Source organism: Halichoeres trimaculatus, unplaced genomic scaffold, assembly GCF_033239565.1.
Source record: "Halichoeres trimaculatus isolate MK-OKI-2021-1 unplaced genomic scaffold, fHalTri1.1 fHalTri1_scaffold_8, whole genome shotgun sequence".
Lineage (NCBI taxonomy): Eukaryota > Metazoa > Chordata > Actinopteri > Labriformes > Labridae > Halichoeres > Halichoeres trimaculatus.
The window spans coordinates 38,114,312-38,256,200 of NW_027437186.1; the positions used below are offsets into that span (position 1 = coordinate 38,114,312).

The window sequence follows — 141,889 nt, forward strand, 5'->3', positions numbered from 1 at the left end:
AAAAACTTTATTAGCAATAAAATTTGGCAGATTGTAAAATGTGATACATTTATTTTTTCCTCTTGAATCCATGTATGGTCAACGCATCAAGGCAAAATGTGACATTTATTCAAATAATCTCCTCTTTGATCAAACCATATGCTCAAAAATAAAAAAAATGGTTAAAAATGAGAAAAGTTGTTGAGTAATAATTCTGTAATTTTAATTTGCCTGTCATATTCAGAGCTGAAAATAGACACGCTTGCATCTTAAAATTGCTATTTTCACTTCTCACTTTAACTTTTCACTTCTTACTTCCCTTCAAAGACCCATTTGCTCCATTATTCAGCATTTGGCCCTCAGAAACTTTGAGGGCTTGATTATCAGAGTATCTACCAATCATAACCAATTACAAATCTCATCGAACTAGCAATCTTGTTCTTCATTGGTTATCAAAGCTGTCACTCACTGACGCCATTGTTCGATTCCAACCAATCGGAAGGCAGCTTTTTTTCCAGAGGGATGAGCAACAGGCTGTGTCCCTGCCGAGTGTGGCACAACGAACTGGTTAAACCCTGTGTTTATTTTCTCAGGAGTACTACAGGAAAAGTTTTATGACCTAAGATTTTTACTTTTTTGTTGAACATTTAGTGAAAAGGAGAAGACAACTGCACACCCGTTGTCTTTTATACAATACCCGGATTTGTTCGAGGCCTACGCATGGATGAGGTACGGCCTACCAGTGGTGCTCAAGCCCACGGGCTGGTGCCGCTGTTTCCCCCTGGACTGCAGGCTATCTACGGGGAATGCCGGCGACTGTACCCCGAACAGGCTAACCCGCTTCAAGTAACAGCTATTGTTAAATACTGGTAGGTGCCTCATTTCGTTTTGGTCGGGCTGATACACCTACATGTACTTTACCGATGTAGACAAAGTTTGTGAAGTCATGAACAGCGGTTTAATAAACAGAGAGCTCAGATGCTAAGCTAACATCCCAGCTAACTTCAAACAGGGGCTGTACTGTAACTCACTGTTGCTTTGTTTTATGGGAATTTTAGGAAACAATTCAAACTATTCTAGCTCAGACAATTGTGATTTAAACATATAAATGTTGTTAATTTACATATTCATGTGCTGTAGTGATGTTTACATGTCCAGACCCTCCAGCTAAGCTAGCTCTCCTGTGCTGTGGGTCAGGAAAGTTTAGTGACAACAAAAGCTTTTATTTTTGGACATTACTCATGTTTTCATTTCATGTATCCCACAGGTTAGGGGGACCAGACCCGTTAGACTACATCAGCATGTACAGGAGTATGGGCTGCCCAGCTCAGGACATCCAGGAGCACTGGCACTATGTCAGCTTTGGCCTGAGTGATTTGTATGGAGATAATAGAGTTCATGAGTAAGTAGGCTTATGTAACAACTGTATTATTACCAGTTTGTATTACTGTTTTATATTTTTTATTTGTCTTTCTTTGACTTAATATGGAAGAAACAACAAACAACACCACTTTAAGCCTCTTTAGCATCCCTTATATTTAAATAACAAAGACTTATGCAAAGACTAAGAGACCCCTTGCTAAGTTTCAAACTAATTACCCTTTATTAGTTTACTCCCTACTGTTTGTTTTGACAGGAACTGATCTTCATGTCCTTTATGTGTTGTATAAATGAGGTATAACCTTAATAATAATAATAATTTTATTTGTATAGCACTTTTAAAAACATAGTTTACAAAGTGCTTTGACAAGCATTCAGCACAAAATAATAAAACACAAACAAACAATGAGCACAATAAAGTAAAAACAAAAAGCACAGCTTAAATCAAGACTAACAGAGAGAGACAATGTAAAAAGACATGAGGTGAAAAGTAGAGCCCGACTGATTAAGGCTACTACACAGCGTCTCACTTCATAACGCCATGCAGGATGAACCTGCGCTTATAAATTCACAAGTTATTGTTTTGGTTGAAATAATTTTTGAAAATGTTTCAATGTATTTTGTTGTAATTGTATTTATTGCATGTTTTGAAAGCAGCGACATTGTTACTTAAAATCTAGTTTAGTCCCATGCATTAAATGAAAGATGGAACTTTTTAATATCTAGTAATAATGTGTGTTCATATACAGTATATATCCTGTGTTTATCAATGAATTTATTACATATATCAGTTGATATATCGGATATCGGCTTCTTTTTGCCCCCAGTATCGGTATCGACATCGTCCCCAAAAATACCATATCGGTCTGGCTCTAGTGAAAAGGTCCTTTCCATAATTTATAGTACTTTATAGGAACCCAGACAATACAAGAACCATGCAGCCTAAAAAGAGACCATGAGGACCAAACATAAAAAAACATAAAATCAGTAAGAATAGGAAACAGAATAAAAAAAGGGATGAAAGCAGAAATCAGGTCAGAAAATATAAAAAAGATGAAATGAACAATGATGATCAAATTACAAAATAATAAAAAATGGTGGCGAAGATAAAATACAGTAATAAACACGAGCAAGAGTTAAGGCAATTAAAAAGGTCTAAAAATTATCTTTAAAAGAGTTTAAAAAAGTGAACCATTAAAAAGTTAAAATCATAATTTATAGCACATAATACTGTTAATAAAGTAACGAAAAGGAGTAAAAGAAGGTAAAGAAAAACAAATAGTAAAACAAAATAAGATAGAGATAAAAGACATTAAAAGATGGTAAAAGACAGTAATAACTAATCCTAATTTCACCTGACTCCTTACGTAGATTCACGGGGGCAGATGGACCCAGTGGATTTGGCTTTGAGCTCACCTTTAGACTTAAGAGAGAGGTTGGGGAGACGGCACCACCGACCTGGCCAGCTGAGCTCATGCAAGGCTTGGCGCGCTATGTGTTCCAGTCAGGTAAGAGCAACGTAACCTTGAGAAATAAGTGGTATTAATATGTTTTATCTCATTTATTATCTCAAAGTTGTTGAATCTCCTTCTAAAGTAAGTAAGGTAAACATATTTTGGTGACACAAAGATTCAGACTGTACTGATTTAAGGCTGCTTTTCTGTGATGTTGAGGAAAAACCAAAGAGGTATTGATTAATCAAGCTTTGCATCCCACATCTAAAGGTGTCGGAAAGCAAAAGTTTTGTTTTGATTCAGTCACAGTGTGTGTGTAGTTCAGTTACTGATTTATCTGCCTGGGCTCTGTTTGAACAGCTCCCTCTTGGCCACTGTTGCCATGCCGCCTTGTCAGATCTTTCGAACTGTGAATAATGTGTTCTTTATAAAGGTGACTTGATATTCCAGTCATCTATTTATACATGCGAGATAGAGGAGCTGCTTCAGGCAGCAGGTTTTTGTTAAGCGCACATTGTGTTTGTGTTAGTTGGAGCTCTGGGTATTGACAGGAAGTCTAATTTCCCCTTTCTTACCCTTTACAGTTGTGAAAATAGTCTATTAAAATGGTAAACAGGAACATTGCTGGAGTGTGTTTTTTTGCTCTGTGGGTGTATTCTCCAGTGCGAGGTGTTTTAAATCATTCATCCGTGTGTTCAGCGTCTAAAGAAAGTGTAGTTGAGAAAGGGGGGGGTGTTTAAAAGCCATGAGGAAAGAGAAGAAGGCTGCTCTCCCCTCTTCACTAACCAGCACTTCTCTGCTATCCAGCTGGGGTCAATTTGCGCGTGGGTGGGCCGGGCTCCTGAGCAGAGTCGATGCTGATTCCTGGCCATCTCCCCCCCCTCCCCTCGCTTTTCTCCTACAGCAAATCTGGATTTGGTACATGTTACCTCCCAAGCAGACACATTCCTTACATGGAAATGTAGTATTTATGTTTCTCATGTCACATTTTGGGCTCCCTCTTCTCCCTCTGACTCAGTCTTGTGGATTGTTTCCCTCTTTTCCTGTTGATGTAACTTTTCGTTGGAGTGTCTGAGCTGAATGAACAATGGAAAAAGAGCGGTTCCCTTCCTCCGGCAGCTGGAAATGCCCTCTGCAGACAAACGCTGGTGACAAACAGAATTCTTGGCAGCGTTTTACTGAAAAATGAACGTGTCCTTTTTGTTCTCTCATGCAGAAAATACATTTTGTAGCGGTGACCACGTATCGTGGCACAGCCCGCTGGACAACAGTGAATCTCGCATCCAGCATATGTTGCTAACAGAGGACCCACAGATGCAACCAATTCAGACGCCGTTCGGCACACTGAGCTTTCTCCAGGTGAGTCCAGAAGTTGAATATGATGTCAGTAATTTCTCAAGAAGCACTCTGAGGAAGTTTTGGCTGCTTTAACCGTAAGAGAGTGTTACAGAGTTTGAACTGATTATTTTGACAAAACACAGACCAGCGTGGAGCAGATGATGTTTAGAAAACTCTGTGATTTAATATCAGCGATGATGATGATGGAAGACAGTTATGAAACCTGCAAACATCTGCACGACATATTTCACCTAAGATTGGCAAATTAAGTCAGTGCAATAAAGAGATTTTTTGAGTTATGTCCCAGATTTCTATGCCTTTATTTGGAGAGTTCAGGACGGTGGATAGGGCAGGGAGCAGGGTGAAAGTGAGGTTAGGATTCGATCCTTGGCCGCCTGCAGCCTGATTTAAAAATGAAATTAACAGATGCACAGAAATGAAGATTGGAGACCAACCCTCCTCGTGTATTTCTCTTTCAGATCGTAGGTGTTTGTACGGAGGAGCTCCAGGCGGCTCAGCAGTGGAACGGACAGGGTATCCTGGAGCTGATGCGTGGGGTCAAAGTGTAAGTCCAAACTGGGCGCTGTTCTCGTTAGGGATGGGAATTGATAAGATTTTGTCAATACCGATGCCCTTATCTGTTCTGGTTATCGATCTGAGTCTTTATCGATTCCCTTATCAACTCCTGTTGTGAATTTTCTTGGTACAAAAAGTATCTTTACAGGTTTTCTGTGTCAACAACATTTAGTTGAGTTTATACTGTAAGTGAATAAAATGTAATTGGTCCCTGAGTCTGGATATTTCTGGGCATAATTAAACAGAAACAGGTCAAAATTTCACACAATGTGACGTTGATGTTCTGTGTTGTAATATATTAATAATTCAAGTAGGCCATGTAGTGTCTCAAAGTGGTTATAGCAATGGTTTAAGTTGTTTGGAACCTTTCCGTCAGCCATTAGCCTTTCATTAGCCTGTTAGCTTTTGACATTTGAAACTCTCAGTATTTTTTACAAAGAGTTGATGTGATATGTTTCTGTGATGAAAGTTGAAATTCCATTCTGCAGCAAAAGTTATACTGATGTATGCTAACTACTAGCATAACAATGCAGCTTCCTTTATACATTACGTGGTTTGTACCATTTCTAATGTACTGAATATGAATCTCCTGAGAGAGAGTGATGAACATTTCTTTATGAAGTCAGTTCTTCAGGAAAACTTCAAGCTGAAAATCCTGAATCAGAGTTTTCTTGGGAAACGTTAGCTAACTGCTAAGCTAAGCTAGCTGCAGCAGACTAGTCGACGTAAGGCCCGGTGGCTCCGTCACAATGTAAAGAACTGATAAGGGGATCGTTAAGCACAAAGGCTAACGATATCGATGGATTGAAGCATTTCTCATCGATTCCCATCCCTAGTTCTCGTCCTGGTCGAATCAGAAAAACACAAAGCCTGTGCTTTCGTCTCTTTTTGGCCTTGTGTTGGTGTAAAAGTAGACATGGACCAGACCTGTTTCCATTTGTAGCAAATCAAATGAAAATAACTTCATTGTCGCTGTAACAGTGTTTACTTTTCCTCCCTTTGCTGAAACAGAAAGTTACATTAAAGCTACCTCAGTGTAAAGTTTGTCCAGTCCAGTCAGATTAACGTGTCGTGTAGCATCCAGGAAATAACACAGTTAATTATTTATGCATTAACTTGGTGTGTCTGACTGATGTGTGGGAGTAACGCTGATGGTTTTCTCTGCACAGAGCTGGTGGCCCCTGGCTTATCACGGACATGAGGAGAGGAGAGACCATTTTTGACATTGATCCACACTTACAAGTAAGGCTTTATTGAGTTCAGCTCCATGTTTAATTCACGCTGTGGGGTATCTGAGATTTATTAGCTGCTAACTTCTGTGCTCTTAAAATGATGCATGAACAAGTCTGCCTTTTGTGCTCCAGAGCTTTTATTAATCACACAAAGAATTATTCAGTAAATAGTTGAATTCAATCAGAAATCAAGTTGTAGAGAAAGGAGAGGAGGGTGAAAATGTTGAGCTGGATTATGAAGAGTTAAACAACGTGCACTGAGACAAACTGATTTTCCACATATAAAAGATATAAGTGGATAAAAGAGCCCATTATATTAACTTAGCACCCCCTGTTGGCCCATAAATTGTTTGTTGCAGCCTCTTTTCCCATCAGAAAATGTGAAACATGTGTTGGTTTTATGTGAGCTAGTGTTAATGATTGCGTATATTTCTTGCTCATCCAAGCAGGAGAGAGTGGATCAGGGGATTGAGACAGAGGGCTCCAACCTGAGTGGGGTCAGCGCTAAGTGTGTGTGGGACGATCTGAGTCGGCCGCCAGAGGATGAGGAGGACAGCCGCTCCATCTGCATAGGCTCACAGCCGCGCAGGCTCTCAGACAAAGGTACGCCAAGTCTTTAAATAAAGACAAAGCAGATCCAAGAACGGCTAACCAGTCTGTACAGAGGAGCTCTGGTTTCATGCTGTCAGCGGTGCATGATGGGATAACTCCACGCCGATCTCTGTCTGTGTGTTGACAGACACGGAGCAGATCAGGGAGACTCTGAGGAAAGGACTGGAGTTTAACAGCAAGGCCGCGCTACCACCCATCAGCAGCCAGAGGCCGGGCCATGAGAGACCTCAGTGAGTGTTCCTCCCACACAGCAGCTCACACGCTAACACGGGCTCAGCTCAGCACACGCTTTTCACCAGGAGAGAGCCCTGCAACATGTGCAGTGACTCACAGTGAAACTGAACCACTATCACCACCGTGTCACAGCTGCCAGCGTCAAAAAGAGGCGTGTCACTAATGTGTGGCTTTTTCTGCAGAAGGTTTTACCCCCTCTGCTACGTCAGGTAGCATCAGAGCGGAGCTGTCTGGGCACATTCAGGCGCTTTTTTTCCAGACACGGCCATTCCCACATTTCCCTGTTTCCACTCTTTTTCCAGTTTTTATTTCTCCATTTTTTTAAAATTTGTCTCGTTTTTGAGTAAATAGGAGCTGCTTTGTGCCATCGGAAACTGAATTTGAATTAAAATATTGAATTTGAAAAAGCATGGTGTGTAATGGAATTCAATGTTTTGAAATTGAACTTATTTTTTTAATTGAATTAATTTTTTAAATTGAACTTGAATTTGTATTTTGCCTATGAAAATTCAACTTTTTTTAATACTTTAATTCAACTATTTTTAAAACTTAAAATTCAAAAACACAAAATTCAATTTCAATTCACAAAAAGCAGATTCAGCTTTAAAATGACACGACCATTACGCCATCTTGTGCCTTTAGGGAGACTAATCGAGCACAGATTCACGGACACATGGTCGTGTCGCTCTGAAGTGAAATTGAATTTTAAAGCTGAATCTGCTTTTTGTGAATTGAAATTGAATTCTGTGTTTTTGAATTTTAAGTTGAAAAAAAAAGTTGAATTAAAGTATAAAAAGAGTTGAATTTTCATAGGCAAAATACAAATTCAAGTTCAATTAAAAAAATTAATTCAATTAAAAAAATAAGTTCAATTTCAAAACATTAAATTCCATTACACACCATGCTTTACAAATTCAATATTTTAATTCAAATTCAGTTTCTGATGGCTCAAATATAACCCCATAGTTTTTAGCTAGTAGCCTTGATTTGATGGGACAGCTAGAGAGACAGGAAGTGTGGGAACAGAGGTTGTGAGGTACCTGCAAATAGTGCAACAGGAGTTCCTCCACAGCAGGAACTTTCCCCAGGAACCAGGGATCTTTTGAGGAACCCAGAATTTTGATAGAAGGAACCAGGGTCTATATTTAGTTCAGGTTGTTGATCCACTCCCTGAAAAGTCCCTGCTCAAAGGATTTTACTTTCCAGAAGTTGAGGAACTTTGGGGATCCCTGCGTTTTTCTTATTTCACCCGCCATCAACAGTAAAATTACAGATTTATTCATGCGCTTATATAAATATGAAACCCATCCATACACAAGACCTCACACACTCATCTTCACTGGTCAGCGTTTCACACCTTTAGTTTCTAGACTCCTCCTGTGACCACTATCGGTGAAACAACCATCCATCAAACATCAGACACCCTGTGCTTTACCAAGCTGTCTCCTCTCTGTCTGTTTCCCAGGAGCCGTAAGGACAGCCTGGAGAGTGAGAGCTCAGCGGCCATCGTTCCTCACGAGCTGGTCCGAACACGACAGCTGGAGAGCGTTCATCTCAAATTCAACCAGGAATCAGGAACCCTGCTGCCGCTCTGTCTGAGGTACCGTACCAGCCTCTGTGCTGCCTGCGCTCCACGTTCACTCTTCAGGAATGTCCCTACGGCACACTGATAAAAAATAATCCAAACATTCCCGTTGGGTGGGTGTGGCAGCGTGTCTTTATAAATCATCAGAGCAAAAATGAAGATGACTCGATTCTTAGAAGTTTAAAAGGCGCTTTTGGCAAGTCAGCCCCAAAGTCTGATTTTACTCCTCCTACTTTCACTTTGATGCAACTTCAAAGTGTTTGATAAATGGAAGTCAGATGGGTTTTTTTCACAGCCAGCAGCTATTTAAAGTGATCTGAATGGCTTTAAAGCTACGATCAAGGGTCTTCAACCTGTGGCTCTGTGACTCCTCTGCAGTGGCTCCTTGTAGCTTTAAAACATATTATTGAAATAAAGAATTGTTATTTTTCTTCCAGAGGGTATTGATGATTAAAGACACTGACACTAAATAAAATCCTGCGTTAACATTTAGTTGAACTAAATCTTCATCCCATCTGTCAATAAAGCCTGCCACCGCTCTACTTCACCTCCTACAACATCAACAGCCCACCAACTTTCCATGCACCTGTGGCTAACCTCAAGTTTTACAAAATGCCGGCTTAAAATACGTAAAATACATGCTTTATATGTATTAACACATTGACGGACAAAACAAAAAAAGACGATTCAAACAAAAAATTCAATTAATATATGTAATCAATTTCAAGTAATATCATTTTTAATTTATCTTTTTCACTACTTGTACAATTTTTAAAAGTCAAATTTTCATTTTAAATTTTTGCATTATTTTAATGTTTCACTGTTTTTAATTTTTGCATTTGTGTAAGTTTTAATTATTTTAATACTAGAAAAAAATAATTTAATTTTTTTTTTTTTTTGACATTTTTTTGAAATGTTTAATATTTTGCATTTTTTTTAAATAAGAAAAATATTCAATGCAATTTTTTTATTTGACATTTTTCAAAAATGTTTAATATGTTGCATTTTTTTATATTAGAAAAAATATTAAATGCAATTTTTGTTTTTTAAAATTTTAAAAAAATATTTGACATTTTTCAAAAAATGTTAATATTTTGCGTTTTTTTTAATATAAGAAAAAAAATACTTTTTTTATTTTATACTTTTTTAAATTTATTTTATATTTTTTCAAAAATGTTTAAAATTTTGCCATTTTTTTTTATTTCAAACTTTAAAAAATATTTGCAAATTCATCGAAAATAAAAATGAAGACATCACATGTACAGTTCTATAAATTGTTCTAGCTACCACCCTACAGATACATGGAAATATATTAAAACCCCTGAATAAGATCTTTTTGTCATTACTTGTTGAATATTTTGTCACTTCCGAGTGTGCAGTTCCTCAAGGAAAGTACCACAACTACCAAATGTTAGAAAAAGAAACCAGGTTTCACTTTCAGAATCATATTTTGAAATGTTGGAGTTTTTTAAATTGTTTTTCTTCTTGAGGATGAATCTGTCTTAAACAGTAAAATAATTCTTAAAGGTAAAAACAGGGAGATGTATCACCGCAGCAGCAGCAGCTCCTGTGTTCATGTTGTTCTGTATTTTTTGCTTTCAGGGGCCGGTTGCTTCATGGGAGACACTTCACTTACAAAAGTATCAACGGAGACACAGCCATTACCTTCGTGTCGACGGGAGTTGAAGGCGCTTTTGCTACTGAGGAGCATCCATATGCAGCTCATGGCCCCTGGCTTCAAGTAAACACACACACCGTGTCAAAACTCTGTCTGATACTTAGTGTTTATAGCGTTCATTTGACCTTCTTCTCTCCTTCTTTAGATATTGTTGACTGAAGAGTTTGTAGAGCAGATGCTCGGGGACATTCAGGAGCTCAACACTCGTGAGGAGGTGACTCAAACTTTTATTTCCTCACATATTTTTAAAGTTTCTTCATCTGCCTGCCTGTTTGACTTCATGCGTCTCTTTCTGATTCAGACAAAGTTACCAAAGGAGTACAGCTGGCCAGAGAAGAAGCTGAAGATCTCTGTACTACCAGACTCTGTGTTTGACAATCCGTTACAATGAGACGCCTTATCTTTAGAGATTACCAACAGAGAGAGCTGCAAACACACCTCCAGAGGGGACCACCATGATCAGGAGACCTCCCTGGACCCTGAGCCGTCAGATAAGCTGCTGGTGTGGAGGATGGCCTGAGACTGTTTCACTCCTGTAGACGATCTGAGAAACAAGCTGAACACTCCTGACTGTTACTGCGTTTGTTCTCAGACAAGCCCCACTGTTTACAACTTTTCTCTAAGGTCTGAAAGCTCCTGAAAATACTGAATCAGCCTGAAACCAGCCTGTCCAGATGGTCGACCTGTAACAGCAGTCTGTGCAGGTGACACATTAGCTGAAGGGCAGAATGGGATGTTGTCATTCCTCCAATAAGGCCTGCCAAAGCCGGAGTCCAAAACGTAAGTCACTAAAATACAGACGGGAATGAAACCAGGCGCTCGAAGGTGACGAGTCGCTGTTTCCTCTCATAGCTCTATTTATTCCAGTGGCCTTAGAAAGGACAGAAAAGTCAAGTTTGGATGTTTGTGTGTGTGTGTGTGTGTGTGTCGTCAGCCGGAGCTCCTGTGTTCCTGTGTTGTTAGTAACAAATGCTGGACATTTTTCTTTTATGTGTTTGTGGTCATACCAAAGTCTGAACTCCAGGCCGCCTCCTGCCTGAGCGGCCTGCGTCACAGATGTGTCATGGCTCTGTCGTAATGACGCTATGATTACTGCTCTTTACGGCCTGTTTGTCTGACTGAACCAACCAAACTTCTGAGCTCACTTATCTGGAAAATGCTGCAGGTATAACCTCCCCCTCTCCGCTCTGAGTTACAGCTTTTGGATGTGACTCCTCAGTTTTCTGGTGATCATGATGTGTGTGTACAGTCCGTTATGAGCATTTAGAGACAGGACACTTTATCTCAGCTCACTCAGATGTTGTCTCCAGTGGCCACATTGATGTTTGTCTTTCTTTCATCTGTCGGACCTTCTTAAAAACATGTTGGAGTAAAATTCCTCAGTGCCTTGAGTTGATAAGGACCACAAATTCTGCTCACTCTCCATGTTTCATCTCCTCGTTAGTCCAGAGGTATGATTTAAATCAAGGCTGCTGAATTTATTGTCTGTTTCTGATCCTGTCATTCCATATTAACACCAAAACAGAGAGCAGGCCGCCTTTACTACAGTGTCTTCTTATACGTACGTGACTGTGTCTTATTCTCGTTTGTCCTTTTTTATCCAGAGTGACACATGTAAAGTTTAGTCATCCTTTATATGACTCTTTTTGTAATTACTATCTTATTGACTGAACGGGCTGATTGTAATCCCAAGTGCATTAAAGAGTGTAGGTATTTACACGAATAAAGCTGCAAAATGAGCCCAGAAGAAGAAGATTTATTTCATTGGATCATATGATGAAGAGCTGCTTTAATACAGGACTAACCAATGTTTGCACAGAGACCAGCTGAGCCACAACTGCTCCTTTAGGTCTGCCATAAAGTCAGGTGAGTGCAGGAGTTTTTATGTGTTTGATTCTTACTTGTGGTTATTAATAAGGAGATGAATAACTTCATATGATACCATATAAATCACATCAGCATGTGTTGTAAAGACGGTAAAATAAGAACACATTTCATCTGTCAGGCTGTGACTCATTCCTGTTATAGTTACGACCTCCTGATACAGTAATAAAGTTATTTATTTGGGTCATGTATTATTCACATTCATGGATTCCCCTTTGTTTAGATCCAAGTCATTATAATGAAAACATAACTAGGTCATCAATTTATTGGAAACCACATAAAGTGAGATTCAAAGAATTTTATTAGTAACAGCTTTTTATTTATATGTTATATGGCACATATTATTGGGAGATGAAACACCCCTCTCAAAAAATAAATTAATAAAAGAAAATGAAATAAAATACAAACCGCCATAAATAATAAATAATTGAATATAATTATACATTTTTTTAAAAAATATTTCTTATTTAATTTGTTATTTGTGTGTGTCATATTTTTTTTCAATTGTATTTTATGCAATGAAAGTGAATAGGAAATATGGTCATTTGTCAACCTTAGGTTAAACCAGGGGTGGCGTTATGGGTGGATCCAAAGGTCCTAGGCCCACCCTGAACTTTTCTTATAACTTTTTTTTTTTTTTTTACCAAATCTTTTTTATTAATTTTTGCAGATAGTAAAAAATAAAAAAATATGTCCAGAAATATTTCAGGTCATCAGCATAAGAAAGAAAAGAAAGAAAATAATTTATTTATCCCAGAGGGGAAATTCAGGAAAAGATAAAATAAATAAAATAAATAAATAAATAAAAAATAAAAATAAAATTAATAAACTAAAGATGTTACAAAAAAAAAAAAAAAAAACAGAAAAAAAACAACACATTGACAGAAATGTCATATCAGACAAAGGCAAAAACAATGAACTAAAACACTCAAACCTTAAACCCATCCACCCTTAATTCCCCAGATCCTGAGGTAGTTGATAATTTGTTCATTTGTGGCATAACTGCTAATAGATATCACTGAAAATAATGATAAAGGATACAGAGTATATACACACATATCTATAAACTTATACATACCCGCTCATACACTTTTGACCTACATACATGTAAAAAAACAACACTTTAAATAGAAAAATTTAAAATTGGAATAGATAGAATTTCTTATAACTTCAATAAAATACTTTATGCTTTTTAGGCTGCTGGTAAAAAATAAAAAAGTAATGACACATTCAGCTTCGTGTTGATGGGATCAGAACATTATTTTGGGAAAGACTAAAGATTTGTATTTATTTTATTCAACTGTGGTTAATGTCAGCTTATGTTGCAAAAATGCAAATAAAAGTGAAAAAAGCGACAAAATCGGCTTTAAAACCTCACATGGTGTATATAGTCAGTCGTTTTTATTAATGAAACTAATGATCTGCCAAAATTTGGCTAAGGTAAGTTAGCTTAGCACCACAGACAGCTAACCAGGAGCTCTTTTCTCAGCTGACTTTTGTTTTTTTAATGACTGGGAGGTTTTTTTTTTAAGTTTCAACAGTAGCATGGCTCACATGGTTCAAATGCGAAGTGTTAAAATAAGACTTCCTCATTATTTTCTCTTGTTTCTGTCAGTGTGAGTGTTATTTTATTGTTATCATGCCATGTGATTCCTACTCATCGTTACCATATGTGCTCTTACATCAGTCGGAGCTGTATCCTTACACTGAAGATGTGGTAAAATGCTTTTTTTTATTGTTTAACTCATAAACAGGCATCTCTGCTCCGTGTGTGATTCACTGTTTTAATGTTTCTCCGAGCGCTGACCCTCTCATGGGCCCCTGAGGGCCTCTTACCCAGCCAGCCCGGACTCCTCTTTATGGGAACCAGTGGTGCAAAGGATGACAGGTCACACAAATGTCTCTCGGTCATTTACAATCTCTCCGGTAGAGTTTGCTGTGGCCTGCTCCCGGCCTTCCTCCTCCTCCTCCTCCTCCCTTCTTTGCTCCTCCCCGTCTATTTATCAACTCTATGACGGGTCACGTTGTTGGAGGGGGGCTGTTGGTGTGAAAGCACTGAGCTCCCTGCTGACGAGTCAGTCTACCCGCTCTTACCATTAAATATTAGTCAAAGAGTTGACGGGAAAGGGAGAGCAGCTGGATTACCGCCGCTTATAAAGGAAGCACGCGCTCGGCTGGAACGTAACGTCGCGCGAGCTGCCGAAATCTGACCGCGCGAGCTGGATGTCCTCGCGGACTGGAAGTGGAGCTGCTCGGCTTTACAGCGCACCGGGGTCCGCCGACGGAATGGATCAGAAATAGTTGGTAACGTCGCTTTTTCTGCCGTAAGAAACCGCCTTTTGTGATGACTTGAAGTAGTTTAACGCGGAGTTGACAGCGGGCAGCGGAGCCTCCGCTTTAACACCGAGCGTAGCTCAGTCAGTGTCATTTCATCAGACGGTCCGGGCTCCAGCGTTAGTCTGGAGCAAGTTGTCACTTGCGTTTAAACGCCACAGCTCGGATCGTCCTGGATGGAAAAACAAAGCGTTAAATCACCTGCTAACTAGCACAAAGTCATTAGGATTTCTAAATCCTGACTATAGTTCACCATTTGCTAAAGTTTCGCTTTAGTTGTGCTTGATTTGACTGGAAATAATACCGGTCTCTGTCAGAGTTAGCCTGCTAACACTACATTTGTTAATTGTTGTGTTACTGTTGTTAGTAACTCTACATTAGCTTTACATTAAAGCAGTTTTTCCACTTTCGTTCCGACTACATCTCTATTGTCACTGGATTTAAGTGATGTAAAAGTGCTTGGGTCAAGTTTCAAAGTGTTTTCTTTAATGGAAAAGTAAGTTCCCATCAATAGCACATCCATCTGTTTATGTGACTCTTTTTGATGAAATGATTAGCTTCTCTTCAAGCCATCAGTTTTCTTACATTTATAGCCATTTTAAAATAGAATAAGTTTATGTGATCCTCCATTGTGACAATCTTTAAAAAGTAGTTACCCATATGTAGATATTTTTTTTTGTCCTTGGAGTTATTCTTGTCAAGGCAAGTTTATTTATACAGCACACTTTAGTAAAATGGGCAAAATATATTAAAAGAAAACAATCAAAAAGCACAAAAAATGATAATATACAATAAAAACAAATAAAAATGGCAAAAAAAGAAAGTTAAAAAAGATTATAGGACATAAGCACAAAGTCAAGTTGCTCTGCTTATTCTCTATTTGTTAATTGTTGTGTTACTGTTGTTAGCAACTCTTCATTAGCTTTACATTAAAGCAGTTTTTCCTGTTTCGTTTCGACTATATCTCTATTGTCACTAGATTTAAGTGATGTAAAAGTGCTTGGGTCAAGTTTCAAAGTGTTTTCTTTAGTGGAAAAGTAAGTTCACATCAATAGCACATCCATCTGTTAATGTGACTATTTGGTGAAATGATTAGCTTCTCTTCAAGCCATCAGTTTTGTTACATTTATAGCCATTTTGAAAAAATGTAAGTTTTTGTTATCCCTCATTGTGACAATCTTTAAAAAGTAATAACCCATATGTAGATCTTTTTTGTCTCCGGAGTTATTCTTGTCAAGGCAAGTTTAACAGAAAACAATTAAAAAGCAGAAAAAATGATAATATACAATAAAACAAAATAAAATGGCAAAAAAGAAAGTTAAAAAAGATTTTAGGATATGAGTGTAAAGTCAAGTCGCTCTGCTAATTCTCCATTTTGGTCTGTTTTGGACTCCTTTTAAGCTTTTGACATAAGATTTTCTCCAGCTGTGATTGTGCTTGGCTCACATCGCTCTGTGACATTTTGGACTGTGGAGTTAAAATAAAACTCTGCTCGGTTAAAATTTCATGAGGCTATTTCTTCCAAAAAGTCATTCTCTATTTATTTATTCCTGTTATTCTCTAACTCTGAGTTATTCTCTGAAGGGAGCTCCGTTTGCTGTTGTAGCACACTTTTCAGAAGCCTCCACTAAAGCAGAGTTTGTAGACTTTTAGCTTATCCTGCTCCACAGCTTTCAAAGGAGAATCTAATCTTTTCAGGCAGGTATGAGGAAACTATAAAAGCAGGACCGTGATCAGTTAAACTTCTCACTTTTTTTCCAGCTCTGGTCAGTTTGGATCCGGCTGAATCATGGATGAAAGTTGGAGGAACTGCTTCGAGGAGGAGCTTCTGTGTCCCATCTGCCTGAATGTTTTCGACGAACCCATCCAGCTGCCATGCAAGCACAACTTCTGCAAAGGCTGCATCTCAGAGGCGTGGGCCAAAGACACCGCCGGGGTCCGCTGCCCCGAGTGCAACCACGAGTACGACCAGAAACCAGCACTGGAAAAGAACTTCAAACTGGCCAACATCGTGAAGCAGTTTAACGCGCTGAACTCGGAGAAAGTCCCCACCGTGCTGCACTGTGTCCTGTGCAGACGAGGCCCCCCGCTGCCCGTCAGGAAGGTCTGCCTGCGCTGCAAGGAGCCCTGCTGCCAGACCCACATCCAGACTCACCTGCAGCAGCCATGTGCCGCTCCGGGACACCTGTTAGTGGACGCTGAGGAGCTGAGCGCTTGGACCTGTCCCAGCCATGAGGAGTACAGGCTGCTCCACTGTGAGGAGGAGCAGGTGGCTCTGTGTCCGTTCTGCTGCATCTCTCACTGCACTAACCAAAGACACACAGTCTGCGATGTGGACACGCAGCGCATACAAATGCAGGTATATAAATCACACCCACACACACTCTCCTACTCACACTCACTTCCAACTATTAGCTGGCAGGATGGAGACTGTCAAACATTTAGAGGATTCACTTTCCTCCTGGATTTTTCCGCCTGTAACACTTCTTTAAGTCCGTGGCTCTTCAAAGGCCTCCTCTCCTTTTCTTTGCCTCTGTTTGACATGAAAGGAGCGGACAGGTGAAAGCCAGCCTCAGGCCACATAATAGAGCACACACATGCGTGCACACACATGCAGACATTCGTCACACGGTGCTTTTAACCTTGATCAGACCAGCCGTTCCTCACAGCCACGCCTTCACATTAGCCGCCCCGTGCCCCCGGGTAAGTGCTGTGATGCAATCTGCAGCCACCGGAAATGATGACCCCTGTGTGTGTGTGCGTGTGTGTGTGTTAGTGTGTGTGTGGAGGGGGAGGATCGGTGTGGCGTTTGTTTATCTTAGCCAGAGTGATCATTTTCAGGAGTCGCTTATGAGGAAGTGGACACTGGCCCTCGTTTGTTCCCTTTAACAACTTTTTATGAGAAAGAAATGTGATTTATTCAGACGTTCATCAGCAAACACCATCGACACTCGGAGCCAGAGCAGTCAGCACATTCCTGTGGATTTTTAATCAGAGAAACACTCAAAAAAAGACGGACTGTGCAGCGTTAGCCTGTTTATCTGACCTGGGCTGGAGTTCTTCATGAGACATTAACTTCAGTAAATAAATTAGTTGGCATGTTGTTTTAAAGAAGACACTGTGTTGATTCTGGGGGCGAGCAGGTTTACTTTGTTTCATTCAAACCCTTTCCAGGAAGAGGGAGGTGATTCCTGTGAAAACTGTCATGTAGACAGCTTTAAAAAAAGGGATGTAGAAAAACTCACCAACAGATCGTTCGCTGAGGTTGGCCTGATGGGTTACAGAAGCTGTTACCAACAGAAACGCAGAGCAGCAGTCGTTTTCAGGCCGATAAACGCTGATTACCAGAAAAATAATTTGGTGATTGGTGGAAGATTTCAGATTCTGGCAAATATTTACACCACCTCCAGGAGATTACTGAAGTAAAAGCTAGAGAGCTGAAAAATACGACTGGATATATCGTCAAGGCCAGATGAGTTTGTAGGATGAAGACGGAGATTTGTAAAACTACATTTTTGGAAACCTTATAATGTAACAAATCAGAAAACCAATGTTGCCATTTTTTCTGAGATCCTTATAGCAGCCATCTTGGAGCTTTAAAAATTTCCTCTTTCAAAAACGAATTTCTCCATATCTCGTCTCCTAGATGACCCTAAATTCAAGGTTTCAGTGGTTGAATCTACATTTTGGGGGCAGGGAATCCAATGAAGCTGACTACACTGTGAATAAGACATGTATGGGTGGGTATTTTGCATTTTAATCATGTCTTAGAGCAGGGGTCTGCAACCTTTACTTTCCAAGAGCCGTTTTACCTCAGCTCACCTGGATGAAAATCATTCGGGAGCCGCAAAATCTACTTTATCTTCACAATTAAGACAAAAAAAAGTGTATAATCAGGTGAATAATTATCTAAACAATAAGTTTTAGTGTTAATAAATTTTTATATGTGATTTCTTATACTTTTTATTAATTATTTTGAATTTTTTTTTAAATGAATTTGCAAATTTAAGAAAAAAAAGGAATTTGTAGTGTCATAGATTTTATAAATTTAGCAAAATTTGGAATTTAAAAAAAAAGATAAAAAATTTGCAAAATAAGAAATGAATTTAAAAAATGTGCAACATTTCAAAGAAATTCATGAAATGTTATAAATTTGCAAAAAAAAAAACTAAATAATGGAATTTCTAAATTTTGCTTGATTTCCAAAAATTGTAAAAACTTTTTGAATTTGCAAAAAAAGAGGGATTTATATAATAAAAATCAAAAATTTGCAAAATCTTTAAAAAAATGTGGAATTCTTTTTCTTAATTTGCAAAAATGTCAAAAAATTGAAAAAAAATCCAAAAACAAAAATAAAAAAAACTACAAAAAAAATCACAAAAATTAAAGCTTTATTTTAATAGGTGATGCATTCTAACTCCAAATTTTATGTTATGATTGTACTTAGTGTCTGTGTTGTTATCAATAAAGTATTAAAAGCCCTTTATTTTAATAATATTTTTAAAGCTACAAGGAGCCACTGCAAAGGAGTCAAAGAGCCGCATGAGGCTCCAGAGCCACAGGTTGAACACCCCTGTCTTAGAGTGTTTTCACATGATAAAATAGCTGGCTGTTTTGATTGAAACATGTCTGGCTTTATTTTCTTGCATTTTGTAAAATGGTCCCCCCAATAAAACAAAAAGGTCCCTACAGAGGCGAATATTTTCAGTTCACTCGATATGACACCTTCAAAAACTGTGAGCACAAATAATCTGATGCATGTAGAAACAGTTTGACACTTAAACTAATGTAGAGGAAAGAGAATAGAGGTGTGGTAGTGTGATAGAAAAAAATGTGATCTCTCTACTTAAACTTCACAGCCTATGATTAATACAGAACAGAACATTAATTTAGACACCAATAACAAGAGCGCCAATCACAAAAAATCAAGAAGAAAGTGACCAATCAGCACGAGGCTGTTACCATGGCATGCACGGTTGGGATTGGTCAACTAGTATGCAGCTTTGCAGCAGATAAACTGATTTGTTTTTCGTTCTTTTTGGTCTTTATTTTGTATAGATTGGACCATAGGACCATAACAGCGCTATAAATGGTGTTATTAAGATGTGCAAAGCTTCCAAATCGTACACTATAGCTTTAAGGGACCCTCAAAGTTGATGAATGGGCAGGTTGTCTTTTAAGAGTTGTCTTTTGTAAGATGTGATAAAGAGTGTTAGTGATATATTACATTGTTTGGACGACATACATATCCAAATGACCATAAAATACCATTTTATCATGTAAAGATGCAAAATACACAACAATACATGCCTCAATTAGAAGGAACGCCAACTCCATTGGATTCCTTGCCCCCAAAAATGTAGATTCAATCACTGAAACCATGAATTTAGGTCATATAGGAGACGAGATATGGAGAAATTCGTTTATGAAAGAGGCCATATTTAAAGATCCAAGATGGCTGCCATAACAATCTCAGAAAAAATGGCAACATTGGTTTTCTGATTTGTTACATTATAAGGTTTCCAAAAATGTATAGTTTTGAAAATCTCCGTCTTCATCCTACACATTGACCTAAGCAACCTGACTAATAGATTATTTTAGCTTGAATTATACGTGGAGGGCGACGCCAGCAAAGCTTTTTGGACTGAGAGATGTGCAGAAATTATGTCATTATGGTGAAATGTGGTGGTTAGTGAAGCTGGAAGTTTGAGGTGTTTAATTTCATCTATCTCCAGGAATAAGCAAGAAGATTGAGAGAAATTTAAAGAGAAAGCTAGAAAAGAAGAGAGGAATTTAGAAAACAAACAGGAGAAATCCACGTTAAAGGTTGACAAACTGTTATTGATGGAAAAATATTTATTTGAAATAGAGATGGGTGAGTACAGGCCCAATACCAAGGTGTTAAAACTTGTGAAGGTTGCTGATACTCAAGGCCCAAAAACTTTTATTGATTGAGTCTTCCTCACCAGTGGTTGGTGCTACATTGCTGCGGTTTTACACCACGTCAAACGTGAGTCAGCTCCTCCTTAGACAACACGAAGGAACCCAGGAGAGTGAACAGTTTGACTGTTTTATTTTACACTTCAGTTTAAAGAACTTTAACAGTTTAAGGGTCTGTTTACATGGCAACAGTTTTAGGCAGAAACGCAAAAGTATTGTTGCGTTTCAGCCTCACAAATTCATGGAAACAACATTTTATCCAAGCTAAAACGAAAACTTTTAGAAACAGCCTCCAGAGTGGGATTTTCCTGAAGCGCTGCTGACACCGTTGTCGTGTAAATGTTTTGCCTTTTCGGTGGAAACGATGACGTCACACTCCTCTTCAGTCCCATTGTTAGGATTGTGGTGATCTCCCGTGTTGAGCTTGTGCTGCTCAATCTACTAAATCTGTGACTGTCTTTAACAAAATGAGCATCTGTTGCTACCACAGACTGTATAAAACATGGACGTAGTCTCGCCGACGTCACCCATCTGTTTCTGAAACGGAATGTGAAGCAGATCGGCTATAGCGGCCATATTGGTAGTGGCAAGGGCTTCGCCTACAGCCATTGGGCGCCTGTTGGTCACGTGACCCTCAGCTGTGCCTCGTATTGGGGGAGCTCATGATCTTAATATCCTCTGAACGGCCGAGTTAGAAAAAAATTCACCCCCATACAGTGGGAGCTGATAGTAAAATTAGCGACTCAGACAGGAGACGTTTTTTGAACCAGGCTGTAAAAAGGTTAATTTCTGCTTTGAAAACAGCTTTTTTTGGCTTGGTGTGTTTGTGACTTCCTGTACTTCCAGAGCCAGCCTCAAGAGAACACTGGAGAAACCGCAGATTTTAGCACTTCAGCATCGTCTCATATTCTTAGACTGGATGTTGCCGCTTGATATTAACAGGTATCAGGAGCAGGTTATGCTAATGCTTTAGCTAAAGTTTGAGAATAGGATTGGGAATCAAAAACCGGTTCCTGTTGAGAATCGATAAGAAATGTTGCAATCCATCGATATTGTTAGCCTTTGTACTCAACGAATCTCTCATTGATTTATTACACTACGCCAGAGCTTCAGGACCTTATGTGAGTAGTCTGCTGCAGCTAGCTTAGCTTAGCAGTTAGGTAACGTTTCCCAAGAAAACTCTGATTCAGGATTTCCAGCTTGAAGTTTTACTGAAGAACTGAACACAAAGAAATCTACATTACTCTCTCACAGGAGATTCCTTTTCAATACATTCAACATGGTATAAATCTCCTAATTTACCAAAAACAATATAAAGAAAGTAGCGCTAGCTTGATGCTAATGTATTTGGGACATTGCATTGATATGCTAGCAGATAGCATTTGTCAGAATACTTTCAGGCAAATGAAAAAACAGTTAGCCTCATGTAGGGATGGGTACCGAATTAGGTACTTTTATAGGTACCGACCGAATTCTGTCAAAAGTATCGGGTATCGATTCATGTAAAACCAAAAGGTACCATGTTCAGGTACCTAAATGCATCCTTGTGACTGTGAGGGAGTGGGAGAGTAGGTGATTTTCCATGCTGGACATGAAAACAGCATTGCAAGTTTATATTTTGAAGAATAAATTTGTTAAATTGAAACTTTTTATTTGTCATTATCAAACAAATTGATATTTTTTACCACATAAACACAAAAAAAGTACCGAAACTTGGTACCGTTGAGTATCGGTACCGATTGCCAGGTACCGGGCATTGGTACCGTATCGTTTCAAATGTGAAAGGTACGCATAACTACGGCAAGGTTCCAAACAACTTAGAATACTGCTATAACCACTTCAAGACACTAGATGGCCTACTTGAGTCAATACAAAACTGCACATCAACGCCAGGAGATATCCAGATCCAATTACTTATTTATTCACTTGAAGAAGAAGGAATTGAAAAGAGACTCAATAAAGAATTGAATCGTTTAGCAGAATCGATAAGGGCATTGATATCGATAAAATCTAATCAATTCCCATCCCTATTTGAGAAAGGGGAAGTTAAAAAAGAGAAGTATGGATGATTCTCTCTAAACCTTTCTGATGAAATCTGTAGTTTCTCTCTGTAGTGACTCCATTTCCCATGAGTACCATCACCCACTGAAAGATTGTGTTTGTAGCTAATGGAAATGAATGGACAGGTCTTTTTTTATTTCTTCTCTTTGAGAGAGAAGTGCTGAGGTCATTTGTTAATCTGATTGAATTATTAACTGCGACGTAACGACAATAAAACTTGATAAACTCAGATTTATCACCCTCAGTTGATCAGGATGATTCAAGTTCACTCACAGTTTAACTCTTTGTCCCCAAAGAGTAAAAATATTCACGTCCGTTTGAAGCCGTTCAGTCATTTTCTGCAAGCGTATGGCTTTTTGCTCATCCTGAAGTAGAAAAAAATGTACCAAAAATCTCAAAAAAGACTCAGTTTGCAGGAGTCGTTTGTTTTCCTTCGCTGAACTGATCAGTTTTAGAAGTCGTCTCTGAAGGACGTGGACTCTGCCGATCCTGTTGGGCTCATAACTGAGCTGACTTCAGATTCAGGAAGGAAATGTGCAGATTTTTGGAAGATGTTCACCATCCGGCAGGATTTTCAGAGCGTGAAACAGATTCAGTGTTTGCTGCTCAGTAAAGAGAGACGTGATGACACCGGTTTCACTTCATGGTCAACCGCTGATTATCTGATAAACAGAAAAAAACAGACCCTCCATGTTTGTTCGAGCAGCAGCCCCAGGTTTTGCACAAACAGCTGATCCATAAATCTTTAGCACATTTAGTTTGCTGTAACTTTGAGCTAGCTGCATCACCCTGGAAGTGAACATTTCTCAGCGCCAGTTAGTTTGTTGTGGCTCTGTGGGGACAGAAATATTAACATAGAAGTTTCATAAATAACAGAAAGGATCAGGATAATAAATGAGCCAGAATAAATGAGTCACCTCTCTGACTGCGGGGATCAATAGGAAATGATTTTTAGCTCCACAGAAGGAGAAATGAATCATGGAGGGCTCCAGGTTTTGGAGATCCTCTTTGTTAAAGATAAAGCAGATTGTTTGGTTATAGGGAAAAAGGCTGATTTGACCCTGCTCCGTTTGTTTTCTAACTGACAAAATGTGAGCAATGTGTCTCACCCGGCAGAGCTCACTCAGTTTTATTCCTGATTACAGCCCGCTCTTTCTTCAGCAGTCTAATAAAAGTGGCAAGGTGTTAAAAACAGCCGCCCACGCTGCCTGATAAACATTTCTTTCCAATCTGTGAAGGGCCGGGAGTGAGAATCACATTACTTTTAGCATCTGCCGTGTTTTGCTCTTGTGGACTGGTTTGTTTTGATTGAATTTATTCCAGTTGTGAAAGTTAGAGATGCATTTCTCTGTCTGCAGCGCGTGGATCACAAACCTCCAGCTCTGCAAACTGTTGCTCTGGTCTGGAGCTATTATTGGGACAAAAGATGTCTGTTCAGCCTTTTCCACAGCTGCCCTCTGCACACACATGCACACACATGCACACACATGCACACGCCCACCCATCCCTCCTTTTTCACAGCTGTATGTTTGCAGGCTAAGTGGAGTTACCCAGGAGTCAGAGGTCCTGGCTCCTCTCAGATTAACGCTCTAGAGCTCGCTAACATTGATAAACGCAGCAGAAGCCAAAACTCTGAATTCAAGGCTGTTGTGGCTTCTCCGCTTCACTCGCTGAGAGGTCGCTCTCCTTGACAGAGCTGCGATCTATTTTGGTAAAGGATTTCTGAACTCCCCTGGCTGCACTCCTGTTGCTTTTGGGATAAACAGGGAGGGAAAAACCAATGCAGCTCTGTTCGTATCTTTCAGTTATCTTTGGCCCTCCAAGGAGACTTTCACAGTAACCTTTAGCAGGCGTGCCGGTAATTTCAAGATGAGAAAGGCAGGGTAATATAATCGTAATGTTGTCCCTGGGACAGGCGGAGGAGGAGGAGGAGGAGGAGGAGGAAGAGGAGGGGCCCTCCCACACAGCCTCACCTTGGTTTTCTCAGGAACCTTAGCAGGAAGCCGTGGACGCTGGGCTGTTTGCTGTGTCTCTATCTGGGCTGCAGTGACTCAGTTCCCCCAGAATGCTGAGGGCAGTCCATTGACATCAGTGCTGGGGAATAGTTGTCAGTTGATTGTGAAAGAGGCTCTCTGTTCATTGAGCCTGAGGCTCCTCATTTAAACATGAGCTTCCTGGCAACCCGCGGGTGTCTGGATGCCTAAATAGGACAGTGGGGAAAGTGATCATTGGCGGGGTTTAATCTTGATAAAGGTAGGCTTTCACGCTGCAGCAGAGATCAGCCATCAGACTGCTCCCTCATGTCCCGCTCGGCCGTTTCAGACGCTGAAAGGACAAAAGGGAACAAGAGGAAACGGCAAAAATGGGGGAGAGACATAGAGGCACCGAGGAGGCGTTTCCATGAAGCACTTCATGCAACATTCACAGAGAAATAACCAACACGGTGCTACTTCCTGTTTCTGTCCATCAGCAGTCACACACAACGTTCACGCTCACGTAGACTGAGATAACAGAGTCATGGTCAGGGGGGGAGCTGTGAAAAACATCGCCATGCTTTGACCTCTGACACAGTTTCCATCTTTCAACTCTGAAAGCTGGAATCGATTTCAGCACCTCCAATGCTGTAGAGGGCGCCAAAGAGCTGCTCCGCTGTATTTTGCCTGTAGCCCTAATAAATATAGCCTTTAAGTATATTTAAGATTTTTATTTCTAAACTTGAAACAGGTTTTAATGCTGTAGAAAAAAAAATCTCTCTTTTTTTGGATCAGCTGGTTTAAATTTTCATTTTTTACAGCTTAGTAGACTGAGAAAATAATATTCATGGTAACTTTTTTTTTATTTGTTCAGATTTTTTTATGAGAAACTTTGGTTATTCCTTTTTTTTCATTGACAGAAAAGGGAAAAAAAGGAAAATAAAGGGAAAAAAACTTTGTTTATTCCTTTTTCATGGGAAGAAAAGGAAAAAAATGGAAAAAAGGAAAAAAAAAACTTTGCTTATTCCTTTTTTCTTTTTTATTGAAAGAAAAGGAAAAAAAGGAAAAAAAAAACTTTGGTTAATCATTTTTTGTCATTGAAAGAAAAGGAGAAAAAGGGGAAAAAAAACTTTAGTTATCCTTTTTTTCATTAAAAGAAAGTGAAAAAAAGGAATAAAAACTTTGGTTATTCCTTTTTTTCATTGAAAGAAAAGAAAAAAAGGAAAAAAAAGCATTTAGGTATTCCTTTTTTTTCATTGAAAGAAAAGGGGAAAAAAGGAAAAAAAAAAAAAAGAAAAAAAAAAACGTTCCTAGTGACATCTTCCAGTTTTACTAACTGATCACATCTTTCACCCAATAGTTTCTTTGCAACATGAATTTAAAGTCACGGTATGTTTTATGTGTTCATATGTAACACTACATCTGACTTTCAGTGCTTCAAAAACAATAAAATAGAAAAGTTGTTTCCAGTTGGATAGTTATGACTTAATTTGTCCTTTCAGTTTGGAGAAATGTTTTGTAAATCAACTTCAAAATCCTCACTATCTCTTTTCTGAGTTAACTGTAGAATATCAAAATACATCATAATATCATGATATATTGTGATATATCGTGGTACCACCGTATCATGACCCAAGTATCGTGAAGTTCTCGTCAGTATTCACTCCTAGTCAGGGGTGGAAACCACAGACAAAATCAGGATATGGTACCTAACCTGCTGCCTACGATAGCGATAACACGTTACTGTAATTCTACGTTAATCAACAAACTGCTCACACAGTCAAGAAACATCAGGATGGAAACAAACTGAAGATTAAAAACTGCTGCGATTATTATTATAGGAGTCATGAAGTGTTGGCTCAGTGGTCTGATTATGAAATTAAATCCTGGTATCTGGTGACAGGGTCGTGATCGTACATGAAGTCAGGATGGTGATTTAACTACGTCACTGTTTGGTCCCTCCGTCATTCACAGTAAAGTTTCTGCAGAGCACTGTCCGTCGTTTGTTAGTTTGACATCAGATCAGAGTGAAACTGAAACGTCCCGTGTGCCAGATGTGGAGAGGAGATGTGGTACAGGTGTGGGATGTGGGGAGGCTTAATGAGTACATGACCCAGAATTAAAGACCACTCTGTTGGTTTTAGAGACGAAAAGGTGTCATTAATGAGGACGGGAAAATGCACGTGTGTAAAAACACTCTACTCTACCCATAACACTTTGGTTATTACTAAGTGTAGTCATACATACTTTTGGTTTTAAATGTCAAAAGTGGATTTTTTTCCAGGAAAGTCTGACCCAAACACAGATAAGGAGAAATAATATTAAAAATACCTGATTTTTGATGCTCAGAATTTAAGTGTAAATGATGAAAAAGTAAATATAGAAAAAGTGAAACTATTTCACAATCACACAGAAAGTCCTCTCAGTGTTTAAAAATGAGGAACAGATCAAACACCTGACTGACATGTCAGCGTTAACTCATCAGGACATGAACACAGAGTTATCTCTGCAGTCTGCTCTGATCTGTCTCTGCTGTTCAGAGCTTTTTATCCAATCCCAAAGGCTGTGAGGGCTTTCTGAAAACACTGTTTGAGCCTCAAGCTTTCCTTTTAGCCTTAAGCTCATGTGCCTTCATTTCATGTTTAAGCCTTTAGGTCATGCTTTAGCCCTTAGCTCATGTTTTAGCCTTTAGGTCATATTTTTGCCTTTAGTTTGTGTATTAGCCTTTAGGTCATATTTTAGCCTTTAGTCCATTTTTTAGCCTTTGTCTCATGTTTTAGCCTTCAGTTCATGTATTAGCCTCAATTTCATGTTTTAGTCTTTAGTTGATACTTTAGCCTGTAGTTCATATTTTATCCTTTAGTTCATGTTTTAGCCTTTAGGTCATATTTAAGCCTTTAGCTCATGTTTTAGCCTTTAGCTCATGTTTTAGCCTTCATGTCATGTTTAAATCTTTAGTTTATGTATTAGCCTTTAGTTCATGTATAAGCCTTCATTTCATGTTTTAGCCTTTAGCTCATGTTTTAGCCTTAAGCTCATGTTTTAGCCTTTAGCTAATGTTTTAGCCTTCATGTCATGTTTAATTCTTTAGTTCATGTATTAGCCTTTAGCTCATATTTTAACCTTAGTTCATGTGTAAACTATTAGCTCTGTTTTAGCCATTAGCCTGTGTTTGAGCCTTTAGCCTGCGTTTTAGCCTTTAGCTCCTATGTTATCCTTTAGCTTGTGCTCTATCTCTCTCCTGTTTCTCTTTCTTCTGCTCTTCTGTCCTTTTTCTGTCTGACAGTTAGGCTCCAGTGTCCACCATCACTACAACATTAATCACAGAAATCGTTTTCAGCAGAGAGAAACTTAGATCTCTCTTTTAGGGACTTAAAAGTTCTGTGAATCAATCTGGACCTGTTTGCTGAGAAGTAGCATTTAGGAATAACCTGTGATATTGTTGCTGATAATCTCTCTAACCTGATCATCTGCCTCACCTGACAGCTCCACAGAAGCTTTGATTCACCAGAAACACGACTCCACCAGGCCTCAGCGCTGGCTCTGTCCTGTCGGCGTGTTGTTTGGTTTTTCTGTTGTTCCTGAATAAACAGTTTTCGGTGCCTGAGCAGATTGAAAATCTTTCCATCAGCTGTTTTCCTCGTGTCAGGATCCTGAGTGTGTCTCAGATATTCCTGAAAGCAGAGGAGGAGCGTTCATGGGCTGGTGTTTTACGTCACTTGTGTCCTTTGTGCTGAGTTGTTACAGAAACTAAAGGCGCTCATGAAAGTGTTCATTGTGGTGTCGTTTAATGGCCAGCCAGTTGTTGAGCATAAGACTTCATGAGTGTTGTAAGCAGCTGAAGAGGCCTGTTGCTGTGATACCACAACGCAGCTACCCTGAAACTCACTCACTGGAGACCACAGGAATGTCCTCTTTCTCCTTTTCTCTGCTCCAAACTTTTCTCTGTTGGTTTCACTCTTTTTCTGGACACTTCCTTTCTGTCCGCTCTTGGCATGAGCAAGCAGAGCCCCCGCAGCACTTTGCCTTTCCTGCCGTCCCCTGTTTTCTCCCATGCACACTCATGCAGAGTGGGGTGGGGGGGGCAGAGCCGGCGTTGTGCACACAGACGTGACAATCTGTCACTGACACACAGGCCAATGCAAACAATGGGAGCCATGCATGTGGCGAAATGAGAGCGCAGAGAGGGGTGCTGCGCTGTGCTGCTCCCCCTGTATGCAGTTTGTGCTCCCTCACATACACATTAGCTCTCACATATAAATACATACACACGGCTTTGTTGCCATGACAGCGGGCGCTCTTATTTGGGCACGGTGCCTTTCCCATGCAGAAACAGTTCATTAAAAAGCGTACCTGCCCTCCCCTGCTCCTAGTTAGCTGTCAGCCGCTGACTGCAGATTGATTTCCATCTCCTGCAGTAAATGGAGAGGGATTGTGTTTACCAGCTCTTTTTGCACTTCCCATCAGCCCACAGAGGAAGTAGGCAGGCCCCAGCAACGACTGCACTCGATGCAGCACGGTCCCTGGTAAACTGAGGAGCAATCACAGATGGATCTGTGCATTCATGATCACCTAATGGAGGGGTGTTCAACCTGTGGCTCTGGGGCCTCATGCGGCCCTTTGACTTCTTTGCAGTGGCTCCTTGCAGCTTTAAAAAAAATATTAAAATAAAGGGCTTTAAATATTTTAATGATAACAACAGACACTAGGTAAAATCACAATATAAAATTTGGACTAATAATGCATCATCATTGGAAACGAAGCTTTAAATTTTTTGTGATTTTTTTGTATTTTTTTAAGAAAAAATTTGTTTGTTTTTTTTTTCAATTGTTTGACATTTTTGCAAATTAAGAAAAAGAATTCCTCATTTTTTAAGATTTTGCAAATTTTTGTTTTTTTTTTATATAAATCCCTCTTTTTTGCAATTTTAGAAAGTTTCTACAATTTTTGGAAATCAAGCAAAATTTTGAAATTGCATTATTAAGTTTTTTTTTTTTTTTTTTCAAATTTATGACATTTCATCAATTTCTTTGGAATTTTGCACATTTTTTAAATCCATTTCTCATTTTGCAATTTTTTTTTCAATCTTTTTTTCAATTTCGAAATTTAGCAAAATTTATAAAATCTATGACACTACAAATTCCTTTTTTTTTTCCTCAAATTTGCAAATTTATTTAAAATATATTAAAAAAATAACAACACAGACACTAAGTACAATTATAATATAAAATTTGGACTGAGAATGCATCACCTCTGGAAATAAAGCTTTAATTTTTTTGTGATTTTTTTGTAGTTTTTTATTTTTTTATGTATTTTATTTTTTGACATTTTTGCAAATTAAGAAAAAGAATCCCTCATTTTTAAAGATTTTGCAAATTTTGATTTTTTTTATATATAAATCACTCTTATTTTGCAAATTTAGAAAGTTTTTACAATTTTTAGAAATCAAGCAAAATTTGAAGTTGCATTATTTAGGTTTTTTTTTTTTCCAAATTTATGACATTTCATCAATTTCTTTGTAATTTTGCACATTTTTTAAATTCATTTCTTATTTTGCAAATTTTTTTTCTTTTTTTCAATTTCCAAATTTTGCAAAATTTATAAAATCTATGACACTACTAATTTTTTTTTTGTTAAATTAGCAAATTTATTGAAAAATAAATAAATAAATTAATAATAATAAAAAACTAAGGAATCACATGTATAAATTAATAAACACAAAAATTTCTCATTAAGATAATTATTCACCTGATTATACACTTTTTTTTGTCTTAATTTGAAGATAAAGTAGATTTTGTGGCTCCTGAATGATTTTCATCCAGGTGAGCTGAGGAAAAACGGCTCTTTTGAAAGTAAAGGTTGCAGACCCCTGACCTAATGGATAAATGCATGTGGCCGAGGCTGGCAGCTGTTGTTTCCTCCGTCTCATCAGGACGGTGGAGGAGGAGGAGGTCGTCTTCGTGACTAATGAACGGCTCCCAGGTTACAGAGGTCACAGCAGAGGCCTGGATATGAAGACACACTCCATGTTTGTGTTTGTTGTTGTGTTATTTGTCTCATCCATGTCTGTGTGTGTCGTCTCTCCACAGGCCGTGCTGATGAGGCAGCAGGACAGACTGGAGGGCCGTGTCCAGAGCATCGACGAGCAGCTGACCAAGCTGGAGTCAGACAAGACGCTCATGAAGGTAGAGACAACTCACACGTTACAGCAGCTCCTTCACGTCTTTTATCCTTTCCTCTCTGTGTCCAGTCATAATAAATATCTGCTCCTCCAGTCGCTGCGTAAAGAGGAAGAAAAAGTAATTAAAGCTGAAGTTTGGACGCATTTGCCTAGAAAGCACAGACTCCACAAAATAACAACAAAAAATATGTATATGATTTTTTAATTATGCATAATTTAGTATGCAAACTCAGTTCATTATTGTGTATTGAAGCATAATTCTGTATGTGTGTGTGTTTTTTTTGATCCCAGGTTTTTATTCGTTTTCTGCTGGAAGGTGTTGATGCTAATTTATGTAGATTTGATGCTTGTGCTAAAAACTGCTGAAACAATCGGTGAAAAAAAGCAGAGTTGTTGTTTAAAACGGGCTCTCCAGCTGTTTGATGCTGCTTTTTGAGAGGCAGGAGGAAACTCTGCACAAAGACAAATAATCAAACTCTGAATGTGTGGACAGGAAATGAGAAGTACGTTGAGAGAAATTGAGACAGTTGAGACAGATTTTTTTTCTAAAAATACAGTTTAAAATGAGTTTATTTTCTGATTATGAGTGGTTGATCCCCTTTAACTCATGTGTAAATGCATTTAATAACACAGCACATCCCCTTCACTCAATCAGTCAGGCTTCGTCTGTAAAACACTTTACACAAAGAAAGCTAGAAACAAAACTTTTCATAAACAGGAAATCAATAAAACAACCAAAGCTCTGATTTATACCACGGCGTATTAGGGCCACTAAAAAAATAAAATAAAGAAATACATTTTCGAGAAAAAAACTCAACATTTTCGAGTTTCTAAAGTCGTAAATTTACTGGTTTATGACAAGTCCAGGTGTTAGTTGATGCACAGGCACAGGGGGTGCCACGCTTGAGAGATGCAGATAAGCTGAAAAAAGCTAAGTTGAAAAGTTTGTGACTTTATTATGGAAGCGTATTGCATTCACTTGAAGAAATAAAAAACAACTCAGGTTTTTCAGAGTTATTTATTCTTCGGTTTGTTTTTTGTGGTAATTATTTCTGTTTTTATGAGTAATTTTTTTTTCTGTTTTCAGATTACTTCTTTCCTGTTTTTAGGATTAATTTTTTTTTCCTGAAGTATCGAGCTACTTCGAAATCCCGTGAGAACCTCCAACCTGCAGACGACTCCCGTGGATGTGTGGTGGCTCCTGAGTCCCGCACGGATCAGAGATCCTGTTCGGCTCATATAAGCCTTATCCTTCACTTTCTACCGGCTTTCCAATGTAGAAGGAATGCATTTTTTTAATGCCACATCTTTGTCTATTCCTTAAGTATTACATTGAACAATAGGCTTATATAAAATATAAGGATAAAGTCGAGAACATAACAAGGGTATCATACCCTGTGTGTGGCTAATACCTTACCCTTATTGACCCGGTACGGACTGGTAGAAAGTTAAGGATAAGGCATACATGTGCTGAACAGGATCTCTGATCCGTGCGGGACACAGGAGCCACCACACATCCACGGGAGGCGTCTGCAGGTTGAGGTTCTCACAGGATTTCTAAGAATCTCGATACTTCAGGAAAAAATTACTCATAAAAACAGGAGGAAAAAATTACCACTAAAAACAGCAGGTTGAGGTTCTCGGGGGATTTCTAAGAAGCGCGATACCTCAGGAAAAAAAATTACTCCTGAAAACAGAAAAAAAAATTACTCATAAAAACAGAAATAATTATAACAAAAAAACAAACCAATAAAAAAAATATTAATCAGAAAAACAAAATTAATTACCACAAAAAAACAAACCAAAGAATAAATTACTCTGAAAAACCTGAGTTGTTTTTTTTTTCTTCAAGTGAATGCAACACGCTTCCGTACTTTTTTAACTCGCAAATTTACTAGTTTATCAAGTCATAAATTTTCCACTTAATGAACTCGCAAATTTTTGAGTTTCTAAAGTCATAAATTTGTGACTTTAGAAACTTGCAAAATTTGAGTTTTTTTCTCGAAAATTTATCTATTTATTTTATTTCTTTAGTGGCCCTAACACGCCGTCGTAGATTTATGATCAAGGTTTGACAAAAGCAAACAGAGGAATAAAAACAAAGAAGTGGATGAAACAGGAAGTGAGGAGCTGAGGAAACACTGTCATGAGTTCATGATGACGAAACATTGGACGAGGAAATGTGAAGAGTCGAGACAGAAAGTAAAAACATTAATGAGAAAAACAAGTGTTTTGAATTAAAGGAATATAAAAATAAGTAAATATACTGATAGAATAAACCCAAAATAAGTAAAAACCAGTTAAAAGTCAAAAAATAAAATGACAGGAAAAAGTTTTGGTATTTTTTTGGTGGTTGTGTTGTTTTTTTTGCAGCCGACCCAGAGAGAGTTTTCTCAGGAGTTTTGTGCGTCACAGTGTTTCTCCACGTTGTCCAACGACGTGTCTCGTGCCTCCTCCTCAGGATGCCGTGTCCGAGCTGAAGGAGCGTGTCAGAGCTCAGTACCAGAGGATGCACGCGTTGCTGGAAGCCAACCAGGCTGAGACGGTGCAGATGCTGGAGAGCACCTTCACTGCGTACGTGAGGAAAAACTCCCAGCAGGTCCTGCAGCTCAACGAGAAGCGCCAGGACGCAGAGAAACTCCTGAGCTCGGTCCAAACGTTATTCCAAAGAGCCGACAGCGTCAACTTCATGAAGGTAAAACGTCAACATCAAAACGTCAACGTCTGTGAAGCTGCAGACACTGACGCTGATCCACCTCTGAATGACACCTGTGCTTCTTTTTTCAGAACACGAAACCGTATCAGCTGCTGATGGACAGGTACGGACCATCTCTGCTCTTACTCAACAAACTCACAGAGGATTCATTCTTTCTTTAAATCATCTGTTTGTCAAATGTGTTTGTTTTCCTTAATTTTTACTTTTCTATTTTAGGTTTGACATTAAAAACAAGAAGCTTATCCTTAGTTTGAGGCTGAAACTTCTTTTTTGTCAGGTGTTCAAGTTTTAATTCTGTTTTTGTGACAAGCCCTATCTGTTTGTGTTTCCACAGGTCAAACTCACACCTGGCTGGAGCCGTCCCTCCTCTCAAAGTGGGTCAACTGAACTCTCATCATTTACTCTCGGAGCTCTCGTCCAGGGAGAAGACGCTACGGAAGGTGCTGGAAGGTAAGAAAAACTGAGGAGACGAAAACACTGATGGGAAACTGGGTTTGTTTGTATCATAAATTCACGGAATGATCCTTTTCTCGTTGTTTTCTCAGAGCCGTTAAATGAGGCGTCCATCCTGGAGGTGGTCTCGTCCCACAGCAGCTCTGCAGGCTCCCACACGGGGTCCGGATCAGGACTACAGAAGAGGAAGTACAGCATGGCGTTCCTGGACAGCAACTCATCGAACTCCACCTCCCAGGATCCTCCACCGCTGCTCTACAGCAGCAAGAAGCCCTTCCTGACGGAGCAGAGCCACCGAGCGTCATCCATCTACTCCACCGACGGCCTCCAGCAGAACCCCCACCCCAGCCCTGGACACAGCAGACTCCTGGACCCCTCAGCCCACCACATGGTGGGTCTGGGGTCCAGCTCCAGCCACCACTCAGGGACCATCTTCCCCCCCTCACACTTCCCCAGTGGAGCGGCGTCGCAGCAAGCCGTGTACGAGGGACGCAAAGTCCTCATGTGCACTCTGAACAACTGCTGCTGCTCCAGGACGCCCGCCGCCGCTCGCACCCGGCCCCCGTACCCGGCCTCGGACTCCTTCCCCTCCATGACCTCTCAGGAGTTTGCTCCTCACGCGGCGCTCCCTGCCAGCCAGCCCCTGCAGCACTTCCCCATGAGGGGGCTGATGGAGGCCTCGCAGACGCCCAGGCACCCCGACTTCTACGGGCTGTACGGACAGTCCTCCACCAAGCATTACGGGACCAAGTGAAAACCAGATCCTGTTTGTTCTCCTGCAGTCCTAGTCCACGTTAGGTTTCCCATGATCCCTTTCTGTCCCTGATTCTTCACCTCGCCTGTTTGACGTTTGTTTTTCTCGACGTTCACCTCCTGAATCAGCCCCAGCAGAAACGCTCTGATCCGTTTCTACATTTATTTCTGGTGTGAATCCTGACGTCTTAAACCCGCTCAAGCAGAGAAGAAGAACATATCCTCCACCAGGAGTCCTCCTCCTCCTCGTCGGTGGGACTCCAGAGACTCCAGTGCCTAAAACGACTGTTAACTCTTACTTTACTCCGACTTCCTGGCTCTTGATTGTTTCCTGTGTGCGGCTGAAGCATGCAGGGAGCCTCTCCGTGCACTCCCAAAGTCCACGTGGCTTTACAAACACACTGGACGACACGTGCTTGTCAGGTTTTTCATGACTTTTTATACAAATGATGAATAAACCAAAACCAGTGGAAAATAATGAATAAAAAGCATATTGATTTAAATGTTGTATTGAAGCTGGAGTTCATGTATTTTTAACGTCATGTTGTGGTTTTTATTCAAGGCTGTGGAAATCATGGACCAGGTCTCAGCGACGTCACCTGCTGGAGTCTGAGGAGGCGTCTCTTTGCTCTGAATGTTCCTCCTTTGGAGACGTCTGAGTTTTTACTTTTTCCTGTTTAATTCTGTTTTCTTAAACCTAAATGTTACAACACATGTAAAGCACAAAAAAGGTGAAACTGTCAGTCGCTCAGGCTGTCCGGTGGAAAATGCTAAATTATAGCAGTGCAAAAATCAGCCACCAGCATGTTTTACTGAGGAAAATATGACAAATAACCCCAGGATTTAAGGAGGCAGGGTAGGAAATCTAAATTTCACTCAGGTTTATTGAATCAGCAAAAAATAAGTGCAGTTAAAATTAATTAAAATCAAGTTTTGAAAACAGGTTAGCATCAATCTGGGCCTAAAACAGTACGAACAGAGAAAAGTTTCAAGAGTTTTTGAAGAAAAGCCTTAACTGAAGTATTTATTATTTTAACAGAGGATAAATTAAAGCTCCACTAAGGAGTTTTAGATGGTTTTTAACTCTTTCACTGCCATTGACGTATATAGACGTCATTTCAGTGTGCAACGTTGCCCGCTAAAAACAGAAAAAGGTAGAGACAGTCTTTTTTTTTATGAAAGAAGAGAGTCTACTCTTTATTTTGGTAGTTTCTGTGTTTACAGAGTCATACAACTCAATATTCTGTAGGTCTTGAAAGATAGGTCAAAATGCGCTTAAACGGCTGGCAGTGAATGAGTTAAAATAGAATAAAACACGTTCAAACTGACGGATTTTAATAAGTTTAAAGCAGAAACATCATTAATTTAATCCGTAAGAATGACTGTATTCATAACCAAGACTTCTATCTAAGGGCGTACTCAGACCTGGACTGTGTGGTCCACTTTAAACGGACCAGGGTTCGTTTCCCACGCTGGTGCGGACTTTTCATGCAGGTGTGAATAGACACAAACGAACCCTGGTGCGGACCAAACAACCGGACCTAGACCCACTTTTTGAGGTGGTCTCGGTCCGCTTCCAAACAAACTCTGGTGCAGGTCTGAATACAAACCAAGGTCCATCTGAACTAACTACAGGATACATGCTCCTTTTGGGCCTATAGAGCCACCGTAACCTAACCGTCTTTGGTTCATACCTGATCCTCCGTCTTCTGTTTAGCCACGCTGTAGCTAGCATGTTGTGGGTCAGGACACGCAGAGCATAGCGCCTCCTTGCTGCGATCATTGGTCTTCCTGTTCCTAAATTGTAAACGGTGTTGTTAAGCTGCTTTGAAGGAGCTGCTCTTGTAACTGAAAATGATTTAGCAGCTCTAATAAGAGCACAAACACACATGTTTACCTCCATTTCCAGGTCTGTACTCTGTGTGCCGCCCTTTGTCAGTGCTGTCCAATGAGAGCACTGATCCTCACACACCTGGATGTGTTTACAGAATATAGTCCACTTGATAAAAGGACAATCTGAGTACGAACCGCACCAAACCAAAAAAATAAAGTCTGCTTTTGATCCCGACCAAACAAGTGGACCAGAGGACTTTCTGTCTGAATACAGCCTGAAACTCTTATTTATGCTTTTTATTTCATTAAATCCAAAATATAACTTTAATAATTTCCAGTTTGCTTTAAAGGAATAATTTCCAAAAAAGAAAACCTACTTTAAAGCTCCTCTGATCAGCTGTTTTAAACAGGGTAAATTAAAGCTCCTGTCGGGAGTTTTTAGATGATTTAAAGACAGACTGGAAAAAACTAACGCGTCTTAACGAGCTAAAAGCAGCCTAACAAGTTCTTTGATTGGTTTAGTTTTTTTCTGAACAGAGCACTGTTTGTAAACATGTTTCTTTAAGGAGCGAATTTTTATGGGACCTCATGAGGAGTCCTTTGCCTTGGGTCCACCCCCTTGTGGACACTCTGTGAACTACATCAGCTTTGTTTACGTTCATGGCTCTAACATGTTTTAACCTGAGGCACTGGTTTGTTATTTCTCCTGACTGCAGCAGGCCGCTGTTTGTTTGAGGAGGATCAACGTGTGATTTAAGTTCAGAGGTTTTACAGTTTGAGTCACTGGCTGACGGTGAAACGTCAGACCAACCATGAGCAGAGCGTGTAACCCACGGTCTATTCTCAGGGTGAAGCGTGTAAACGGAGAAACCTCCCAGGAGGAGCAGATGTTTGAGCCGTACAGCGTTCAAACCGGCTCTGAGCCTTGGAGGAGGTCTGGACTCTGATCCGCTGCAGACCGGCTCACAGCGGACCCATTATCTGCCAATTTAGGACAGTTCACTTCCTTGTCAACATCCTGGTCCCGGGCAGGCCGTCTCATCCCTCTTTGTCCCATTATTGGAGCTTGTTGTGGAGTTAGGTCAGAGAACGGGAATAACTGATGAGCAGCACCTCCCTCCCTTCCTCTCCTCTCTCTCGGGGTATCATTTGCGGGGGCTGGATGCAGAGGAGGAGGAGGAGGAGGAGGAGGAGGAGGAGGAAGGGGTGAGGGCGGTGGATGATATAAGCACAGAGTTTTAATGAGGGCTGGGACAGCAGAGTCATCTACTTATCTGTCACTCATACTCCTTTCATCGCTCCCCTCCCCCACGCGAGACGGTGCCATAGACGGGGCGGGGAGGAGGGCAGGAGGAGGAGGAGGAGGTGGGGGGTGAGGCAGGAGACACATCACTTATTTATTTATGGGTTATAAAATGTCCTGCCCTCCTCTTCTGCTCCTCTCTCCTCTCATGCTGCTTTTTTCTCTTCTTTTCTCTTCATTCACATTCAAGAGGGTGAAAAACCTGATCTCCTTTCCAGAGGAGCCGGCCCCCTTCAGCAGCGAGCAGGAGGAGGAGGAGGAGGAGGAGGAGGAGGAGGAGGAGGAGGAGGAGCTGAGGTTTGGTTACAGTGTGGTATGAATCTGACATTTATTGTGAGTGTGTGTGTGTGTGTGTGTGTGTGTGTGTGTGTAAGCCTATTAGCATTCCCCTTGAGCCCGGTTCCTTCTGTGTGTGTGTGTGTTATTAATAAAACATGCAGCAGATATCCTGGAGGAGGCCATACCATTAATTTTATCCATATGAATGATTGCATCCACAGCAGCGTCTCGTTAAACCATCAAAACACGAGGACGAAATTCAATTTCTAAACATTTATGGAGCCAGTATTTTAAGACATGTCTCCTATTTTTATTTTTTATTCATCAGACAGAGCAGGGGTCTGCAACCTTTACTTTCATAGGAGCCATTTTTCCCTCAGCTCAGCTGGATTAAAGTCATTCAGGAGACAAAAAATCTACTTTATCTTCAAAACAAAGACAAAAAAAGTGAATAAAATTCTGTATTATTGAAATATAAAACACAATAATCATCTAGACAGAAAGCTTTTTTAATATATGGACTTTAACATGTGATGACTTAGTTTTCTATTTTTAAGATTTATGCAAAAAAAAAAGTATTTACGTAAAAAATATAAATTTAATACATTTTCAAAAAATTTAGCAAATTCAAAATTAACAAAAATTAAGAAAAAAATGTAATTAAAAAAATCTGCAAATAAGTGTAAAAAATATGTATTTTATACATTTTCAAAAAATTTAGGTTTTTCAAAAATTGTAAAAGATTTTGACAAATTTTGATATTTCAAACATTTGCCAAAATTTGAAAATAATAATAATAATAATAAAAAATGGAAAAGATATCTTACATTTTTGAAATCTCCAAAAATGAAAAAGAGAAATATCAAAATTTGCAAAAAAAAAAAAAATCAAACATTTTATAATGAAATTAATCAAAAAAGTTTATTTTGAAATTTCATAAATTTGCAAAAATGTCCACTTAAAAAAAAATTATTGTATTTCATTTTATATTTTGATAATATCACCTAACTAATTACTTATTGTTGTTTACTAATGTTTACTTATTGTAAATGAGATCCTGATCTCAATGGGGTTTATCTGTTTAAATAAAGGTGAAAGAAAAATTAAAATAAAATAAAACCAACGACTTTACACATATTAATCATGTATTTTAAGCACGTTGTCAGTTAAATTAATCCATCCACACAGAATTAAAAACTGTGTTTTCTTCCAGATTAGTCTTTTTGTAGATTTAGTTTTTCTTACCAGGACTGTAAAACTGCCCTCTGTAAGAAAAATGAAAATTCTTCATTTCTATAATATTTTTTAAAGCTACAAGGAGCCGCTGCAGAGGAGTCAAAGGGCCACATGAGGCAGGTTGAAGACCTCTGAGATAGAGGTTTGAATACTTCAGATTATTGTTTTCATAGCTGTAATCTTCCAAAGTGAGGGCCAAAATCTTTTAGAGCTCCCTCTGGTGGTGTGCTGTGCAACAGGTCTTAAAGCCTCTCTCAGGTTATGATAGATTAGCGGTGAAACTGGAAAATTTGAGCTCATGTTAAAAACCTTTTCTGTCAGTTCTCGCAGATATTTGCACCAATATTTTTTTTTGACCTATAGCTAAGCCCCGCCCCCTCCACTCACTGAGCCAATCAGTGAGCATTCAGTGACAGGTGTTATAGCAGGTGTCGCATATCTGTTGATGATTGTTGGAGACAGAAAGAAAAATTTCCAGCTCCCTACGTTAACAAACCTGATAAACAACATCTGTTAGCATTAGCATTAGCATCTCAGACAACAGGACAGAGGATCAGCATTGGTCAGGACAAAAACTTAACCTTCTTTTTCCATCTTTACCAAGAGTGTGTCTCCGTTAGTTTGGAGCTACAGGATTTATCTCAGCTATCACAGATAAGCTAATGAAGCTAGGCTCCAGAAGCTAACGTTAGCTTAACTAGATCAGGTTGGACAACAGCTAACAATGATGTAGGATCACCAAAGAACAAAAACTAGAAGAAAACAGGCAAATGAACTCCAAACAAACAAAGAGACAGGATGAACAATGCAGCTAGGAGCTAACGCTAGGCTAACTTTAGCTAACATTAGAAAATCCCAAAGCGTCCATCAGACTGCAGTGGTGGTTCTAGTGTTGCTGGAGATCAGTGGCAGCTGCTGGTCAGTCGAGGAGGAGAAGCTCATTTTTTTCAGCCTACATCATAAATTAGTTTATTTCTTTAAAGGTAAATTCTCCCCTCCGTGTCAGCTTGTTATCAGCTGGAGCTGCTACGTGAGACTACGACAGGTTGTAAGTGTGAGTGACAGGGGGAGAAGCTCCTCAGCTGGAGCTGTAGCTGCTTATTGGAGAAAAGAGAGAGAATCTTTAAACACAACGCTCGTCGTTTTTAAGAAAGGTAAACTCACTGGGGATCAATAAATCTAGGCCAGCCCACTGCCTCATAGACCCCCAGAGACGCTGAGCGTCCGATGGGCGGGACAAAGCCCAGCGTTTATCCAATGACCGTCCAGTTTCCACAGTGGAACAACCCACTCTACGCTTCCCCGCTGAAGTCAGAAGACGCTCAGCGTCCGACTGTGTCAAAGCGCTGAGACGCTGCGGGGATGAAGGAGAAGGAGGTGGAGCCAGTTACCTGTGATAGGAGCTGATTCTGAACTAAAGATGAAGGAATTCTAGCTCAGATTTTATCAATGAAATGTTCACACAGCAGAACATATCAACACTTTTTAGGGACATTTTAGCAGTCTTAGAGCAATCACCACTGCTTTTACCACAGGATGAGATGTAAAGGAAACCATGACCAGTTTGGCTGGTTTGAAGAAATGTTTTTAACTTAATGGGTGTCATTAAGGACAGAGGAGCGCAGTCAGGAATCAGCTTTAAAGGTTTTATTTACATCAAGTGAAATAAAAAGAAGAAGTTATTAAACTGAACAAACTGTCTCTCTCTACAAACTGTGCTTTAAACTCAGGCTGTGTTCACCAAACAAATCACAATCAGCTCTGATGAATAACTGAAATAATGAAGCAAACTAATAATGTAGTGTAATATAACAGTGTGTGTGTGTGTGTGTGTGTGTGTGTGGTTCCTCGTGAGAGACTTGGTTCAAGTCCAGTCCTGTTGTAGGACCCAGTGTGTGCTCAGGTGTCATCGCACAATCAGTCAGTTACTGTGTGCTTCCTCATATGTGCAAAAGCAGGCTATAGGAGTGTGTGTGTGTGTGTGTGTGTGTGTGTGTGTGTGTGTGTGTGTGTGTGTGTGTGTGTGTGTGTGTGCTCTGTTAGGTTACATAAAGGGTGAAGGCGATACACTCGACAGCTGTGCCGTGTTGTGGCAGGTGTGTTGGAGCTGTATATGTATGAGTACAACACGCCCTGCCTGCAACAGGACGTGAGCCTGATGTGTGTGTGTGTGTGTGTGTGTGTGTGTGTGTGTGTGTGTGTGTGTGTGTGTGTGTGTGTGTGTGTGTGAGTGTGTGTGTGTGGTCAATGCATGGGGAACTGTCAGCTGTTGTGCAGCTGTTGTTTGTGTGCTGTAGTCTCTGGATGAGCTGCTCCTCAGTTTCCTTCACACAGTTTGTACAAAATACAGTTTTCATTAAAGAAACCAAAGACTGGGCCCTTCTTCAGATGCATTTAAAACAACAGTCCTTCCTACATCATGGCTACAGGAATCAGTCAGGATAAGATGATGGAGGTCAAACTGAAAATCACTTAAATTAAAAACAAAAATCTGAAAGAAAACCTGAAGATCAGAGGAACAGGAAGCTAAAAGTTTCTTCTTCATGTTTAAAATGCTAACGTTAGCGTGGGGTCCCACATGGAAAATATTTAACCTCAGGGTTTTTATTTAAAAAGGAAAAAGTTACAGTAGATTACGACAGGATGAGTGATGGTCTGAGTGATGATGTAGAGCAGCTGGAGCGTCCAGGGGGCGGAGCTTCCCTCCATAACTCACCTCTGTGACGGCGACTATCGACAAAGGCCCAACATATTTTCACAGCTTATAGCTTACACAACCAGGCTGTCAGTTCAGCGCTGACACGGCACTATTAACTGTTATAGTCTGTAAAACATATGTGGCTGCTGGTCTGACACACACACACGCTCACACACACACACACACACACAGCTCATAGAGTGACAGGATCATATAGAGCACACACACAGGCTGCTCGTCAGCGGGGCTGGATGCTAACCATCCTCTGATAGGGTCTTTGAAATCTGTGCCAGATCCAGGAGAGCTGCACACACACTCTCACATTAACACACACCTTAACACACGTTAACACACACACTGTACACAAAAATACATCAAAGACGCAGAGAGGGCCGGTGTTTACTGATCTGCAGGTTTATTTATGCTCATAGAAACCGTTGTAATATGATGCAGTCCTCTGTTCAGCTCCAGAGGAAGAACTTTAAATCAGTTTTTATGAGATACACACACACACACACACACACACACACAGTCACACACACTCAGGGGGGGTGTGCAGGTGGGCTGTGGGGGCAGATCTGTGTTTGTGAACATGAATATTGAACATGTCTGAATCCAGATTAAAGGGCAGTTTGGAGTCACTCTGTGGGAAACAGCTGCAGCGCTTTATGAGCGGGAATACAAAGTGGCGTGTTTCAGCTGTTGCCATGGTAACCTTTGGACTTTGACTGATTGGAGTTTCTGGGCAGAAACTTTAGACACTGAGTTTTGTTTTTCTGTGTTACAATTATAAAGTTAAACTTTGGTAAAAAATGTTTTATGTCTAGTGAAGTTAGTTTACAGCTGATGTTACTGTCACTTTAAAAACACCCAGAGTCTGTGAGGACTGACGGTCTGCGACCTGAGAAAGTAAAGAAAAAGTGATTTAACTTTCATTAAGTTACTTATCAGAAATACTATTGAGTGGATTTTTGCTTCTTTATCCTTTTTAAAGCCAACCTTTTATTTATCAGCACCAATACAGATTATTCCTAAATGCTAATTCTTAGCTTTCTGATCAGGTTGAGCAGGACCAGATTAATTTATGGAACTTCTAAGTCTCCATGACAACACCACGCCAGCTGATAAAGTTTAGTAGAGAGAAGAGGGATCTGTGTTTTTCTCTGCTGAAAATGATTTCTAAAAGCTAAAACACTAGCTAAAGGCTAAATGCAATCCAAAGGCTAAAACACAAGCTAAAGGCTAAAACGCAACCCAAAGGCCAAAACACAAGCTAAAGGCTAAATGCAATCCAAAGGCTCAAACATTAGCTTAAGGCTAAAACATTAGCTTAAGGCTAAAACTCAATCCAAAGCTAAAACACAAGCTAAACGCTAAAACACTAGCTAAAGGCTAAAACGCAATCCAAAGGCTAAAACACAAGCTAAAGGCTAGAACATTAGCTTAAGGCTAAAACTCAATCCAAAGGCTTAAACACAAGTTAAAGGCTAAAACTGGAGCAAAAAGCTAAAACACAAGCTAAAGGCTAAAACTCAAGCTAAAGGCTAAAATGCAATCCAAAGGCTAAAACACCAGCTAAAGGCTAAAACTCAGCTGAAACAGGAGCTAATGACTGACACACTAGCTAAAGGCAAAAACACTAGCTAAAGGCAAGAACACAAGCTAAAGGCTAAAACACAGGCTAAAGGCTAAAACCCAGGTTAATGTGTTTGTGCTAATGTTGTCTCCAACCCACAGTCAGCAGTTATTCTGCAGTGGTCTGTTCAAACTTGAGAGTCTATCAATAAAATGAAGAGCCAGGTTACGTTAGCTCTGCTTGGTGAGGTTGGAGTTGGTAGATGAGCTCTGGTAGGACAGAACCAGTGAGTAGAGATAAATATTACACATCACCGACCCACATGTCAAATGAAGCTTCATGTTTCATCGTTAACACCAGTTTTTCAGCATGAGTCAGTTACTGTCTCTGCTTCTCTGGCCTCTTTGGTCACTTTAACAAACTCAAACTGAAAGAAACTGACACAGGTTTAGTCACAGAGGAAGATGGTTTTCTCCACAGCTGTCTGTACAGAGGAGCTGGAAAACCCCCTAAAAGCTCTGCTCCTCCTGTTCCTGACAGCAGTGTTAACTCTCCTTCTGATTTATTGGTGGGTTTTAAACAGACGTACTTTCCCCGGAGTCCTCAGAGCTGGAAAAATGAAATGATGAGGTGGATTCCAGCATCTCTGAGCGACACCGGAAAAAAAAACACCAGAGGAACAAACCCTGGACTCCTGGAAGCTTCTCTGACCTGTTTCATCCTTTGGTGGACCGTCAACGTCAGGGGAGAAACCAGAGCATCTTCAAAAGGTGGTTCACTTTTCAGAAAGACCTGGTTTGGAGCCTGATGCCCCCTAGCACCAGGACGGGGAACTGCAGGACAGGTGCAAAGACTCTGACAACACACCCCTGACAAACACGGCACAAATGCAGAAGGAGTCACTCAGTCAGTGTGGACAGGAAGTGTTTGAGCTCTGATATGTTGTTAACGAGTGTGTGAGTGTGTGTGTGTGTGTGTGTGTGTGTGTGTGTGTGTGTGTGTGGTTTTATCACCCGGCTCCACTGAGGAGCAGCTGTTCAGCTCTCAGAGACCGACTGTGTGCTCTCTGACTTCATGTCAGCTCAGGTGAGAAACACACCCCGCTCTAACCCAGACCCACTGAGGACAGTAGGGGAGACCAGGGACGGCTGTAACACTTTTCAAACAACTCTCAAAGACTGAGAAACCATCTGGATGAGATGATGCTCTCAGTGAGTGAGTCTCTTTCTGTCTTTCATGTTTCTGATTCATGGAGGAAAACCTGTTGCAGCCGTCCCCGCTCTCCCCTACTTACTGTCCTGCACTGATAATGCAGCATATCGTCCTCCTCTGCAGCAGCTTCGATGTTAATTAATGAACTACAAACGAGAGACTCAGCCACATTTCTGATGACGACCGTCTGGCACAGACCAACTTTAAATCTCCTGAGGTTAAATCTAACGACTCTGACGGCTCTTTACGACCCTCTGGTTTCTTTTATCAGTGTTTAAAGTCCGTCCCAAAGTGGAAAACCTCTCATCCACTTCCTGTTTGCTTCTCTCTGATATTCTCATAAATCAGCAACTCTCAGATTTTTCCTAATTTATAGAGGTTATGAGACTATCTCCTTTTTTTCCTGCTGAAATTATTCCCTGTGTGATTTAAGCGACCATGGAGAGTTTTCACAGATGAAAACGTTCATATTCTCAGGAAACATTTTACTCACGCCACACAGCCGATGGACGGATCTGATAACGTTTAACAAGCAGGTTTGGAGGATTGTGACCAGTTTTGGCCATCATATGAACAGAAAACTTCAGAGTTAATACAAAACTTTGGGCCCAGTGATGTTCCAGGAACTTTTTTTGAGCCTCAAAAGGTTCCTGCTCAGAGGACCAGTTCCTCCTGATGCTCAGACATTTTGACTTTTTGGAAAAGGAGCAACAACGGGCTGCTGAGAGAAAAGAAGGACCCAGTAGTAAAAAAAAAAAGACTCAAGTTGAAGCAAAATGATGTGAAGTGGAGGAAACGAACTTGATCCACATTTCGTTTGATGTTAAATCTAACTCTGAGTGATCCCTCTGTACATTTCCTCTTTGTTATCAGGCAGATTGATGCGTCGCCTGCTGCAGACTGTGAACGCTGCTTTAACCTCCACACAGAGGTGAGGCTTTAATGCAGCACACAGATGCTGGACCATAAAACTCTTTATCCAATAAAAACGGTGTAAAGGTTCACAAAACTCCCACTCAGCGCCCGGCGCTCCGTGAGGTTTATGAGTCAGAAAATAAGGAGCAGCAGCACCTGCTCCGAGTCAAGGTGACTTTAACTGTTGCTCATTGATCTGAGATCGGCCACATGACCTCCTCAGGTTCCTGTCTCTGGGCCAAATCTCAAGCCGTCATGTCTGAGCCTGAGCTCAGAGACAAACACGTTTCTGTCATGATAATCACTCGAGGCCTACAGCTCCACAATAATATGATCAGATTACACCTCCTGACAAATGACTGATAACTGGATGTTTGAGAGGCCTAAAGGAGTCTGAATCAGTTTCCATCAGCTCATAAAGTTTTTTTCTGTAATCTGGAGAAAACATCAGCTTCATCAAATCTTCAGAGGATTTAATCTGAGAAAATCTGAGGAACTGTGACGCCTGCAGCGGGCTGCTTTCAGGAAACTAAATATAATCAAACATCCAAAAGAAACACTGATCATAGTTTCTGTTCAGGACACACAGATCCTAAGATCACCACGACAAAATTTGCTTTTCACTTTTGATTAAAAAATCTTTTATCATTTTTGTTTTTCTGGAAAATTTTTCTTTCTTCAGACAGTTTTGTCTTTTTGTGTCCGTGTTTCATGAAACATTCATGGTTGTGCCATTCAGATCTCCACAGTCATGAAATGTGTTGTTGACCTTTTTTTTCAGTTTTTGCATTTTTTTTTCCCATTTCATAATTTCTTAAATTTTTTCCTTTAGGATTTTTTTATATTTGCATTTTTTTTCAAATGTTTGCAAATGTATTAAATTTCAATTCTTTATTTTTGCTTTTTTTTTAAATTCAATTTTTTTTTTCAGTTTTTGCATTTTTTTTCAATTTCAATATATCTTTTAATTTTTTTACTTTTTGATTTTTTTTATATTTACTTTTTTCAAATTTTTGGAAGCTTATCAAATTTTATTTCTTTATTTTTGCTTTTTTAATTCAAAATTTTTTCTGTTTTTTTTTTTTTTTTTTTACCATTTCAACATTTCCTTAAATTTTTACAACTGTATGATTTTTTTATATTTGTATTGTTTTTTTGCAAATTTTTTAAATTTCATTTATTTTTTTGCTTTTTTCAGCTCTTGCAACTTTTTAAATTTTAATCAAAAGAAATATATTTCCTCATTTATTAAAAATAAAACAAGGCATTACATGTACGGTTTCACAAATTAAAGAATATATATATTTAAACCCAAATAATTATTTACTAGATTTTAACAATGTAAAGAATTTCATACACAGTTCACTCTCTAACACCAAACTTTGGTTTTGGTCCCATGAATTTCTGTATAATATCTTCTGTTTATTGGAATATAGAAAAAGGAAAGTGTTGCTGAGACCTGATCTGTTTTAGAGACACCACTACAGTAATGTGTCCTCGCAGAAACCAAACTGTGTATGCTTCACTGTGATTGGCTAAAAAATGATGCATTCAGGAGTCGTTGGGATTAATTCAACTTTAAGTAGAAAATCTTCACATTTCTCGTGAACAGTAGAAAAACTGTTTGGAACAAGTGAAAGTTGCTCAACAAGAATATTTAATAAACTGTCTGAACGTTTTAAATCTGATCGCAGCAGAGAGCTGGGATCACCACTCATGAGAAAACTACACACACACACACACACACACACACACAAACACACACACACACACACTCACAGCGACACACACACACAGGTTTTATGTTGTCGTCTCCTTTGAATGATTTCTGATCCCCTGGTGGTAAAAGACTTCCTCCGTCACTGCTCTGATAAATCCGTGAGTCGTGTTGAACGTGACCCAGACGGTAGAAAACGCTGGGTAGCAAAAACAGTCGACTGAGTGAAGCCTTCATCACGGATGGTTCAGGTGTTCAGTTCAGGTGTTCAGAAAGTGACAAACACTTCCAGGGTAAGTGTGTCCGTCTGGTACAAAACCTCAGATCCTGTCAAATTTCCCAGAAGCCTCCAGTGACCTTTCCTCCTACTGCTTCAGCTTCTTCTTTGCTGGTTTGATGGGGCTGATCTCTTCGTCCTCGTCCTCCTCATCAAAATCATCCTCATCATCGTCAGACAGGTCAGAGTCTTCTGCTCGTGAGGCTGAAAAAGGACGGAGGAGAAAGTGAAACCAGGTCGTACAGACTCCTTTGACCTGCCCTCTGATTAGACCTCACACACAGAGCGAGGAGCAGAGTCACACACTCATTACGATGAGGAAAACCTGTGTGATCCTGATGGAGCAGATTCTCTTTGACTAACATTCAAACATTCACATCACCAAAACTCAAACTGAAGATCATGACTTGGATCTGACATCAATATAAAGAGGAGCAGAGGTCTGCGGCCTTTAAACACAGAGAAATGACATTTCATCACCCAGGGGTGAATCTGAGGTCTGCGTGCAGTTTGGTCAAATTTAAGAGAAAGTGAATTAAGCAGAGACAGATTTAAAACTTGGTGAGTTTGACCTTTTTCAAAATGTGGACCAGTTTTTCTTCCACCATATGGAGTAATAACCTGAGCGACTTGAATAAAAGCAGAACATGAAACGCTGACTGGCTGCGGACAGGGTAGCACGACGACAAACAGAGCATGCTGAATAGGGATGGGAATTGATCAGATTATGTCAATACCGATGCCCCTATGGATCTGATTCTTTATCGATCCCCTCATGGATTCCTGTTGTGAATTTTCTTGGTACAAAAAGTATCTTTACAGGTTTTCTGTGTCAACAACATTTAATTGAGTTTATCCTGTAAGATAATAAAATGTAATTGGTCCCTGAGTCTGGATATTTCTGGGCAGAATTAAACAGAAACAGGTCAAAATTTCACACAATGTGACGTTGATGTTCTGTGTTGTAATATATTAATAATTTAAGTAGGCCATCTAGTGTCTCAAAGTGGTTATAGCAATGGTTTAAGTTGTTTGGAACCTTTCCGTCAGCCATTAGCCTTTCATTAGCCTGTTAGCTTTGACATTTGAAACTCTCAGTATTTCTTACAAAGAGTTGATGTGATATGTTTCTGTGATGACAGTTGAAATTCTATTCTGAAGCTAGTGTATGCTAACTGCTAGCATATCAATGCAGTTTCCCATATGCGTTACATGATTTATACCATTTCTAATGTAGTGAATATGAATCTCCTGAGAGAGAGTGATGTACATTTCTTTATGAAATCAGTTCTTCAGCGTTTTCTTGGGAAACGTTAGCTAACTGCTAAGCTAAGCTAGCTGCAGCAGACTAGTTGACGTAAGGCCCGGCGGCTCCAGCACAATGTAAAAAAATTGATAAGGGAATCGTTAAGCACAAAAGTTAACGATATCCATGGATTGAAACATTTCTTATCGAGTCTCAACAGGAACTGGTTTTTGATTCACATCTCTAATGCTGAAACTTTAAGAGCTTAAATATAAACTTTTCATTTAAGAGTAAAACATGAACGTCCTTAGCTCTGTCAGTTTGGAAAATGAAGGTTGAGGATTTCATTACGTTAGATGAACCACAGCTTCCTTAGCATAAACGATCTCTCCATGAACGGATTTTCTGTATTTTTGCACCTTTTATCCTTTTTTTCTTATTATTATTATAATTATTATTTTTTCTATAAATATTCTTTAATTTTTCAACGTTTTTATATTTTTTATCTGAAATTTTCTATTTTAAAGAGTCTATAGCTTGTAATTCTGTATTGTTAAAGTAGCTGCTCAGTTGCTTTTCACGTTATTTCTGTGCTAACTGTTAGCATCAATACAACAAGTCAAACTCCTTATATGTGCAAATATACTTGGCAATAAAATATGAATCTGAAAATAAGTGACAGTCAGAGGTTTCTCTCCAGGAAACCATCAGACTGAGTTTGATAAAATTCCTGTGCTCCAAACTTTTAGGTGTAAATCCTGAATTCCTGATAAATGATTCGCTCAGTATGACCTTACATGAATCAGCATAGAGCAGCAGCTAACGAGTAATTAGTCATATAATAAACTAATATTTAATGAGCCAACTGTGTAACAAAGCCCTTTTTCTGTTGACGTTTACCTATGAGGTGTAACCCGTTGACAGTTACTGGTCCCGTCCCAGACTTGAGCCTGATGGTCACTGGGGCTTTCAGCTCAAACTCTCCCACGCTCACCTGGAGAGGAAGGTTCAAACATGAGACACATCCACAGACGGGGAAATGACGCCAACCTTTATACCCAGCTAATATAAAATACTCATATCACCATCTACTGACTGTAACTCAAGAAATTTGTGTAAAATAATTAATTCCTGTAGATGATCAACTCTATCCATTTAACCCAGGGGTCTGCAACCTTTACCTTCCAAAAAGCCATTTTTCCTCAGCTCACCTGGATGAAAGTCATTCAGGAGCCACAAAATCTACTTTATCTTCAAATTAAGAGAAAAAAAGTGTATAATCAGGTGAATAATTATCTAAACGAGAAGTTTTAATGTTTATAAATTTGTACATGTGATTTCTTGGTTTTCTATTTTCATTATCTTATTTATTTAATTTATTTTTTAATAAATTTGCAAATTTAAGAAAAAAATGAATTTGTAGTGTCATAGATTTTATAAATTTTGCAAAATTTGGAAAATTGAAAAAAAGATTTAAAAAATTGCAAAATAAGAAATGAGTTTAAAAATTGTGCAAAATTTCAAAGAAATTGATGAAATGTCATAAATTTGCAAAAACACTAAATAATGCAATTTTAAAATGTTGCTTAATTTAAAAAAATTGTAAAAACTTTCTAAAATTGCAAAAAAAGAGGGATTTATATTAAAAAAAAAAAATTTTTGCAAAATCTTTAAAAAAATTTGGAATTCTTTTTCTTAATTTGCAAAAATGTCAAAGAATTGAAAAAAAAAACCTACAAAAAAATTAAAAGCTTTGTTTCGAGAGGTGATGCATTTTAGTCCAAATTTTACATTATGATTTACTTAGTGTCTGGGTTGTTATCATTAAAATATTAAAAGCCCTTTATTTTGATAAAAAAAAATTTTTTAAAGCTACAAGGAGCCACTGCAAAGGAGTCAAAGAGCCGCATGAGGCCCCAGAGCCACAGGTTGAACACCCCTGATTTAACCCAAAAGAACAGCCTGCTCTGAAGATGTCAGAAAACGTTAAATCCTGCTCGCTCTATAATGAATAAACAGGGTTTAAGTAAATAACAAACACAGTCACAGGGTGTTTGTTTTGTTATATTTCTTGTGTATAACCCAATGACTCCCACTGCTGTACCATGGGCAGACAGTTGACGTGCAGGTTGGCGATGGGCACTGAGATGTTCTTCCCCTGGTGGTTCATGGCTGTAACCTCCACCACGTTGCTCTCCTCCTTGGCCCCCTCTCCCAGGCAGATCTGAAGGAGACAAAACAGGGAGTTAAAAGCTATTTAGACATTAATCTAAAAGAGGAAATATAACACCAGCGGCTCTGGATACACACTATTTTGGGCTAAGTTTTTCACACCCCGTGATTTTCATTTCACAGCCTCTGCTGCAGCTGTACATACTGTTCTGAGCTCCAGGAAATGCTCCAGGTCCTCCTCTTCGTCCCCCTGGAAAGTGAAGAAAGGGACTTTGGAGGACAGCTCCTGGCCTGGAAAACACAGAGTTAATGTGGTATTAAATAAGCTGTTGATAAAGGCAGTGGTTTGATAAATCAGACGCAGATGATCGCTGGCCACATCAGGGAGAAACCCACGTGTGGCCGCGCTCGGACTAACTGTGAAACGGATCTTACTGAACAGGAAGCTCGCCAGCTTGGACTGACCCGCCAGACCCAGCTCCGAGGACTCGTCGTCGTTGAAAGACATCCCGTTAAATCTCTAAATTCAGACTCAGTGCTCACACTTTTCAGCCAAAATGAACCCACCGCGAAAACAACACGCGCGTCGCAGATGTGAGCATGCCTGATACGTCATCACTCCGCGACGGTGGCACAGATGTTTTTATTTTCTGTCGCTTCCTCCTGGACAGTCGTGTTTCTTTCTTATACCAACATATCGATGCTTTTTAAGAGTTTATAGTCCATGGACTGGATTATAAAAGTCTTACTCTGTCCTCTGTGTCCCTCTCTGTTCACCTGCATTCTTCATTTTCAACTATCCGCCTGAAAAAGCCTGTTTTTGTGACATCCTTTCATAAACATCCCGTTAACTCGATTTAATTTCACCGAGCTTCATCTCCATCAAGCTTTATATAATCTGATTATCTATCTCCGATTGATTTTCTCAATACTAGTTAAAGGTTACACTTTAAAATGTTCAAATATTAAATATACCCTATGAATGAAGAGCTTGAGTTAAGTATGGAGGCCCACTTCCGCCAGTTAAAAAAAAAATAAAACAGACAAAATTATGAGATGAAAAGTCAAAACTATAAATTAAAAAGTCATAATAATATGACTAAAAAAATGAAACTATGAGACGAAAAATTAATGATTTTGAAATAGAAAGTTATGATTATGAGAAAGTATGAAAGTCAAGTTAATGAGATAAAAAAATCCTAATTATGAGATAAAACAGTTGATTTAATGAGGTTAAAAAATAATAATTATGAGATAAAAGTTGATTTAATGAGATAAAAAATAATAAGTATGAGATTTAGTTGATTTTATGAGATTAAAAAAATCATTATTATGAGATAAAGTTGATTTAATGAGATTAAAAAATCAAAAAGAGCTAGAAAAAAGTTGATTTAATGAGATAATTGAGTTGATTTAATGAGATAAAAAAATCATTATTATGAGATTGAAAAGTTGATTTTATGAGATAAAAAAATAATTATTATTATATTATTATTATATAATTATTATTATTCTGAGATTAAAAAAGTTGTTTTTTAATGAGATTAAAAAATCAAAATTATGACATAAAAAGTTGATTTAATGAGATAAGAGTTGATTTAATAATAAAAAAAATATAATTGTGAGATTAAAAAAGTTGATTTATTGAGATAAAAAAGTTGTTTTTATGAGATTAAAAAAATTATCATTATGAGATTAAAAAATGTTGTTTTTTTGAGATTAAAAAAATCATAATTATGAGATAGTAGACAGAAGGAAAGCTTACTAAAGACAAGTTTTCTCCCGCTGCTGTTTAATATAATAGAGAAATGGGTTACCTTAATTTTATTTTTTGCAATAAATGGGCTTTAACAATGAAGGGATAATGTTTTATGAGCAAATATTTTTACTCCTTCAGTTGACACAGACTGACCACACAGAACCAAAGTCTCTTTACTATTGTTTATTTTTAACATTATTTATCTTACATACAAATTTTACATTGGTCAAACAGTCACTTTAATAACAACCATCCCCCTCCTGCCCCCGTCCCTTAACTCGGATCATCAGACTGTACAATTGGAGCCCTTTCTCACACTCACAGCCTGTTTCTATCAGACCTGCTTGGCAGAGGAGAAAGCTCGGGCATCAACAAACTGAAAAATGAACCATTAATAATGAGCGTGAAATCCTGCAGTCTGTTGTCGGGCAGGATTCCTTCCAACGAGGCCTGCCGTTTCTTTTCCTTCAAGGACAACAGCGCGTGAGCCACAGCTTGGAGATATAGGAAATAATAACACTTTATAAGTGACAGCGTTTACAGGCTGTCAGCGTACTACAGTATCGTGCTGATAGAGGAGAGGGGCATGCTTCCTCCTCTATGCAGCAGAGAGATGAGGTTATCCTAACCACCGCCACGGCAAATCCAATACACCTCATGCACACGATGAAATGTACACAGTATCAAAACGTCACATTGGCAGGCAGCTACTGAAGAGCAACTGATGATCCTCCTGTAACCCACAGAGCACTCGGATTTATCCGCTTTTCTTTAACTACATTTACAAAAACAAATGGGAAATGCGATCGATTATAAAACATTCGATGGACACGTAGGAAAAGGCTGAGGAATATGTTCTCCAGGCCCCACACCACAAACATGTGGGAGTTAGCACAACTTTGGTGACAGAATCAAGCTTCAGAAACGCTGCTCACCAAGGCTCAACTGAGAAGAAGACATTCAATGCAAGAAGGGAAGCGAGCAAACGGCAAACTGATCATTTTTAATAAAGACAGGAGGAAACGATGAGTTTGATTTAGCCAGCTTCAGAAGAAGAGGTTTGGAAAAACTGAAGCTACGTCTACGGCGTGTTTCTGCCGTAGACGGCGGTCTGAGCTTTGGCTGACTGCTCCACCATACGTCTGTTTGGGTTAGCGTTGAGTTTCTGCGCTGTAGGCCGGGGTCTAAAAGCAGTCACTTCTATCTTCTTCTTCTATCTCTGCTACATCTGTGAAATCTCAGCAACAAAAAGGCCAATGTCTAAAATGAACCGCCCAAACAAAACCCGTACACAGAAGACACCAGGGCCGAGATATAAATCTATAATCCAAAGGCAATGAACCAAAAGGCAGTAGCTTAAAGGGAGCATGAGCAGAAAAAAAGACAGATTTATAAAAAAGAAAAATGGCCACAAGCAAAGTGCTGAGTAAAAATAGGCTGAGGACAACGTCTGTAAACTGGTGGAAGCTTCTCTATTGCTTACCAAACGTCAACTTCTACTTTAACAGAAATCAAAGAGACCTCCTGGTTGAGCCTCCATGGTCTCAACAAACCTCCTCCTCCTCCTCCTCCTCTGGTCTGACAGGATCTTTATTCGTTTCTCTAAGAGCTACAGTTTTCAGCCTTCACGTGCACAGACTCGACGTTTTGAACCACGTTTTGTTGAAACGAGCCGCTGAAAGGCCTCTTCATGTCCGCTGTGGAGCGACGCCCTGAAGTGACGATGAAAGGCAGACTCTCACATCCTGCAGAGAGTCCATCGTCTGTCCCGGCTGTGGGCGCTCTGAGGGACAGCTGGGGGGGGCGTGGGATACACCTGAGATACAGGTCGCCCTCACCTCATGGCTCCGCCTCCTTCTCAGAGACAGACGCGTACATCGGGGCATGCAGGCATGAACCAGAAAAGGCGTATGGAGGTGCCACCCTCTGCCTCCTGGAGGTATGTGATCAGTGAGACGATCTGACGACAGATCCTTCAGGGCTGCTGAATCTGTCAGAGCTGTCACTTCTACGGGCGGCACGGCGGTCTGTGTGCGGGCGCCGTGCTTCTGTACACGAATCCTAAAAAGAGGTCTCCAGGGGCTCGCCCACGCGGTGATGAAGTACAAAATTATCATGAAGGTAGGAAACATGGTGGAGCCGTGTCGACCAGCTCTTCCTCTGTCTGTCTCTGCGTGTTTGTGACAGGATGGTTTCTTCATAGGCTGCGTCCCATAATGATGACGTCTTTGGGGAAACCTTCCATTTTGGCCACTTCGAAGCATCCCAGCTTACTGTAGAAGTCCAACATCCTCTTATCGGTCTGACGCACCTTACAGAACGCCCCAGCCGAGCCTGGAGGGACGGAGGAAAACAGTTTAACACCTCAGTATGATTCAGAAAAATCAGATATTTAAAGTTTTTTATTTCTTTCTTTCAACTTTACTCTTAAAGGTCCCATATTCTGCAAAAATCACTTTATTGAGTCTTTTAGTGAAATGTGTGGGTCTTTGTCTTTCCTCCCAGCCCACAAAATGTGATATTTAATGACAAACCTGTTCTTAGTAGAGCTTGTGAATGTAAAATCCTGACCTAAAACGAGCTGTTTGCAGTGGAGAGTGGGCGCTGAAGTTGAAGAGCCATCACTGCTCTGTTTTTGTCTGTAATCAGCCACATAGCTCCATGCTCAAGCTTCCCATCTCAGAAGAAGACAGACTAAGTGTCTAGAGTTCATTTATCAGGAAATGTTCCAGCTACACTCAGTAAAACTGAGCATGTGTGTGCTAGTCACTTCACGGCCGACTGCTTTTCCAACTTTGGACAGTCCAACAGAGGGCTAGCCAATAGACTGGTCCTGAATCCAGGCGCATTACCAACCATCCTCCAACAAACCTGGGACCCTGGAAATGTGAGTATTTTAAATGCTGTGTGCTGTGGAGCAGATGGAAGAGCTTTTCCTCAGTGTCCCCCCTGTCTCTGTGTTAGCTTCAGGATGCTAACTTTAGCTGCAGTTAGCCTGTTGTTTTAGCCTGTAATGTTACGGTAAAGGAGCTTCTCTGTTTTCTAAACATTGTGCACTCGGAGCTCGTGGCGCCGCTCTCAGTGACGTGGAAGAGCGGGGCGGTATCAGCGGTGGCTCATTTACATATGAAGGCCACGCCCACTAAATCAGAGCGTTCTGAACAGAGGGGCTATGAGAGCCTGGAAACAATGCTGCTGTGCTTGATTTATTGGCTTTTTGGACCAAAACATGTTACTACCATTTCATGAAGACATCAATGATCCAGATTAAACTGAGGAAAGGAGCAGGAGATGGGAGCTTTAATGAAGCTAATTTAAACATGAAGCTTCGCCACCACCTACCGTTGGCCTTCAGGGAGGAGAGCAGACATCCCATCATGCTTTTGGCCACACTGGGGTCAGTGACCTTCCCGTGAATGTCGACTTTGATGAGAGAGGGGAAGTTGGAGAGGAAGGAGTCTGGTAGACCCTCCTCCTCTTCATGGAAACTCAGCATCATTTTCTATAAGGGACACACACACACACACACACACACACACACACACACACACACACACACACACACACACACACACACACACACACACACACACACACACACACACACAGAGCAGAGGGTAAAGTCAGGCGATAGCAGCCACAGTCGTTTTCCGTCGGATCCAGATTTTCTCAGGATGAGGGTCTGGATGAGGTCTCACCTCGGCCTCGGTCAGGTCCTTCTGATCGTCAGGTTTGTGGTATTTCTCCTGCATGAAAGGAATCCAGTTCAACTTGCATTTCTTGATGAAGGGTTTGACATCGACCGTACCGAGCGCGTAGCCACAGATGCCTTCATCGTCCTCCAACACGAACCCGTAGTCTGAGCTCAGCGTCAGCAGCCCGCCCACCAACCTGCAGCGTTAAAAACAGTTTCCAGGTCACTGATTGGCTGTGTGTGTGTGAAGGGGGGTGGGATCATCCTGGGCTGTGCCGGTTTGTTTTACCTGTCTCCTATGAGATCAGGATCCTCGTCAGAGAAAGGGACGTCTTCCAGTCCTTCACAGAACATCTCTTTACAGATTTTATAAACCGCAGCCTGCAAACAGGAGGAGACACACAGAGATATTGTTTTCACAAAACAGAGAATAAAACACCACAATCCATCTGATCTCACCGGTAATATTACTTTCTAATAAAATCCTTTATTTTTCTTTTAACTATTGTCTTTTTTTGTATGATAACAGCAACAGGCGACCACCCTGTTCTTGTTTATGTTTTTTCCTACACTTGGTTGAAGTTGACTCAACCAAAACAAAACTGGGAGGATGTTTGTTTCACTTCTTATGATGGTCTAATTCTTTGTTTTGACCCGTCCATCCCAAAGAAAATACATTAAAGAAGTCAATAAAGCAAATAATTCAATAGAAAAGGTTTAAAAATGCCATAAGGTGAATAATCTGAAGCTTTTATTTTAGCAGGAATCACAAACACTCGTTACTGCTCTGAGCAGCTGAGCGTAACAACGAGCTGCTCTGAGAGTGAAGCAACAACAGCTCAAACTGGGACAGATCAGCTGGGACTACGAGCAACTGGCCAACATCATCTCTGCATCCAACATTAACAACGTCAGGGAGAAAAATCAGTTATGTAACTGTGACTTTAGAGCTGGACGCCTGGTATAAACACACACACACACACACACACACACACACACACACACAGGTCTCACCTCGTCCTTTGGAAAGTAGGGCCTTATTGAATAAATTTTGGAGGTTGGCAGTGAAGGTGGAGGCTGGTAGAAAAGATCGTTTGCCCCATCGATTGGCAACAATCTCTGTGGGCATCAAAAGAGAAGAGTTCAGTTTACGCAGACCGGGCGCCGAGCTGCTGTGGCTGACCGCCGCTCTGTGCGCCAGCTCCAGTTGAGCCTCCGTCAAACCAAAAGAAGTGAGAGAAAGAGCAAAACGCTTCCTTCAGATTAATCAGGAGTTGTTATAAAAATAAAATCGGTGTAAACGCTCAGTTCTTGTTGGTCTGACAGAGGACAACACGAGCCGACGCCACAGCTTTGTCTTTTAGGCTGAAGGAGCACCGCGAGGCGAGCACACACACATGAGCTTCAGATACAACAGGAAGGGTTGTGTTTTGGTCTGACTAAGGTTTCACTGGCTGAAGGAGATGCTCCTTTCCCTTTCAGAGACAGTTTTTCGCTGCGCGGGACCCTCCTGTTGAGAAAAATAATGAAGCTGGCGCAGAGACGGAGAGAACTCCAGGAAAACGCCGGTGAGATGAGATCAGACTGACGCCTTCAGTCGGCTTCCTGTCTAAATTTACAGTCCCTGATGGACACAGCCTGTGGTTCAGGCGTGGAGGGGGCGTTTGATCGTGGAGTTTTCTCACGGCGTGCACGCTTGCGTTCTCGCTGGCGCTGTAAAGCTTGCGCGTGCGCTTGCAAAGGTCTGGCTTGGTAATTTGAGCGCTGAGCTTTCCTGCAAAGAAATGAGACGTCATGAAAATAAAACCTAGCCATGCTCGCCTGCGCAGCACGCGCCAGGGAAAAGCAGCATCTCCTTGGGCAGTCGCTGAAAGAAATTCAAATTAAATCACTCGCAAAACGCCACGCCAAACGCTGGCTGCAACCTCTTTGGTCTTTAACGTTTAACTTCCCAAAGACTGGACACATCCCAGAGCTGAGCAGGGACTCAGAGGGGTCTGACTGGTTGGATTCAGCTCACCTTGGACAGACCAAAGCCCTTCATACCTGCATGTTTTTAACCACTGGCTTCTTTGCAAACAACAGTTTTTCCCATTGGTAAATTTGGTGCATTAGATACCTGGAACTCTCCTGCTAGACCTCCCCTAAAGGCCCAGGGCTCTTGGTCTCCTCTAAGGAACTGTGCTGAGGACTGACTACGACACCCTGTTAGGAGCAGAGCCAAGCGGACAGCGTTACTACAGGATGGGGCTCTCTGACACAGATGGAGGGAGTAAGGGGATGAGGAGGAAGGGGTCATATGTGTTTACACAGAGTCCATTATCATTAAACTGGTTTACTTTAACTATTAACCTAGTTTGGAAACTTTAATTACATTCAGAGGAAGCGTTTTTTTTGAGAAATGGGGCTCGAGCAACTAAAGCTTACGTGTTAGCAGGATGAAGCTAAAATTATTAACCAGTTAAAAAAGTCTGATCCACATCACGTGGTTTGAGGGACTGGAGAGACCTGGTCCAGCATTCAGCAGGACTCACGCTGAATCAGAGCGGCTTTAACCCTTCAGGAACACTGATTAACGGCCTGGTAAACGCCGTGCTGAGCATCCTGAGCGAGGCGCGGTAAGCTTCAGCTGCTGTCACCCCACTCATCTGAGCCCCCGAGTGAAGTCACATTCTCTCCTTATCTGCCTCGTCACATGACTGAGGAGCACGCGTCATCAAACCAGGAAGTCAGAAGGAAATGTTGAAGAGTCAGAGACCTCTCAGGTGACTCTGCTAATGAGACGGATTAACCGTTACTGCAGGAACAGCTCAAAACGTGTTTGTATCTTTAAAATCTGTTGGGCTGTTAGCGCTGATGCTAACCCAGTCTGAGCGTGGTTGATGAGAAGCCCCGTCATGTGACCAGACAAATGCAGCGCGCGGTAAGGACACCTAACACTGTTTTCACATTAGAGCCTCACCCTGACACCTACAACAGTCGTGATGAGCTGACGCCGCGCAGCGCACAGATGCACCCACAGGAAGGAACCTTCAACTTGTTGCTCGCTCATATCAGAAACCCCGAACCCACAAAACCCGGGGCTTTCCTCCACCTCCTGCTTTTCATCACTAGAGCTCTGAAAACACACACACTTCTTATTCAGCGTGTGTGAAGCCGTTTGCAGCCAAGTGTCAGTCCCCTGAGTGAGTGCATCAGGCTGGGGCGCTCATTTCTATCGGCCTACTGACAGAAACAAAAAAACACGTTAGAGATGCTGCCGAAGAGAGAAATTTGGGAGTTAGCATTTTGAGAATTCAAAGCTAAGTCGCTGCGCCAAATGTGACTTCATCCAAAGGGCTGCTTCTTTCCTCCAAACACATCTTTAACAAACATTAATCTATGTAAGAGAAACGTTACGTAAATCCATTTCACACATGAGCAACAGAAAGAGACAACGCCTGCATACATCGGCCACTGTCCATCCAACAGCAGTAGAAACTTGTACTGTGGATTCTTCCATCTGTACATGGTGAAGGGAGAAAACAGTAGAAAAAGGTGATTAGTAAGTGCTCTGAGTACAACAACAAGGGAGGCTGTGACTCAGCGCCGGCTGCACCGCTGCGAGTTTCAGGGGGAACATGGGACGCTTTAAAGACGACAGGAAGTGACGGGACACGACGCTTAACGCCTGAGGGAGTCTACCATCAGGGGACATCTCAAGTCCACACGGTAAACTTTTCACTTTACTAAATACCAATTTCAAACAATGACCAGTTTTACATTAGGTCATTTAACACAGGAAGTGAACAGGTTTATCATTTAGTTAGTTATTAAAATGAAAATCATGTGTTGGAATTTGCAGTTTTTGTGCTGATTTCTCAAATGTTGAGGTTGCTCTTCACAAGTAACACTAGAAACATGTTTGTGTTTATTATTTTCTGTAGTATTTGTTCAAAATAATCAATAAAACATGAAAAAGCTGTTTTAAATAATATTAAAATAATTAATTTAGATAAAAATCTACATCAACTGTGTTACCCATTGAAAAAAACCCTAGAAATCATCAATGGTTTGCTCCAAAGTCACATGACCCCAATCAGCTGAGGTGCCATCCTTTTTGGTGTGAACCTTGAAGAAAGTGTGTCATGTTTCAGCTCCTCCTCATCAATATTTCATCAGAATGATTGTCTGTACATGGGGCGCATTAACTGTTCATCAACTGTGTTACCAACATTTTCTGCTCTTCTTACTATAGATCAGTATTTCTCAATTCTAATCCTGGGACCCCCTGCCCTGCATGTTTTAGATGTTACCCCACTCCAGCACACCTGATTCAAATGAATGGCTCGTTATCAGGCTGAGCAGAGCTTGATGACGAGCTGATGATTTGAATCAGGTGTGCTGGAGTGGGGTAACATCTAAAACATGCAGGGCAGGGGGGCCCCAGGACCAGGGTTGAGAAACACTGATCTATAGATGTTATAAAGACCAAACAGTGAAGAAAAGGAGCAGAAATATGAGCTGATGGAGGTCAGGTGGTGCCATGTTCAAAGGACAAAACATGGAGGAAATGTGGACTGTGTTAGCGTCACTAAATGTAGAGTTGTAGAGACAGGTTTCTCTCCTCTTGTCCTGTCAGCTGGTTACTGAGATTTTTGAGACATAAGTCTTTAAATTTTGTCTAAACTGTGAAATAAAGGATGAGGGACATTTCTAAGGGGCGTAGTCTACCAGGTATTGGTATCGGGCCGATGACAGCCATATATCAAGGTATTGGTACTTGTGAAAGCTGCCGATACCAGCAGCTGACTGTGAGGGATTCTGGGAGAATCTGAGTGGAGCTGGGTGACAAAAATAATAATTGTTTCTTTCTTTGGAGAGTCTAATCACTTCCTGACTCTACCTCCAGACATATTTTACAATCCCCGAAAAAAATACACGAGAACGTCAGCTGTCAATCATCGTTAAACGTGACATAAAGCCTCGTTTTTAACCTCTTATAACTTATAAAAACCAAACTCCTCAGAGAAAAGAGGACTTGGATACAAGACAGCCAAATGATATCTTCAAATCACCACAACAATCAGACGTGAGAAACATTTCTACCAGGTGTATTAATTTTTTAAAGTTTGACCACAGCCCATCTGGAATGACTGGGGAGATGGGTTTTTAAACCTATACTGCAGCCAGCCACCAGGGGGAGCAGTTTTTGTGGAGACCTCACTTTAAGCCGAGCAAGATGACGTCTATTTTTTTCTTTACAGTCTATGGTTTGATCCTGGTCAGACATTAAGAATGAACCAGTTGACAGTTGTTGTTTTTTTAACCTTTTTTTTTGCACTTTTGTTAATTCATCAAAAACAAACCATGAACTAAAAGAGATTTTTTTGTGTTTTATTTTAAACTTCATGGTCGAGTAACTGTGCTGTCTTTGTCAGAAATGATCTGTCACTGTTAACTGAAATATTTTGTATCAAAAGTGGTATTGGTTACTTTGTTTAGCTTTCCAGACCACAATGAGCTGTACTTTTTTTTCTTTTCTATCTATTTCTAGACCTGTTTTTCATATACCTGTTTTTTTTCCCTTGTATTGTCACACCTTCCCTGTGAGACTGTCAAGGAATGTTCTGTACTGTTTTTCTTTGTTTGTTTTTACTGTTTTTTTTATGTTTTTATTGTCTTTATTAATGTTTTTATTGTTTTTTTTGTCCTTCTGTGCACTTTGAGATTTGGCCACAAATGTAAAGTGTGTTATAAATAAAATCCATTATTATTATTGTTTAAAAATTTGGAAAATAAATACAAAGTTCCCCCAAAAAATAAAGAAAAAAAAGTGGTATCGTTGAGTACTCAAGAGGGAGTACTTGTACCGGTATCAGTCTGAAAAAAAGTGGTATAACACAGTTGGTGAAATAGTGCACCATGTTTTTTTATTACCTAAATATTTAAGAATTAATTAATTAATTGATTTAGCACATTCCTGGTTTATACTTTGCTAATAAACAGAATAAGAAGGAAAAAGCTCAGATTGTTTTCACTTTTTGTGAACCTGACATGTTCCCCTGATCACAGACTCACTCGTCTCTGCACTTTCAGATCATTTAGAGATCATTTCATCAAAGTGATAAAGCTACAGGGACTCAGCCCTCCAAATGTTAATGGGGGAGTGGCTGTTTTTGCTGGAGTGGATTTGGATGTGGTTTTGCCGCCGTGGGTTTGCTGCCTGCTGTGTACTGTGGGTCAGAGCTCTCAGCTTTACCGTGGGGCTGCTGGGCGGGACAGAAACCTGTGAATGAAACTGGGTTACAGGGGGGTAACCTACAGGCCATGCTGGTGCTTCAGACTATGAAAAACAACCTCCAGGAGAAGAGGAGGGAGAGGGTTACTCAAACTGTATCACAGTGCACCAACTCAGAGGAAGAGGAAGGTGTGAAAGAAGAGGAAGAGGAAGAGGGAGAGGAAGAGGAAGAGGAAGAGAGAGTGAAATGCTGATGGCACCCTGACACAGGTTGGAGGGGCTAAACGAGCCCACAGCCTCGTCTGAAGAGTTTACTCTCTGAGGCTTTCTGGTACGTTCCTGATGTTTAAAACAGGAAACGTGGAGCGTGCGCTCAGCTTATGCACCAGAATGGCCTTCCACAGGCAGCCAGTCAACTTGCTCTCCAAGCTCGCGTGCGCGCTGGGGCGTGGAGGAGGGGTGGCGCAGGGGGCGGGGACTTTGCCCTGACTCCCGTCCCCACAGACAGAGAGATGGAAGCGAGTGTGTCTGTGTGGGAGCGCAGCAGTGAGGTTACTGGATACACAGCAAGCAGCAGGAACCCTGCTGGGACCTTTACCACGGGGACCAGATACCGCCGCCATGAGCGGCGTGTTGGGGGGGAGGGCGGGAGGAAGTGAGCAGTGCAAGCGGCATTGAGTCAGACGTCAAAACACAAAACAAAGAAGAGAGAACATTAACACGTTTATCACAAGAGCAAATAAACTAAACTAACTAGCTGTGATGCATCTGGTCTGATCTATGCTCTGATCATCTACGATCAATAAATAATAAACTGTGGCTACAGCTCACCTGTGTACAGGTAAGAGCTGAGGAGTGAATGTGTCTGCGTAAAGATGAGACTAAATCATCCATGCAGCTACGTGATCTAATCAGACATTTATCTCCTCTGTGATAAGATTTTTTTATGAATGTGTGAGAATAATCCTAAAGAGTGATTTAATGAGTGTGTTTCTGCTAGCGCTCTCTAGGAGTGAGCCCCCTGGTGGTGAACTCATACATACCGAGCCACTGGACAAAAGACTTGACCATAGAAATGATGCTCTTGATGTCCCAGATGTACGGGTAGAGGTCATACAGGATGGTGCGGTTGGCTGAGTTGGAAAGTTTTGTGAACATCTGGATGACCGAGCAGCACATCTCCTCAAACTTCTCTGCTCTGGACTGCCATTCTTCCACCTGCAGGCAGAGACGAGACAGGAAGTGAGGAAAAACTGTGTTAGAAAAACAAAATAAACCAAAAACAACCCAAAACACATCTCTCAGGGCAGGATGTGAAGCTCTGTGTGGTAGTGCAGCCCATACCTGCCAAACCACACCACCTAGTGGCCACTTCAGGTATCTAACATCCACCATTTTGTGTCTCTAACATCTTGTTTTCTGTTGTAAACCTCCTTCTCTCAGCTCTGATCCATGCAGAGGGTCAGCTCACCTTCTCAGTCTCCTTCCTCTTGCAGTTGACGCTGACGACGCTGCTGTTGGCCCTCAGCCAGTTGAACTCCTTCAGCATCTGCATGGACATGTTCCCGTGCTCGTACGGCAGGTAGAAGAGCTCTGCCAGCAGGCTCAGGTCCTCCAGCGTGAGGGGCTCTGCCGTGAACAGAGGCTTCTCGTTTGGTCCGGGCACAAACACATCCTGGGGAGACAAAACAACGGCGTTCCAGCTTTGGGGGGAATCATCGTTTGCTCTGCTCTCTGTTTCTGATCGGAGCGGGTCAGAGAAACGCACGAATGTTTGAGGCACCTGTTTGAGCTGATCGTCCGTCTGCATGGGGGCCACATCGCTCCCAGAGTCCTCCTGGAGAGACTCCTCAGGGGACTTTGACTCAGCCAGACTCTCCTTGTCTGTGTCCATGGGCTTCAGGTCCTCGGCCATCTTTTCGGTTACTATAGCAACGTGCTTCTCCTCCTGGTCAGCTTCAGCTTCAGGCTCCGCCTCCTCCACCATCTTTTCAACCACCATCTCCATGGGCTCCTCGTCTGAGTCCTTCTTCTCCACCTCCACCTGCACAGGAGCAGAAAGGACATTTCTTATTTAACAACCAAACTAAAATGATTTACTTTACAAAAAGCTGCAAATAAGAAAAACGGACTCATCAGAAACAAAAAGAGAGCACCGACAAGCGTCCTCCATCACTACTGCTACTAACACAGGGTATACGCTGAAATCCTGAGGTTGATTTCAACACCTTTTTAAGACTTTTTAAAAAACCTTTCAAAAAGTTTCAAGACTTTATCGCAACTTTCAGTTGTTGTTGGCGACCCCTCTTTAACAGTTTTAGTTTGCATTTTTACAGAAATGATGTAAACTATGGAGGACTAAAGCTTGAAAGGATAAATAAAACTAAAGGCAGGTTAATGGAAACTTCCACAACAAGAAACAGCAGTTATTTAAGGCCAACTTGCTAAAATAAAAAAGATAAATTATTTCATCATTTTCAAAATTTAGGACATGTGCCTGAGGTTGTGTGATTTGCTTTAATGTTGTATTTAATTTCTCTTTTTAAAACTAGTAGTGACGTTAATTTATAGCTGGTTATTGTTGTATCTTATTGTAACTAGATTCTTTATGTATATATTTTGTTTTATTTTATTTCTATTTTTGTATTCTGACTCTGATATTCATGGATATTTTTGGAGTCAAAGCTTCAATACCTATAAAATTTAATACCTCATAAAACCACAATTAAGACTTTTTAATACTTTTTAAAGGCCTTCATTTTCCCCAAATATATTTATCAACTTTTAATACTTTTTAAGACCCCAAGGACACCCTGTTATAACTATATTTGTAGAGCAATTTTAAAAACAGAACTCCTAAAAGACATAAAAATAAGGAACACAACTAAAAGCTGTAGTTTCATAATGAACCCAGACAACACAAGAACCATGCAAGACATAAAACGAGAGCATGAGGAGCAAAATAAGAGCTAAAAACATCAACCAGCAAGAAAAAGAAAAGGCAGTAAAAAGAGATTGAGAGCAGAAAACAGGACAGCAAATACAAAAAGACAATATTAAGAGTCTTAAAAGAAAAATATGATAATAAAAGCGATGACAGAATAATAAAAAACCCTAACAAGGCAGTAAAAATGAATCAAGATAGAAATAAAACAAAATAAAACTAGATAAAAAAAGAGTTGTAGATGTGTTGTTATCAGTGCCTCACCTCCTCCACCTCCTGGGCTCGTTTGGCCATGGGGTGTGAGAGTGGGGAGAGTGGATCCAGACACAGAGGAGGCATGGCCGGAGACATGATGGGCTGCTGGAAGACCGTGGTGACCGTGGTGGAGGAGCAGAGAGAAGGAGCGGCCATGGACGACACGTCGATGGCGGTGCTTTTGGGGCCGCTCTGAGGCACCTGTCGGCCTGGAAGACAAGAGACAAGCTCACTGCACCGTGTCCCTCAGGCTGTGTTTGATAACTCTACCATCTTCATGCATTAATGACAGGTGGTTAGCTACAGTATAAAGGTAATGCTCTCACTGTTGTACTGATGAGGGACACAGAACTCGCCCAGCCACTCTGACAGAGCCAGTTTCAGGGCGAGCTGCGGGCTGTAGAGCATGTCGGTCTCCAGCTCCTCATCACTGCCTTCGTTCTCTAACTTGATCTGGATGGACACCGTGCTGTCCTCGCCATCAGCTGTTCAGAGCAAAAACACAACCAGCGTTATTAATGTGGTATAAAGGTATAAATCAAGGGTCTGCAACCTTTACTTTCAAAAGAGCCGTTTTTCCTCAGCTCACCTGGATGAAAGTCATTCAGGAGCCGCAAAATCTACTTTATCTTAACATTAAGATAAAAAAAGAGTATAATCAGGTGAATAATTATCTAAACGAGAAGTTTTAGTGTTTATAAATTTGTACATGTGATTTCTTAGTTTTTTATTTTTATTAATTAATTTATTCAATTCATGTAATTTATTTTTTAATAAATTTGAAAATTTAAGAAAAAAAGGAATTAGTAGTGTCATAAATTATTTTATAAATATTTTGCAAAATAAAAAATAAATTTAAAAAATGTGCAAAATTTTAAAGAAATTGATGAAATGTCATAAATTTGCAAAAAAAAAACCTAAATAATGCAATTTTAAAATTTTGCTTAATTTCCAAAAATTGTAAAAACTTTCTAAAATTGCAAAAAAAAGAGGGATTTATATTTAAAAAAAAAAAAAAAAATTTGCAAAATCTTTAAAAAATGTGGATTTTTTTTTCTTAATTTGCAAAAATGTCAAAAATATTGAAAAAACTACAAAAAAAAATAAAAAAATTAAAGCTTTGTTTCAAGAGGTGATGCATTTTTAGTCCAAATTTTATATTATGATTTTACTTAGTGTCTGTGTTGTTATCATTAAAATATTAAAAGCCCTTTATTTTAATAATATTGATAAAGCTACAAGGAGCCACTGCAAAGGAGTCAAAGGGCCACATGAAGCTCCAGAGCCACAGGTTGAACACCCCTGGTATAAAGTCTTAAACTAACGAGCAACCTTCATACTCACTCATGACCACGTCCTTGCGCACGCCGTTCATGTTAGACTTGTACCAGGTGGCCAGAGTGTGGATGGCGACAAAGTTGGACTCGAACTCGCAGTTGGGGTTTGTGAGGACCCCCTTTAGCCTGGGAATGAGCTCTGTGGAGCGGCCTTTGTAAGGACCCAAGAAAAGCCTCTTCTGGTCATAGTCATTAGCGTGGATGTTGTCCCAGATCACGGGGGCTCGCCTGAGGATTTTAGAAACCTCCTCAATGGACTCCACTGAGATATCTTTGGACACCACCTTTGGTCCTGCAGAAAACACGTCCACATACATCAGTTACTCTTCTCCTTTGACATGTATGACTGAATACTTCACAGTGATGAATTTCAGAGGACAGAAGTGTGTGTTGGACTCACCTGTCCAGAGCACCTCAATCCCAGGCAGCAGCTTCTCTCCAACGGTGTGGAGGTAAGGAGACTGAGCGACGTTTGGGTAGCAGAAGGTCCCACAGTACTCTGTGTTAGAGCAGAAACAGCAATGATTGGAGTAATAATCAAACAGCTGTGAGAAAGTGGAAAGGACTGCAGTAACCGTGAGCTACCTGTGGGACAGAAGAGGAAGGTTTCAGGCTCTCCAAGGTACTGGTAGATCTCATTGGTGATGGAAACCTGAGCGTGTGCAAAAGAGCTGAACACCTCCTTGTCTGCTGGGCACATGTTGTGGTCGATGTCATCAAAAAGTAAGGCAAAGGACTTGCAGCCAAAGTGAGCGACCTGTGGGGCAGAGGGAGGGGTTGAAAGCACACTGAATGAAACTGGCAGAAAAAAACTGAGTGAAAAACACACAGAGATTTAAAAGATGTACTGATGGGATAAAAAATATCACAATACCTGATCAAGTTTCCTCTTCAGTGCTGAAACCTCTTTCTGATTGGAGAAGGTGATGTCCAGTCCAGGAGAAATGGCATAAATGAACTCGATCCCGTGCTCCGTGGCAGCACTGATTAAGGTCATGAGTTGCTCTAGAAAGAAAAGGGACATGTTTTACCAAACGCTGACTCGTAAAGCCTTTTTTTATTCATGTCAATAAACTGAATATGTCTTTAATCGTATATAAGACACTGTGAATAAAAAGCCTGATCTGCTCACCTGCTTCTTCCACTGAGTACAGCTCTCTCCAGAACATTCTGTGTTTGTAGTCGTCTTTGGGTGCATAAAGGTACGTGTTGAGGCCCCATTTCTGCTGCCTGTAAAATCCAACAAGGTGTAAATCTGCACTGCATGACACAATCTAACCGTAGCATGAAAAGAAGTTCATCCTACCTTCTGAACAGCTCTTTCCTCTGCTCCATCGTCCATGGTCGCCCATAAAAACCTGCATCAGCAAACCACACAGTCAGTCTCCAGTCTGCAGGGCTAATGATCAACAGCATTATCCCAGAACACCGAGATGTTTGACCACAACAATTCACCCCAGGATGTGGGCTTGGCTGAATATATCACTGTTTAATGCAGGGGTCTTCAACCTGTGGCTCTGGAGCCTCATGCGGCCCTTTGACCCCTTTGCAGTGACTCCTTGTAGCTTTAAAAACATTATTACAATAAAGGGCTTTTAATATTTTAATGATAACAACACAGACACTAAGTAAATTCATAATATAAAATTTGGACTAAAAATGCATCACCTCTGGAAACAAAGCTTTAATTTTTTGTGATTTTTTTGTAGTTTTTTTTTTTTTTTACATTTTTGCAAATTGAGAAAAAGAATTCCACCTTTTTAAAAGATTTTTGCAATTTTTTTTTATTTTTTTTAACATAAATCCCTCTTATTTTGCAATTTTAGATTTTTTTTTTAAATTATTGGAAATTAAGCAAAATGTTGAAATTGCATTATTTAGGTTTTTTTTTCAAATTTATGACATTTCATCAATTTCTTTGAAATTCTGCAAATTTTTTAAAATAAATTTCCTATTTTGGAATATTTTTAAACTTTTTTTTCAATTTCCAAATTTTACAAAATTTATAAAATCTATGACACTACAAATTCTTTTTTTCTTAAATTTGCAAATTTATTAAAAAATTAATTAAATAAATTAATAATTAAAAAAAAACAACTAAGAAATCACACCTACAAATTTATAAACACTAAAACTTCTTGTTTAGATAACTATTCACCTGATTATACACTTTTTTTGTCTTAATTTGAAGATAAAGTAGATTTTGCGGCTCCGACTTTCATCCAGGTAAGTTGAGGCAAAACGGCTCTTTTGAAAGTAAAGGTTGCAGACCCCTGGGTTAATGGTACTGTCAGCTACTTTTGCTCATATTTAATGAAATAGACATTTTGATTCTGACTTTTCAAACAGTATTTTTCAATTGTGATCATTTTCCCACACATAATTTGTCAGGAAAACATCCATATCAAAAGACATTCATGGAGTTTAAAGGCAAATATCTCTTTTTCATCTTGTTAATGTTGACTATACTTATTAAAAATGTGTAAAAATAACCATATGTGCAAAAATGTGTAACATTTTATTAAAATCGAACTAAAACAGCATGTGAATGACGAATGATTTACCTAATTCATAATCCCAGTGCATCATTATGTGGTTGTTTCTAATCCTAATCTCCCATACATATCAGTTAACCCACAATCGACCAGTTTATTGATTTGAAAACGAGCCAAATGATTTATTCCCAGCTGATAACAGTCAACCACAGACCGTATGAAACGGCCAACGCCGCCATTGAGCAGGACTGCTGCGGCATTCCTCATGCCCTATTTATGATAACTGCACCAAATGTTAGGAATAATAAAAAAAAACGTGTTATATTTCGCCCATCATTCAGTTTTACCTTCCACGACCCCGCTGATGAATTTTCTGTGGCCGGTGGTTTTGACTGCGATTCCAGACTCTTCGGCTGGGCCAGGGGCCTCGGCACAAGCCTCTCCGGAGACTGGGCTGGGGCTCGGTACACCGTCCACCGGCGGCGTCTCAAGCGTCTTATCCTTCTGCACCATTATAACAACTTCCTCTCAGTCCAGAGTCAGACAAACAGAGAATAAAAGCGTACCGACTTCTTCAAGCGTAGTATTCACCGAGGAGGAAAAAACCGTAACTGGCTGTCCAGCGGTGGCTTGCTAACGTTATTAGTGAGTCTATCGAATTTAACGGAAATTCAACACTTTCCTCTACGAGATGTAACAGCAATTAATATCAGGTGATATCGGACAACATTTATGTTGAGGAATAAGTAAGAAAAACACAAATGTTCGTTCCGTTTTGTCCGATCATTTTCGACCTAGTTTTAGTCGGTTCTTCCTGTTTACACCAAGTGCGCATGCTCAGGGGACCAGATTAAACCAGTCAAAACCAGATCTGCGTGACAAAACAGAGCAAAGATGTCAAATTAGCAAAGAGATAGATTACATTTTTTTCTGCGAAACGTTGAACACTGACACGCATCTTTAAAATTTCTAAGTAAACGTAAAATGTAAAGGCAGATTTATTTGAAGTGAACAGATACAAATAGAGTTACACTAGTTTACGTTGACAATCTAATGCTTTTCGGCGGGAATTCACGCCTAGCAGCTCAGTGCCTGGAACCCGCATTCTCTCGCGCTTTCCAAACGGTGGTGTTGACTATCTCAGCAGCACGTGGTGATCTTCAGATTCCGGCCCATATTTGGAATGCGGCTGTGCTCCAACAACACACTGAGAGGGGAGGTGCTGCCGCTCAGCTGTTTTGACTTGAGCCAGTGTTTCCAGTTTCAGCAAAACACTCCTGCTTTGTTCTTTTTCACCAGGATGTTGGCTTGTTGTTCGTCCTCCTAAAAGCTGCCCGAATCCATTAACTTACAGATGATGCAGTGCTCAGTATCTAAACAATGCTGTGCAAGAGCTTGCTTGCTTGATTGAAAATGTTTATTTAGAAAAGAAAAAAGAATAAAAGCAAGAAAAAAAAAAACTAATTGGCGAGTTTGAACATAGAAACCATGCAACTTTGCAAACAATGTAAAATAAAGGCAAACGAAAAAAGTTAAATCGACAATTTAACTTGTTTTTATATGCATTGAAATGCATGGTTAATCTTCAATTTTTCTTTTCCTACTGTGACATCCCCACTGCCTTGCACAGTTCTTGCTTGTGTTTTGCATCACTTTGGACAAAAGTGTCTGCTATGGTTGTGTCTGTAATGGAATGAAGCCTTTTCTGAAGAAAAATCTGTATCCTGTCTCTCACGCCCTGACATGACAGATTTCGTGAGAATCCTTACGCTGAATATCATTGGCTGACACTTTTAAAGCATGTTATTATTTTCTTTTGCAATCAAATCTATATTCAACCAGACCTTTGGACAAGTAATGTGAAAAACTTCTAACTAAACCAGTCAATGCAGACAGAAGAAGCAGACAGAAACAAACCAGTATTTTGCATTTTATTCAGGTTGAATAGTACATTTATGCAATGTAATACAACCTAATCTCTCCCAAAAATTAGGGAGATACATTCCTCATTCTGCCCCCCTTTTTAAAAATGATCTTATACAAGTCAAATCTAATTTCACATTTAAATAAAATTTTAAAAAATTATCTATTTCCATTATTCCATTTTTTTTCTTTTACCGCTTTCATTACAAATCTTCACTTCAATAGAAGGTGTTAGCTTGCAGAAACAAAACAAAACAAAACAAATGCAAAATTTATGCAACAACCAAAATGTAAAGACAGTGTTGCAGGTGGGGAGCCAACGGTTGGCTCTGAGGTAAGTGTCGGCTGCTCCCTGCCGCGGGCCTCCTGTTACCTCTTCAGGTTCTGCTGGGCTTGCTTCAGTAAAGTGTCGAAGTCAAGTGATTGAAATTTGCCTTTCACGGGCAGTGGGTCGTAGTCTCTACTCGAATCTGTAAAGACAAAGCCAGCAGGGCATTTAAAAAGGGTAACAGAATATAAAACTTCATACATATTTCTGAAATACAATGTTTAGTTTGTCTTTTTGTTTAAAAGAAAGGCATCACATCTGGATACATGCCACTTTATCTTTATGAACTGTATGCTTTGGAATATTTAAAACTGTCTAAGTCATGAGCAGGGGTCTGCAACCTTTGCTTCAATAAGAGCCATTTTACCTCAGCTCACCTGGATTAAAGTCATTTAGGAGCCACAAAATCTACTTTATCTTCACAATAAAGACAAAAAAGTGTATTAATTCTAAACGTTGTAAAAATGAAGTGAATAATTATCTAAAAGAGAAGTTTTTTTGTGTTGATAGAAATGTACATGTGTTGTCTTCGTTAAAAAAATGTGTTAAAACTTTTAAAATATTGAAGAAATGAAATGTAAATAAGCAAATTATTAAACATCTTAATATGTTGCTAAAATTAAAAAAATATATATTTTTTAAAGTCAAAAATGTGCAAAAATTCAAACAATTTTTAGTTTTCAAAATTTGCAAAAGAATCAAATAAATATTTTAAAATTTGCTAAAATTAAAAAAACATAAAAAATACAAAATTTTATAAAGTCAAAAATGTGCAAAAATTCAGACATTTTCTTATTTCTAAAAATTTGCTAAAGATTTAAATAAATATTTTAGAGTTGCTAAAATTAAAAAATATATATATTTTTCAAAGTCAAAAATGTGCAAAAATTCAAACAATTTTCAGTTTTCAAAATTTGCAAAAGAATCAAATAAATATTTTAAAATTTGCTAAAATAAAATAAAAAAAAAATTCAAAATTTTATATAGTCAAAAATTTGCAAAAATTTAAACAATCAAGTTAAAAAAAATTGCAAAAGAATCACAAATATTTTTAAAATTTGTTAAAATTTTCAAAAAAGAAAAAAAAATTAAAATAATTAGCAAAAATATTCAGATATTCAAAAAAATTGAAATTTGCAAACATTTTAAAAATCCCCCCCCCCCCCCCCCCAAAAAAAAAAAAAAGAAATTCCAAAAAAATTGCAATAAATAAAAAAACAAATTAAAATAATTTTTAATGTCAATAATATTTTTAAAGCTACAAGGAGCGACTTCAAAGGAGTCAAAGGGCCACATGAGGCTCCAGAGCCACAGGTTGGACACCCTCGCTCATGAGTAGGCAAGCAGCAACTGATGATCCAGCATAGTTTCAGCCAGACCCTGTTAGTTTTTGGCCGTGGTTCAAAAATTAGACAGGGCTACAGGCTGCACACTGAGCTTACAGTAGGAACATTTTAACATGAATAACGGCTCCTGAAAAAGCCAATCATCCCCTTTGAGATCAGTAAAGAGTTGTTGAGGGGGTTTGTGCTCACCAAGATCAGCATAGCTGCTCTGGCAGAACTGTCTCCTTCCACCAAAACACAGATCGAACGGCAGCTCATCAGATTTGCGCAGCTTGCCTCCGTTCTCGATGGCAGTGAAAGCATCCTTTGTGTCGTAGTAAGTCACAAAGCCATAGTTGTCCCTGGAAGAGACAAAAACATCAGTCTGAGTTCATTTTCCACATGTCTGGGGTCTTTTTGTGAAAGCAGTAAAGAGTAGCAGTCACGGTAATGAGCTGTCACTTGTTTTTAAAAGAGCGACCTGGAGGTGCTGCCAGGAGGCCCCAGTTATGAACAAGTGGAGTTTACTGTAGCACTGCAGCTTGGCCTAAGAGGTCACAGCGAGACCCAGAAGGTTCAAATACAGTGCAGATTTCACACAGCACAGCACAGAGTTATTAAAAAGTTATCACATAACAGCAGACGTGTGTGCACCTACCCATGATCCCTAAAGTGCAGGGTGCAGTCTTCAATCTCTCCAAACAAAGAGAAGCGGTCTCTGAGCTCTCTCTGGGTCATAGATCCCCGGATTCGACCGACGTAGACCACCCTGCGCTCCTCCTGGAAGGAAAGGTTGTAAATGTGTTGAGTCACAGCTCAGTTATGAATCGTTTGCTCAAAGGCTCTGAGGAAAAACTCCTTACAATGGCTTTCTCCTTGAATCTCTTCACCTCCTCTGGGTTGGTCTTATTGCGATGATGGGCTCTCTGTGGAGGACTGAGGGAGGCGAAGCTTCAGGTTAGAAAATGAGAAAAAGATGTTCAGCACCTGAAGTTGAACCATTCAAAGCTCCGTACCTGTTCAACCTTCTGCTCCTGCTCCACTGAGCTCGTCTCTGAGGGGACCGAGACCGAGACCTGGAGCGACTCCAGGAGCCGGAACAGGAGGAGGAGTAAGAGTACCTCCTCCTTCTGGGAGGGGAGTGCGACACGGAGGGAGAGGAGCGAGAAGAGGAGCAGGAGGAGGAGCTGGAACTCCTGTCGCGACGGTAGGATCGATACCTGAGACAAAATGAGATGAAACAACGGTTACAGACGAGGACGGTCGTATAAAAACAGACATGAAGCTGCGTGAACGTCTGATCTGAGCGCTCACCTCTTCTTTGACGGGGAGCGGGATCTGGACTGGGATGAAGAATGGGAGTCGGACTCAGAACCACTCGATCCGGGGCTGGGAGAACGGCGAGATCTTCGTTTCCTTGACCGGCCTCCTGCCCGCTCTGTGTGACCGGATCTGGGGCTGGGTGAGCGGGAGGCAGCGCGTTGGCGGTACGACCTCCTGAGAGGCCCTCTCCTGGGGCTCGCCTCCCTGACGGTGACGTCTGTCTCTGAACGGGAGGGCGAAGCATCAGGGGTCTCCAGAACGGAGCTCCTCTGAACATCCTCAGTCCTGTGATCCAGGGTGAGCGCCGCCTGCGCTTTGCTTTCAGCAGCGTCTGCGTCGGCCATGTTGGAGGATGAGGGGACAGCTGGGCTGGTCGGTGTAGTGATGGGTTTAATGGTGATGAATGATTGCTGTTTGACATTCCAGCGCTTGCCCGACTCGCCGTTTGAGGTGCCTCTGCTGGGGAGGCAGTAGTCATGGTCCATGCACGCCACCTCCGGAGCCACAGACGCAGCAGGAGGCGAAGGAGGCGCAGGAGTGGGTTTGGTGCGAGCTCTGACTGAGGGCAGAGGCCGGGCTTCGATCTGGATCACCTTAGAGGGACTGGACTTGGAGGCCTCAGCGGCTCTGCTCTTCCCAAGCAGGGCCACGGGGGTCAGGGGTTTCCACATCTGGTGAGGAGGAGTAGCTGGAGGAGTCAGAGCTGAAGGAGGCAGGAGGAGTTTATCAGTACATTCAACATCAGCAGCATTTCATAAAGACTGTACAACACAACAGCTGCTTCATCATCAGCTTCATGCAGGAGTTACCTGCTGTGCTGGAGAGGTCGTTGGCTCGCACACGCTCCACGGCGGTTTTCTCTGGAGCCAACTCGACACTGAAAAGGAGGTCAGGGTTAGAAACTGAGGCCTGGAGATCTGTGGTGAGTCACACAAATCTAAACCAGAACTCCACACTCGGTAGGTCTCGGTAAAACACACACACACACACACCAGGGGCGTAGCTACAATTAGGCAAACACAGGCAGTTCCCAGGGGCCCCCAAAGCATCCCTTAAAAACTGATTTATGAAGTTTTCTTCAATTGAAAGCATTTCTTTTTTCTAAATCTTACTTCACATGCTTCAAAATCCATCAAAGGCTTAATCTGTAATGATGGTTTTGGGTCCTCCCCCTCCCTTCTTATTCAATGGGCTATTCCATGTTACAACACATCTGAACATGTGATTCAGGAAGAAAGTGGTAAAAACACTTTTTTCACATTTTTTCTTATTTTCAACCAAGTGTGAAATAAAACCAATGTTGCTCTGAGATCTGAGATAAACATATCAGACTTTTAGGATTTTAAGGACTTTATCTAGCCCAGGAAACAGGATCATTTTCTCTAAATCAAACTTTTTGAGTTGGTGATAAACATTATTGTATAAATCTCTTTTTTGGAAACATAACTCACTGGACAGGGGGTCAAATAAAAATACATTCACTTTAAAATAATAGGACCAAAAAGTATGGTAACTGTAAATATCACCTCTTTCAGTAGATTTTTTTTCCAGTTTGATGTTGTGCTTGATATTTACATATTTTTTCTTTACTAAATTATTTTTTCCAATATTTACCTATTGTAATGTTTTTCACTTCATCCTTTCTTGTTTGTTCCTGTTACTCTGTAAATTCCCCACTGTGGGACAAATAAGCTTCAATGGACCATGAAAGATTTCAAATCCAGGACAAAGTGGACTAAATGATGGATTCACTTTTTTCTAAATCAAACTAAAGTACAGAACTTGAGGAAATGCATTTAGTTGTGTTAAGTTAGCATGTAGAAGATTAGCACTGTCTCATGCCTTGATTCTGGGAAAGAGACAGTGGACCCAGGGAAGGCCAGTCTAGCTCTGAGGAAGAGGAGTTACAAGGACATGGAGGGCCCCATTGACTGGGTTTGCCTTGGGCCCCCAAACCACTAAATACGCCCCTGACACACACACACAGCAAAGAGCTCTCAGAGGTTTCCATCACTCGCTCAGAGCAGCTTCAGGGCTGTAGGGTAACTCACCTGGAGTTTCCTACAGCTGCTGCTCTACCAGAGACCTCCGGCACACATTGCTCCTCTTTGGCTGAAGGGAGAAGGAAGAATGACGTGAGTTCATGAACACAGGAAGAACCAAAACCAAGAAACCCAGAAACATGTCTATCAAAGTTTGGCCTGATACACGGGTCATGTTGTTGTTTTGGATCAGTGGGTTTTCAGGGCTTTTCTCTGAACGGTCAGCTGGTGGTTCAGTAACGGCGTGAGCGGTTACATATGTCTGCCAGAGCCAGCCGCTCGTTACAGATGACGATTGTACATCCGCTGGAACAAAGGCAGCAGGGGGAGAGTTAAATGGATTTGCGGACGGGGCAGAATTCCAGCAGCTGAGCAGACGAGAGCACAAAGCAGCTCCTCTGCCCCCGCGGTGCACGGCCCTTAAAGGGGACACTTCACCAGATGGAGGCAGAACATGGATCACAAAAAAACCTCAGACTTCTTCATGTTTAAGTCTGAGGCTTGTTTCAGGATCACTTTAACTCCTCAGGTCCAAACTCTCATCTGACATCCCTCCACTCACTGCGGCTAGCTAAGCTAGCACTTAGCTCTGGTGTGTGAGCTGTTATGAAACCAGGAAAACTGACACTGACTACATTTAGCCTGTTACTAAACGAGGTGACCCACTGACCACTGCAGCCACTCTGTGCCAGAGCTGAAGCTCATCAGTGACTTAAAATCTGTGGAAAATGTTGGTTATATATTTTTTTTTTTTTACCTTGAGTTTCCTCGAACTGCTCCAACAAACTGGTCAAATCAGCAGCTTCAATTCCTACAAAACATCACATTTAATCATTTTCATTCAGGGTTCCTACAGCTCAAGGAAAGTTAAATTTAAGACTTTTTTAATGACGTTGGAAATCAAATTTAAAAACAAGTCAACAACGAAACCACAATTGAAACAAACAAAACTAACGAAAACACCACATGAATTACCTGGGTTAGAGGCTATTTTAACCCTTTGTTTATTTTACATAAAACATCACTTTTTACCTTTTTTTTAACCCCATTTTTACAACTTTATGCCTATTTTGCCCCCATTCATCTCTTTCAGCCACTGTCACAACCATTTTTGTAATTTTTACATGGTTTTTGAAATTTAATTTCAAATTTATTTCTCAATTTTGCTGCCATAATCAGTTTCCTAAGCCACTTTTGGAATTTTTTTTTGCCAATTTTTCCTCATTTCTTTCTCTCTCCAGGCACCTGAGGTAGAACCAAGACATGCGTCTGCTTTTAAAGTTCCTGGTGCAACCACATCACTGTTTTGTTAGTTCCGCTATTGTGATTACGCGATGTTGCTACGAGAGTAAATCAGGAAATTATTTAGAAAAATAGACAAATGTTACTCAATATTTTTTTACTTCAAACTAACATAAATCTTACCAATGTGTTCAAATTTTTAAGACTTTAAAAATTTGGATTTAAGACTTTTTAATGCCAATTCAGGCCTTATTTTTAGAATTATGAATTCAATGCCTTTTAAGACTTTTCAAGGATCTGCAGGAACCCTGTCATTACAGGGTACAAAAGATAACTCAGTTCACAATTAAACTGAATTAGACCAAGAGAATAGACCATAAAACCAGGGGTGGCCAACCTGTGGCTCCTTGATCCATTCATAAAAATATATAAAGCTATGAGTAGCAACGTGCTGATCAATCAAAAATATTGATATACTGATGCCAGGGTTGGGTTCAGTATTGCTCAATGTTTGGGCGCGCAGGTCGATACTTAAGTTTCAGTTTCTCTTCTCTAGTATGAAATTTAAACACACTAACAAACGTAGAAAATCTCATTTTGAAATTGGAAATGTTTTGATTTTCATTTTATGTCATTTTATTTATGTGTGAGAGGAAGGTTGTTTGTAAGACCACGGGTGTGATGTGGCTCTTGGTCTCTGACTGGTTGATGCAAATGACAGCTGTCAGATAGGGATGCACGATAACTATTGGGCCAAAAATTATTATGTCCCATATCATGATGACTAGCCCTGAAAACATTTATATTTTTGTCAGCACAGCAATGTGTGAATGTTGTGTTCAAGTGCTGTCGGCTAAAAAAGAAAAAAAGCTTTCTGACTGAGAAGATTGAAGAATGCACCACAGCATGCTAATGCTACAAAACAGAAAACATGGGAGTGATGGAGTGGACTTGGTGGGATATCTTCAACATTTCTGAAGAAAACAGTTACTCTAGGAAACTTCCACGAGGAGGGAAAGGGTCATAGCTTCAAAACTTTAAACCTAATCAGTCACCTGAAACGTAACCGACGCTTTGACGGAGTTTTGAAAGCATACGAGGACACCTGGGATGCTAAAGACGCTAGCAACGTAAAACCAAGAAGTGGCCTTTATTTCATGTTTTCATACTCATATCAGGAGGTAATGCACCTTATTTAAATAGATGTGTATTTAAGATATCAAATAGTTTTGTTTGACATGTTTTAGAAAATGATTAAGAGGCTTGTCAATTGTTTTAAATTAGGGCTGCAACTAACGATTATTTTCATAATCGACTAATCGGGCGATTATTTAAATGATTAATCGATTAATCAGATAATGACACATTTTTGCACTTTCCTTTACAATTTGGCTTAAAATTGTTTTAGGTATTTTCTAAACAGCAATAAAGACAATAAAAAGCATTTTTCCTTCAGTAATATTTCATTACAGCTTTTCCCTTTTTTGGAAGTAGAGCTGCATCTGCAAATATAATTGGCCACTACGGCAAGAGAGCGGGCTCATCTCCTCCCAACTAACTTACTGTAAGCTACAATTTTATACACCAAAACACCCGCGATTGGATGCCGATGAAAATCGATTATTAAATTAGTTGCCAACTAATTAATAAATCGATTTTAATCAATTTAATCGATTATTAAATTAGTTGCCAACTAATTAATTAATCGATTTTAATCAATTTAATCGATTATTAAATTAGTTGCCAACTAATTAATTAATCGATTTTAATCAATTTAATCGATTATTAAATTAGTTGCCAACTAATTAATTAATCGATTTTAATCAATTTAATCGATTATTAAATTAGTTGCCAACTAATTAATTAATCGATTTTAATCAATTTAATCGATTAATTGTTGCAGCCCTACTTTATATTGGAAAAAATTAAATCTCGCTTCGTTTAAAGAGTCAAAACTGTTTTTGGTTTAGTTCAAATGATTCATGTCATGATCCTTGGTTTATAAACGTGTGTGTTTGTCATTTTCACCTTTGGACGCTGAAAGTTATCAGTATCAGTTTGAAAAAAAAAAAGGTTATTGAGCATCCCTCATGTCAGATGATTAAAGCCCAAAAGTGGTTTCTTTTAAAGTCACGGTGCTCATGATTTGGCTGATTTATCAGCAGAAACACTAACATGTGTATTCAGTTACTTCTTTTGTCTTTGTTGGGAGATAAAACAAATCCTAACAGATTAAAAACTCACCGATCTCACTGGTGAACGCCTCGATCAGCTCCTGCGTGGGGCTCTTCGCTCTCAGGGGCTTCAGCGCCGTAGTGGGTTTCTCTTTGTTTTCAAGCACAACAGGTTCCTCCTCCACCCTCCTGGGGTCTCTGGGGTCTGAGGGATGAGGAGCAGCAGCAGGAGGGCATTTCGCAGCACTGGGAGTTGTGACCTCAGGCGCCTTTGGGAAAACGACAGTGATCCTCCTGGGAGCAGACGCCGTAGCAGCAGTGGGTTGGATCACCTCTGTAGTGGTTTTAGTGAGGTCTGCAGACACAGGCTGAGACTTGAGCTGTTCAGGGACACACTTCGTGACCTGAGCCACAGGTTTCACAGGAGCTGGAGCGTCGGAGCTCTGAGGGACGCGGCGTGCTGCAGGCTGAGCCGTGACTTCCTGATGAGGAGCGAACTTCTTCACTGGGTTAGCAGCTGGAGGGTTTCTGGGTGGAGCAGGTCTGGGTTGTTGAGGTGTCTCCTGGGGTTTAGGAGCAGGTCTGGGGTGTTGAGGTGTCTCCTGAGGTCTAGGAGCAGGTCTGGGTTGTTGAGGTGTCTCCTGGGGTTTAGGAGCAGGTCTGGGTTGTTGAGGTGTCTCCTGAGGTTTAGGAGCAGGTCTGGGGAGTCCAGATGCCTCCTGGGGTCTAGGAGCAGGTGTAGCAGCTGGGGCCTTGCTGTTGGAGGCCACCATGTAGGCCGGTGGCGCTAACAGAGCCTCGGGGGTGGGGGGCGCACACGGTCCCCTGGGCTGCCAGGCGGGTCGGACCTCCTCCTGGTCCTTCTTTGCTGCCTGCGCGCTGAGGCGTCTGGGGTCTTTCGGGCTGGGGTCTGGCAGGCAGGGGATGGGGGGCAGCTCCTTGGGGGGCTCGGGGAGGCTGGGCCACTTGGTGCTGTTGTGGTCCTGTTTCTCCACAGGAGCCGGTTTCTTCTGCTGTCGGAGTCTGCGGTACTCGGCCAGACTGAGAGCTTTGGGTTTTGGTTCTGGGGCGGCGGGGGCCACGGGAGGTGGGGCCTCGCTGGTCTGAGGGGTCATGGGGGACGTGAGAGGACCAGGAGCAGCTGTGGCTCCGTCTGACGGCCCTGGGGGAGGGGCAGCAGAGGGGGCAGGTGGGTCTTGCAGCGGTCCAGGTGTGTCTTCAGACCGGCTGGGGCTCAGCTCAGGGTCTGGGCGGCCCGGTGGACTCGGCTGGGCGCTGACGTGTGACGGAGCTGCTTCCTGTGTTGGTGACACTGATGTGACGTCTTGTGCTTCAGAAACAGGAGCTGGAGCTGTCGTGGAGACCTCTTGTGTTTGTTTTGGTTTCTCAGGCGCTCTGACGCTCGGCGTTGGAGGTTTTGGTGCTTCACGTCTCGTCTCTTTAACGACCTTCTTCACAGGTTTTCTGGGAGGTTCCTGAGCCGTGGGCCGTACTCTGCCGCTCCTGAGGACGCGTCCTTCCACAGGCTCAGGCTGAAGCTGCTCTTTGCTCTTCTTCCTCTTTTTCCTGCGGGAGGGGCTCTTCTCCCTGATCTCCTCTTTCTGCCTGTCCATCAGCTCGCTCCTTACGCCTCGTGTCACGGGCGGTGAAACCTCCGGCAGGTCAGTGACGGATATTTCTTCATCATCAACAACAACTATGTGCTCTGAGCTGTCCGAGTCAGCTTCGTCTGCTTCCTCTGACACCTTCAGCTCTGAACATGTTTCCTTTAGTGCAACGGTGACCGGCAGAGCCATGTCTGGGATGGCCAGGATGGGCTCTCCATTCTCCCCCTGGTCGACCACTTCAAGTAAGATCCCTCCTTCAGGCAGCACCTGCTCCCCCTCGCCGTTCTCCACAGAGATGCTCATACAGTACGGGTGCATGTGTCTGACCAGGTCTCCCAGACACACCGAGACGCCGTCCTCCTCCTCCTGCTCAAAGGTGATGGGCAGAGGCAGCGTGAGACCTTTCCAGTCCAGCAGGTCGCTGTCGGGCGAGGAGTCGTGGCTCATTGGGCTCAGCGTGAAGGAGCCGTCCTCCTCCTCCTCCCCGTCACTCCTCTGCAGGGAGTCAGCGAGTATCCTGGGCATGCTCTGTGACGGACCAACAAAGACCCAGATTAATACGGAAACCTGGCTCGTTCAGGTCTTCATGGACCAAATACAGAGAGAGGAAACTACCTTTCCAGTGGACGAGGGTTTTGTGTTGTACAGCGTGTCTCTCTCTGGAGGGGAACGGGACAGACACAGCAACCTCCTGAGCTGGAGAGACGCAAAGAAATTCAGTGACATTAACACTTTATTTTATACGGAGGCTGCAGAAAATTTGCAGAACGACATCGAGCAGTGCTTCAAAAAAGTTCCTCTTACATACTTTCCTTTTTATGGATCATTGAATAAGGAACAAACAAATCTTGAAAAAGTTCGCAGAAAAAAATGCTAGTACAACTTTGGCTGTAAACTTTTCTTATCCTGAGCTCAAAGACCACATGGAGGATGTGGGACTAGTCCAGGGGTGTTCAACCTGTGGCTCTGGAGCCTCATGCTGCTCTTTGACTCCTTTGCAGTGGCTCCTTGTAGCTTTAAAAATATCATTAAAATAAAGGGCTTTTAATATTTTAATGATAACAACACAGACACTAAGTGTAATCATAAAATTTGGACTAAAAATGCATCACCTCTTGAAACAAAGCTTTAATTATTTGTGATTTTTTCAATTTTTTTTTTTCAATTTTTTTGACATTTTTGCAAACTAAGAAAAAGAATCCCACATTTTTTAAAGATTTTGCAAATTTTTGATTTTTTATATAAATCCCTCTTTTTTCTTGCAATTTTAGAAAAATTTTACAATTTTTGGAAATTAAGCAAAATTTTCAAATTACATTATTAAGGTTTTTTTTTGCAAATGTATGACATTTCAACAATTTCTTTGAAATTTTGCACATTTTAAAAATTCATTTCTTATTTTGCAAATTTTTTAAAATGTTTTTTTCAATTTCCAAATTATGCAAAATTTATAAAATCTATGACACTACAAATTCCTTTTTTTCCTTAAATTTGCAAATTTATTAAAAAATAGATTAAATAAATTAATAAATAAAAATGTACAAATTTATAAACACTAAAACTTCTCGTTTAGATAATTAATCACCTGATTATACACTTTTTTTGGTCTTAACTCGAAGATAAAGTAGATTTTGCGGCTCCTGAATGACTTTCATCCAGGTGAGCTTAGGAAAAACGGCTCTTTGGAAAGTAAAGGTTGCAGACCCCTGGACTAGTCTGAGGACTTGGAGGAGCGTGTGACAGCTGGACACTGACCGGAGAGTGTTCCCTGCCCTTCTGACCCGACAGCAGGTCAGAGTCGGGCAGGGTGTCGAATGGGGACAGGTTTTCGTCGTCCACATTGTCGAGGATCTCGGTCAGAGCGGTCAGCAGCGTGGCTTCACTTTCTCCGTACAGGTCTTTAGTCTAAACACACATACGGGAGGAATACAAACTGTGTTAACACGAGGACGTGTCTGTGAGGTTACTGTAATGTTCAAACATGTTAAATGATGTTAAATGAGCCTTGCCTCTATTATGGGCGAGTCATCTAACATAGAAAGTATCGAAGGGTCCAAGCAGCTTTGAAGAGCTTCAAGAGTTTCTCCGGAGCTCAGCACAGCAGCCTGCAGAGAAAACACACATTTCACAACAATGACACAGAGATTTAACTACAATAACAACATACATGACGAACTGTGGAGAGGTCTGGGCAAACATTTATTTACAAATACACACACTCTATTTTTCCTGGGATAAAAAAGCTGTATCAATTATAAGTGAAAAAAAAAAAAACAGTGAACTAGGGGTGCACCGATCATACATTTCTGGCTGATCACTGATCTTTAAAAAGCCTGACCTGCCAATACAGATTTTTATGTTTTATTTTTTATAACTGACATCATATACCTTCAATTTTTCCAATATTATTTTATTGAAAATCATTAAACAATACCGAAGAGAGAATAAAATATCTATGTTTAACTTAAACATCCATAAAGTGTCCTGAGTTTTAGGTCTCAGAGCAAAAATCAACAAAGGCTGGCTTTCATACCTCTGTATATAAGATCAGTTTCATATGTAAGGATGGGCAGATCACCAATCAGGGGTCACCGATCACCCAAAATTTAGGAAATCAGCATCGTTCGATCAGTGCATGTCTGTCATGAACCAACCAGTTCCTAATTTTTGCAAATCAGTGTACTCAAATTTACAGACTGAGTTGATTAAATCACAATACAAACAATGTAAAAAGCAACAACAGGTAAATTACCACAAAGTATTCAGAAGCTGTTTATAATGAGAGACCATCTATATAGTCTCATTTTCCAAAAACCAAAGAACAAATACTAAACCATTTTTTTATTATTGTTATTTTTTATCATTATTTTTTAAATAATATTGCTATTTTTTTATATACGTATTATTGTTATTTTTTATACTATTGTTATTTTATATTATATTATTGTTATTTTTAAAAATATTTTTTGTATTATTGTTATATTATTGTTTTTTTATATTATTGCTATTTTTTTGTTTTTTATAATTATTGTTATTTTTATCTTTTTTAATATTATTGTTATTTTTTATATCATTATGTGATTGTTGATTTGTATCCTGTAAAAGAAGGGGTAGATACAATAAGAGTTTTCTTCTTTCTGCTCCTTTTCATTCAGTTTTCATGATCTTTTATTTTTTCTTTGTGTTGATTTGTATTTATAAAAGAATGAAATAAATAAATAATAATAAAACAAATACTTAATTGTAGTGTCTGTTGGTTAAAGGGGTCAAGTTATGAAATTCCTCATCTGGAGAAATAAAAACTTGTTGTAAATTAAGAATGCTAAAAAGACTGTACAAAAACCATGTTACTCAGAAATATACAACTGAAAATACAAGTTAATTATTTTGTGTTATTATACTCTTAGCTCCAATTGTTATTAGCAATAACTTGCATTTATATAGTTTTTCATTTCCAGTTTGTAAATTGTTTCATGTTTTGAAGGAAAACTGAAACAAATGTCTAATTCATTCATTCACGTATGAAAGTATAGAGTAATGTGTGAAACATGCTGAAGTATTTTCATCAGGATTCTTGTCTCTTCTCACTCTTCCTACAAAGAAATAAGTGTGAAACATGTAGAAACAGAAACATCTTTGTCTTCAAACCTGCCTCAGACTCAGGCAGTGAAATCAGCCTCAGGCGCTTTGTTTCTACATGTGTCAAACAGAAGTTATTTAAAAGAATACAGTTGAGGAGGAAAATAGGTCATGCTAGTTGATTCATTTGGCTGTTTGGGTGCAAGCCTGAACTCAAGTCAGGCGTTTAACCATGGGATTCAGAAAAGGAAACCCCACAGGGCAAGTTCCAACCTCTGAGACGGAGACAACAAATACCATCAGCATTTTCTTACCACGGGAGAAAGTTTCTGTGACACTTGCAGTTTCAAAACATTTATTTATAACTTCTATTTAGTTTTTACTCAAAATATACAGCCAAAAAAAATCTGCAAACCTCAAATGTTTTTGTAAAAAAAAAATGTATTTATAGCTAGGATAAACTTTCCTACATGTGATTAAGATCCGTAGGCTTATTAGACATCACATAATCAACACTGTGACACGTAAAATAAGTAAAGTACCCCCTATATGGTTCAACATGACTGATAAAAATGTGCACATTCATCTGAAAAATCAGCAGTTTCTCTCAGAGACCCACGTGTTTGTGTCTACACATGCACACCCTGTGCGCAGACATGTTTGATCCTTGCCCCAGCCCGTCCAAAGGGAGGCAGTAGTAGGCATGAGGTCTCTGAGAAACCCACGTGTTGCACTACAACAAACCCGAGCAGGGCCTCAAAGTCTGCTCCAGTCCTTTACTCCAACAACCAACTCACTGATTACATTAATTTACAGTGTGCTTGCTCAAAAATGCAGGTTAAGTAGCGAGCTAACTACATGGAAGGGTGTGGGATCATATTTTAGTGGCTGTACCTGCTGCGCATGTGCGGCAGTACCCCACATGTGACCCAACACGACTCCACCACATGTGGGTAAACACATGAAAACTTCACTGCAGTGCTGCTGAATGTTCACACTGAAAGAAACCACGGCTGTCTCAGATCAATACTGATGAGCACCAGAGTCTGAATATATCAAAGAGCTTCATCACTGTATGCATCATCATCATCATCATCATCACTGATGACACATTACTGCATTGAGCTGGCACAGAGCCCACTAACTAACCACAGCATGGGAAAGTTAATATACAGCATCTTAAACAACCAGGTTAAAACAAAAGAAGCCAGTAACTGGTGACCAGGCTAGTTTGTTAGCACCCTGCAGTGTTTGTCACCACGTGTGGGTGAATCACACAGTGGACTGTACACAGAGCATTCACACATTAACCAACTGATGGAGCTAAATACGGAGAAATAACACAATTTAAACATGTAGCACACATGCAATGCCATTTATAAACAAAAACACACAGCTGTCACTTCTTTTTCCCAAACTATTGTTTATATTATGAGCGAGGAAGCGTGTAGTGTCCACATACCGGCCGGTGAAGCTAAAGACTGATGCTAGCTTTGATATAAAGCTCACAAGCTACAGCACTGTAACCCTCCTGAGCTGTGACTTACATGTAAACACACGATAGCACAGTTATTACAGTCTGATATCCACAGCATGCACTTGATGAAGTTTTACTAGTAATACTACGGTTGTATCCACGTGTCACTTCTCCTTGCGCAGTGTACAGCACACACAGCTAAACACACACGCACAGCTGCTAACAGCGGGAATCTGTGACAGAGAATAAAACACAGATCGCTTCCTTTACCTCGTCTAGTGTATCTATGGGGAAAAACTCCATATTGCACGCAGTTAAAGTCTCCTCGCCTGCTCCCCACCGCGCCGCCATCTTGCCGCTGTGCTCCCCACCCTGTCTCGTGTCGGAATGAGGAGGAATGAATCGTGGAGGAACAAGCACGCCGGCAGGGGACACGTGGTCCAGCATTCCCGGCAAAAGTGACGCAAAATGACGCCGGGGTCAGAGGTAGGGTGACCACGTTTTGTTGTAGTTCAGTTAAGTGGCCATATGGATGATTTTCTGATTTTACACGACATTTTGATGCATAACTAAGAGCTGAAGTGTAACACTAGACAAACTATCTAAAATGAAAAGTTAAAAACTGGGTTTAACCCGTGGTTTAAGTTAACTTCACCTCTGAATAGCTTGACCCGCGAAAACAAGCTCACAGGCTGATACGCTTCTTTGGGGTCTTTATAGTAAAATGGTAAAAATGTAATAATAATAATAATAATAACGACCACAACAACAACAACAATAATAATAATAATAATAATAATAATAATAATAATAATAACAGCAATAAAATAAATATCTTCTATATTTTCAACTTACACCCCCCTCTTTTTAACTGCAGGCCATGTGAAAAAGTTGAATGATGAAGTCTACTGACCATATCAGAGACATATTCTCCCAAATATTGTCTCTAAAGTGATAAAACACTTGTTTATTATGTTTAATTTTATTATTGATTGCAAATCTGTTATTATTTTCAAACATGCTATAAAAGACATACAATTTATTCTAAGTTTAATGATTTTATGTGGCTAATATTAAAAAGTGCATCCCTTTTTTAAAAAAAAAAAATTATTCACTATTTTTTATTTAATTAATGTATTTATTTATTTTATTAATTTATTTATTTTATTTATTTTTAGAACAATAACTCTATTTTCGGGTCCCTTAAATTTATTGATACCAAAAAAATGTACGAAAACATTAGACCTTTCTTATAAGTATCCTGTAGATTGTTTTTCTTTTAGCATCTAATAATCGACATTTATCTAACCCATGATTATATTTATATTTTGTGTATATCATTCTATACATAGTTTAAATCTAGTGAAAAATTATTCAAACAAGATTATTCTGATATTTATTATATTGTACATATCATGTATTGGTTTTGATTTATTTCAAAAATTCAAAACATTTAGAAAATTGTGATTTTTTTTAAAAAAAAAAAAGAGAAAAAAAAAACAAAAATTGGCAGAAAACTTGCAATAAAAAACAAAACAAAACAAAACAGCATTTTTTGATTTTTTTTGCAAAATTTTCAGAATACAGAATTTTGATGAATGGGTAAAATTGTCCTAGAATTTAAATTTGAAAAATTAAAAATTAAATAAATAAGTAATTCCATACATTTTAGTAATTTCAATTTTTTTTGGAATTTCAATAATTTTCAAAAACTTTTATTTTTGACTTTTTCAAAATTTGCAAAGATTACAAAAATCTGGGAAGTTTTGAAAAGTTGTGAATTTTTATTTATTTATTTGGTTATTTAATGTATTTATTTATTTTATCTATTAATTTTTAGAACAACAGCTCTATTTTTGGATCCCTTCAATTCAGTGATACCAAAAAATGTGTGAAAATATTAGACCTTTTTCATTAGTATTTCGGTTATGTTTTTCTTGTAGCATCTAATAACTGACTTTTATCTAACCAATATTTATATTTTTTCTTTTTTTTCCTTATGTATTTCTTCTCCTTGTGTTTATCTGGATTTGTATTAAGCAAATGCCTGTAGTGTTGGCAAAAAAAACCAAACAATTAAAACCACCAAAAATTAATTAAAAAAACAATTGTTATGATATATTTTACTGAACGTATTATGTGGCAAAGTTTAGAATAATTTCAGTTTGAAAAGAATCATCTTTCTCTTCTTTTGTCATTTTCAAAAGTGATCAACCAGGTTTAAGAACAAAACCTCAACTTTACCCTGAAACCTGGGGACTCTAACAAAACAAGTTTCACTGAGTAGCAGGTTTTAAATACCCTCCACCACACCCATCCCAGATTCCCCTTCCTCAGTTTGTATCTGAATGTTATGGTTAAGGTCTGGAGTCGTGTCTTGACCGTTTATCCTGTAAAAAACGTTAATTCCTGTAACAGTATATGTGAGTACAGTATAATGACCCATTTATGTATCAAAATCCTTATTCATCAAGTTGGTGAAATCAAAGTCACCACATTAAGCTTTAGAAACAGTTAGCATAATGTGAAGGTAGAGGAACTACTGAAACTAAATTTAGATGTTAATAAAAAAAATTCAACCTGAAAGAAACTACAGTATTGCAACATGTTGGAGTAACAATGAAAGTCTCAGGAATCAAGTTTTTCTTTTCAGACTTGTTTTTCAGGGGCCTGCAAGTACCCTGTGATAGTAAATAGCGACCACCAGAGGGCGCCACTCAGCTAATGCTCTGTGGCTCTCATAGTCATCCTGAAACAAAAACACGTTTTAAAAATATCTACTTAAAAACATCTCTTAACAAGTTATTGCTTTCGTTTTTATTGTAGGGGTTTGTGGGCAGCTGTAGAAACATGAAGGATGTGATTCACATTCGTCTTAAAAGGCAGTGTTTAAGAGCATGATGCAAACTGAAGTTTCTGATGAAATCTGTGAGGCTCATGCTTTGATTTTATTTATAAGGTGACAGTCTTTTCAGTGAGACTTGGGTATCAGCAGCCGTTAGCGTCATGTGCTTACAACAGAAATCTGACAGAGGCAGTTAAATTAAGAGGTTTTGATAGAAATCTGTTTGTTAACCAGGTGCAGCACACAGAATGGAGTCAGGAAAAATGAACAAGCAGGAGCTGTGATCAAACTGGGTCAGAAACAAAAAGTGGGGAGACGTGCTCTGCTGGAGGATCAGGACTGCGTGGTACTGCCATGGGCAATTCCCCGACTCCCATGAGCAGACACGGATTAGAGGTGAGCTCAGAAATGCACTGACATACACACACGCACACAAAATCTGTGGTCTTTAGCTATGGTTTCACTTTATTATGGTCTTTTTAACTTATATTAATAATGTCAAAATAAACTCTTATTTTCCCAATAAATGTTAAAGATTTCTCAATCTCACGTTACTCTGTAGTCCAGGGCTCTGCAACACTTGATTTGATAAGAGACGTTTTTCCTTAGCTCACCTGGATTATAATTATTCAGAGCCACAAAAAAATCTACTTTATCTTTAAGATAAAGGCTATAATGTGTTTGAAATTCCACACAATATTTTGAATCTATTAAAAAAGTAGCCAAAAAAGAAGATCCTTCAATTTATAATATTGTAATAACTATGTCTTGGTTTTTATTTATTTATTTTAAAAATTCAAAAGATTTTAAAAATGTGAGTGTTTGTGTTGTTTTTTTTTCCAAAAATTAAATAAAAAAGAAATTTAAAAAAAAATTGGTACAAAATTTGCAATAAAAAAACTTTTTTAGTCTTTTTTGCCAAGTTTTTTGCAAATTAAAGAAAAAAAAAATATTAAAAGAATTTCCGAAAAAATCCCCAAGATTTTGATGAATGGGAAAAATTGTAAAATAAAATTTGAATTTAAAAAATTTGAAAAAAAAAAGAAATTCCAGAAATTTGAATAATTAAAAAAAAAATTCAATTATTGTCAAAACTCATTTTTTTAATTTTCACAAATTTGAAAAGTTTACAAAAAAAGAATCCTTAAATCTGCAAAAATCACAGAAGTTTTTATAATTCAATGAATATTTAAAATTCTAAAATTCCTAGAAACACCTTAAATTTTATAACACAATTATTTTTGATATTACTTAAGTTATCTTTGGTTGCTGTTTGGTTATGTTTGGTCAGATATCAAGCTCAGTATCAATCCAGCACATTGTCAGTTAAATGAATCCATCCACACAGAATTAAAATCTGTATTTTCTTCCAGATGAGTCTTTTTGTAGATGTAGTTATCTTCCCAGGGCTGTAAAACTTGAGGTTAGCCACAGGTGCATGGAAAGTTGGTGGGCTGTTGATGTTGTAGGAGGTGAAGTAGAGCGGTGGCAGGCTTTATTGACAGATGGGATGAAGATTTAGTTCAACTAAATGTTAACGCAGGATTTTATTTAGTGTCAGTGTCTTTAATCATCAATACCCTCTGTAAGAAAAATAACTATTCTTTATTTCAGTAATATTTTTTAAAGCTACAAGGAGCCACAGGTTGGAGACCCTGGTCTGTCAGCTTCGTCATGTCCCAAATCTTCTCTCAGAGCTTTTGCTCATGCGTTTTTTAAAGACATCCTTGTTACAGTCACAAAACATCCAACTCATCAGCTTACAGACTGGCTGCTGTGGATTGTCTGGCTTTAATCCAGAGATCCCTGCGGCAACAATTATGAGTCTCACTGATCAGTTTTGCTCCTTGTCGTGTATCAGCTGAGGAACATCAATCTGGATGAAGAACAAAGCTCTTTGGTGGAGCGTCATGGCGTTTAACGTTTACATAAGTATCTCATTCTGCTGGTAGGAAACACTGAGCATCATTTCACAAATACGCTTGTTCTCTTTCATGTCACAAATATCTTTATCTTCAAACTTGTCCCAGACACAGGCCGTGAGCGCTCCATCCTTCCTCCATCAGCTGATCCGTTCATACAGTCCATGCATTTATCTGGACATGCTGAGGTCAGGGGGGCTGGATCCAGTCCCAGCTGTCTTTGGCAGAGAGTCAGGGCAGACCCTGGACAGGTGGCCAGTCTATCACCGGCCTGACACGTAGAGATACAAAACCAAACACACCCACACACACGGTTCAAACCTGCCAACGCTCGACTGGAAACGAGGCAGATTTTCTGGAGTGGTGATAAATCAGCTCATGAAGCCAGTCCAGATATAAACGTTAAAATCAGATTAATTAATGAAGCAAATGTGTGAGACGAGTCGATTCCAATCCTTCGTTTAAGGCTCAGTTTGAAATAAATTAAAGACAACTGACAAGATGTACAAAAACAGGGAAACGTGATAATAATGGTATGTTACTGCTGTTGACATGTTTTGTACTTTTTTTTTAACAGTTTGCACCTCTCTGTTGCTCAGTGTTTGTAGATCATAGAGCTGTGCAGTGTAGAATGAGTCCACCTGTTTAAGTTCTGTTTGTAGTTTTTGCTCTTTTTGCGGTTTTGTTTGCACAGATTGAGTAATCCCATATTTGGCTCCTGTTTTAAGTTAAATCTGAGTTTAAGCTGCAGTCTGTACGGTACATGTAGCTGACTCATTTAGGCACATTTAGAATAGAATAGAATAGAATAGATCTTTATTGTGATTGTAACAAGTAAAATGAAATTGAAGTCGCAGCAGCAATCAAGAAAACCAAGGTAAGAAAGTGTATAGAAAGTGTAAAAAGCTCCATAAGAAAATAGATGCTGACAGCTTGTCCATCATTGTCCAGTCAGCCAGCCTCCACCTCCACAGGGTCCAGGACTGAGCTTCTTCAGCAGTCTGTTCAGTCTCTGTCTCCTGGATCCTGTCTGCTCACAGCAGGTGAAGCTCTTCACATGTGGCCTTGGTGTCTGCTGTTAGCTCTGTTAGCCATGTCTGTGAATAGCATGATGCTACTCTGCCCTCTGGTATTCCCTCTGTTGCTGTGTTAGCACAGCTAGCTCGTCCATCTTATTGGAGATAGATCTTACGTTCCCAATAACGATGGATGGAAGGACAGGTCCATGTCGTCACTTCTTAGCTCACACCTGAGAACCAGCACGTCGTCCTCACCTCCTTCTCCTCACCTTGTGGGGAAACATCTGGCCTAGCACCAGTTAGCATTGACATGCTACAGGCTGCTAACAGCTGATTTCACATGTAAACAATGCAGTCATGGTTACATGTAGGATCTCCAGACAAACACAGGAGAAAAGTAGTAAAAATATCACTGAAGACACAAAAAGTTTGGTGTCCACGACCAACAAATGAGCCATACAAAGTAATGATCCACTCCTCCAGACACGCTTATGATCCGTGAGCTGCTCCTACAGGAACCAACCCTGGACCTCTGGTGGGGAAGGGGTACCAGCAGTGGGGAACCTTCAGGGACTTCTAGGCCTTCAGAGAAGGCCTTAAAAAATCTGGACCAAAAAATATACGTATTATATATCTATATATATAAATATATATATTCTCATTTAGTTGAATAAAATACATTTAATGCATCATGTAAGTTTTGAAATTAAGTGTACTGCAAAGTTCACTTCAGCAATGAAAGGGTTACTGTCTTGAAACATGTTATCTCCATCGGAGCCCGGTTTGCTGGCTCATTAAGTGGTTAGGACTTCACGAAGGCCAGGCTGTGTTTTGGTTTGGAGAGAGACAGGAAAATTGACCAATCACGATTTGACTTTTTGGGGGCGGGACAAAAACAGAGAAGCGTAGGCCTTCGTGAAGTCCGAACAGTGGGCAGAGTGGTGAGAGCGGCGAGAGGAATGGCAGAAGACGAGAACAAAGTTGTGGCTAGCTTGTTAGCATTTTTTCAGCGTGTGCGAGTAAAAATTTAATCTGGTCGCGCGAGTGGATATGTCTTAATACTTCATCTATCACGGGCACTGTGTAAGACATTGTGTATTGAATTCTCCCTCTCTTCCACTGGCTCAGCCAGTCTCCTCCACCTGAACTCTCCCCTGTTTTAAAGAGAGAGCGCCGTCGCGTACATTTGCAGCTCGTATGCGCATCACACACAGAAGATAGAACATCACAATGACACACGTTTCACTATTCCAGAGTCAGCCTTCTCACAATATGATTCACGCTGCTCTAGACTCTCCTGATTGGAGAGGATGCTGCGTTAGAGCAGAGCTACGTTAGTTAAACTCACAACATGTCAACACAAAAAAAGAAAGACAGAAAACAGCTAAGGCTCTGATCATCTCTTCATCAACAAGTGCAGCACAGTTATCTGTCTCCGTCTCTGAGGTCTCCTGCAGCGTCTTTGGATCAAACCAACTAAGAGAGAGGGGGTGGGTGATTTTTGAGTTTTCGATATAACGCCCAAGTACAGGACTTGATTCACTTTCAAAAATATTAGCGATCACAGGAGCATACTTTAAGTGGGGGGACAATCAGGAGAAATCACAAGCCAGGAAAACAGCCAGAGAAGGGGTTTAAAAAATGGGAGACTCCCTCCATATTCAGGAGTGTTAGCAGCCTGCCAGTACTCTCCATGGGTAAAAGTAACGAGTTTATGTATGACACAGATTGACAAAGATAAAAACTAAAGACATTTTCTTCATCATTTTGGGTTATTTTAGTAAGTTTTATAAACTCACTTAATAATGTTATTCATTGTTTTATGTAAAGCCTCTTATTTATTTTTATTTAATTTATTCAATGAAAATGTTTATTGTTAACTACTTTTTTCCGCGATGATTTCTTTTCTGGGCTGTGAGGGCTGAGGTGAAGGCCCAGCTGTAGTACTCACGGTTCGCCACTGGGTACCAGGATCAGTTAGTGGAAAGTTCTGGTAACAATATGGTCGTTCTCATCATTAAATTCTCTCGTTAAGCTTCTCTAAAGTTTGAAACTGTTGAAAAGTTTTGGTTTGAAGTTTTCTTTGAGATTTATTTTGTTTCATCTGAGCTCATGGTGTTGGATGACGTCCTGTTTGTCTCGACCCGAGCTTTCATGGTTCCTGTTTCTAAGCGTGTGGACCTCCTCGGCTCCAGTCTCTCTGCCTCCTCTCCTCCTCTCACCTGCCGTGTCTCTGGTGACTCCTCTGCTCCTCCTCAGTCTCCCAGAGGTTCGCCGTCGCTCTGAGAGACGTATGAGCTCTGTCCGTGTGTGTGTGTGTGTGTGTGAGGGAGAGAAACACACCGCTGTGCCCCGACACACTTCCCAACCGCTACCTACCCACCTACCTACTGCTGCTCTGTGGTTGCCATGGATACAGTGCCCTCCTTCACCCCCCTCTCGCGCTCTGGTGCTGGGTATGGAGGGATGGAGAGGAGAGGAGAAGTGGCTGCTGCCTCTGCGTCATATTCATACCAGTGCAGCTGAGATCTGCCCCCCTCCCTCCCTCCTTCTTTCCCCGTTTCCTTCCCTCCTTCCTTCCTTCCTTCCTTCTTTCTCATCATCCAATTTGCACACAGCCACCCCCCCCCCCCTCCTCCTCTCTATTTGTGTCTCCTATCTGCATCTGCTCATCTCTCCGTCTCTCCTCCTCTCTCTGTTGGCGCAGCTCGGTTTCCTCTGCGTGGCTCGCTGACCTGGGTGGACTTTTTCCAGAGAGCGTGGGCGCAGAGGGAAGACAAAAGGTAAGCGTTTGGACGGCGGATGTTTGAGAGTGTTTTTATGTCAGGGAAAAAAGAGTGAGGAGGAAAAGGAAAGGAGGAAAGGAGGAGGAGGAGGAGGAGGTAGGACAGCTGCAAAGACAAAAGACGGAGAGGTAAGCAGTGATGGCATGAACTCACCTGGGAACAAGTGTCACCAGGTGGTTTTTAAAACATTCAGTCGGTGAAAATGGTTGTCAGCGTCTGCTGCAGGAAGACAACATGCACACGAGTGTATCTGTGCAGGATGTGTGTGTGTGTGTGTGTGTGTGTGTGTGTGTGTGTGTGTGTGTGCAGGCACTTTGCTGTCTGTCAGTGTTACAGAGCTGCAGCATGTTCCCACAGCGCGGGGAAAGAGGCGAGCGGAGGGGGAACTTCATTATTCTCAGAAAGCTTTTTCGGGGGCGATGTGTGGAAGTGTTGACAGAGCGGGAATCAGTATCTGCAGGAGGAGAGGAGGAGAGGAGGAGAGGAGGGGAGGAGGAGAGGAGAGGAGGAGAGGAGAGGAGAGCCTGACGGTGGTAAAGTGCTCAGCTTCAAAGCTCTAATCGCTCCTGGAAACAGAAGCCATTTCCCAAATCACATTCACGCACCCCTCCTCTGTTTCCTCTCCTCCTCTCTGTCTCCTCCTCTCCTCCTCTCTTTGTTCACAGCTCCACATTTACAGGAGCAGCATTTTCTGTAAATGTCAAAGCCGCAGATCACAACCTTCACAGGCACAAAGGACTGACACGCTGACAGAGATGAGAGCCAGGAGCTCGCTGAAACAAAGTGTGTGAAATGAAGAGAGGAGGGAGACGAGGAGTAAAGGAGGCCCGCAGGGTTCTTCATTGTGTCTCGGTCCTGAAAACAGTGTCTGACACCGTGTATGACATTTGTCTGTGATGCTGCTGCCTGCGTGTGGGGACTGAGGCTGTCAGCCTGCGTCTCAGCTCAGACACTTGTTTGTCTGCTGCTGGAGGACGGCGTGGAGTGACAGACGGCAGAGAGCTGAGGTCTGAGAGACGCTCAGCAGGGAGCTGGAGTCCTCTCTGGACCAGCGTCTCCTCAGCCGGGCTCATAGAAATGGACAGGAGCGTCTGAAACATCCGTCACGTTACAAATATTTAAACCAGAGATGGTTAGGGACCAGATGGTGTTCAGCTCCCGTCGTGTTAAAGTGGATATTATCACAGCTTTTCTCACACTGCTCAGAGTGTGAAACATGCCTCTGCACTAGTTCCTCCTTCAGGCCTTCATCAGACCAGGACGGGGGACGAGGAGGAGACTGGGAGCAGGGAGGGCAGGGAAGTGTGCCCTTTAAGTCCCTGTAGTCCCAACCAGTCCCTGGTGGATCGAGAGACATAATGAATCAGTTCAGTACTCACAGTTTGAAACACTTGAAGTCAGCAAACATGTTTTTCCAGTCAGAGTTAGTCTGAGGAACTTTTTGGAGAAAATCAGTTTTTCTCGGAGCTGTTTAAAGGAAAAGTTACGTCCTGACTTGTTGATAGAAACAGCTGGAGTGTCATCGAGGCTCCACCGTTTCATTTTTTCTGGAGTTTCCCAGTTCAGTCAGCCGTCTAATCCTCACTTTTGGCGCTTTACTCCCACATGTTCACAGGATTGATGGTCGTTTTCTTTCTCTCTTTTTAAAGTTATTTTGTAAACTTTTTTTCCAGCTTTGTTTGACTTCAGTCAGAGAAAACAGGACCGAGGGTGAAGCAGGAAACAGGCTGAGAGTGAGGAGTGAGATGTAGTAAAGAAACCAAAGACTAGATTCTTGCTCTTACACTGGTCTAAAAATCTTAAAATAAAATAAAATTATATATTATATGTTTGTATATAAAGTTTTCTAACATTAGTCACTTTAACTGAGCTGGTGACTTCTCTTTCTGCTCTTTAATTTTTCACCCATTTGTTAAAGCTCCTGTGAGGAACTTTTGCTTGTGCAAAGTTTGGCGCCCCCATGTGGACAAATTGATCTTCATGGGTGACATGCGTCATTAGTGTTTTAGAAGGGATGGGTACTGAATCAGGTGTTTTCAAAGGTACCGAAATGAACACAGCATTGCAAGTTTATAAATTAAGAAATAAATAAGTTAAATTGAAAAACTTTGAGATTTTATAATAAAACAAATTAATATTTATTACCACATTAACACACCACAGAGCTGGAAACTGGTACCGTTTAGTACCGATCATAGACTGTAAAAAAAAAATGGATGTCCGCTTGCTCGGCTTGAAGTGAGGTCTCCACAAAAACTGCTCCCCCTGGTGGCTGGCTGCAGTATAGGTTTAAAAATCCATCTCCCCAGTCATTCCAGATGGGCTGTGGTCAAACTTTAAAAAATTAATCCACCTGGTAGAAATGGTTAAAAACAAGGTTTTATGTAACGTTTAAGGATCATTAACAGCTGCTGTTGTCGTGTATTTTTTCAGGGATTGTAAAATATGTCAGGAGGTAGAGTCAGGAAGTGATTAGACTCTCGAAAGAAAAGAATAATTATTATTTTTGTCACCCAGCTCCACTCAGATTCTCCCAGAATCCCTCACAGTCTCTACTGCACAGACTCTGGCTGCAAACTGCTACAATGTCTGCTCCTGAGACGGAGGAATTTTGTCTTCAAAACTGTTCAATGATAAATAGCGGGTATTAAATACTGGGTATTGATAGCGTATTATTTCATATATGAAAGGTTCCCATCCTTAGTTTTTAGACAGAAATATCTCAGTGTTCAGTAAAACTTTCTGGGAACCGTTGCTGTTTAAAATGCAAAAACTTTTGGCTCAGCAGTTTTTAGATCGTCACGTCACTTGCCATCAAAAAAAAGTGGAAAGACTTGATCTTTTTGTTAATTGTCCTTTTTTCAAACATTTTTTTTTTGCCTTATTTCTATTTATTATGGGCATCCTCTTTTGCAATTTATTGTTTATTTGTTGTTTTTACTGTTGAGAGGAAGAAGGGGGTCCAAGATGAATTGAGACAAAACACAGTCAACAATCTGCAACAACAACACAAAATTAAAGCTGCAAGCAGCGTTAGACGGGTCCTCGGGCTCCTGCCGGTTTTCCCTCCAATGTGTCCAACAAAATCAGACGAACATTTTGGTGTTTGTTTCATCTCTCTACGACATTCCTAGCCCCAGTTAGGGCTGTTTTGCTGTGCATAGGTGGAAGTGAGCCTTGTGGCTCTGAGAGAATATTATGGGATGTCAGGGAGTCAGTTGATACCATGGCAACGTATCCTCTGCTATGCTGAAGATAAAATAGCCAACTTCCTGTCTGGTAAAGGTCAGGGTGTCGGTGTATTTTTTTTTATCTCAATGAGATGAACATTTTGACGTTGGTTTAATCTGTCTAGGACATTCCTCCGGGCTGCTATGGCTGTTTGAATGTTGTAGATGTGGACAGAGAGCATATTATGGGATTTTTGGTATTTTATTGAAGAGTTTGATGCTTGAAATGTGTGTGCCAATTTTGGTGAGTTTTTGAGCATGTTGAGGGGGTCTAATAAGCACTTTAATGGAGGAGAGAGTCTTTGTTTCCTCTGCTGAGTCATGTGACCAGCTGTGTGGAGCTCCTAATCAGTGTGTGACATCATCACAGATGAGATTCCCAAATGACAAACTTCTCATCCTGTAGGCCAGAATGTGGACCTAATCTGTGTCAAAATATACATATCTTATATGAAATTCCGCGAGGAATCCAACCATGTCATTTTTAAAGCTGTGCGACTTTTACTTTTTTGTCTAGAGGCCCAACTGCTCAGCGAGGGCTGCTCTCCCATCTGTTAACATTGCGTGGTCGGCGACTTTGAGGGCTCGCCATTCGAAAACAGGGCCCGAAACAACGAATTCCCCCACAACTTTTGTAGAACAGGGTCTGGTCTGTCATGTGAGCCAATTTTCATGCCGGTACCATTTTTGGTTATTGACAAGTTAAATTTTGTAGAGAGGCTTAAATTTCAGAAAACTCTTATTTTGGCGGGCAAATTGCCGGCTTCCTGTTGGAGCTACGCGAAAATACCTCCTATATTTTTTGTGCGTCTCAATGAGACGAACGTTTTGATGTTGGTTTCATCTCTCTATGACATTCCTGGACCGAGCTAGAGCCATTTTTGTGTGTTTAAGAGTGGTTTTTAGAGGTTTTTTGGCTCTAGAGAGATTATTATGGGATGTCGGGGGTCATGTTTGGTATCAAACGAAAATTTTGGGCGCATAGAACATGCGTGCCAATTTTGGTGAGTTTTTGAGCATGTTTAGGGGTTCTAATAAGCGATTCACTGGAGGAGGGAAGAAGAAAAAAGAAACGCAGCAGGAACAATAGTGCCCTCGGCCTTCGGCCGAGGGCACCTTCTAGCCCTGCTAGAAGGTGCCCTGGCTCAGGCCGAGGACCCTAAAAATGAAAAAACAAAAAACACAAAAACACAGACATCAGCACAACCCCAGAGAAAAAAATAAATAGTTAAATAAATAAAATGAGTACAACAAGAGCACATCACTATGACCACGAATGGCCATGGTAGTAGTAAAATTAAATAAAATAAAATACAATAAAATAAAATAAGATAAGATAATATCATATGATACAATAAAAAATAAAAAAAAATAAAATAAAATAAAAAATACAACATACAATATGATATAAAAAAAATAAAACAAAAACTAAACTAAAATAAAAACTAAAATAAAATAAAAAATGAAATAAAATAAAATAAAATTAAATTAAATTAAATTATATAAGCTTAGCAAAACTGTGAAATATGTGTGATAATAATAATTGAAATTAAAGTGTACTATCCATGCTATTGGTGAAGTATCACAACCAAAATATATACATTTTAAAATAAACTGTAACCAGTGAATTTGTCTTCTTATATTGAGTTTGGGCCAATGAAGTGAGTTTTACATGATACAGTGATGGGTGTAAAATTAACAACCTGGAACAAATCTAGAAAGACGGTTATAGACATAAGATTACGTTTTATTGAGTAGCAGTCTATTGGAGGAAAGCTGGTTTTGTGCAGGGCATTTTATATCTGTTAAATATTAGATTTTGAGGTATAGATCACAGTATCATCAGCATATAGTTAAACTAATGTATTAGAGCAGATTAGAGGAAAGAAAAGAGAAGAGGACCGAGTGTTGAACCTCGGGGAACACCTCTTTGTCGAACAAGAAAGTCAGACTTACACCTTTGAATAACAGCGCTCTTTGCTTTTCACGTCAAAAAAAACATCACTCCTGTTTCAGTCTCTTTCCTCATCAGCTAAAAACTCATTTTTGACAATCACTCGAGCTCCTCTGAAGTGCGGGCTTCCCTCTGAGCTGCTCGTATCACTCCGTCTGAAACTCCTGATCTCCACGTCTCTCCGTCAGTCAGGACTGATGCTTCATCTTTAAACGTTTCTGTCACTTTGTCTCTCCTCCCGTCACAGTAAACTGACTGCTCAGGCTCTGGCAGCGCTCCCTCTGACGGGATCAGGCTCATGGAGACGTCCAGCTCGTGGTGTCAGTTTGGAGCTGTGTGTTTGTGTAGTGAAGTGTGAGATTATGAGATTATTGGCTGGAAGAACAGGCTCGCTCGAGCTCACAGAAGTTATGGGATGGACGGGAAAAGGGAAACCAGAGCCGCGGAGGACAGAGAGGAAATGAAAGAAAATCACATCAGGCAGCAACGAGCTGCAGAAAGGTCAAGGTAATATCAACAGGACGAGGAGATTAAACTGACAGAGTGATGGAGATTAAAAAGGGAGGGAAGAGGCTGCAGCATTCGCTCTGTTTACACGCTGCTCCTGCTGGGGCTGAGCGCGTGCACGGCCACACACGTGCACGCTCTTCCTGCCTCCCATGGGTCCCAGTGTCCCTGCGCTCCAGGTGGGCTTTGCATTTTTAATCGATACTGTCTGTAGTGATTAACGCCGGTCTCCGCTCGGCAGCAGAGGGGAAGGAGAGGTGGAGATCTGTCATACGACGAGGCGGGGTGTGTGTCTGCGTGTGTGTGTGTGTGAGCGTGTGTGTGTTTGTTTGGCAGTAATGACCCTCTGCCTCTGGGCTCCTACTGAGTATGTTTATCTCCCACAGCAGCAGCAGGCGAAAACGGACGATGCATCACTGCCACACACACACTCACACACTCACACACACACACACCTTGTACGTCTTTCCTTCCCCTTTGCTTTGCTCTAATTGCCTCCCTCCTGCATTCTCCTCTTTTCTCACAGACCCCGCTCTGCTCCTCGTTACTGACTCCAGTCCCTCATACTGTACCGACTCCTTCTTCCTGTCTGATTCTCCCTCCCACTTGTGTTGCAACATGCCTATTAATGATGCAGCTCGAGCAGCCGCTGTCAGTTCCTGCCTGTGACGGGGAGAGGAAGGAGTGGAGTTGTGCTGTACATGCCCTGCTTCGTACCACTCCCTCTCAGCTCTCCTCCCTCTGCCTGTCTTGTTTTCGCTCCTCAGAGTCGGCCCATGCGAGCAGCGGCGGCGTGTGGACTGAGTGCAGCTGTTTCGTCCCGAGCAGAGCCCAACATGTGAGAAGATGTCTGTTGGAGGTTGTGCTTGTCCCGGTGAGTGTCTCCTTCTTCTCCTCCCTCTGTGTCTGTGCTCAGTGGTGCTGTCAGAAAGATGACTTACGTAAAAAGTGCTGCAAAGCCGCCCAGGGCCAGTGTCAAGCTGTGTGACGGTGAGTGTTGCCTCTGTGTGTGTGTGTGTGTGTGTGTGTGTGTGTGTGTGTGTCCTGAAACAAGGTTATGGACTGAGGCGAGCACACTGTGGGATTGAGTTGTTGAGCAGAGCCTCTCAGTCACGCTAGCTTGCTGTGCAGCAGATCGATGGCTCTTTCAGTTTGGACACACACACACACACACACACTTAGGTATCAATAAGCACTTCACTCGCCGTCTCTTTACGCTGTTTTTCTCAGCTGTACCTGAGGTTGCTGCTCGTCTTCCTCTTCATTACTTCTGTTCCTTTGTGTCCAGAAAAGTTGCGTCAGAAAACAACAAAACTTTAACTTTCCTGACTCGTGAAGCTCGTCTGTGTGATGAATCCAAACTGTCACTGAAGGCTCTTAAAGCACCTGTGAGGAAGTTTTAACTCTGTGTTTAATTTGGCGCCCCCCTGTGGACAGCACTTGGCTCATCCTCCCTGTTCATGTGAAAAAAAATGTTTTTTTGAGAAAACTTTCATCCTGCCTTCTTCAAACAGTGTGAGAGCTTCTAGTTACTAAGATATCATAGTTAGAAAAAACTCTGAGCTCCCTCTGAAAGTTTTGTTTACTTTTCATGTCACATGGAGGCATCAGTGCTAAAATTAATCTGTTTCATAACCAGGAAAATATTTAAGTCTTAAATGTTTTTTTATCCTGAGAGAAACAGACGTCTGTCAGGCTGTGGGGGAGGGGCATAAAGTATCTGAACTTTTTATTTTAGGAAAAACGTAAGGAGGGAGGAGTCAAGTACCGGTCATGTGACTTCATTCCAGCATTCACAACTATATTGATACATTTCTATTAAATTCCCAAAGTGGCCGCCTGTATAGACAAATAAAGTGGCCATGAGGCAAGTCCTGATGTTTACATGTTTATTACATTTTGGCAGGACTGGCTTTAAATAAAGAAAAATGTTCTTTAATGATGATTTTACGCATTGTTGTTTTGGGATTAATGAGTTAGATCTACATGTCTTTGCTAATTTATTTTTTTTTATACATTTTAAAAGTTAAATTCAACATATTTAAAAAATTGGAACATTTTCAGTTTTTACCCTAAAGCAAAAAAATGTAGACAGTTCTAAACATAGTTAAAATTGAGTAAATAATACTCTGAACACACTATTTTTTTGTGTTTTTGAAATAGCACATGTGATGTCTTAGTTTTTCATTATTACAAATTTTTTTTAAAAAAATAAAATAATTGTTACATCATAAATTTCCAAAATTAATGACATTTTGATAAGTTGAATATTTTCTAAAAAAAAATTTAAATTAGAGAAAAAAATGCTCTTTTTTTTTCAGAAGAATTTGAGGTTTAAAAATGTGCCATAATTTTATAACTTTGCAAAACAATGAAAAATTATTTTAAAAAAATTTGCTAAGTTTTCAAAAATTGCATTTTAAAAATGAAAAATTAGATATAAATATTTGCAAAAAATATGCAGATATTTAAAAAAAAATGATTTTGCAAATATTTAAAAATTGGCATAATCTTCAAAAAAATTCGAAACCTTTATTGCAAGATATGAATATTTAGAGGAATATTTAGTCTAAAAATAATGTTAAATCATGATTTTTTTTTAGCATCAGTGTCTTTAATCATCAACACCCTCTGTTAGAAAAAAAAAAGCAATCTTTATTTTAATCATATTTTTTAAAGCTACAAGGAGACACTGCAAAGGAGTCAAAGAGAAATCATGGAAGTGTTTTTTACAGCCTGGGTACATCAGATAAAAGAAGTTAATTTTCCAAAATGTGTGTGTGCTTGCTCATTTTAGGGTCAAACAGGAGCTTTAGTAAGACTCACTCTGAGCTGCTTTCTTTCTTATTTCCCTTCTTAAACACCAAACAATGAGAGTTTTCCACAGGTAGGGCAGGTAAACAGACACTTCACAGGGTTGTTTTGGGAAGTGTTTCCGATGATGTGTTTCCTGTTCAAACCCGGCTGGTTGTGCTGAGGACTGTGACTGACCTGTAGCTCCCTGCTCGTTAAACACCTTCTTACTCTCTGCTGCTGAGCTTGTATGGTGTCGTTGACATAAACATGGTTTGCTGCTGTTGTTGTTGTTGTTACAGTGTTTTCAGGATCAGTATCTGAGCTTTGATTTGTCGCTCCCTGAGAGTCTGTCTGCACACGTTGGTGAGAGCATGTTGTGGCGTCTGTATCAGGTGGATCTCCTCCTCTCTCCTCTGATGGTGGACTCTCCAGACCAACAGTGAGAGAAACTGAGCGTCAGCGTGGGCTCAGGGGATCTCAGAGAGGCTGATTGAATTAAAGCGTCAGTTTCATTTTAACGGCGCTGCTCAGATTCATCAGCAGCCGGCGATCAGATGGAGTAAAATCAGAGAGCGGCTCGGTGTCCTCCTCCCAGATCACTTCCTCCCTGTCCCCTGCAGCTCTCCAGGATCTCCTCTCTGCTCCCTCTGCTCCCTCTGCTGATGGACCAGAAACTTTTAATGGCAGCCACATGTTTTAGGAGGAGAAAGCTCCAACAAAAGCTTTGACAGGAGCACAAACAGAGGCGCTCTCGCAGGTTTACACACGCTGTGACACCTTAAAGAGGAGCCTGCCGGGGCACGCCATCGTACGCCGCGGCTGGTGGATCCCTCAGATCAGTGATCAGCAGCAGCCTGTCTCTGCCTCTGTGCTGTAAATCATTACATTTGAAGGCTGGTTTGTTTACATTCCTGCACTCACACACACTCTCACACACACACACACACTTTATCCCTGTGTGTGTGAAGCTGCATGAGGAAAACAAACCCCTCTAACATCACTCTCTCCTCTCGCCTGCTCTCAGACTGGCTCAGTTTTTGGGTCAGAGCGTTTGGAGGATCTGAGCGTATTTGCATGTGGCAGAATGTGGGCCGTAATGAAGAACAGACCTCTCCTGTCTGTCTGGTTGGTTGACAACGCGCTGACATCCTGCTGTTGTTGTGACTTTGCTGTGAATCAGCCTTTTTAGGGCTTTGTTCGCCGCATGGAGGAGATCCGCGCTCACACGTCCGAGCCAATCACCTCCTTTGTTCTGACTGAGTGGTAAAAATAGATCGCCTGTGAGCTGAGACACCCACTCCAGCATGCCTTCCTCATCTCCCCCTCGTCTTCCTCATTTCCCCCCCTCTGTCACAGAGCTGTTACCTCATGCAGAAAGTCACATGGCTCCTGATTGGAGGAAAGTGACTTAAAGCAGAGCCAAGATGGCAGCCAAACAGCCAGCGTTTTTCTGATTACACAACAACACGACTGCCTCAGCTTTATCTGGCTGCGCTGGAAGCCTGCGCCTCCTCCTGCTCCCCCTCCTCCCTCCTCACACCCCCTCCTCCTCCGCCTTTATCTCAGAGTGTGTCTCAGATCTTGTTTGTGAGATCAAAATGGCTGTGTGCAGAGGCAGGGAGGAGGAATGCGTGGGAGACGGAGATGCTGCGAGTCAGAGGGATGGAGGAGGGGGGTGGAGGAGCTGCGGTGATGTCACATCTGCTGCAGGCCGACAGGATGGCAGAGCGGAGCTGCCATGTGCCACGCAGCTCCGCTCCGCTCGCAGGAGGAGGAAACTAACCGTGTGGGAAGGAAATGATTCGGTATCAAAGCTCACTTTTCTGGTGGAGTCTTTGAAAGACGAGAGCCTGCTCTGATAGGAGGCGGTGATCACAGAGAGACGAGCACGACGCCGTGTCTCTTCCCACCTGTGCACGTGTGTGTGAGGATGTTTCAGACCTTTCACTGTAATAACGACGATAACAAGCTTGTCAGGATCTGAGTTAATTTACGACCTGTGAGGGTTATTTCCAGCTTATTCACCAGGTTTCCAGCCTCACTCTGAGAGGATTCATGTGGATATAAAACACACTGAAAAAAAGCTAAAATGAGACTTTAATCTGTTTGTTACACTGTTAAATGTAACTGGACGTTGCTTTATTTTCCATTTTTCAGGGTAAACATTCAGTGAGATGTTTTCCTGCTGAGAAATGATCTCACCTGTTCACTTTGTCCAGGTGTGGTGACAAAAAGTCATTCCCTGCAGCCTTTAAGGGGAATTTTTTTCAGACAATGCAAGCTGAAAAAATAAAAATGTAATTATTTAAAGAAACAGAAAATAGTTTTAATAAAATTTGGAGAGAGATTTCACTTATTTAAAATTTCCCTGTCATTTGAATTCCAGAGTAACAGCTCTTCAGGCTTGGGACAAACGTTAACGTCGCCCCCTGCAGGTGATTGCTTGCAGCATAGGTCTCACAGCTCAACTTTTACAGTTCTATAGTTCTACAGTTTCATTTAGCAGACGCTTTTGTCCAAAGTGTCGTACAACACAAGAATTTAGACAGGAGGAAAACATAGTTAGTGTAGCCACAGTGCTACAAATTATTCGGATGCAGGTGCTGCCATTAAGTGCAATTTTTATTTATTTATTTATTTTTTTGAAAATGTAATTTATTTTTTAATTTTTAATTATTATTATTTTATTCAATTGAATTAAATTTTTATTTTTTATTTATTGTTTTAATTTAATGTATTTATTTATTTTTCATTATTATTATTTTATTAAATTTGATTTTTAATTTTTAATTTGTATTTTAATTTATTTTTTTAATTTAATTTATTATTATTATTATTATTATTATTATTATTATTATTATTATTATTATTATTATTACATTTTATTTGATTTAATTTAATTTAATTTAATTTAATTTTTAATTTACTTTTTATTTATTTATTTATTTATTTTGGGGGGGGGGGGGTACAATAATCAACAAGCCAACAAACCACAATAAATTGCTGCAACAGTTTACTTCAAACTTCAACAACATTTAGTAGCAGTGCTAAAAAATCATAAAAGCTGGGTCTGAGACCTTCTGGATCATTCTCCCCCTGAGGACAAAGAGGAGCAGGGTCAGATTAAGGCCTAAGTGTTCCCTGAACAGATGAGTCTTCAGACGTCTCCTAAAGTAGAAAGGGACTCTGTGGATCGTATAGAGTTTGGTAATTCATTCACTGTTTGGGAACAACAGAGGAGAAGAGTCTGGCTAGAGATTTGGAGCCGCACTGGGCTGGGAGCACCAGGCGTCTTTCACAAGCAGAGCGTAGAGGACCAGGAACCGTTCTTATCAATGTTTTGTAAGCCAGAAGAAGAGCTTTGAGTTTGACTGGAGCTGCTGCTTGAGCCAGTAGAAACTTTTCTTTTTAACAGATGGGAAACTTAAATCCTTTTTCTTCAACATATTTTCACTAAAGTTATTTCTTATCATGATGATTTATGTGCAGGTGTTTGTTTTTTGGGAAGTTTACTTTTAATTATTGTTTTGATGATTGATTGACAGCTCTGTTCACACAAACGACTCCTGCAGCTTTCGTCAGTGGGTTAGCAGAGCAGAAACAGAGACAGAGAAACAAACTTAGACTAATGACCTGATGAGCTTTTCATAAGTATCTGCACAAGGATCAAATCAGCTGCAGACGGCAACCTGAGGGGGCGGGGCATCAGTGTCATCAGTGAGTTAAACGTCTGTAGAGGAGTCAGACCCACAGTTCAACCAGCTTTCTGTGAAAATGGTGCTTTTGCTGTAATTTAAGTTAAGTATTAGTTTTATTAGTTAAACTCAGGGTTTTGTTTTCGTTGTTGTTGTTGTTGTTTGGTCACCATCTGTGGAGCAGCTCGAGTCAGTCACCATGTACCATCCTCTGTCTGTGCAGCCTGTGTTCAGCCTGAGCAGTGATGGTTAAACAGCTGCACAGGGAGATGAAACAAAGTGAGTCAGAAAAAGATGATGCTGTTGTTTCCCTGGATGTTGCAGTAAAATGTCCTCACTCAGTCCATGTTTAACTCCAGCCTCGGCTCTTTTATGCCTGTCATCTTCACACTCTCCTTCCAGTATTTCTCCTTTTTCTTTTTTTTTTTATTGTTTCATGTTTCTCTTCCCACTTCCTGCCCAACCATCAGGTCAAAACCAACCAGTCAGGGACAGGTCAAAGGTCAGGGAGTGAATAATCATCAATAATCAACGCATAGTGGAGAATAAGCAATAACAGTTCAGTTGTTACCAAACAAGGAGGGATAACCACTTTAAAGTGGAAAAAGTATGTAAATGCATATTTGCACAGGCTATACGTTCATGCATACACTGACCTATAAGGACAGTAAATACATAAACAGATCAAACTCAAAGTGCAGGAAAAGCAGCTCATGATGAGGTAGAGAAGTCAGGAGAGCAACTCAGTCTTCATCTGAACCGGTATCTTCTCTGTCTTTATCTTTAAAAAGAGAAATTAAACTTAAATCCTCTCTGACACACTGCAAAGATTGACAAACTGCCCAGATTCAGACTGTTGACCTCTTTGGTCGTCCACACCAGCTTCCTCTTGTTATCGCCCTGTTTATCTCCAACACGCGCAGTTTAACTTCCTCCTGTCAGACCGCAGCAGCGTCCTCTGGGTGCTGTCTCCTCGCTATCACCAGCAGGCAGGTGTCACAACAGTTTTCCTCACAGTTTTCTGCTTCCACTGTGGCGTTAGCAAAGCTGCAACAGGAAGCAGAAACAGGCCGTTAACCTCCTCAGATTTCCTCTCTGAAGCTTTGGTACCGCTCACAGACGTTCAGCAGCAGAAACTTTGTCCTTTAACTCTGACTGTGTTCTCTAAAACGCTCATTAGTTTATTTACAACGTCACACTCTAATTACTAACATTAACTAACTCTACAACCATCTCTGCGTAGAAAAAGAAAAGGTAAAGGAGGTGTTGTCTGCTTTAATGCTGCCGCTGCCTGTCAGCGCGGTTTAATAGCTGTTCTGTGTGCGTCTGTAATAACTGCAGGTGTGACTAAAAACAAATAAAGGATCAAAGTTTCTGAGGGGAAACATTTGACGGTAAAGTGTGACACGTCTCTTAATTTGTGCTGTTTGATTGGCTCTTCCATCTGTTCACTCAGTGTTTATTACTTCTGCAGATTTTCTTCAGATGTTTCAGTTTTTGATTTCATAGTGTTACGTGTTTATCTAATGTCCCTTTATTAAAATAAATAATCAACATTTTATCTTTGCACATCTGGTCTGATGTGAAATCAACAAATAGGGGTCCCTCTTAACTTTCAAATATCTAAAGTAGTTGTTGATTTGGAGAAAAATGAAGGGGTCATGTTATGTTGGAGGTAAATATATTTCACCAGGAATAATCCAGATGGTGGTTGGAGCTCAGGCTTCCCTGAAACAGGAGCAGACTGTGAAAACTGTAGACTACTGAGAGGACTACACCACAAAAAACTGAAATCTTATCAAGTGTTTTTGTCTGATTTTAAGTAAAAATTGTCTTATTAGACTCAATCTGAGCCACATTCACCTGACCAGTCCAGAAAAATGTCTGATTCAAAGTTATTTGAAGACAAAATGAGGTCTGAATTGCTGTACAAAGTTCAAAAAAATCTTCCAATGGAAGAAGAAAAATTTGCTCGAAAATTAGCTTGAAACTAGAATAATGTTTGAATACAAGAAACTTTTCTCTTCTTCCATTAATAGTTTTTTTTTTTTTTTTACTTTTTACAGCAATTCAGACCTCATTTTGTCTTTAAATAGCTTGAAAGAAAACATTTTTCAGGACTGGTCAGGTGAATGTGGCTCAGATTGAGTCTAAAAAGAGATTTTCTACTGAAAATCAAACAAAAACACTTGATAAGATTTCAGTTTTTGAAGTGTGTATTTTTGCTTGAAATACCAATCCCTACCAGTAGGGCCAGGACGATGTGGTTTTCTTCTGATTTGATTCTGTTATAATTTTGGGGGGGTTTAAGTTTGAATTGCGATTCTTCCATTTATTTCCAATTTTCACAGTTTTAAGTATGATTTTTTAACTCCAGACCAAGTGAAAAAGTTGAATGATGATAATGATCAGAGGCGATTGCTCTAAGTCTGCAAGAGAAGCTCAGCTTCCCCTAAAATGTCCCTAAAAAGTGTTGATCTGTTCTGCTGTGTGAACATTTCATTGATAAAATCTGAGCTAGAATTCCTTCATCTTTAGTTCAGAATCAGCTCCTATCACAGGTAACTGGCTCCACCTCCTTCTCATTCATCCCCGCAGCGTCTCAGCGCTTTAACACAGTCGGACGCTGAGCGTCTTCTGACTTCAGCGGGGAAGCGTAGAGTGGGTTGTTCCACTGTGGAAACTGGACGGTCATTGGATAAACGCTGGGCTTTGTCCCGCCCATCGGACGCTCAGCGTCTCTGGGGGTCTATGAGGCAGTGGGCTGGCCTGGACGCTGGGCTTCTGCATGATGATTGGATGATCTGTCTGAGGCTGAATCCCTTTTTGATTGACAGTGAAATGAGCCAGTCAGAGATCTTGAAGTATAACCCTCCACCAGAGCATCTTCTCAGTTTTACAGTCAGTTGTTCTGGACTGATCCAGAGGTTTTATTGATCCCCAGAGAGTTTACCTTTCTTAAAAACGACGAGCGTTGAGAGAACACCCTGGAAAAAACTCCGGGTTGGTACGACAGGGTCACAGATCATTTTCTTGAAAAGGAATGGAGGGGAGAATTTACCTTTAAATAAATAAACAAATTTATGATGTAGGCTGAAAAAAATGAGCTTCCCCTCCTCGACTGACCAGCAGCTGCCACTGATAATGATGATGATGATTTCTCCAGATTATATCAGGAGCCATATTTTCCAAAAAACACTCATCACATGTGAGTCAGTTTTTAAGATTTTTTCAGAGGATCTAACATCGCAAGTTTTTTACAACCCAGCTCATAAACAAATACTAAAATGAAGGATTTAAATTTAAATCATGATTCAAAACCGTTCAAAAAACGTGATACTTTGATATAATGATTTTTCCTCCCACCTCTACCTCCCAGTGACATTAGTTGGGTGACTCTGATTGGATTGTGGTTTTTAGAGGTTGTTGTGCATCTAAAGCAGTTAGTTGTTGTAGATATGAATTCACAGGAAGAGCTAAAGATCTAGCAACAGATCAACACAGGAATCAGAGATTTCATCATGTTTGTCCTTTGACACAGCTGTGAATAATGAACTCCTGTCTGAGATGTTTTTCCTCTGCTCTGACTGAAGCATCAGGATGAAGTTTGCAGAATCTGCCAGCAGAGGGAGACGATGATCTGTCACATCTCTGTTTACGTCAGTCAATCCTGACAGAAACATAACTGACCTGAACCAGACGTGCTGCATTTGTTAATACTTTATTTATTGAATCATACATTAATTTCTAACTACAAACTCTAAAGGAAACTGGCATACAGTGATCAGAAATAATCACAAACTGCTGTAGCTGCTGCTTGTCTCTGATCTTTACGCAGGAAGAATGACCGCCGTGCATCAGATGTGTTTACTCTCTAAATAAAAGCTTCGCCTCGTGCCTCTCCTCTGCTCTCCTGGCTCCTATAACTCCACAAACTGATGGGCAGCCCAAGTAAAAGCCTCAGCAAATTGAGTTTTAAATGCACTTTGAGACCACAAAAGGTTTTCCGGTCTTCGAATACGTTGCATGTAAACATCGGAGTGGTAATTGATTAAAAGTGAGGCAGCAGATTAATCCCTTACGTAATCTGGGTCTGTGGCGGGCTCAGGACTCTGGTCTGGAGGATCTGAGCCATCAGCCAGGTCAGCTGTTTTTTCACAAGCCTCTAAAGGAGAAAATCAGGTTTTGGGCTTCAGGCTCGAGTGGACGCTTAATAAACTTAAAGATAAAGAGACAAACATCTGATCTACAATCATACAGATGTGCAACTGTCAAAACTAAAGTATAAGACACAAGTGAAAAATGTGACAATCCTCAGTCCAAACTTTATTATACACTGAAGGCTGATTACCATCACAGGCTTTAGCTGTCATACATTTAGTCAGGGGATTAAATGTGTGAAAAATATCAATATGGCAATACATGGTGATACTTTGACCTCTGATACAAATATTGATATTTAATTTCTGAATATCGATATTTTTCTGAAAATAAAAAATCATATTTTAGCCGAGTTGGAGGTAAAATACGATTTTCTGCACCTCCACTGCAGTAGGTGGCGCTGAAGAGCTATTCCATCAACGTTTTCTCTTTATTTTGGGTCAGTTGGTTTACAAACACGTTTAGTTTAATTTTTACAGTGTAATAGACTAATGAAGTCATAATAATAGTATTTTTTTTTGTAATTTCACATTTTTCATGAGAAACTTTGTTTACACCAACTGACATCTATCACTTTCACCAGCCGACCGCCTCCCAATAATTTATTTGCACCATTAGTTTATCAATTAATGGTACTATAGTTTAGGAACAAACTTTATGCTCTTTATGTTTTAAAGTTAAGTGTTTGTTTGTAACATCTGACTTTTTAGTAATTCAAAAACGATAAAAAAAGAAAGTTGTTTTCAATTAAATCGTTTTGACTTTACATTTTTTATTTCAAATTTGAGTAATGTAAATGTAGTAAATTTACATATGCATCAACCCTATTTTTTCTTAGTTAACTAAAATATCACCATTTATCACAATATTGGTATATATGGTGATATTATCGTATCGTGACCCAAGTACCGCGATGCGTATCGTGAGGACCCTCCTGGTGATGCACTCTTGTTTGTTTTGAAAAATACAGCTCAGTGTTTTCCATCATTGCTCAGCCACACACTAACTTCATCACAGTTTTATGGCACATATTGTTATTGTTCAGCATACACTTCATACTCTTGGTCAGGGGCGTAGCTACAATTAGGCAAACACAGGCAGTTGCTTGGGGCCCCAAGATTCCCAGGGGCCCCCAAAGCATCTCTTAAACTCTGATTTATGAAGTTTTCTTCAACTGAAAGCATTTCTTTTTCTAAATCTTACTTCACATACTTCAAAATCCATCAAAGGCTTAATCTGTAATGATGGTTTTGGGTCCTCCCCCTCCCTTCTTATTCAATGGGCTATTCCATGTTACAACACATCTGAACATTTGATTCAGGAAGAAAGTGGTAAAAACACTTTTTTCACATTTTTTTCTTATTTTCAACCAAGTGTGAAATAAAACCAATGTTGCTCTGAGATCTGAGATAAACATATCAGACTTTTAGGATTTTAAGGACTTTATCTAGCCCAGGAAACAGGATCATTTTCTCTAAATCAAACTTTTGGAGTTGGTGATAAACATTATTGTATAAATCTCTTTTTTGGAAACATAACTCACTGGACAGGGGGTCAAATAAAAATACATTCACTTTAGAATAATAGTACCAAAAAGTATGGTAACTGTAAATATCACCTCTTTCAGTAGATTTGTTTCCAGTTTGATGTTGTGCTTGATATTTACATATTTTTTTCTTTACTAAATTATTGTTTTCAATATTTACCTATTGTAATGTTTTTCACTTCATCCTTTCTTGTTTGTTCCTGTTACTCTGTAAATTCCCCACTGTGGGACAAATAAGCTTCAATGGACCATAAAAGATTTCAAATCCAGGACAAAGTGGACTAAATGATGGATTCACTTTTTTCTAAATCAAACTAAAGTACAGAACTTGAGGAAATGCATTTAGTTGTGTTAAGTTAGCATGTACAAGATTAGCACTGTCTCATGCCTTGATTCTGGGAAAGAGACAGTGGACCCAGGGAAGGCCAGTCTAGCTCTGAGGAAGAGGAGTTACAAGGACATGGAGGGCCCCACTGACTGGGTTTGCCTTGGGCCCCCAAACCACTAAATACGCCCCTGCTCTTGGTCAGTGTGTACCTGCAGCTGTTTTCTTGTGTTGTGCTCTGTGGAGCAGGTTTCAGAGAGGTTGGTGTTTTCCTGTGTGTCAGGGGCAGAAATAGGATAATGAGTTTTTCCTCTCTTTGGTGACCCACCTTGTTCCAGCCTTCAGGGCCGCTGGAGCAGAACAGGTCCAGGACATCATCACAAACCGGGGGCCCTGTCAGGGAGTCCGGCCTGTGTTTGTGCCGGGATGGGCGGAGGAGGAGCCCGGAGGAGGCCGGAGGAGGCGGGGCTTTTGTTTGTTCGTGTCTCGGCTGGCAGGAACAAAGGGGCTTGTAGTAGTAGTGAATAGGTAGCGCCTTCCCCCCAAACGGATGGCATTAAAAACATTTTGGGGGTTGTGAATTGACAGCACCGTGAGGACGTATCTGGAGGTGTCTGCTCTCCGTCTCTCGCCGTCCCGTTTCACAGCACCGGGCTGTTTAATCCACCACTCCACCAAAGCTGGAGCCTGCTCCGTCCAGCCGCTGAGGCTAACTGAGAGGCTAGGTGGCTAAAACACCGAGCGGAGGTGTTGAGCAAACACCGCGTTTCGGTTCACCTTTCTCTGCAGGTAACTCCAACTTCAAGTCACTCAAATTAAAACCACAACAGCCTTTAAACTGCTCGTTAACGATATTTGAATTTATTTCTGTGTGCGTTGACGCTAACGGTAGCTAGCAGCTAGCTAGGTGCATATATTAGCAATGGCAACCGTCCTCTGCGAACTGTGTGTGAACGCGGCCCTGCTGTTCACTTCGCGGCTGCTTGTGTGTTAATGAAGTGTTGTCTCCGGTTTAAATGCCTAACATGAGATGGACATGTCTGTGCAGGAGATGAAACAATGACTGGACTAATGTAGCATGCTTTGCTAATGTGTCTGCACATAGCTCTGGATGCTGTGTTGGATGAGGGCCAGCCTCTGGACGGACGGCTATTGTTTGCGGTGAACAGTTTGGGCGGACTAAACAGCATTAAAGTCTCACCATTTATCCTCACACAGCGTTTAAATGCTGAGTTTCATGAGCTCCTCTCTGTATTTAATCATGATAAGGTTAATTTTGTTTGTGAGAGCTGGTTTCTCAGTAAAACCAACCTGTGAAATTGTCATTATGTACGGAAGTGTATTGCATTCACTTGAAGAAAAAAAAAACAACTCAGGTTTTTCAGAGTAATTTATTCTTTGGTTTTTTTTTTTTTTGTGGTAATTAATTTTGTTTTTCTGATTAATATTTTATTTATTGGTTTGTTTTTTGTTATAATTCTGTTTTTATGAGTATTTTTTGTGGTAATTAATTTTGTTTTTCTGATTATATTTTTTTATTTGTTTGTTTTTTGTTATAATTTTTTCTGTTTTTATGAGTAATTTTTTTTCTGTTTTTTGGATTACTTTTTTTCTGTACTTCGGAGTAATTTTTTTCCCCGAAGTATCGAGATACTTAGAAATCCCGCAAGAATCTCAACCTGCTGTTTTTCCTGGTAATTTTTTCCTCCTGTTTTTAGGCACATATATGCCTTATCCTTAACTTTCTACCGGCTTTCCAATGTAGAAGCAATGCATTTTTTTAATGCCACATCTTTGTCTATTCCTTAATATCACATTGAACAATAGGCTTATATAAAATATAAGGATAAAGTCGAAAACATAACAAGGGTATCATACCCTGTGTGTGGCTAATACCTTACCTTTATTGACCCGGTACGGACCGGTAGAAAGTTAAGGATAAGTTATATATGTGCTGAACAGGATCTCTGATCCGTGTGGGACACAGGAGTCACCACACATCCACGGGAGTCATCTGCAGGTTGGAGGTTCTCACGGGATTACTAAGTATCTCGATACTTCAGGAAAAATTAGTCCAAAAAACATGAAAAAATTAATCTGAAAACAGAAAAAAATACTCATAAAAACAGAAATAATTATAACACAAAACCCCTAATAAAAAATATTAATAAAAAAAACAAAATTAATTACCACAAAAAAATTACTCATAAAAACAGAAATAATTATACCAAAAAAAACAATAAAAAAATATTAATCGGAAAAACAAAATTAACCACCACAAAAGAATTACTCATAAAAACAAAAATAATTATACCAAAAAAAACAATAAAAAAATATTAATCAGAAAAACAAAATTAACCACCACAAAAGAATTACTCATAAAAACAAAAATAATTATGACAAAAAATAAGTCAATAAAAAAATATTAATCAGAAAAACAAAAAAAATCGCTCATAAAAACAGAAATAATTATAACAAAAAACAAACCAATATAATAATTGTATCAAAAAACAAACCAATTAAAAAATGTTAATCATAAAAACAAAATTAATTACCACAAAAAAACAAATAGAAGAATAAATTACTCTGAAAAACCTGAGTTGTTTTTTTTTTCTATAAGTGAATGCAATACGCTTCCGTAATAATGTTCAGTTTGTATGACTGGGTTGGATAATCTGCAGAGTTGTATTGGTATCAGCTGTAATTGCCTATTTTTAACAGTGTTTGCATTGGTTCAGGATGAAAATGACTTGTGTCAGCATTTTGCAGGATGTGCAGGCATTGCATTTCAAGGCAAATTTGGTGCATTCACTCTGATTTCAGTGGATTTGTGTTGTGCATCATAATAAGCAAAGACAGATGAAGCTGGATGCTGTCTGCAGCTTATGGCTCCTGTTGTTAGAGAGACTAAACCTACGGGTCAAAGGTAAATGCTTAGAGAAGCAGTGTTGAAAGCCCTTGAGCAAGTTCACCCCCATAGTGTTGGGGAGGTGAAGATGACCTGCCGTGACTTCCTCCCTTATATGGAGGACAGGAAGAAAAGGGTGAGAGTGAATGAAGGAGGAGTCGTGCTTGTTCAAGAAACCAGGACTGGGTTTAAAGGGGGCAGACGGATCAGAGTTCACGCTGACGTACTTCACGTTCATTGAGTCCTTTCTCTGCCTTTTGACAACAATTGTGATCAATGGGATAGTCGATAATTGAGGTATCAGTAATGTGTATTTGCAGTTAAATTAAAATTTAAAGGTGTTTTCGCTGAATGCATCAAGATATCTGTCATGTGTCGTAACATGTGTCGTATGTGATTATTCAGAGCCCCCCCAAGCCGGCAGAGACTCAGTAATGTGCTGTTGTGACTGATGCAAAGCCACTAACTTTAATTATGCTGCCTTCAGGGGCCTGCTGGGAATACAAGATTTACAAGCAGGTCACACGTACACATCGTTATCACAGGGTCAGATGCATGAATATTCAAGGTTGTGCTTATATCTTAATGTTGACTGTAGAGATTTAACTTCCAGTGGATCTGGTCTCATCGTTTGTTAAATTCCTCCAGTTGACTTCACTTGTCTCTGTGCAGATCAGAGGAGTAACTAATGACATTGTTTGTGATGGTTAAATTCCCTGTGGTTGTTTTTTTCCAACATCTTTGTCTGACTTTGCCGTTTTCCGCCTGCGTTGGTAAATTATCTCAAAGTGAAACCTGATTACGATGTCTCCTCTGTCTGTCTGTCTGTGTGGGGTCTCCTTGAGGAGTGATACAGAATAGATGTTTTTTCAAGGCCCTGAATTGTTTGAGCATGAATGCTTTATCTGGGTAGACAAGGGTTAACAACAGCCAGGGTAGCGCGTTGGGGGATGGGCGGATGAAGCAAACTGGAGGGGGAGATGCACGGCGAGCAGCGTGGCTAGGATTACACAGGGTGTTTCGCAGAGTGGAGGTTTCCTCGTATCAGTGTGTGGGTTAAAAAGAAGAAGAGGCCACAGCATCTTCTCCGCCTGCATCCCCACTTCACTGATTGTTTTCTCCAATAAATATCCCCGTTTTTCTTGTGGTGATATGTTTCCTCGTCCATTTCCCAGATTGAAGATGCATTAGGTAATGAAAGCAGCAGGAAATTGTTTTGGCTGCATGCTTTTCATTTGAGTAAATCTGGATGAAATCATCCCACATTAGATTACTTAGATGATGCTGTGATTTGAATGAGCTAAATCTAAAGTCATCTAAATCTCCTCTAAATCTCTGCTCTCTTTCCTTCCACCTCCTCCTCCTCCTCCTCCTCTGTTCGCTGCAGGCTGTTCGTCAAAGTCATTCAAGCTGTACTCTCCTAAGGAGCCCCCAAACGGCGGCAGCTTTCCCCCCTTCCACCCGGGCGCTATGCTGGACAGAGATGTGGGGTAGGTGTGAAGATCTGCAACAAACTAAATAACATTACTTAGCAGTTATTTAGTCTTTGAACTGCACCTTTTTATTATTGAAAATCTATTTTTTATCTATTATCTGTTTTGTTTTTAGCGTTGCTGAGTCTGTGCTTTAGATGTTACATTATAAACACTAGGAATAAACAATAACTTGCATTAAATTACATGTCTCTGTCCCCACAGGCCTACACCCATGTACCCACCGTCATACATGGAGCCTGGAATGGGGTGAGTGCCCGGCTTTAAAATGACCCGACAGCTGTGGTTTGTCCTGGGTCTAGAGACGTAACCATGAACCATGAGACGGTTACAAATTAGGGATGGACAGATTATTGGCCGGGCTGATTTTCGGGGCAGATATTTGGCATTTTGTGTAGAGCCCGACTGATATGGGATGCCGATATCCGATATATCACTGGCAATTATCACTGGCTATTGAAAATTTCTATCTTCCATTTAATGCATGGGACTAAACTAGATTTTAAGTTACAATGTCGCTGCTTTCAAAACATGCACTAAATAAAATTACAACAAAATACATTGAAACATTTTCAAAAATTATTTTAACCAAAACGGTAACTTGTGAATTAATAAGCCCAGGTTAATCCTGCATGGCATTATAAAGTGAGACGCTGTGCAGTAGCCTTATATTAATTAACACACAGGAGCAGGAGAGACAGAATCTCCGCGGAGCAAAAATTTTTATAATTGGATACATTATGGCCGATGTTGATTAATCAGTGACAGGCTATAATCGCCCTGCCCGATTAATCGCCCTGCCCGATTAATCGGTCAGACTCTAATTTTGGGGAAAATCGATAACAGCCCTTTTTTTTCAATCCGACGGCCGATATATAAACCCATTCAAATCTGTGTTGTTAGTCTGATGCCTCTCTGCACAAATTCTCCCTATCTACACTATGGAAGCCCTAGATGGTCAAATTTAAAATCAGTCATGTTAAACCAAACAGAAAATTAATTCAACTGCATTACATGCCTGTAAAAAGCAGCACAAACTTAGTTCTGTCCAGTTTTATTGCAGTTACATATACATTTTTGAAAACTTTATTTACTGTAGAAAACTCTCACCACTTAGCTCTTTATTTCTTAAGTTTTCTTTAACTTTATAAAACATGCTGCCAAGCCTGGGAGCTGTTTAATAAACATATACTTGAAGCTGTATTTTTCAATTTTTTTTACGACAATATTTTCACTTTGACTGTGAATGAATATCGGCTTCAAATATCAGTTATTGGCCCCAAAAAATCCATATCAGTCTATCTCTATTACAAATCCATACAAATGTGTGATGATTCAAATCAGCTGGAAAAAAAAATAATTGCAATGCCCTATTGAAACAGCAGAGGGAGCTTTTCCTTAATATAAACAAACATGTAAATCCTAAAATAGGAACACATGCAAACATGAGACTGTTTATTTGAAGACATTTTGCTTATTTTTATTATTTATTTAGTTATTTTGATGTGAGATTTGTTGTAAAAGTTATTTTTTTATTTTTATTTTTTGTTATTCAAGATAAAATATAATTTCACTTCCACTTTAAAGATGACGTACCACACAGAATTAAAAAGGGAATTCTCTTAAATTTGTCAAAAATAAGACAAAATATATTTTGTTGTTTTATACTTTTAAATATATATGTGAGTGTGTTTTAAATTTTACATTTATTGCATGGTTTGTGTTGTGCAGTTTTATGTAATTCATGAAGAACTCACACTTGTTTGCCTTAAAGTCCTGTTAACATCCTCCAGTGTTATTCTGATCTCAGCTTGGAAAGTTTGTTCCTGGATGATGATGAATGTCACCGTCCTGTGTTTCAGGAGACCCACACCGTACGGGAACCAGACAGATTACCGGATATACGAGCTGAACAAACGGCTACAGAACTGGACGGAGGTGAGACTCACTCCATCAGTCATGGGGAAACGTTGCTTTGCAGAAACGTGGCGTTGGTGTTTCATTCTCAGGCTGCTCCTTTTCATGGCGCTCGCTCTGTAATGAAACACCCTGATGTGTTTTCTGTTGCCATGTTTGCAGATTTCCCTCCCAGCTGCTGTTTATCTGTAGCTTAGCATGCTGGGGATTTTTTTTTTTTTGCAGGAAATTAATCCAGAGAACTTAATTTACAATCAGGCTCTAATAGGATTATCTGATCAACCTTACTGAAACGTAATTGGAAAGCCAACTGTTTGGATACTCACAGCGTTCGTCTGAAAGCAGCTGTGAGCTGTCCTCTCTCTGACGGCTGGAGAAACATCCTCTGTGATGGTTCAGACAAACCAGGATCCTCCTCAGCAGATCCTGACTCCTTTCAGGGCTTCTGCCTGTTTCATTTAATCTCTACTGATTTCAGAATAAACAAATCCTCCTGAAAAAAACTCCAAAGTTTAGTCTTAATGCTTTACCATATTGTACAGTTTATCAGAGGCTTAAATCTTTGTTTTTAACTGTGACCAGGATTAAAAGTCTCTGTCTGCTCTCCTCTGCCCTCAGGACTGTGACAATCTGTGGTGGGACGCCTTCACCACTGAGTTTTTCGAGGATGATGCTATGCTAACCATCACTTTCTGTCTGGAGGATGGGCCCAAAAGATACAGTAAGACTTTTCATGTTTTCAGAGAGGAAATGAAGGTGTTGGTTTTTGTTTTCACGCCTTTCATAAAGTTGAATGTTTCTGACTCCTTACCTGTGGTTCCCTGTAGATTTGAAAAAAAAAATAATGAAATAAAAAAAATGTATTTATATTTTTATTATCAAATAATTATTTGTCTCATTATTTATTTATTTTTAAAACTTTTGGCAATTTTAAAAAAATATATTTTTTTGTAAACTTTTTGCAAATTTAGAAATAAAAATTCAATTTTTTTAAGATTTTGCAAATTTTTAGATTTGCATGTTTTCCCAAAATTTTTGAAATAATTTAAAATGGAGCAAGTTTGTGAAAAGACAGCTTTTTATATTTTTTTTGCAAATTTATGAAATTTTAGAAGAGTTTTAAAATTTAAAATATTTTGCATTTTCAGCCATTTTTTTTTTTTTTTTTTGAATCACAAACTTACTGAAATATCTTATCTATTTATGAACTTTATGATATCACATACTTTTCTTAATTTTTAACATTTGCAAATTTATTTAAAAAAAATAAAAAACTGAGACACAACATGTTCAATTTTATAAACACAAAATCTTCTTGTTCAGCTTATTATTCACTAGATTTTTAATTTGTTCCAAATTTATACACTTTTTGTCTTTATTGTGAAGATTAAGTAGATTTTGTGGCTCCTGGATGACTTTAATCCAGGTGAAAAGATACAGTAAGACTTGTTTTCAGAGAGGAAATGCAGGTGTTGGTTTTTGTTTTTACGCCTTCATAAAGTTGAATGTTTCTGTTTGACCATTTTTCCTTCTCCCCGCAGCGATCGGCCGGACGTTGATTCCCAGATACTTCCGCAGTATTTTTGAGGGGGGCGCCACAGAGCTGTTTTACGTCTTGAAGCACCTGAAGGAGTCTTTCCACAGCAACTTTGTGTCTCTGGACTGTGACCAGTGCACCATGGTGACCCAGAACGGCAAACCCATGTTTACGCAGGTAAAGCTAAAGTGATCTGACTGCTCACTGTCCGTCCTGCTGTCCGTCTGTTTGTTGTTTCACCTCTGATGTCTCTCATGTGGCTCAGGTGTGCGTGGAAGGTCGCCTGTACCTAGAGTTCATGTTCGACGACATGATGAGGATCAAGACGTGGCACTTCAGCATCAGGCAGCACAGAGAGGTCCTCCCCAGGAGCATCCTGGCCATGCACGTGAGTCCTGGACCAAAACACACACATGCCGTCACAGCCACAAACTGTCCACTCACTCATTCACGTCATGGCTTTCACCCCTTCACTCAGGATCCCCAGATGCTGGATCAGCTGGCTAAAAATATCACCAGGTGTGGGCTGTCCAACTCCACACTGAACTACCTCCGTGTAAGCAGCTCTCTGCATCCTAACTTCAGTCTTTTTTTAAAATCTCCTCTGCACAAACCAGCCCTTCATCCTCCTCTTCCTCCTTCTCTGTCTCTCCCAAAGCTTTGTGTGATATTGGAGCCCATGCAAGAGTTGATGTCAAGACACAAGACGTACAGCTTAAGCCCCAGAGACTGCCTGAAGACCTGCCTCTTTCAGAAGTGGCAAAGAATGGTAGCACCTCCAGGTAACACTGACACCCCCTGATGAGGTCCCGTTGGTCCCGTTGGTCCCAGATTCAGTCGATCCATCCTAAAAACATGTTTTTATGTGTGGTGTCTTTGTGCAGCCGAGCCGGCCAGACAAGCCCCGAACAAGCGGCGGAAAAGGAAGGTGTCGGGCGGCAGCACGGTGAGCTCGGGTGGAGGCAGCAATAACAACAGCAACAGCAAAAAGAAGAGTCCAGCAAACAGCTTCTCCCTCTCCAGCCAGGTACCTGTAAGCATTACATCTGTTTGACCTCTGAACCTCCTCCATCAGCTGAGCAGGGCCTGCAGGGGGACTCAGAGGGGTCCAGAGGGGTCCAGAGGGGGTCCAGAGGGAGGGGGGACAGAGCAGTTACTGTAGATGTAGAGGACTGGTAGTTTGCTTTGGGGGCGGGGCTTCTATTCACATGTTGTGGGGGGTTATGGGTATGTTGATGTAATGTTACTCAGAGTAAGTAGACGTAGTGAGTCGACCCCCTGATGTGAACCAGTGCTGGGCAGTCCCTGGTCCTCTGGGGCCACAGGTTCAGGGTTTATACTGAGGAGGTTCCAGCCACCTTCATAGTCTCTAAATTCTGGGTCGTGGGTCGGTGGGTCGGGGAGACCCAGCTCTGATCTGAAGCGGGGCGGTCAGGTTTGATCTCTGGATGGTTTTCAAGCTAGCACAACGTTTATCAGAGCACATGATTGACACAGCGCGGCTGTCTTTGCTGACGTGGTTGCTTGATTGAGCGTTGAGACCCGAGGTGGAATGAAAACCCCCTGACGCAGCACTCAAGGATCAGGGATGCCCACTGCTGGCCAGGGCGGGGAATCACACGGACTACTGAGCTGTCGTGGTAGACGCCCTGACACTTTGTCCTGTGAGATTAGGATAAGAGAGAAAGATTCAACCGTTGGGACGCCTCTGTCCCCAACACCTAGCATGAAAACGTTTCTCATTTCATCCTTAGAGTTTTATTAGAAAGCTGGAGGTGTCCAGGTGAGATCAGACCCTACAGGTAGAGCTGGTCCATGCAGCCACCCCTGTCTATGGGGATAATATGTACCGGCCCTTGCTGTCCCCTTTAGGACGTGATGATGGTGGGAGAGCCCACTCTGATGGGAGGGGAGTTTGGTGACGAGGATGAGCGTCTGATCACGCGGCTGGAGAACACGCAGTTCGATGGGGCGAACGGCCTGGAGGACGAGGACAGTTTCAACAGCTCGCCTGCTCTGGGGGCGCACTCCCCCTGGAACAACAAGGCCCCCTCCAGTCAGGAGAGCAAGCTTGACAGCTCCCAGTCCTCCCAGTAGAGGCACCAGACTGCCCCTTTCTAACGCTAAAAACCGAACTGGGATCCGCCTGAGCCGACACCAGGAGTCAGGGAGGAAGACTCGAGCTGCTCTTCAGTTCTTTCTGTTTCTTTTCTTCCGTTCTGTGTTTTTAGACAGAGACAGAGAGAATGGTCAAAGATAGAAACAGACGCCAACGACCGGTCGCGCCGTCACAGGACGGACGGCGTCGGCAGAATCCCACGCGCTCCCTCACACTCTTGCACATGCTCAGTGGTGCTCAGCCTTGGCCCTTAGCTGCTCGGCTCCAGTCGGCCCCGGTGGAGGCGTAGCGAGCGTTGGGGTGTGTGCGCGTGTGCCTGCCCCCCCTCCGCTCCAGCCAGAGCTGGCGTGTCCTTTAAGTCTGAGTGCTGTCATGACAACCATGTCAGTGGGTTCTTGTTCCAACCTCGGGTCTCGCAGGCGTGCGTTCCTCTTGACAACGCACTGTGTTGTTTGTGTTGTGCTCATGTCGGGGGAGAAATGCTTCGCTGTCATGTAACTTTGATTCTTTGCAGGCTGCAGCTCTCTGTGTGCACTCTTAGTGTTAACGCTCGGTTTTTAAAAACTCAATCATCTGTTTTTGTAGGACCTGGTTGGAACAAAAACCTGTACAGTGCCGGAGCTTGAGGACCGGAGTTGAGAACCACTACGCTAAATGTTTAACACACACTCACACACATACACACACAGAGCATTGACATGGACACACACACACACACACACACAGCCAGAAGAGTGCACACACCGACACACACTCACCCACTCCCACGGCGTAAACCGTTGAGGTACTGGAGGAGGTGGTACGCAGCCGGTCTGGACCCGAGCACCAGACGCTCCAGAAGTGTGTTTTCATTTTCTATGTTTTAGACTTGTTTTCAATTTTGTTTTTTTTATTTTTGTAAACAATTTCTAAAAAATAAACCGACAAGCAAGCCAACAAAAACACCCAGAATATTCTTTGCACTGTTTTCCACTCCAGTCTATTTTTCTGATGAATTGACGTGTTGTTTCTTTTCTATCCTGCTCATGTAAAGCTGTAAGCATCAGAAACCTGCAGTATATCCCTGTATAAGTATTGCTGTTCGATCATTCTTCTTGTGGTGGTGAAACTTTCATGTCGGTCTGTGCTTGGTGTAACGTCATCCGTGTGCGTCAGACACCACGCCGTCACCAGGTGCGCTGACTTCCTGTCTGGAGAAGGCGGTGTGTGTTTTGTGTGGCGTCTCCAGAGCAGCACACTGAACCCCGCCCTTCACTGAACTCCCATCATGCACCTGTTTGGATCTGTCACCTCGTCATAGCTGAACTCTTTGCTTTGTCTGAACCTGGGGTCCTTTCTTCAGCCAACGTCGACACAGAAAACTTCTCAAATTTGCTACTCTAAAATATTTTAAAAACGAGTTTTGACAGGATTGTAAAATAAGAAAAAAGACTTTTGTATTAACTTAAGTTTCCCAGAAATGTTTTTAATCAGGATTGAGAAAGCTGCAGACCAAGGAGCTTCGTGTAAAGACTCTTTAGATATTGATCACACTGTGCTGTTTTCTGTTTGATGAAGAATCATTTGTTGGCTTTACTCCTCATGTTTGTGTCTGTGCTTGTATATTTTTAGGTAGTAATTTCTGTAAAACTTATTCTATGTATTCCTCCCTAGAATTATGAGAAACTCAATCTAATGTAAAGAGATGAAAAGCCTCTGAAAAGTTTTTTTAAACGTGATTTTTAATGGTACAATCACTGATAAAAGAATTTTCCCTCATGTTAGCAAACTGTATTTATTTTTCTATGTCCTGATCTTCTGTTTAGCTCCACTCACCTGTACAAAACTCATGGTTATAAACGGAGGAGACCGCCGGCCTCTGACCCACACACAGCTTCCAGGTTTATCCTGTGATGTCATTTCCTGCCGCTGTAAACACCCGGTCTGACTGACGACAGAGCGATCGATAGCCTCGTCCAGAGGAGGAGTTAGTCATCCTTTCTGTGAAGTTTATGCTGAGTCATCCTCTGATGGAGAGACTCACTCACAGGAAATTTGCCTCAACGGCTCAAAATTTGCTGGAATTTGACAAAATGACACAAAGTTATGGATCTGATCTGTATTTGATGAAAGGGTGTCTGAAACAAGAAAATACAAAATTACGTTTCTTTACTGGTGAATTTTGGACCATTAACTCCAGGTTTTATTCATCAGATGTAAAATTCAGTGAGCTGTAATTCCCAGACTTCTCCAGCAGAGGTCTCTCAGGAGCTGCTCTGTTCATCAGGTAGAAACGTCACCTGTAAATCCACACTGAGCTGCCAGCTGTCTCTTAAAGTCTCCTCCCATCGTCCCTCAAACCTCCAGTCTCTCTTTTCTTTGTGGTGTATCAACCGGGTAGGCAACAGAATCGGATCCGGGGCGACTTTTCAGAACCCTGAGTTTCCTGACTCGGTTTGGGGGCAGAGGGTTTGTAAAATGTGAGACAGATGAAATGAAACGCACCCATCGCTGGCTCCTCCTCCTGTAGCACCTCACCATAGGGGTGGTTTTATATCTATATTTTTTGCCAGGTTTCTGTCTGATAATTCATGTATGGTATCAATAAAGATGAATTTTCACTGAAAACTGTTTTCTTTATTGGATTACACTGGAAAAAAATATGACTTTTATCAATTCATATTAAAAATAAGCTTTATCCACATGAAAGTTTAATTTTGTTTAAACATGTTGCTGAAGCCAATGTTCAAATAAAAGGATTAAAAAAACATTTTAACAATAAAACCAGTTAAAAATGAATTAAACAATAATAAAATTACATATTGGGCTGACAGCTGAACAGTCGCTCAGTGGATCTGCTCCTCTTTGGGGAAATGAAGAAATTCAGAGCATAAATTTCTAAATTTGAGTAAAAATCTGTCCCTAATGTCTCTCTGAGATCTCTCTGAGCACTGGTTTCTGTACCCACCAGTTTATGATCAGAGAGTCTGTGTTTAAATGAAGGTCCCATATTCTGCAAAAGTCACTTTATTAAGTCTTTTAGTGAAATGTGTGGGTCTTTGTCTTTCCTCCCAGCCCACAAAATGTGATATTTAATGACCAAACCTGTTCTTAGTAGAGCTTAATGTAAAATCCTGACCTAAAACCAGCTGTTTGCAGTGGGGAGTGGGCGCTGAAGTTGAAGATCCATCACTGCTCTGTTTTTGGCTGTAAACAGCCACATAGCTCCATGCTCAAGCTTCCCATCTCAGAAGAAGACAGACTAAGTGTCTAGAGTTCATTTATCAGGAAATGTTCCAGCTACACTCAGTAAAACTGAGCATGTGTGTGCTAGTCACTTCACGGCCGACTGCTTTTCCAACTTTGGACAGTCCAACAGAGGGCTAGCCAATAGACTGGTCCTGAATCCAGGCGCATTACCAACCATCCTCCAACAAACCTGGGACCCTGGAAATGTGAGTATTTTAAATGCTGTGTGCTGTGGAGCAGATGGAAGAGCTTTTCCTCAGTGTCCCCCCTGTCTCTGTGTTAGCTTCAGGATGCTAACTTTAGCTGCAGTTAGCCTGTTGTTTTAGCCTGTAATGTTACGGTAAAGGAGCTTCTCTGTTTTCTAAACATTGTGCACTCGGAGCTCGTGGCGCCGCTCTCAGTGACGTGGAAGAGCGGGGCGGTATCAGCGGTGGCTCATTTACATATGAAGGCCACGCCCACTAAATCAGAGCGTTCTGAACAGAGGGGCTATGAGAGCCTGGAAACAATGCTGCTGTGCTTGATTTATTGGCTTTTTGGACCAAAACATGTTACTACCATTTCATGAAGACATCAATGATCAGATTAAACTGCCTTTAACGTCTGTCGCTGTAATAACTGTTAAACAATCTGCCACTTTAAATTCTCTCCTTAATGAGTTATAACATTTTAATTTGTTAATTAATTGAGTTTCCAGCTTCCAGTGATGGAAATATTTGTCCTTATTGTTGTGGTATAATTTCTGTCATTGGGAGTTTGTGACTTTTAACTCTGACTTTATTTTTTTTTATAATAACATTAATGATAAACTTTTTATCTAAGGCACTTTTTAAAAACAGTGTTACAGAGTGCTTTACGTGATAAAAACAAACAGGAGAAAAAAATAAAAGAGAAGAAGAAGAACTAGAGAGGTAAAAGAGAAATGTGAGGAAAATATAGAAATATACAAAAGGCAAAGAACCACCACCAGATAAAGGAAATATCTGTAAAATAAAAACAATAAAAGAATAAAACTATTAAAAAAAAAATTAAAACAGCAAAAGTTAAGGGATTTAAGATCCTGCTCATGATACTGTCAAAAAAAATGTTAAAAATAAAATATGCCATACCAACTTTATTTATAAAACACGTTTAAAAACAACCACAGCTGTAAACAAAGTGCTGCACAGGTCGATTAAATTAAAAAGATAAAAACAGACACATAAAAGGAAACATACTAAAAACAACTTAAAGCAAATAAAATCAGATAAAAGGGAAAAAGAGCTGGTAAAGGAACGAAGTCTCACCGAGGTTAAAGCTGAAGAAAAAAAAAGACACTCAGAAAGACTGCAAAAAGAAACAGACTGCACTGCAGTTTCTCTTTGTTTAATCATGGGAGAAAAATCAACTCTGATTTTGTTTCTTCATCTTCAGTGAAATCAGAAAATCTGCAGCTCCTCCAGAGAAACAAAAAATCAAAATTCAAGACGAGTTTCTCCTGGCAGGCCGAGAGGACGGGAAATCTGTGCCCAGAACAGTTTTACACATTTTCACAACTGAAAGTTAGAAAAGTTTGGGAACTTGGCAGATTCCTGGTTCAATAATGAAAAACAGTTTTCCAGGATCCTCGGTGTGCCAGAGTTTCTGAAAGTTAAAAACAACCGACGACACAGCGCTCGGTGTTTGTTTCATCTGCAAAGAAAGTGGATGAAACTTAATCTCAGACTCAGCAGAGATAAAAGTTTTTTAAAGGGTAGAGATCAGTTTTTTCCAACTGAATCTGAAACTTGAAGTTAACAGGAAGTGAGTCTGTCACGTAGACCTGTCTCCATCTGGAGCAGAGTTAACAGGTGAGAAACTGGTTCAGGTTGCAGAAACTTTCTGTTTCCATCTGTGAAAATATTTTTAAAAAAGCATCAGGATCATATGACCAGGCGTCAATAATCAAAGATACAGATAGCTTGGAGACGGCTGATATAAGCGAGGCCCAAAGACGAGCCGTTACCTGTGATCAGATATTAGCCAATGGGAGCCATCGACCACGAAATCTGACTATTCATTTATTTTTTATTTTTTTTATTTTATTTTATTCATTTTATTTTATATTTTATTTTATTCATTTTTTTATTTTATCTTATTTTATTTTATTTTATTCATTTTTTTTTATTTTTTTTATTTTATCTTATTCATTTTTTTTTATTTTTTTTATTTTATCTTATTCATTTTATTTTTTATTTTATTTTATTTTATTCATTTTATTTTTTATTTTATTTTATTTTATTCATTTTATTCATTTTATTCATTTTATTTTATTTTATTTTATTTATCTTATTTTATTTTATTTTATTTATTTTTTTTAAAACTTGCTTTTATTTGATTGTGTTCTGAGACTGTGCAGCACTTTGGTCAACCTTGGATGTTTTTAAATGTGCTATATAAATAAACGTGATTGATTGATTGATTGATTGATTGATTGATTGATTGATTGATTGATTGATTGATGGATTAATTTACCACCCACTGTTTCTTCTGCTGTCGGTTAATGTTACAGCGTGTAAATGAGAAAAGTTTGTAGGAATCCATCCATGTTCAGGATTTGCAGACCTCAGTGATGAACGTGAACGTGCTGCTTTCCTGGCTGCAGCGTTTGCATAGAGCACAATGATCCCAGTGAGATTATGGCCAAAAGTCAAAACAACAACAACAACACAACAACAAACCAGGTGAAGTCAAACCTGAACCGAGCCGTTGGCCCAGACGGAGAAACAGACCAACCCAGAGGAGCCACTAACGTCTGAGACCGCTCGTTGGTTCCCGCTCAGGAGGAGCTCGTTAGGGATAATCACTAAGTTTGTGCCCTGTGAGGCCCCGTACTGTCATCACCAGCCAATCCTCTCAGTAAGCGCTCTCTCAGCAGCTGATTAACGGATCATCCTGTTATTGTTGACTTATGTGTGAAGCTGAAGCTGAACCAGGGCCTGCGTGGACAGAAAACAGGAGAAGCTGACGGACGTGTTCACACAACATTTTATTTGCTCTGGTCGAGTTAAAAAAGAAAAGTGTGTTCACATGTTCAACCCTGTTCCTGTTCATGCAAATGTTTTCCTCCCTAATCAGAAGAGCCATCAAGAGCAGGCGGCTTCACTCCGCCGGGAAAAACCTGGACCAGGATCACAAACTGGATGAAAAGAGTTCACCGTTTGTTTTCCCCTCAGCAGAACTGAGCGTGTGCAGACGCAGCCTCTCAGGTGAGTAATAACAGTATCTGTGTCTGCGTCTGTGCTGTTTCACTTCCTCTACATGAAGCTCAGAGTGTGGGAGGAGGTCTGACTGTTTCCTGACAGCAACTGAAAACAAACTCACAGTTATAACCTGGGATTTCTGCAGATTTGAGCTTTTACTGTGAGAAAACGATAAGAACAGTGGTTTGTTGGATGCTGCACAGTTAAATCTCGTTCCTTTAAACCAAACCTGATAAAAACCAGTTAAAAGCTCCAGTCAGGGACTTGCAGTTAGTGTTCAGTTTGGCGCCCCCTGTGGTCAAAGAGCTGTCCCATACAGGTGTATTTGTCTGGTGAATTACTTATCATGTGGGTCAGATCCTTCAGTCTGTTTCATGAAGACTGAGACTGGATTCTTGGCGACATTAGATACATGTCAACAAGAATCCAGTCCTGATCCCGCATGTTTGGCCTGTGTTGTTGCTTGTTGGGACACAGTAACACTGCAGCTGTGCACTGATTCACCTGGTCTCACCTGCAGAAAACACTTGATAGAAGAGAGGAGGAGTCACAGCAGAAACAAAGAAAACCAAAGTAAGAAAGTGTATAGAAAGTGTAAAAAGCTCCATAGTAAAATAGATGCTGACAGCTTATCCATCATTGTCCAGTCAGCCAGCCTCCACCTCCACAGGGTCCAGGACTGAGGTTAGCTCAGCTAGCTCGTCCATCTTATTGGAGATAGATCTTACGTTCCCAATAACGATGGATGGAAGGACAGGTCCATGTCGTCACTTCTTAGCTCACACCTGAGAACCAGCACGTCGTCCTCACCTCCTTCTCCTCACCTTGTGGAAAACATCTGGCCTAGCACCAGTTAGCTGTGACATGCTACAGGCATACATACATAATAAAAACAAACAGTAAAAACAAATAAAAGAGAAGGAGTAAAAGAGGTAAAAGAGAAATGTGAGGAAAGATGTAGCGATATATCAAAGACAAAGAACCACCACCAGATAAAGGAAACATCTGTAAAATAAAAACAATGAAAGATTAAAACAATTAAAACAACAAAAAGTAAAGGACTTAGGATTCTGCCCATGATACCATACCAACTTTATTTATAAAGCACTTTTTTAAACAACCACAGCTGTAAACAAAGTGCTGCACAGGTCAATTGAATTAAAAAGATAAAAACAGACACATTAAAGAAAACAAAAATAAAATATGTGTGACTTTTTTCTCTATCTCTCTCCATGTCGTCACTTCTTAGCTCACACCTGAGAACCAGCACGTCATCCTCACCTCCTTCTCCTCACCTTGTGGGAAACATCCGGCCTAGCACCAGTTAGCGTTGACATGCTACAGGCTGCTAACAGCTGATTTCACATGTAAACAATGCAGCCATGGTTACATGTAGGATCTCCAGACAAACACAGGAGAAAAAGTAGTAAAAATATCACTGAAGACACAAAAAGTTTGGTGTCCGTGACCAACAAATGAGGATTCCTCTGCTTGTGAATGAATCTTAAAGTAAACTTTGTTTTTCTCTGTTTCTCTCTCTGCAGAGGAACACTGATGCAACATCAAACGTCGCCTTGCATCAGTGTTCCTGGAAAGGATGGCACAACCTCCTCTCTAACGCTCAAAGCCAAGTTATGAAAAGTTGATTTATGCGCACCTCAAAAACCAAAACCTAATCGAGTGTTTTTGTCTCATTTTCAGTAAAAATTGTCTTATTAAACTCAGTATGAGCCACATTTAGTTGAGTAGTGCAGAAAATTTTGGATTTTAAGTTATTTAAAGACATAAATGAGCTCTGAGTTGCTGTAACAGGTTGTCTGTGAACGTGGCTCATAATATTTTGTCCCACCGCTCTCACCCCCTCCCTGTTCCTCTCTGTTAGACCCTCCCTCCTTCCCTCCTTCCCTCCTTCCCTCCTCCCTCCTTCCCTCCCTCCCTTTCCTTCATAGAGCCTGTATTCTTCGGGTGAGCGCACAGTCAACTACAACTTGTCATCTGGAGCAGAGCGTCTCAGGTTTCTGCGGGACGGGGAGAGCCACACACGCCCCTCAGAGCAGATCCAGACTTCAGAGCAGCGTGACCGTCCTTCAGCGCCCGGCCGGAGCAGGTGAGTCGCCTGAAAAGGGACTACACTTCTCTTTTCTTCTCACGTCTCCTCTCTTTGACTCTCCTGGCCTGGATGAGCTGCTCAGACTGATCCCACAGCTCCGTGTGTTCAGCAAATATCCTCAGGCTCGCTGTGTTTACGCCAGACAGACAACATGTTTCTGTTAACAACAGGAGCAGGGATCCTCTCCTCTTCTTCTTCTTCTTCTTCTTCTTCTTCTTCTTCTTCTTCTTCTTCTTCTCAAACCGTTAACTTTCCTCTGACAGGAAGTAGACATGCTCTGTTAGTTAGGGGCCACGCTGTTTGTCTGATTTTCAGTAGTAAACGTCTTTTTAGACTCAATCTGAGCCACATTCACCTGAGCAAATGTCTGATTTCAAGTTATTTAAAGACAAAATGAGGTCAAGAGAAAAGTTATCTAAATAAAAACTTTATTCTAGACAGTTTTTACTGAAAATGAGACAAAACAACTTGATAAGATCAGAGTTTTTTGCCGTGATATTTGCTGAGGAGCAGCACCTGTAATAAAAACTCTCCCTTTATGATCCAGCTCTAAAAATAGTCTGTGAAAAAGGAAGCAGAGGATGTTTTTCCTCTTTATCTGATTAATTTTTTACTCTCCTCTTTTCTGAGAGCAGGGCTTGGGATAAACACGGGTGGTGCAGGTATGAGAGGTGGAGGCGCTCTCTGAGTGTTGACACTGTGGACAGAGAGGTTGGAGCAGATCTCCATGAGTCATGTATTTTTAAAACTTTCCCAGATCGTGGCAGAGGCAGAGGATCCTGTCCGCTGGGACCATCAGGGTCTGTGAATCTGGATGTTCAGAGGGAATCCTGTCTGAGGATTTAGCTCAGCGTCTGATTTTTCTCTTACAGACTGTCTTCATCTGTTTCCAGAGCGAGGTTTGAGAGCAGGCTGCTCTGACGCCTCTCTGTGACTCAGTCTGTGGGTTTCTTTTTCCGTCCCTGATCCTCCCGCCTTGTGTGAATCTGTCATTGTCTCTCCTCTTTTTGTCCTGCTTTCAGACGCAGCGTTTTCACCATGAGGTGATCGCTCTTCAGGCCCGTTCCCTCAGACCACGTCTCTGCCCCTGAAGACATGGGGCTCTGTGACAGGATGAGCTGCTGGAGGAGGCGGTGTAGCAGCAGCTCTGGAGCGTTCATGGCTGGAGTTGGAGCCTTGCTGCTGGGCCTCGGTCTGGCTCAGTCCGTCCCTCCTCAGGCTGAATGCCGGGCCGTCCCCGTGCAGCAGAACCTCACTGAGTACCAGTTCCAGAACACAACAGAGGAGGTCGACAGCGGCTTCATGTCGGCGTTTGTGCAGTCCTTCCTCGGCACGGTGCAGCCGAACCCCTTTCCTAAAGGTCAGTGTGGACTTTATTTCTCAGACCTGATGTCAGTGCTCCTGTCTGCTTCCTCACAGACTCTGTCTGTGCTGATTTTACTCACCAGGTGCAGGTAACCACAGAGCTGTCATTGATAGTTGGGAAATTTTCCCCACAGGCTGAAGTGATGCATCATCTGAAGTGTAGCAACGTCATGATCATCGCTCTGCAACCTTTACTTTCACAAGAGACGTGGGTTAAACTCATTCAGGAGACAAAAAAAAAAATCTACTTTATCTCCACAATATAGTCAACATAGTCAAAAATCAGGAGAATAATTATCTAAACAAGAATTTTTTGTGTTAACAAATGGATGTCTTTTTTTAAATTTTTTTTTTACTGATAATAAACAAAAAAAAAAAAAAAATCTGTTAGTTGCAAAATGTTTTAATTAGCTGCAAAATATTTAAAAAAAAAATAAAAAAAGAATAAAATTTAAAAAATGTCCAAAATTTTCAAAAAAGAATAAAATTTGAAAAATGTCATAAATTTTCAAAAATAAAATAAAATTTCAAAAAAATTTCAAAGAAGAATTTTTTTTTTAAAATGTCCAAAATTTTCAGAAAAGAATAAAATTTTAAAAAATGTTCAAAGAAGAAAAAAATGTAAAAAAAATGTACAAAATTTTCAGAAAATAATGTTTGAAAAAAATTCTAACATTCTACAATTTTAAAAATTTGGCAAAATTTAATAAATTTGCAAAAAATCAAAAATCAAAATTGTAATTTAAAAAATTGTTAAATTTTAGAAAAATGTAAAAAATTTCAAAAGTTGCAATTAAAAAAACATTTGGCATTTAAATAATACAAAAAGAATGCAGATATGTAAAAAATTTAAAATTGAAAAAATTAGAAAATGTATTTAATTTTCTATATTTAAAAAAATAAAATAAAAAAATGGTTAAAAGTTTGTTTTTTTAAATAGTTTTAGTTTAAAAGAAAAGGAAAGCTTTATTGACAGATTTCATGAATATTTAGTTAAACAAAATGTAAACACATGACTTTATGTAGTTTCAGTGTTTTTTTAATCATCAATACCCTCTGCAATGAAAATAAAAACTGTTTATTTCAATAACCCGGTCTGCCAATCCATTTATCAAAGCTACAAGGAGCCACTGAAAAGGAGTCAAAGGGCCGTGTAAGGCTCCAGAGCCACAGGTTGAACACCCCTGGTCCTGATGCTCAAACAAACAGGCGTCAGGATTGGTTAATCAGTCAGCTAATGGGAATTCCTCTCTGCTCTACCTTTAACCTTTCAGTCCCAGTCTCAGGTTTTTGAGCCGGTGTTTCCTGAAACTCAGAGCTTTGTTTCTCCTGTGGTGTTTTATCCGTCTCCATGAGCCGAAGTAATCGCTCCATAAAACCCGTCTGTATTTCTAATGTCACTTCCTCCTTTGTATCGATTTCAAATGGACAGAAACAGGTCAAACAACCTCCAGCCGGGTTAAACCCACGGCTCTCAGAGATCGGCCTGATGATTGGAGGAAGGCTGCCGTGATGTTCAAATAAAAAGCTCTTACTGTTCGATGTTTGACTTCCAGTCCCTCTGAGTCAACAGCTGTTTGAACAAGCTGTCCTCGCTCTTTATGACACGGTGAATGGCTTCATAGCTTTCTGTAAACTGTCTCTGTGCTCCGCTGTAAGCCTGCTGTAAACCTGCTGTAAACCTGCTGTAAACCTGCTGTAAACCTGCTGTAAAGCTGCTGTAAAGCTGCTGTAAAGCTGCTGTAAAGCTGCAGGCCTGGGGTTGTGAACGTGGGTAGGTAAATAATAAAATAATGAGTGGGTTTAGCTCAGAGATTCATCCATTAATCCATGTCTTTAACTCAGGCTGTTTTGGTAGGAGGTTTATACCAACCTACAGCAGCTGATGACTGAAGCTAACAGGTGGACACGCAGACATACTTTTATTTTTCATATTACCCTGTAATAACAGGCTCTGGGATCTGTCTCCTGATCGTGGCTGTTTGTTTTGTGATCTTGTGATAGCAGTGTTGTTTTTCTTACTATGGTTAAAAAGTCAAATCCAGGCGTTTTCTCCAGATCTGGACTTGTTTTTCTTGTTATCTGGAGAGAAAGCTGTTTTCCCATCACCCCCTGACAGACCCTCCAGGGATCAAACTGATTTATCTTCTGATCTGAGGATGAAAGAGCGCGTTTCTTCATGCTCACTGTAAAATAAGATAAAATAAAATAAAATAACCGAGGCGCTGCGTTAGGGAAGTGATAAACTACCTGGTGAAGTTTCTGTAGCGTTACTTCTCTTTGCTTCAGACCTGCCTCTCCTCTCTCTGGAATTCACTGAAAAAGCATCAGACTGAAAAGCTGACGATTCATGGCGTTGGTGGCGTTTCCTTTGAGGATGTCTCCTCATTGGTCTTTTGAGTGAGTGTGAGCCTCAATGGGTCACTGCTGGTGGAACAAAATGATGGAAATAGACCAGCTCTAAAGTCAATAAAAAGTCAGTTTACTCTATCAACAACAAACTGTTTTGATATTCAGGTGATTACAAACTGATTTAAACATGCTCAGAAGTTTGAGTGTTTCTTGTCTGATGAGTCTGTTCTGCTCATTGTTGCTAAATTCTCCAAACTGCTCCTTTAAATTCAAGGTTTTGTCATTTAACGCTGATATTTTTTCAAACGAGCTGTCAGCGCTGCTTATGAGTAAAGCCAGTGCATCTCTGACGGCTGAGGTCGATTGTTGAAGTCCTTGTGAGGAGTTTCTCAGTGATCTAGAAAAAGTCTCTTCTAGATATCTGCCTGATCCTAATCCGCACTTTACAATGAGATTATCAGCACCAATAAAAGCTACTTCTCAGCTTCCTGATCAGGTCAGGCAGGTCCAGATTGATTTACAGCATGTGTAAGTTTCTATGACAACACCAGACCAGCTGATGAAGTTTATCAGAGAGAAGAGATATCTGTGTTTTTCTCTGCAGAAAATGATTTCTGTGATTAATTTTGTAGTGATGGTGGACACTGGAGCCTAACTGTCAGACAGAAAAAGGACAAAAGAGCAGAAGAGAGAGAAACAGGAGAGAGATAGAGCACAAGCTAAAGGCTAACACCCAGCTAAAAGTTAACACCAGCTAAAGGCTAAAACACAAGTTAAAATGAAAAGACTGGCTAAAGGCTACAACATGGGCAAAAGGCTAAAATATGGGCTATAAGTTAAGCTAAATGCTTAAACTCAGGCTAATGACTAGAACACAAGCTAAAGGTTAAAAGACAGGCTAAGGGCTAAAACACGAGCTAGGAGCTAAAACACAAGCTAAAGGTTAAAAATAAGGCTTAAGGCTTGAACACGAGCTTTAGGCTAAAACATGGGCTATTACACAAGCTAAATGCCTCAACTCAGGCAAAAGGCTAAAACACAAGCTAAAGGCTAAAATGTGGGCTAAAACATGGAATAAAGGCTAAAACATGGGCAAAAGGCTAAACACATGCTAAAAGCTAAAATATGGCCTAAAACATGAGCTGAAAGCTAAAACACAAGCTAAAGGTGAAAAGCCAGGCTAAAGGCTAAAACACAGGCTAAAGGCTAAAGAACGAGCTAAAGGCACAAACATAAGCTTAAGGCTAAAGCACAGGCTAAAGGCTAAAACGTGCTTCAATGTGGGCTTAAACACAAGCTTAGAGCTTTAACAGGAGCTAAAGGCTAAGACATAAGCTAAGTGCTTAAACACTGGCTTAGGGCTAAAACATTAGCTAAAGGCTACATACACACTCCATCTTTAAAGCCAAATCATCACTACAGTATGTGTGGGACTCTGGGCCTGAAGGTGGCGCTGCAGTCATCTTTAAACAGATCCTCTTCATAGCATCTTTAAATTTGCAGTTTTTAATCACTTTAATAAGCTGTTAAAGACAAAACCCTGCTTGATTTTATCTTTGTGGTTTGTTGGCCCAGTTTTTCTTTACAAAGAGTTTTTCCTAAACAACTGGTCCTTAAACCTGAGCAGGGTTTGAAAATCCTGACTCTTCTGTTCCTGGGAAACTGGAATGCTTTACAGCGTCACATACAGCAGGTTAGAGTCAAGGTGAGACTCTTTGTGTGAGTTTAAAAACATATTTCTGGGACGTTCATACCGGGTTACAGCCTAACGTTACTGAGACAAAAACTCAGAACATGAGAGAGAAACACACAAAGCTGATGGAAAGAAAACCTGCACATGTCTGCTCCGTCGCCTGGGTCCCACAAAAGCCCACTCACTGAGGCCGTAAAGGCTGTGAGTGTGTGTGTGTGTGTGTGTGTGTGTGTGTGTGTGTGTACGAAGCTGTCCTGGTTTCCTGGTAACCATAAGATGAAGGTGTCACCTTCCCACTTCTACAATGAAAGAGATTAAAGGGTTTGCTCACTGGACACACAGTCCACATCAACAAGACATTTTCTGAGCATGAATCAGGACAGAGGCCAAAATCTGCAAACAAATGAAACAAGAGAAAGTTTCTTGTATTAAGACCTTATTCTAGTTTTAAGCAAATTTTCAAGAAAATTGTGTGTCTCCTAAAGTCAGTTGGAAATAAGAGACTCCTGATTGAATCCTTTCCTGTGTTTTCTTCCAGACCTGATCGTGGAGGTGGTTCAGGATCTGAATGAAGTGCTGGCAAATCGAGACCTTGTCAGAGAAGTAAGTCAGTTTTTTTTTCCTCTTTCTGCATTTTTGTTGGATGAAGTTGTAGATGTGGGAAAAATGTGACCCACCCTCCCCTGAGCCCCTGGAGCTGTAATCTGAGAGTGTTTATCAGGAGAGCGGCGCCGTGCGTTGGACTCTGACTGGACTGTGACTCTCAGCGCTCTGATCGTAGACCGTCACCTCGGTGAAGAAAACGACAGCTCGGTGTATCTGACGTCACTGCAGACCACGCAGACCTGCTGCTGCTGAGAGCTGGGCCTGGGAGCTGATAGTTTATATAATACATATCATTTCAAAATGTCATTTCAAATCTTTTTATTATGTTTTCTGATACAGCTGTAAGTGGGAGTTTCCAGGTGAATCCATGTCAGGTAAACTGGTTGGTGCCCAGAGAGACACAAATGTTGCCAGGTACATTAAAAAAAGGAAAGAAAAGACAAACCAGGACATGTTGACAGACATCACTTTAGGCAGCTGCATATAATTAATAACACAAGATCCCACCCGCCCACCAGCCCCCATCATCTAACTTATTAAACAACCAAAATACATGAATCCAAACAGCACAAAAAAAATAAACAAGTAATAATAATAACAATAATAATAATAATAAAAAAATAATAATAGTAATGATAATAATGATAAAAATAATAATGATAAAAATAATAATCATAAATATAATAATAATAATAATAATAATAATAATAATAATAATAATAATAATAATAATAATAATAATAATAATAATAATAAAAATAATAATAATAAATATAATAATGATTATAATAGTAATGGTGATAATGATTATCATGATAATAATGCTTATAATGTAATGATAATAATAATAATGTTAAAAATAACAATAATAATTATAACAATAATAATAATAAAAAAAAAAAATACTAATAACAATTATGTTGAAAATAATAATAATAAACAACAATAACAAGGATAATTATATAAAAAAAAATTATACAAGCCATCTGCCTGACAGGAATTGTGTGTGTGTGTGTGTTTAGGCCCTGGTGTACCAAGTGGGCTTCCTGGTGTGTGCGGCCATCGGCGTCCTCTACATCGTGCTCATGCCCGTGGTGGGGCTCCTGGTGGCGTGCTGCCGCTGCTGTGGAAACTGTGGAGGGAGGATGTACCAGAAGCAGTCGTCCTCTGTTCACTGTCGCAGGAGAGCTCTGTACTGGAGCGCCTTCGCCACCACAACCGTCATACTGTGAGTGTGTGTGAGTGAGTGTGTGTGTGTGTGTGAGTGAGTGTGTGCTTTCTGATGCACTTCCACACACCATAATGATGTGTTATCTGAAATTAGCATCCCAGCACAACAGCTTGAGAGAGCACGCCTCACTGCCCGTCTGCTTCCTAACACTGACGTTATGCTCACCACTCCAACTGTCTCTGTGTGTGTGTGTGTGTGTGTGTGTGTGTGTGTGTGTGTGTGTGTGTGTGTGTGTGTCTGTTATGTGTGTGTAACTCTGTGTTTGTGTGCTTTCAGTGCTGGGAATATCTGCATGTTCAAAAGTAATGAAGCTCTCAAAAAAACTGTGGACCAGGCCGCGGAGGGGCTCAACGCCACCTTTGACAACATCCAGACCTTCCTGGCTGCTGTGCCCGAGGTGAGGAAACCTTTAATCTGTAAACACAGGTTAAAACAAGTCAGATTCATCCTTTTTCATGCTTTAGACACCAAGTTCCTGCAGCCAAACAGCCTGTACAGAGAGCTTTGTGTTGGTCAGAGACAGGGACACGCAGAGAAACACTGTGTGCAGATCTGAGCTGAGGAGGAACTTCCCATCAGTGACGTGATCACACCTGTGATGACTCAGATTAGAGGACATGACCAACAATAAGGAAAGAGGAAACACATGGTTCCAGTAAAAGGTGGAGGAGTTATTTTTATACCTGTGATGGGGATGATGAGGTGTGTTTGTGTCGTGGTCGGTGAGAGGAAGATGTGGAGCCAACAAACCCTGGTTTTTAGAGGGTCGAAGGAGGACCTCTGCTTCCTCCTCTGCATCGAGCTCCAACATTTGCCTGAATTTGACCCCACAGACGCCCCCCCCCAAATTTTTGATAAATTTGCAAATATTTTTCAAAAATTAAAAAATGTCAACATTTCTCAAAAATTTTGAAATTTAAAAAATTTGATAAATTGAAAAAAAAAAAAAAATTAAAAATGTGAAAAGTTCCCCAAAATTTGCCACAATTTTAATAGTTTGCAAAGCATTGTAATTTCCAAAATTTGCTACATTTGAAAAAAATATAATTTTTTTCTTAAAAATGCAAAATTCTCAAATAACGGATTTTTCCTAAATTGAAAAAAGTAAAGAAAATTAAGTTCAAAAATTGCAAATCTTTTCTGCAAAAGGTGATGAATATTTAATTTTACAAAATTATTGCATGATTTTATTTAGTGTCAATTTTTTTGAAACATCAATACCCTCTGTTAGAAAAGTAACAATTCTTTATTTAAGTAATATTTTTTTAAAGCTACAAGCAGCTGCTGACTTTTGAATTGTTTAAAAATATTTTTGTCGGTGAAAGTGAAGCTGTCCACTTAGAGCTATGGTCCTAAAAAGCCCATTTGGATTTTCTCAATGAATTGGTTAGTTCTGCATCAGGTTTTCCATGAAACATAATATTTAATGTTTATTTAATGTAATATACACAATGGAACAATGAACCAATATAGTTGGGTCATTTTGGCGCGAAACGTGACCGTGGTGAGGAAAGGTCCGTTTCTCAATGGATTTGTCATATAGGAGGGCTAAAAAACAAATTCAGCCAGGGTGTATTTTTTAAATGGCGGGGAAAATTTTTTAGAGGCCAAAATCCAAAATGGCCGTCATGGAAATGATCTCTTTAATGGCTCGGCTTACAATGATGGACAATAAATGTTTTCAGACCTTATTTTTGTTAAGAAATACATATTTCAGGGTTACAGAATGATTTGACCACATTTTAACCTTCGAATTCAAGATGGCTGCCACTTTTGGTGTTTTTTAGGGTTTTTTGGGGAGTTTTTGCTGTTTTTGGGGCAGATTTTTTCAGTATTGTTACAGAGTCTCTATAGGGTTATAATGGAAGCTCTGCCCTGGTTGAACCCATTAACATGTAGCCGAGCTGTTCCTCCGTCATCAGCGTGCCGTGAGCCGACAGCTTCTGCGTGAGATGTGAATAATCCCCGTGTCAGTCTGCTGAGTAACGAGCAGCTCTGTTTCCTGACTGTGAACAGACTTATCTGCAGATCCAACAGAGCAGGGACAGGTTTCAGGGAGGGACGGGGCCGCGTCCTGTTTGTCTCTCCTGGTTTCTGAGAGCTGCTTGTCAGATTAGCCGCCGTGACCAGCCTCAAACAAACCCCGCGTTGTTCCTAAAGCTGTGACTCATGTGCAGACTTTGACGTGACATTTCTGACGCTCTGTTTGTCTCCAGGAGCTGAACCATGTGGTGAATGAAAGCTACAACACCATCCAGGAGGTGACCAGGAACCTGGAAGGTAGGAAGTGAAAACGCGATGTGGAGCAGAGGTGACGGAAGCCATTGTTTCTGTTTCTGACCTCTCCACCTCTCCTCTCTGTGTGACTCAGCCATCGGGCCCCAGCTGGGAGCAGAGATCCAGCAGGAGTTCAGAGAGATCCTGGAGCCGGCGCTGAGCTCCGTCAGACTCTTGGATGAAGGTATGAGAGGGTGGCGTGCTCCGTCCCGTTTCAGCCTGAGCGTGTCCACGCTTGTGTGGATGTTTGACGGGACGGGTGTAATTAGGAGGCGCAGACGTGCAGTTTGAGTTTGTTTTACTCCTCATGACGTTTTGATCAGGAAACCTATGATATGGGCTCCAAACCGTCCCTCTGAGTAGAGAAACGGTTATTTGTGACGTTCAGTTTGACACGTGTTATGGACGTGGTCTTGTTGAAGTCCCCCATTGGCTCCTGAGGGGGCGTCTCTGGGATGACAGGCCCCACACAGAAACCGCTGACTCTGCTGATCC

General features: G+C 40.4%; 7 protein-coding genes and 1 non-coding gene across 15 annotated transcripts in view; 4 read left to right on the top strand and 4 right to left on the bottom strand.

Annotated features, from left to right (window-relative positions):
• Window positions 1-451: 451 nt before the first annotated feature.
• sufu (suppressor of fused homolog (Drosophila)) lies at window positions 452-12,050 on the top strand. 2 transcript variants are annotated; one of them, XM_074676502.1, is made up of 12 exons: window positions 452-848; window positions 1,247-1,381; window positions 2,731-2,867; window positions 4,030-4,172; window positions 4,631-4,716; window positions 5,897-5,969; window positions 6,409-6,562; window positions 6,699-6,801; window positions 8,271-8,405; window positions 9,993-10,131; window positions 10,214-10,282; window positions 10,370-12,050. In XM_074676502.1, exons 1-12 carry the CDS (start codon window positions 700-702, stop codon window positions 10,457-10,459), a joined length of 1,413 nt encoding a protein of 470 aa, XP_074532603.1. In that variant the 5' UTR covers window positions 452-699; the 3' UTR covers window positions 10,460-12,050. The 2 variants fall into 2 exon arrangements, with proteins under 2 accessions (XP_074532603.1, XP_074532602.1); XM_074676501.1 differs by having other exon boundaries at window positions 6,406-6,562; window positions 10,370-12,049.
• A 1,854-nt stretch (window positions 12,051-13,904) lies between these two features.
• trim8a (tripartite motif containing 8a) lies at window positions 13,905-34,839 on the top strand. 2 transcript variants are annotated; one of them, XM_074676662.1, is made up of 7 exons: window positions 13,905-14,276; window positions 16,048-16,645; window positions 30,350-30,445; window positions 32,903-33,136; window positions 33,229-33,260; window positions 33,492-33,607; window positions 33,703-34,839. In XM_074676662.1, the coding sequence occupies exons 2-7, from the start codon at window positions 16,076-16,078 to the stop codon at window positions 34,362-34,364; spliced, it is 1,710 nt and encodes a 569-aa protein (XP_074532763.1). In that variant the 5' UTR covers window positions 13,905-14,276; window positions 16,048-16,075; the 3' UTR covers window positions 34,365-34,839. The 2 variants fall into 2 exon arrangements, with proteins under 2 accessions (XP_074532763.1, XP_074532762.1); XM_074676661.1 differs by having other exon boundaries at window positions 13,906-14,256.
• Window positions 34,840-46,694: 11,855 nt separating this feature from the next.
• npm3 (nucleophosmin/nucleoplasmin, 3) lies at window positions 46,695-51,444 on the bottom strand. Its single transcript, XM_074675987.1, has 5 exons — window positions 51,263-51,444; window positions 51,033-51,118; window positions 50,760-50,879; window positions 49,556-49,649; window positions 46,695-47,613 (listed from the first exon to the last, which is right to left on the bottom strand). The coding sequence occupies exons 1-5, from the start codon at window positions 51,333-51,335 to the stop codon at window positions 47,498-47,500; spliced, it is 489 nt and encodes a 162-aa protein (XP_074532088.1). The 5' UTR covers window positions 51,336-51,444; the 3' UTR covers window positions 46,695-47,497.
• A 1,314-nt stretch (window positions 51,445-52,758) lies between these two features.
• oga (O-GlcNAcase) lies at window positions 52,759-70,381 on the bottom strand. Of its 2 annotated transcripts, XM_074675391.1 has the most exons (19): window positions 69,879-70,381; window positions 68,343-68,394; window positions 68,169-68,266; window positions 67,911-68,041; window positions 67,622-67,793; window positions 67,437-67,535; window positions 67,044-67,328; window positions 66,026-66,184; window positions 65,709-65,908; window positions 64,284-64,544; window positions 63,972-64,175; window positions 63,544-63,718; window positions 59,729-59,782; window positions 58,400-58,485; window positions 57,295-57,399; window positions 56,570-56,661; window positions 56,285-56,477; window positions 55,929-56,088; window positions 52,759-54,920 (listed from the first exon to the last, which is right to left on the bottom strand). In XM_074675391.1, exons 1-19 carry the CDS (start codon window positions 70,042-70,044, stop codon window positions 54,784-54,786), a joined length of 2,829 nt encoding a protein of 942 aa, XP_074531492.1. In that variant the 5' UTR covers window positions 70,045-70,381; the 3' UTR covers window positions 52,759-54,783. The 2 variants fall into 2 exon arrangements, with proteins under 2 accessions (XP_074531492.1, XP_074531493.1); XM_074675392.1 differs by lacking the exon at window positions 59,729-59,782 and having other exon boundaries at window positions 69,879-70,380.
• Window positions 70,382-71,453: 1,072 nt separating this feature from the next.
• On the bottom strand, window positions 71,454-87,023 carry pprc1 (PPARG related coactivator 1). The gene is made up of 14 exons (XM_074675133.1): window positions 86,822-87,023; window positions 83,505-83,600; window positions 83,251-83,400; window positions 82,111-82,191; window positions 79,959-82,023; window positions 77,230-77,283; window positions 76,482-76,542; window positions 75,240-75,307; window positions 74,422-75,133; window positions 74,124-74,327; window positions 73,971-74,043; window positions 73,766-73,887; window positions 73,318-73,469; window positions 71,454-71,924 (listed from the first exon to the last, which is right to left on the bottom strand). The coding sequence occupies exons 1-14, from the start codon at window positions 86,996-86,998 to the stop codon at window positions 71,824-71,826; spliced, it is 4,116 nt and encodes a 1,371-aa protein (XP_074531234.1). The 5' UTR covers window positions 86,999-87,023; the 3' UTR covers window positions 71,454-71,823.
• Window positions 73,561-73,698, bottom strand: LOC141795876 (small nucleolar RNA SNORA50). Its single transcript, XR_012598818.1, has one exon. It is a non-coding gene; the product is annotated as a small nucleolar RNA SNORA50 (small nucleolar RNA).
• A 7,775-nt stretch (window positions 87,024-94,798) lies between the features above and the next one.
• On the top strand, window positions 94,799-125,918 carry ldb1a (LIM domain binding 1a). 5 transcript variants are annotated; one of them, XM_074675136.1, is made up of 12 exons: window positions 94,804-95,120; window positions 101,582-101,688; window positions 117,633-117,735; window positions 117,943-117,987; window positions 119,601-119,676; window positions 120,274-120,376; window positions 121,197-121,369; window positions 121,458-121,580; window positions 121,671-121,748; window positions 121,851-121,974; window positions 122,077-122,225; window positions 123,065-123,890. In XM_074675136.1, the coding sequence occupies exons 2-12, from the start codon at window positions 101,661-101,663 to the stop codon at window positions 123,287-123,289; spliced, it is 1,227 nt and encodes a 408-aa protein (XP_074531237.1). In that variant the 5' UTR covers window positions 94,804-95,120; window positions 101,582-101,660; the 3' UTR covers window positions 123,290-123,890. The 5 variants fall into 5 exon arrangements, with proteins under 5 accessions (XP_074531236.1, XP_074531237.1, XP_074531238.1 ...); XM_074675137.1 differs by having other exon boundaries at window positions 94,805-95,120; window positions 122,077-122,219; XM_074675138.1 differs by lacking the exon at window positions 123,065-123,890 and adding an exon at window positions 123,897-125,918 and having other exon boundaries at window positions 94,810-95,120.
• Window positions 125,919-131,720: 5,802 nt separating this feature from the next.
• Window positions 131,721-141,889, top strand: part of prom2 (prominin 2) — a 23,987-nt gene continuing 13,818 nt past the window's right edge. The window contains exons 1-7 of the mRNA XM_074675123.1: window positions 131,721-131,867; window positions 132,893-133,230; window positions 137,819-137,883; window positions 138,909-139,114; window positions 139,394-139,514; window positions 141,334-141,397; window positions 141,489-141,578. Coding sequence (XP_074531224.1) covers window positions 132,966-133,230; window positions 137,819-137,883; window positions 138,909-139,114; window positions 139,394-139,514; window positions 141,334-141,397; window positions 141,489-141,578 — 811 coding nt within the window. The 5' untranslated portion in view covers window positions 131,721-131,867; window positions 132,893-132,965. The remainder of the gene's footprint in view (window positions 131,868-132,892; window positions 133,231-137,818; window positions 137,884-138,908; window positions 139,115-139,393; window positions 139,515-141,333; window positions 141,398-141,488; window positions 141,579-141,889) is intronic.

Coding starts and splice junctions, on each gene's coding strand:
- pprc1 (XM_074675133.1), bottom strand. CDS start 86,998: ATGCTGGACCACGTGTCCCCTGCCGGCGTGCTTGTTCCTCCACGATTC. Junction 83,401..83,504: donor ATGACTCGCCCATAATAGAG/GCAAGGCTCATT, acceptor ATGTGTGTTTAG/ACTAAAGACCTGTACGGAGA. Junction 73,470..73,765: donor CTGCACTTTAGGGATCATGG/GTAGGTGCACAC, acceptor TGTCTCTTCCAG/GGACAACTATGGCTTTGTGA.
- npm3 (XM_074675987.1), bottom strand. CDS start 51,335: ATGTCTTTCAACGACGACGAGTCCTCGGAGCTGGGTCTGGCGGGTCAG. Junction 51,119..51,262: donor GCTGGCGAGCTTCCTGTTCA/GTAAGATCCGTT, acceptor TGTGTTTTCCAG/GCCAGGAGCTGTCCTCCAAA. Junction 47,614..49,555: donor CAACGGGTTACACCTCATAG/GTAAACGTCAAC, acceptor GTCCTTTTTCAG/CCTCACGAGCAGAAGACTCT.
- oga (XM_074675391.1), bottom strand. CDS start 70,044: ATGGTGCAGAAGGATAAGACGCTTGAGACGCCGCCGGTGGACGGTGTA. Junction 68,267..68,342: donor AGGAAAGAGCTGTTCAGAAG/GTAGGATGAACT, acceptor TGGATTTTACAG/GCAGCAGAAATGGGGCCTCA. Junction 58,486..59,728: donor TTGGATGGACAGTGGCCGAT/GTATGCAGGCGT, acceptor TGCTCCTAACAG/GGTGTCGTAGTCAGTCCTCA.
- trim8a (XM_074676662.1), top strand. CDS start 16,076: ATGGATGAAAGTTGGAGGAACTGCTTCGAGGAGGAGCTTCTGTGTCCC. Junction 33,261..33,491: donor TATCAGCTGCTGATGGACAG/GTACGGACCATC, acceptor GTGTTTCCACAG/GTCAAACTCACACCTGGCTG. Junction 33,608..33,702: donor GCTACGGAAGGTGCTGGAAG/GTAAGAAAAACT, acceptor TTGTTTTCTCAG/AGCCGTTAAATGAGGCGTCC.
- ldb1a (XM_074675135.1), top strand. CDS start 101,661: ATGTCTGTTGGAGGTTGTGCTTGTCCCG. Junction 117,736..117,942: donor ATGCTGGACAGAGATGTGGG/GTAGGTGTGAAG, acceptor CTGTCCCCACAG/GCCTACACCCATGTACCCAC. Junction 122,226..123,064: donor CCCTCTCCAGCCAGGTACCT/GTAAGCATTACA, acceptor TGTCCCCTTTAG/GACGTGATGATGGTGGGAGA.
- sufu (XM_074676501.1), top strand. CDS start 700: ATGGATGAGGTACGGCCTACCAGTGGTGCTCAAGCCCACGGGCTGGTG. Junction 4,173..4,630: donor GCACACTGAGCTTTCTCCAG/GTGAGTCCAGAA, acceptor TTTCTCTTTCAG/ATCGTAGGTGTTTGTACGGA. Junction 10,132..10,213: donor CTCATGGCCCCTGGCTTCAA/GTAAACACACAC, acceptor CTCCTTCTTTAG/ATATTGTTGACTGAAGAGTT.